This window comes from Xenopus laevis, chromosome 7L (assembly GCF_017654675.1).
Source record: "Xenopus laevis strain J_2021 chromosome 7L, Xenopus_laevis_v10.1, whole genome shotgun sequence".
Lineage (NCBI taxonomy): Eukaryota > Metazoa > Chordata > Amphibia > Anura > Pipidae > Xenopus > Xenopus laevis.
The window spans coordinates 114935797-115079975 of record NC_054383.1 but is presented as its reverse complement, the minus strand read 5'-3'; the positions used below and the strand labels follow the sequence as shown (position 1 = coordinate 115079975).

Sequence of the window (144179 nt, the reverse complement as noted above, 5' to 3'; positions counted from 1 at the left end):
TTTTTGACGCTGGCGCCCGTTTTTCCGGCGCTGGTGCCCGTTTTTGACGGCGAATTTTGACGGCGAATTTTCGCGGGCGTTTCGCAAATTTATTTCGCGCAAATTAGCCGTGAATTCGCGCCTGCCGAATAAATTCGCCCATCACTAATTATATGAGATTTTAAATGTCTGAACAGATTGGGTGAGTTCTTCAAGTTGAGAACACAGACATCAGTATGGATTCATCAGGGCTTTAACAACAAATAAAGATAAAGATGGTGGGCCGTGGCTTGAAATTTTTATAGTACATACATTGGCATTATGAGCCAACAGACATATCTAAATCAAAGATTGGCGCCAGTGCATCATGGAAACACTATTACAGAGATACAACCACTATAGAGGTATCTTATTCGAGAAATTAAGGGCAACTGGTATCTTCACCACTGGAATAAAGTTGGTTTTGATTAATGTGTACTTTCAGAGTGTGTATTCATGTGTTCATGTGGTCCAAGACTTGAAAAAAGGGGCTACAAAATTGTAACAGAAAAGTGTAGTCACAGAAAGACATATAATATAGACCGATGAAAAGATTAGTTCATTCTCTTTCACCCAAATGCAACCCAAATTATCCAAGGTGTGCTGTACCATGTGATTCTGACTTTGTGGGCACAGTTGCACAGAGTTACAATTAAATAATAATAATAATAATATATGATACAGTATTGTTATCAGAAATTACATCTACAAGAGAAAAGTGTGATTTAAACCATTTTCCATTAAAACGGTGACTGTTCAGTACATTATATTCATACACGGTGTTTCAACATGATGCCACTAAAAAAGATTATATCAGCTGTGGTTTCTGGGCAGATGTCACAACCCAAGATTAACTACACATCTTATGCTGATAAAATTGAGAACACTTTCATTGCAAAAGACCCACAAGGAAAGGTTTGTGGTTGAGGAGATATCCTTATTACTTGTATGCAAAGCAGATGGCATTCTGGGAATCAAAACCTTAAGATCGCTCCTGAAATTGCAATTCATATGGAAAACCCTATAGGCCGAAGCTCACCCACTGGGTTTAAAGCACAACCAGGGCAGTATTTTGATCAGATTTCCAACTATGAACCAGTGTTATTCCTTATTTGGTTTTATAAGTGCAGGGTTTTTTAATTAGCAAATGTAGAGCAAGGGAAGATGGATCCACAAGAAAATACAACCTAGTGGGTATGGTTCATGCTCTAGGGTATTCCATGTAAATGGAAATTTTAGGAGCAATCCTTGGCTTTCTTCTAAGAATTCTGTCTATATGAATAAGAAGCATATCTCCTCAACCAAAGGGCTTTTCTTATGGATCCACTTACCTTGCTCTACTTATAATGAAAACCTTACACTGATGAAACTGGTCTATAGTTGGAAGTCTGATCAGCAGAATGCGCTTATTTCCCAGAGGGTGCACCACATCCTCTAGGGCAGGGATCCCCAACCTTTTCAAAGCAATATTCAGAAGTAAGAGAGCAACATGGCACCTGCCTGCCTAAATAAGTGCTGCACCCGACGAGATGGATAACAGACCATTACAGTGGCCTATGTGACTTGCTAACTTAAAGGAAAACTATACCCCCCAAACAATGTAGGTCTCTATTAAAAGATACTGAGTAAAACAGCTCATGTGTAAAATCCTGCTTCATGTAAATAAACCATTATCATAATAATATACTTTTTTAGTAGTATGTGCCATTGGGTAATCATAAATAGAAAATTGCCATTTTAAAAAATAAGGGCCGCCCCCTGAGATCGTAAGATTCACTGTGCACACATACAAACCACATGTAAGGTCACATGAGCCAATTAACAGACAGAGTTCTGCCTTTTGCTTCCTCACTTCTTCCTGTTAGAGTTGTAGTATTTCTGGTCAGGTGATCTCTGAGGCAGCACAGATAGAGTCACGAAATGGTGGTTCAAGGCAAGAGATGTAAAAGGCCAATATTTACTTAAATATATATTCCGGTTTGGTAAGATTCTTTAATATGTCATTCAATTTGATATAAACTGTCTGTTGCCTAAGTATTCATTTTGGGGGTATAGTTTTCCTTTAACGATTGTAGAGGCCTTGGGGTGTACATTAATGGGAGATAAGTATTTAATTTTGCTTTTCCTTCTCCTTTAAGTGTCGTTTTCCAGGACGTTTTAATAAAGTTGTCTTAATTCTGTTTGTTTTACTGTTTAAATATTTGTGTTGTTACTAAAACATCCCAAACAGTGACTGCCAGCTCAACTCCATGCATAACCAAATTACCCAGCAGCTGCGAAGGTCTAGGCAGGTCACACTTTTATAGAGCGTTAAGCAAGGGAGAGGGATTTGTTACCAGTTTAGTCAGAAACGAGAGCTTCCTAGCACTTTAGCTTCAGGGAAGACAATAGAATTTAATAAATGTTGTAATAATGCAATTAAAGTTCCACATACAATAAACTGTCTAATGAACATTTTACACTGTTGCATCCCTATTTATTATTCAACCATTCAGAGTTGGAGAGCAACACAAGCATGAAAAATGTTCTTGGGGTGCCAAATAAGTGCTGTGATTGCCAATTTGGTAGCCTCTATGTGGATTGACAGTCTACATGAAGTTCCTTTTGGCAGTACACCTGGTTTTTATACAACCAAAACTTGCCTCCAAGCCATGAATTAAAAAATAAGCACCTTCTATGAGACCACTGGGAGCAACATCCAAGGGGTTGGAGAGCAACATGTTACTCACGAGCTACTGGTTGGGGATCACTGCTCTAGGGTATTCCATGTAAATGGGAATTTATTTAACACTTCCTTCCCAGAATTCTGTCTGTATCCCAAAGACCTAAGCTTGAAGGTAATTGATTAGGCGTTGCATTAAATTTCTGCAGCACTTTTCAAGCCCAGCTAAGGTCAACATTATGAGGACAATACAATATACATGTACTCCAAGCAATATTTTAAGTTACCACTGCAAAAAGAAAGGGCGTGGGTTATTGTATTATATATTTTGTTCCATCACTTGAAAATAAGTCTAATCATGCTTTTCATTATCTTAATTTATTAATACATGGAGCTACTATGATAAGGTACCATCGTAAAAGGTGCCCTGCTCATCTGTTTTTAAGATTCACAATTGTTTGAAAAATACAGATTTCAGCGATGGCAAAAAGAAATGTAAAACTGAAAACAGATAATTTTCTAATAAAAAGTCCTGGCACAGTTGGAGAATACTTTATGTATAATGATGGACAGTAGTTGAGGGAATTTTCCCCAGGTCAAATGCATCTAAGTGCAACATGGCCATAGTATGAGGACTCACCCTGGTGGTATAGCGGGCCGGCGGGGACGCCTCCCGCTTTGATTCTTCCCCATCGATTGCCAGCTGTTCTATGATGTACACGACGCGCACTTCCAATGACGTCATCGTTTTGGCTCGAACTTTGAATATTTAAAGGGGCTTTGTGCTCAAACTCATTGCCCGTTGTTAGGTCTACTTGCTAGTATCCTGGGTGTGATTTATTTGTGTTTGATTCCTGGTTTTGATCCCTACCTACCTGACTATTCCGAACTCTACTAATCCTGACTCCTGCCTGCCTGACGATTCTACCGGTATTGACCCTTGCCTGTCTGACTATAACTGAATGCTGCCTGTACCAACTTGGCCTGTATGACCTTGCTTGAACTCTGCCCGCACCAACCCGGCCTGTCAGACTACGCTTTCTGTCCATTCCTCAGACTGTACCTTCCATCCAAAACCTTGATAACGACCTTGCTCCTTTGCCGGTCCAGAACCCTTGCTCGGCTCCTCTCTAATTAAGACCTTGTAGCATCCGATTAGCGGAGGGCTCCTCCCGAAGTGAAAGGCAGCTGCTACAGGCAGAGACCAGGGAGCCTAGTACCTGTTCTGGATTTATGGAGACGATCTTGACACTGGAGGTACAGAGGTGGGTGTAAGAGAAATATAAATTCCTACTAACACAGACATTCCAGACAATCAATGTGGGGAACACACATACTGTAATATCTATACTATATTGCTATAGAAATTTATAAATAAAGAGCAAGGCAATATAAGAAACAACTCATATTCCAACCTAAGAAATAATAATAAAAATGTATCTGAAACCCAGTGTGCCCCCAGTCCAGCGATCTATAAGGCTCTATTCTAACTCCAACAAAGAATTTACAATGAGGATCCATGTACTCCTCAAAAACAAACAGTTATTGAGGGGAGGAAAACAGAAAATAATATAATATAGTGTAGTATTTCAAAATATACTGACACCCATAGTGTTCAAACGCGCTTAGGTCAGTGCACACCAAATGATATCCCAAACTATGTGCTTAGTGATAATTGTCCAAACACCTCACTGTCATGTAAGTCAGGGTAACATCCCCCAGCAGACTCTGTACACCTTCTCAACCCCCCAATACAGTATGTCCCAATTCAGGGGTGCTGAGTGCAACCCACTAATAATGAGTAAGCATCTTAAAGTGCAATCAAATGATATTATAAATGCACATGTCCAAGGGTGTTGTTGTGGTCCATGGCTGAATAGTCGTAAAATCTAACCATAGTAACCCAATCACGGCAACATGAAATCATCTCGCCCATTCATGTGGACCATCCAGGTGCCCCAGTGTTGTTGTAGTGCACATCTTACCACATTGTAATTAGCGTCTATAGCAGATCCGGATACTTCAGTTATAGGCATTCGTTCTCTCCCCAATAAGAGAAATATTGCACTTAAGCAAAAGATGTCTTTCAGCCACAATATGGTGCACAATCAATAACTGGTACAGTACAGTATAGCTTGGCATCATTAGTCTCCTTCTTATAAGGTCTCATTTGCTAGTTTACAAGTAAGATTGTACACTACAGCCTTGTGCATTTAGTTTGTATTTGGTTTGAAATAACTGACCTTAATTTCTGCCTGTGGTTCCCCTTGCTGGAAGGTGATAGACTTGCTGTAAGTGACTCAGTGGTTCCTAGCAAGCTTTAATATGACACAAGTGAAACAGTACAGCTGGCAGTTATACTGAAAGGCTGGACAGTGTCAGAGGAACCTGAACCTACTGCAACGTTTCTGCGAAAAACAAAATTGCCATAGATTCGTAGGGATGAGCCGAAACCCAAATCCTTTGTAAAAGATTCGGCCAAATACCAAACCAAATCCTAACCCTAATTTGCATATGTAAATTAGGAAACAAGGGGGAAAGAGAACCGCACATGCAGTGCGCAGCAAAAACATTTTTAATTTCTTTGTTCAGCCAGGCACTTGGATTCGGGCGAATCCGAATCCTGCTGAAAAATACATAACCTTGGCCGAAATCCAAAACCGAATCCTGGATTTGGTGCATCCCTACAGATTAATCTACTAACAGAGTAGGGTGACAGTACAGTACTTTCTGCAAAATATGTTGGATGTCCACGATGGGGGAATTACAGAATAAGATTGTGGAAATAAAGCGTATGGAGTACCTTTCGGCATTCAGTAATACTTCAATGCCCACATATACAGAGACATGGAGTTCCTGGGTCTCCTGCTTCCCTGTAAATTGACCCACACTGTATCTGACACATCAGTTAACACCTGCCCCTTCTTTTAGATAGGATATTGGAATATCGTCCTCAGCCTGCATTTATGATTTTCTTTGTCTTTTTTTTTCTTTTTCTTTCTTCTATTTCTCTTTATGTTATATCAGTTTGTATACAGCACTCGATAAGGTTATAACAGTATTATGCGCAGTATTCTCATGATTGTACCTTGTGATTTCTATTACCTGCCATTTTATCACTGAGAAATATTGTCACGGATACTTGCTGATATCTGTTGTTCAAAACATTGAAAATAAAGTGTTTAAAAAAAAAAAAAAAATATGTTGGATGTCTATATTTACACTACTAAATTGCAGGACCAATGTGATGGCAGTCAATATCCAAGTAGGTTTTTAAACCAGGCATGTAAAGCCAATTATTTACTATACACGTGTTCAAGGGCCAGATAATGGTAAAACTGTATAAGTGGAGTTCTTGAGCAGTCTGAGAGCCATAGATATACCTTAGAATGGCACATCCATCCCTAGATCCACCCCACAGCTTCCAATTGGAGAGATACACTTGCACACCTTGTAAGAGGTTGAGCCAAATGTGGACATTCCCCATGCACTTCCCTGACTAGTTCATCATTCTTCACACATAATAAAGACCCTGTGGATGCAAGTGCACCCCAGGCTCCCCCACAACTGTGGGGTCTTTAGTAGTGGTAGTAGTGTAGTAGTATGCCACTGGCTAATATAGACATCATTTTTCTCTACTATACCCACTATCCCACAGTCCATTCCCAGAAACTATTATCCCACTGCTACTATGGACACCATCTCTCCCTACTATCAGGCCCGGACTGGCAATCTGTGGGTTCTGGCAAATGCCAGAGGGGCTGCTATAAGGTGCCATAGAAAGTCACTATTTAGTGGGCTGGTGGGGGCTGTTTGGGCCTCTGTGTTCCTGAAATGCCAGGCCCTATTTTAATTCTCAGTTTGGACCTGCCTGCTATCCCACAGTCACACTCCCTTCGCAGAGACTATTATCCCACTGTTACTATAGGCACCATCTCTCCCTACTATACCTGCTATCCCACAGTCACACTCCCTTCGCAGAGACTATTATCCCACTGTTACTATAGGCACCATCTCTCCCTACTATACCTGCTATCCCACAGTCACACTCCCTTCCCAGAGACTATTATCCGACTGTTACTATAGGCACCATCTCTCCCTACTATACCTGCTATCCCACAGTCACACTCCCTTCCCAGAGACTATTATCCCACTGTTACTATAGACACCATCTCTCCCTACTATACCTGCTATCCCACAGTCACACTCCCTTCCCAGAGACTATTATCCCACTGTTACTATAGACACCATCTCTCCCTACTATACCTGCTATCCCACAGTCACACTCCCTTCCCAGAGACTATTATCCCACTGCTACTATAGGCACCATCTCTCCCTACTATACCTGCTATCCCACAGTCACAGTCCCTTCCCAGAGACTATTATCCCACTGTTACTATAGGCACCATCTCTCCCTACTATACCTGCTATACCACAGTCACACTCCCTTCCCAGAGACTATTATCCCACTGTTACTATAGGCACCATCTCTCCCTACTATACCTGCTATACCACAGGCACACTCCCTTCCCAGAGACTATTATCCCACTGTTACTATAGGCACCATCTCTCCCTACTATACCTGCTATCCCACAGTCACACTCCCTTCCCAGAGACTATTATCCCACTGTTACTATAGGCACCATCTCTCCCTACTATACCTGCTATCCCACAGTCACACTCCCTTCCCAGAGACTATTATCCGACTGTTACTATAGGCACCATCTCTCCCTACTATACCTGCTATCCCACAGTCACACTCCCTTCCCAGAGACTATTATCCCACTGTTACTATAGACACCATCTCTCCCTACTATACCTGCTATCCCACAGTCACACTCCCTTCCCAGAGACTATTATCCCACTGTTACTATAGGCACCATCTCTCCCTACTATACCTGCTATCCCACAGTCACAGTCCCTTCCCGGAGACTATTATCCCACTGTTACTATAGGCACCATCTCTCCCTACTATACCTGCTATACCACAGTCACACTCCCTTCCCAGAGACTATTATCCACTGTTACTATAGGCACCATCTCTCCCTACTATACCTGCTATCCCACAGTCACAATCCCTTCTCAGAGACTATTATCCACTGTTACTATAGACACTACCTCTCCCTACTAAACCCGCTATCCCACAGTCACACTCCCTTCCCAGAGACTAGTAGCCACTGTTACTATAGGCACCATCTCTCCCTACTATACCTGCTATCCCACAGTCACACTCCCTTCCCACAGACTATTACCCCACTGCTTCTATATGCACTATAGTAGCCTATGCTAACCCATGGCTTATGTAGGAATAATAGACTAGTTAATGATCAATGATCCATCCAACCACAAGAAACAAATTGTGTAGTGTGATATGTGTATATGTACCCACATAAAACATCATAATCTCTGTAGCTCAAGAGATAGAAACCTGCAGTATATCTTTAGATGGCAATCACTTACCACATATTCCAGAAGGTCACACAATATTTAATTTTATTTTTAAACGTGTGACTTTAGACTGCCTGTTGTTCATTTAATTATAATACTATGTATACAGTTATCTCTTCTATCTGCAGTGTTAGATCTCGATAAGATAATGTCACTTACAGAAGACCCCACATTGCAAATGTCTGAGAATCTGTTACATGAGCTCATCCGGAATTTGGCTTTCAGCAAAAGTAACTTTGAAGTGCTAAACACTTGCCTGTGTGAGTGCAAGTTAAGTCGTGCAAAGGGTTTTTTTTAACAGTGAGTAAATGTTTGCAAGACACTCCGTACCATTAGCATTGGCAGATACATTAGACAGAGTCAAGAAAGGGACGGGTGTATTTTAAGTAAGTGAGATACAAGATTTATACTTATTCTAGATGGATCATTTAATAGCCAAGAATGTTTTTTTTTTTCACCCCCACAAGTAGCCTGAGGAATCCATAGGCAAAAAACAAGCATGTACTACATCCTAGAGGTACTGTAATTTACAAATGCATTCAAATGGACACAAATGTTGCACCAATTGATGCTACTCATTAAAGGTTTGTCACGGTACAAACACGGTCTGAATAGCTGCATTAATCACCATTGCATTCAACCCAGGGTCAGACTGGGGGGCCCGGGGCCCACCGGGACTGCTGTCCAGGGCCCTCTTCCGGCTCCCCGCCCCCTACTGTAATATGCTGAGCTCGGTGCGCATGCATGATGGCGCTGTGCGGCGCCAGAAAAAATTTAATTTCTACATCTGTCGATTATCAAGAGGGAGGGTCTGGCCCGGTGGGGGCCCATGAGGGTCAGGGCCCACCGGGTTTTTTCCCGGTGTCCCACTGGGCCAGTCCGGCCCTTATTCAACCTGCCTATTTTGCCAACTCATGCACGAGTTCACGAACGACGCCGTTGAACCCTGAACATTCCGTCACCATCCTGAATATGGTGGTAATTCCAGGGTTGCCAAAGCGGGTTGCAACACTAGGGGGCCAATTCATTAACTTTGAGTGAAGGATTCGAAGTAAAAAAACTTTGAATTTCGAAGTGTTTCTTTGGCTACTTCGACCATCGAATAGGCTACTTCGACTTTGACTTCCAATCGAAGGATTCGAACTAAAAATCGTTCGACTATTCGACCATTCGATAGTCAAAGTACTGTCTCTTTAAGAAAAAACTTTGACCCCCTAGTTCGCCACCTAAAAGCTACGGAACCCAATGTTAGCCTATGGGGAAGGTCCCCATAGGCTTGGCTAAGTTTTTGTGGTCGAAGGATAATCCTTCGATCGTTGGATTTAAATCCTTCGAATCGTTCGATTCGAAAGATTTAATCGTAATCATATTCCTTCGAAAGTTCGATCGTAGTTTTTGCGCAAAATCCTTCGACTTCGATATTCGAAGTGGAAGGATTTTCATTCCCAGTCGAATATCGAGGGTTAATTAACCCTTGATATTCGACCCTTGATGCATCTGCCCCTAGGTGCAGTGGATGTGCTTGAAAAGAAGCCAATTCTAATGTAACATTGTCTCCAGGAGTGAAACAATCCCAACTCCAAATACGTTATGTACCTGATTCATGTAAAAACATGGCTGCAATAATGCTGGAATTCTGGGAAAAAATTGTGGGTGAAAATCCTAGTGATTTCAGTTTGATACTGCAGTTTGATCATGGCACTGTGTTCATAAATGACTCTTCCCTTTGTTTAATGGAGGAAAATAAATGAACTGCACAAGCTACATGGCCTAATGATGAAAAAATATGAAACAGGGCCTCTAACTGCTGGACTTATCAAAGGAAACACCTGATTGTTTGGGTTAGTAGATGGTGGCATCAACCTTCCCTAACTGATCCTGCTCATGTTGCATGCACAGCCTGTGATTGCAACGGTACAGCACCTTTTTTTATCCGGAAACTTGTTATCCGACAAGGGCAGAGTCAAGGTGCAGTGGGCCTCCCTGTTAATAGTCTGGCCTGCCATTCCATTCCCAAGAGTCAATTCATTACCTAACAGTAGTGATGGGCAATAAATTTGCCAGACAGGAATTCACAGCAAAATTCCCTGTTTTGCCGCCGGCAAATAAATTAGCGAAACTCCCACGAAAATTCGCCAGGCAAAATTCAATTGGGAAAAGTCGCTTGTGTCAAAACCGTTGCGGGTCAACACCCATTGACTTTTACGCCGACATCAGAATTGACGCGGGCGTCAAAATTCGAGTTTCACAAATTTTTCACCATTTCGCGAATTATGCGGGAAATTCACGAGTGTAAATTCGCCCCTCACTACCTAACAGGTTATAACCTTAACAGTGAAAGGGCCAGGTTAAATTCAGTGAGAAAAAGGTTTATAAAAGTCATGGACGAGATTCAATTTGAGATGTACAGTAATTCGATTCAGAAAAATGTATCTCACCGTTGTGTGAAATCTCGATTGAAATCTTTGGTGTGACAAGCTGATTGCCTGTACACGTCATTTTTGGGGGAAATTAGCTATGGTAGGCAGGTAAGTAGAGGATCAGGAGCATAAAGACAGGGACACAGCATCTTCAGGCAAAAAACAAGTTTATTCAGGACTTTTTCCAACATACTTTTTTTCCAAGTCACAGCATACAATTCATCTGCTTTTCAGCTTCACACATTCAAACTTTTCCCCACACTGGGGTTCTCACCATATATATATATATATATATAAAGTACCCCCTCTTGTAAATTATAAGGATATTATAAGTTACCGAGGAGTTTCATGACCATATAAAAACATGAGGCCGAAGGTAACTTCTTCTATCCTCATAATTTGCAACCGGGGGTACTTTATTTATTATAATACACAAATTTCAGTGAGTCATGTGACAGAAATGACATCAGAACTCACCGATTATAACTGATGACATCAGAACTCACCGTTTATAAGGATAGAATTCACAAGATATTCATGGCTTTTGTGTATTATATATATATATATATATATATATATATATATATATATATATATATATATATATATATATATATAAAATATCAAAACAGGGGGGTTGTGGGAGCACTGTAAAGGCTTTAAAGTATATATATATATATATATATATATAAGTATAATAAATGCTATTGCATATGTTCCCAAATAGGGGTTATTTTGTTCCAAAGTTATGATCATAAAATTGATAAGCCACCATACCACGTCAAGGTAAACCCCGAATGGCGGTCCCTAACTTATTTTATTTTATATGTGCATTCTAGCATTACCTGTAATCAATGTCCATTGAACGCTGTTTATATATATATATATATATATATATATATATATATATATATATATATATATATATATATATATATATATATACAGTATGTGTGTATGCAGAAATGTGTGTATTGAGTTGTAGACTTCCTTCTGTCATCAGCTTTCTGAATTACAAGCAATTCTCTTCTCACTTCTGTTCTCACTTACTATTCCAACCTCAGAGACCTCAGAGCTGTTACTTCTACAAATGCAAAGTGAAACCCAGGACCTGCCAGCAAACATGGACTTCGATGGCCACCGGGTATGTGCAGCCCATGGCATGAAAGGGCTACAATTCTATTAATGCAACATATATCAATATCTACTCTGCGAGAATTCAATATATCAGAATTTAACTGACCTTTACAAATCCAGGTGTAGAATTGATTTGTATCTTTGTATGGGATCTTTGGTGCAATATCAGGATTATATTGCTCTAATAAGTGTTAATCCCCATGCACTTACATTTATAAATTCAGAAATGAAATTGAAAAAGAATTCTGTCAGTGGGTTTAACACTGTGGGCTTTGTGTAGTAGCAGCACAAGGCAATATCAGTAAAACTAGCTGGCACCTCTTGACTGTATGGGCAGTGTGACAGTAGAGACTATCGGAAGAGACTGTAAAATAGTAATATAGTAAGTATAGAGGATTAATATTAGTACTTAATACTAGGGTAGTCTATGAAGGATTTCAGTTGTGAATTAACAGTATAATAGAGTATAAAAAGTTACTAAAGGTATGGGACCTGTTATCCAGAATGCTCGGGACCTGGGGTTTTCCAGACAAGGGATCTTTCTGTAATTTGGATCTCTATACCTACAAGTAAATCATGTAAAGACTAAATAAATCCAACAGGATTGTTTTGCTTCCAATAAGGATTAATTATATCTTAGTTGGGGTCAAGTACAAGCTACTGTTTTATTATTACAGAGAAAAATATTTTTGAGTATATTCACCTGCATTGTGTAACCTGAAGCCTTGCAGCTCCCGTTGAAGTGAAATTGCCTTTGGTCATTGGTGGGATGCAGGTAGGAATAGCTTACTGATAAAAACTATAAAGGGGTTATTTATTTTTTAGGATTTTTTGAGATTTATTATACCCTGATGCTGCAAAAAGCCCGAATCCAAAAATTCCGCCATCTCAAGACCTGTTGAGGTCATATATAAGTCAGTGGAAGTTCCTTTCCCAATTTGAAGATATTGTAGTTTGCACTGTATTTAGTCCGATAATCCGCAAAATTTGGGGGGTTCGGGCATAAAACTTGAAAAAAATCAAGCAATTCAGGAGAAAGATCATATAATTCAGGTGTTCATTCGATTTTATCATGTTTTTTTCCCGATCCAAATGATTTCAGTTATTTTAATGATAAATAAGGCTTTGGGAATTGGGAGTTGTCAAGCTTTTTTTATTGAAACAATGAGATAAAATCAGATTTTACAAAATAACCCCCTAACAGTTTTCTGTTACACCAGGACATATACCATAATTAGAAGGGCATTTGGTGTTTATCTGAGGTAGCGAAGAGGCTTAACTTACCAAAACGTTGCATCGCACTCTGCTTTGAAATAAATTTTGAAGATTTCTTACAGTCCTGTGTGCCGTTGGAATTCCTTTGCTGGTTTCCAAGTGAATCCACTACTCAGTAAGTTCCCCCTTTCAGTAGCACATCTCGAAAAAGCTAAAGTTAACAGTCTCACATCTCTCTTTGTATTACAAATATCTGAACCATGAAGCTTTCAGGAGCCGGGTGGACTTTTATCAGGTTGTTAGACTTGTATATGGGGTTCCATGGCTGCTGGGGAAACTACGAATTGGATTTGCTAAATGTCAGTAACATGAGGATGGTATTTTCTGCTGATGGTGTTTAACGGCAAAATAAATAATACGGCATGGTGCATGGTTACAATGCAGAGGTGAAACCACAGCAGTATTTCTACATTAACCTGAAGAGATATCTTTGGATGTCCCAAAGGCAAATCTATAATCCTTGGTGCCACTTTGTAACATGGTGGATGAGAACCTTAATTCCTACAGGGAAACTGTGGGCTGTATATGTCTATAAATATATCCACTTTACTATTTTACCTGTTGCATTCTACAGTGCTAGTTGCCCATTATACAAATTACTACGCAAATGGCCTAGGCACATTGGCCAGTACCCAGATGCAATATAAAGGGTTACTCTACGTTGTCCACCATAGACGACCACTAGTCTATTTCTGTCATCATGGAGGAAATGCATTCTCTGTTGTGGTTTCTTGACTACACTTGAGTATTTCTTAGAGCGTCTCTTTCTTAGTTGCTCCTACAGAAGCACATAATACTATTATATATTAAGCATTAATAAACTTTCGTATTCTTTTATAACTGAGCTGTGCTATCCCATGTTCAAATATCAATATATTTTGTGCCGTAGATACCCAGCTTTAGACCATGGATGTTCAGATTGCTCTTCTGCAGATGTTTTAGAACCATTCTCAGCGACCATTGACTGATAGAGAGAAAGTATGATATCTGTGACATTGTCAATATGGTGGTTACTCCCATGGCACATTGTTATTGCAAATTAATTGGGAATGAGTGTAACAGGGGTGATGTCAATGATTTCCTCAAGAACCACTCCCATTGTACAATGCATGAGAAGGCAACTTGAGCAAAACAAATGAGGAATCAGTGATTCTTCCACAAATAGTTGAATTCAGGGTTGTCACCATGATTATACATAAACCTAAACCATCATTTCATTGCAAATATCGATAATGAGAACAAAGGGCTGTAAAAATCCAGTTACTATGTCACCATGATGTTTTCACCATTACTTTAAACATGTTTCTTTTATTTGGTTACAGATCTACAATGCTGACGATTTCGAAAGCAGCAGCCCTTTTTATGATTATAAGTCATCCACAGAGACCACTGATGAAGCCCCATGCAACCTACAAACAACAGTTATGTTTGACCGCAGTTTCTTACCAGCATTTTACAGTATAGTGTTCCTTCTGGGAATGTTAGGGAATGTGCTTGTTTTGGTGGTGTTGCTGCAGAACCGTTGGAGGCTACAGAGCACCGACATCTTTCTGCTACACCTGGCGTTGGCTGATATCCTACTGGTAGTCACCCTGCCTTTCTGGGCCACCCAGGCAGTGTCAGGCTGGATTTTTGGAAATGTGTTGTGTAAAATGGTGGCCTCCATTTTCAAGATCAACTTCTACGCTTGCACCTTCCTTCTAGTCTGCATCAGCTGTGATCGTTATCTGTCAATAGTCTATGCCGTACAGTTATACAAGAAACACCGGACACACTTGGTTCATTGGAGTTGCCTTCTTGTGTGGTGCCTGTGCATTGGACTCAGTATTCCAGACATGGTGTATTATCGAGTTACCTACGAACCTCGTGCAAATGTGACAGACTGCCAGCCCGACTTTGGCCACTTAGATTCCAAAACCTGGAAAATCTCCTTGACATTTCTCTACCATATTGTAGGATTCTTGATCCCACTGTGCTTCATGGTGTACTGCTACACTCATATCATTCATTCTCTGTGTCAAACTCATGGATTTAAGAAACAGAAAGCCCTACGAGTTGTTATTGCTGTTGTGGTGATTTTTTTCTTGTGTTGGACTCCATACAACATTGTGGCCCTGTTGGATACAATGAATATATTGAATGTTCTTCCTGATAACTGCACCACAGACAGTAACATTGATATTGCGCTATCAGTCACATCTGGCCTGTGCTATTTCCATTCCTGCCTCAACCCTCTGCTTTATGCCTTTGTTGGGGCTAAATTTAAGATGAAGTTGGTTGAACTGTTGAACAAACTCAGCTGCATTTGTCCTCAGATTGTGAAGAAATATATCAAGTACAACCCTCCAGCCAAACCTTCAACTTGGTCAGAATCAGGAGATACTACAGTATCTGCAATGTGAAATGGTCTCCTGTAAGCACAATATCAGCTTCGATAATGGACTGGCCATTGTAATACTTATGCTGGCTGCAGGGGGCTTTTCTGAAACATATTGAAAAATTCAAATGAAACTCTTTTTCACGCATGGTTACAGCTTTTGCTCATTTTGAAACAGCTTCAGCAATGACTCAATTCCAGGTCATCTGTAAAGAAAAGTCGGCATGTAGCAGGGCTCATCAACTTCATAACAGAACAAGGTTATTTAAATAATGACATCCACTGTGCAATCGGCTGATCCTTAATTTGTAACTTATAAAAAATATATTGGTTGCTGTAGTAAGAAAAGGGCTGTTTGTAGCAGAATCTTTGTGAAGAACATACAAACCAGCAGCTTCAGCTGAAATATTGACTGTGTAGACCAGTAATCCCCAACCAGCAGCTCGCAGGCAACATTTTGCTCACCAAACACTTGGGGGCAGATGTATTAAAGGTAGAATATCGAGGGTTAATTAACCCTCGATATTCGACTGGCGAATTAAAATTCTTTTGACTTCGAATATCGAAGTCGAAGGATTTTGCGCAATTCGTTCAATCGAACTATCAAAGGAATAATCGTTCGATCAAACGATTAAATCCTTCGTATCGAACAATTCGAAGGATTTTAATCCGTCGATCGAAGGATTATAGGAAAGCCTATGGGAACCTTCCCTATAGGCTAACATAGACTTCGGTAGCTTTTAGGTGGCGAACTAGGGGGTCGAAGTTTTTTCTTAAAGAGACAGTACTTCGACTATCGAATGGTCGAATAGTCAAACGATTTTTAGTTCGAATCCTTCAATTCGAAGTCGTAGTCGAAGGACGAAGTAGCCCATTCGATGGTCGAAGTAGCCAAAAAAACACTTCGAAATTCAAAGTTTTTTTTCTTCTATTCCTTCACTCGAACTTAGTGAATGGGCCCCTTGGCTGTTGCTCCCAATGGCCTCAAAGCAGGTGCATATTTTTAAATTCTGGGCTTGAAGGCAAGATTTGGTTGTGTGAAAACCAGGTTTATGGCCACACAGACCTCCCTGTAGGCTGCCAGTCCACATAGGGGCAATCACAGCCTTTATTTGGCATACCCTGTGACCTTTCTCATCTTTGGGATGCTTGAGTTGAGCCACAGTGAGCCCCCTACAACCCCACCAATTCCAAAAATTGACAAGAAATGTGTGCACCCATGTTGTGCACTGTTATAAGTATAGATATGGGACCTGTTGTCCAGAATGCTCGGGACCTGGAGTTTTCCAGATCCGTTTCTGTAATTTGGATCTTCATACCTTAAGTCTATTAGAAAATCATGTAAACATTAAATAAACCCAATAGGCTGGTTTTGCTTCCAATAAGAATTAATTATATCTTAGTTTGGATCAAGTACAAGCTACTGTTTTATTATTACAGAGAAAAGAGTCATCATTTTAAAATATTTGGATTATTTCGATAAAATTGAGTCTATGGGAGATGACCTTGCCTTAATTCAGAAATGTTTGCATAACAGGTTTTCAGATAACAGATCCCATACCTGTATATAATACACAAAAGCCATGAGTATACCGTAGATGCTATCCTAATAAATAATGCTTAGTGTTGTCATTAGTTACAATTGGGGTACATTATTCACTATATAAACTGTGCTTAGTGGTGCCATCAGTTATAATCAGTGATCAGTGATTAGTATCATGTGTCACATGATCACTTCTAATATCCTCATATTGTACAACAGGGGTGTACGTTATAACAAATCACGTACACCCCTGTTGTACAATATGAGGATATTAGAAGTCATGTTGGAGGTTTATGGCTTTTATAAAAGCTCTATGCTTTTTGCTTTGTGCCTTTATATGGTCATGGAACTCCTTGGTGACTTATAATATCCTCATATTTTTACAACAGGGGGTACAATATTCATTATATTATGGTATATTTCTCTGTCAATATGGCATGAAAGCATGAAGCTAATATTTTAGCTGTATATAGATTTTAATTAAACAGATATAAATGCATACAGTATATATATACTGTATATATATATATATATAAATATATATTTGTACTCAGAATGCTAATACGTTTCTGTATTAGTCATAGTTGGCATAAACAAACGCAGCAAATAATAGCAGTAATAAATAAATGTAATGAGATATGTAGAAAAAAAATTAAATACTGACATAGAGTAAAGCAGACTCTGTTCTTCTGAAAATAACTTCTCACTGTGAAACATTACCATCTCAGAGTCTTTTCAATGCAGAACTCTTTTGGCTAAAAAAGATTTCAGATTAAACTCGGTTTCTCATCAACAGTTTTAGAGAATAGGGTCACGGTGACCTGGAAAAAGAGGAGTCCCTAGAAAGCATTCACAGCCCAACAAGTCACCCCAACCTTCACCCATGTGGAGGCGGCAGAGTGCTGTTCAGGGGTAGCACACATTAATCAAAATGAACACAATGAAATCAGTCTGTGGAAAATCAATATTTACCCTCAGTTGTGATCTGTGATAATTTGATGGGCCACTTGGATGGACAGATCAAAGTTGCTGCGTCAGTCGCAGTCAGACTAGTACAAGAAAAATTCTTATTGGCTGCAATAGTTTACTACTCCTGAGTCCCATTTATTCCAGTTTTTGTTGTAAAATAAATAATATATTCCCATTTTGTGATTTTTTTTTTTTGTAGCATTTGGCGGTTTAATCGTCCTGCTGGAACTTGGAGTACCATTTGCGAACCACACCAGAGTTAATAACATCAGATTTTCCAAGATGCAGTTACATTGGTATAAGCATGGTTCCACCAACATTTTAACATGAATATAAAACATTTTTGCATAAGTTAGTATAAATCTATAAAATCTAAAATCTGGAATAAAGTCTTGTAATATATATATATATATATATATATATATATATATATATATATATATATATATATATATATATATATATATATATATATATATATATATATATATATATATATATATATATATATATATGTGGCCATTTTACTCCACTGTAACTCCAGTTTAGGGCCAACACCACATTTGTGAGTTCACCCAAGTGATTCAGTATTCGGGAGTTGTGGTTGCTCTACAAGATGTGGTTATTACTCACTACACAAATCTATCCTAATAAGACTTTGTTGCCATCTGATGAGCAGAGGATGACTCATTTTGAGTCTTTTCTACTTCATGTAATTGATATCATTTAAAGGAAAGCAAAATTAACACGTTGGCTTCCCATGTTGTCATCTTAGATAGTGAAACAAATGGAATTATTCATCAGATTAAATTATTCAACTGCTGCTTTATGCATACAGTAAGTTTAGAAGAGAAAACAGCACCGGGGAGCCTTCAGCCTGACGGAGAGAGAGTGAGACGAGGATTTCATTTTACATGGTGGGTTTAGTGTCAACAGAGAGGGAATGTCTATGAGCCGGGAGACTAAGCGGCTGATATACTATTAATGTTAAATTTGGGAATTCTGAAGGATATCATTTCCACTTACCAAAGCATTTTGACTATGAGTTATTAATGTTTTTAATAATTTTAAAACAACTTTCAGTCTGATACCACCTACTAGGTGTTAGAGCTCATTGATGCTCAGCACCAGCACTAAGCACTATCACCTGTCCTAATTCTCCAGCTGTGTATTGCACGCAAGGAGAAAGGATTTGGAGAAGACTGAGTTGCAAACACAGAAAGTAGTTCTACACAATCAATCTCACCGATTTTTGTAGCGTCGGGGTGCCGACTGTGACTCTGTCTGCTCAGGTCCATTCCGAATTCCAAAACATATTTCAGCAGCACTCCAGTACAGTGAAAATATAGTTTATTTGTGCAACAGCTGAAGCTCCTGTTGCTCAAATAAATTATATTTTCACTGTAGCGGAGTGCTGCTAAAATATGTTTTAGAATTTGGAGAAGACTGAGTATTCAGTGGCTGTCTGTCCATTTTAAATAAGGCAGACGGTTCCAGCTAATTGTAAAATTGTTTGAGGTTGAAAGCTGCTGATGTGCAGTACAGGTATGGGGTCCGTTATCTGGAAACCCATTATCCAGAAAGCTCTAAATTACAGGAAGGCCATCTCCCATAGACTGTATTTTAAATAGTCCAAATAATTCAAATTTTTAGAAATTACTTTCTTTTTGTCTGTAATAATTAAACAGCACCTTTTACTTGATCCCAGCTAAGATATAATTAAGATAAGATATCCTTATTGGAAGCAAAACCAGTCTATTGGATTTATTTAATGTTTACATGATTTTTATAGTTGACTGAAGGTATGAAGACCCAAATTACAGAAATCCAGAAAGCCCAAGGTCCCAACCATTCTGAATCACAGGTCCCATACCTGTATAATTTAAACAATACATTTTCCTTTCAAATAGGTACATTTTACTATAGAGAAATGTACAATACAGAACAAATCTATGTAGAGAGGCAGGCAGCAGAGCCATGCCAAGGGACTTCTTACACACCCACAACCCAACCATAGCATTACCCACCTATCTGTAAGAGTATCTGTAAGAGTTAGCGGGCACACAAATGAGTTGACATGGGGGGAACACAGAGTTCGAAATGCAGATGGTAGTTTGGATCCGTTATTTAGAAACACCGTTATCAAGAAAGCTTCAAATTACCAGAAGGCCATCTCACATTTTATACCTAATTTTTAAAAATGATTTAATTTTTTCACTGTAATGATTAATCCAGAAACCCAAGATCCAGAGCATTCTGGATAACAGGTCTCATACCTGTATATCTAATCTAGGTAAAAATACATTCAAACTCTGGTGAAAGGTGCAAAGAGCAACTCATACAGGTGCTGCCCTTCTTGCCCATTGTAAATGCCTAGGGGATTCTATGTTATTGTGATTCGCTGCTAGTGATGGGCGAATAAATTCAGCTGGTGCGAATTTGCGGCGAATTTCCGAGTTTCACCGCCGGCGAATACATTTGCGAATCTCCCGCAAGAATCGGCGTGCTTCAACACTATTCGGACGCCTATTGACTTTAACGCCAGCTTGGACACGGGCTTCAATTTCCCGTTTTCATGATTTTTCATGAAAATTAGCGATATTCATGATTTTTTTCGTGAAAATGTCAGAATTTCACGATTTTTGGTGAAACTTTCCGATTTCACGTTTTTTTCCTGGATTTTCCACCTTTTCGCAAATTTAAAGAATTTTGCAGGAAATTCGCAAATTTTTCGGCAAATCGCAACAGGAGAAAATCACCCATCACTATTTACTGCCCATCTCCCACCCGCATCCCTATGAAGGTTTCTTTATTAATTTAATTCTTTTCTGCTCACATAGAAAGCTGCTGCTGCAGAATAACATCACAAACTCATTCTTATGTTAAATAACTAATTTGAATGTGAATCTTGCTTCGGCAGATATAAATGTTATTAGGGAACTTCTAAAATGAAAGGAGAACAATAAGGGCTTGATGTGAGCGGAAGGCGAAGTCATAATGAGACTGATTTAACACTGCATTAAACAAGGAGATCATAGAAGGCAAAGTGTCAGTGTTTGGATTAAGCAAATCTGTCAGTTCATACAGAAATGCAGTAATGAATACAGATGATGATGGCAGAACAAGGCTCCTATACCGAACGCAGTTGGATCCATGGGGGAAACAATCACTAGGAAATACAGGATATTCAAATAACCAATAAATTGCTGAGGCATCTATCTGACAAAGCAGAAGTCTACTTGATCTTCAGAAAACTATTTAAAGGGGACCTGTCACCCTATTAAATATTTCCAACCCCTTTTATATCATGTTAATCATGCAAATTAAACTTTACTTGCACTATATAAATTATTAAAGGGATACTGTCATGGGAAAAAAAATTTTTTTTTCAGAATGCATCGCTTAATAGTGCTGCTCCAGCAGAATTCTGCACTGAAATCCATTTCTCAAAAGAGCAAACAGATTTTTTTATATTCAATTTTGAAATCTGACATGAGGCTAGACATATTGTCAATTTCCCAGCTGCCCCAAGTCATGTGACTTGTGCTTTGATAAACTTCAATCACTCTTTACTGCTGTACTGCAAGTTGGAGTGATATCACCCCCCTCCCTTTTTCCCCCCAGCAGCCAAACAAAAGAACAATGGGAAGGTAACCAGATAACAGCTCCCTAACACAAGATAACAGCTGCCTGGTAGATCTAAGAACAGCACTCAATAGTAAAAACCCATGTCCCACTGAGACACATTCAGTTACATTGAGAAGGAAAAACAGCAGTCTGCCAGAAAGCAATTCTCTCCTAAAGAGCAGGCACAAGTCACATGACCAAGGGCAGCTGGAAAATTGACAAAATGTCTAGCCCCATGTCAGATTTCAAAATTGAATCTAAAAAAATCTGTTTGCTCTTTTGAGAATCGGATTTCAGTGCAGAATTCTGCTGGAGCAGCACTATTAACTGATTCATTTTGAAAAAAAATTTTTTCCCATGACAGTAACCCTTTAACATATATGTTTCCGTTAAAATTTTTCGCCAGCCATAGATTCGTGGCAAAATTCCGCATTTCGCCCTCTGAGAATTATTTTCGTGATACTGCGGCAAAAATTCACAGCAATGAAAAAGTTGCAGAAACAAAAAAGTCTCCATAGGAAAAAACGCCCATTGACTATAGTGCATTTGGACAAAAAAGTCGCAGAGATAAAAAAAAAAGTTGCCGCAAGAAAACAGGACAGATTCGCTCATCACTACTCACAATCACAGCTAACTGGCAGTGATTGTGAACACTGTTATGGAGGAAAGTTTTAAATAAAACCAATTTTTTTTTATATGCCAAAATGGGGGACCTAATGCCCATACACTGGCTACACAATTATAGACGACAAGGAGGAAGAGGGAATGTGGTGAGGGCAGTGACATCTAGGAAGTGCAGAATAGGAAGTGCATAGAGATGGGGCAGGCAATAAATGACAGCTGAGTTTTTAAAATTCTTTTATAACAGGTATGAGTGTTTTAATAATAAAAAAGAATTTGGGTTTCACGTTTAATTTGCAAAGGAAATTTATTATACAGCATTTTAGGTGTGGGTGACAGGTCCCCATAACAGGCCAAGTATCCCTACTGTCTATTATGTGTCTTTATAGTCATGGAACACCTTTTTCAGCTTTCCCAGCACTACTGTCCTACAGAATTGCATAAGTCGTTCTTCTTCAGTCAAACTAGAAAGGACTGGACCTCCTAGAGAACCTACTGTGCCACTTTCACAACTATTACAAATAAAAGGCCAGATTCAATTCAGTGAGAAAAAGGTGAAAAAGCATGAGTCTGCAGTTCAATTCTGAAAAACTCATGAAAACTCAATTGAAGTCTTTGGGAAAAAACTGGAACTGAATTTGGAGAAAAGTTTTTTCTCCTCAAATCTGAATCTCGTCCATGAGTTTTTACGTGATAAACCAGGAGTTTACGTTTTTTCCCTGAATTGAATCTGGCCCAAAATCTGCTAATAGCATTTATACCTGGTGTTTATAATAAGGAAAGAGTGAATTCATCCTACAGAGGGGCCCACTGGTGCCTGGGATCACTAAGAAATTCCCTTAGATCTTGGAAGGCCAAGCCCACTGTAGCAGAGTGAGATGCTACTACCTGACCAGGGCCAGACCAACCCCAACAGGCGCCCTAGGCAACTTTTCCAGGCTGGCACTGACTGAGCGCGAGCATGAGCGAACCAGTACTTTTGTGTGCATGTGCAAATTGACACTCCCGTGCATCACCGTGCGCGCATGCGCGGAAGAGCGAATTGCCGTGCGCGCATGCGCGTATGCACGGAAGCGTGAATTGCCGGGCGCCCATGCGCACAAGCGCAAATACAAGGGGAGAGATGTGACCGGACATGGGGTAGGCGACAGAGCAGGTACGTGCCTGGCGACCCCAGCTTTGCGCCCTAGGCACATGCCTACTCTGCCTACCCCTAGTTCCGGCCCTGAAGCTGACCAGCTTTAGGTGGCTAATCAGTAGTCCTTAAAACCCAGGCTGGTCTGTCTTTCAGGAGTTCTAACTGGGAGAGACACTGAGAAAGAGTCTGGGATCCTGACGCTAAGGATCCTATGTGCCTGTGCACACTCGGACACTCACGGGAAGGTCTGTAATTCTGCTGTCTTTTGGTTGTTATTGAACTGATACTGCTGCCTAAGGCTATTTTTTTTGTTTGGAAAGAAAACCTGCCATTATTTTTTACCTGTTGCTGCCGGCTCAAATAAAAGCCACTTTTTCTTTAAGAGACTTTTGCTGTCTTGACGCTTACACTGTGGGAACGTGTAATTCCCACCATAACCTGCCCACACTGGTAGTTCCTGCAATGGACTTCCCTGTCTGGTTGACAGTGCATAACTGCATCTCATCACGGTGGCAAGACTTAAAGGAACAGTAACACTAAAGAATTAAAGCATTTGAAAGTAATTAACATAGAGGGGGTATTTACTAAATCTCTTAATTTTTTTAATTAAAACAAAGGCAACCTAACTATCATCCACAAATTTAACTCATCTATAATTCTTCTCAAAAAAGTCGGTGCGAAAAAAGTTGCAACAAAACCGCGCGTCAATTTGAATCGTACTTTTCCAATTCGACTTTTTCTAATTGATGCTTGGAAAACTTGACTTTATTGAATTGTTGCCGTGACAACTTGAATTTATCTGATTATTGAACGAAAACCAACGCAGGTCACGAAACGTCTTCAGAGACATCTGCCAGTGACTTCTGCATGATCTCGACAGGTTTTAGATGGAGCATTTTTGGAGTAGCTTTGGGGTATAGTAAATCTCTAAGTTGTTTTTTTTCCTCTAAAATTTGAGTTTTCCCCTTTAAAAACCCGACTAGAAAAATTTGAAGTTTAATAAATAGGCCCCATAATATACGGTTAGCATGAACTGATAAAAGCTGAGTGTTTGCTTCTGAAAGACAACTATAGTTTATAAACAAGCTTCAGTGTAGACATGGAGGCAGCAAATCAAGCTGCTGGAGAAAAAAGGAGAAAAGACACAGGATTCACAGCAGATAACAGATAAGTCCTGTCCAATACAATGGTGTTGTATCTGTTATCTAATCTGTGCCTTTTCTCCTTTTTTTCCCAGAAGCTTGATTTGAATGGCTGCCCCCATGGCTACACAGGAGCTTCTTTATAGGAACTATAGTAGTCTTTATGAAGCAAATGCTTTGGTTTTACCAGTGCTGGGCAACAGTACATTATATTTTAATTACTTTGATACAATTTCCATTTTTGGTGTTACTGTTCTTTGAATGTTACACCTACAGGGTCAGATTCACTTCTTGGCTCTACGTGTTGTTTTATTAGTTTTTCAGTAGTACCAAAGAGGTCTCTCCAAATTCCCAGTTCTGTCTCTGTCCATTTATCAAGTTCATCATCAGGGGAGTAGGGGAGGGATTGTAGCTCTATTTTTGATCCACATATCAGAGTTATGTTGATATTTTCTTGTACAGCTTTCAATAAAAACATAAAAAATCTTTATATATATATATATATATATATATATATATTTGTTTATCTTGCATTTACAGTAAGCAAGTGACCAGTAGATAGTGTGGGAAACTGAGGCTGGGCAAACGTAAGGGTCATTTACGAAATGGATAAGGTGCAACAAAAATGTGTAATTCTCCATGTTTTTTGCACACTGCACCCATTTCGGAGCACAGAGACCTGCGACTGCCCCCAGCACTATTTTGGTGAGGAGCTAATCATTCACACATTTAGGGGGTTATTTATCAAGGGTTGAGTTTTCTTTTACCTCGACTGAACTTGAATGACCTCAAAACTCGAATGGTATCTTATCTAAGAAAAAAATTGAATGGCAAAAACCGAATGTGCGAGTTTGTGTCCCACAACACAAAAAATTGGGAATTTGCGCCTGGCGAATAAATTCGCCCATCACTACTCTTGTGTATTATATGCTTCCCTAATAAGAATTCAGTACTTAGTGATGTCATTTGTGTCACATGACTCACTAAGACTTATTAGTATGTATTATAATAAATAATGTGCCTCCTGTTATATCCCAGATTCGGTTTGAGATTTGAATAGTGGATTCAGTGCTTCCCTAATAAGATCACCTTGAAGTTCCATGACCTGTAGAAAAGCATCATAACAGGGAGGTAAGAAGGAACAGTAATGGGCACCTGAGTGATCAGGGCAGAATAGGTGGTCTACCATAGAAACCACACTGAACTTTATTGTCTATGGTTTTGGTTTTTCATAGATTCCCCAATCTCCTATCCCTAAGCACAAGAACCATATGTACTAGACAAGTATACAAGCTGTTTTTACATAGCATTTACATAGAAATGTAAACATTTAAGCAAAGCACTGGTCAAAAATGAAGAAGTAAAAGGTGTGGAATGAGCACCCGCAGTAGTAACATCCATTCAGCTTCCTCTGTCTCATCAAAACTCTCACACATGTATCTCAGGCTATAAATAAGGTGGGGACTGAAAGCTTAGCATTGCTTGTTTTTGTTAGTGGTTAGCAACTGACATATGTAAATAGCTCAAATGTATACAAGTCAATGTACTAGTGCCTGAAATACCAAGAAAAAGAAAGGAGCCGCACAGACCAAAAAAAAAAAGCACAAAGAGAAATGGAATATGAGTAGACTGATGCCCACGGGCTCCCAGGATACTGGTACCAGTCTGGGGTTTGTCTCTCTAACCAAGTGGATTGTGTAACTTTACAGGTGGACATTTTAAAGGGTTTGCTCACCTTAAATTAAACTTTTAAGTATGATGTAAAGAGTGATATTCTGAGACAATATTCCATTGGTTTTCATTTTTTATCATTTGTGTTTTTTGAGTTATTTAGCTTTTTATTCAGCAGCTCTCCAGTTTGCAGCCATTGGGTCCAAATTACCCTAGCAACCATGCATTGCTTTGAATAAGGAATAACTGGAATATGAATAGGAGAGGGCCTAAAAGTAATAAGATGTAGCAAAACCAATACATGTGTAGCCTTACAGGGCATTTGATTTTAGTTGGAGTTAGTGACCCTCATTCGAAAGCTGGAAAGAGTCAGAAGAATTAAAAAAAACTATAAAAAAAAAATTAAAAAGCTGATTGAAAAGTTTCTTAGAATTGGCCATTCTATAACATACATAAGTGAACATAAAGATGAACCACCCCTTTAAATCCATGGGAACTTCAGTACTGAAATGTACAAATGAATGGAGCGGAGCGGGATACAAGAGTTGGAAACTTGTGGCTGTATGTTTGACAGGGGCCATTACACTAGGGTTACAGGTGATGTTCCTTAAAGAAAATCCTAGGGTTCCTGTTTTTTTACCTATTGCCTAAGGTCCATAAGCCTTTGGGTAATCCACCAGGATGACCCCTAGAGTCTGAGGTGGATTTATAAGACATAGGGGCAAATTCACTAAGATTCGTAGCTGCGCCAGGCGTAACTTCGCCGCACTTCGCCAGGCGTAGTTTCGCTAGCGCTTCGCAAATTCACTAAAATCCGAAGTTGCGCTCAGGGGTAGCGTAAGGTTGCGAAGTTGCGCTGGCGTTGATTCGCTAAGCGAAGCGAAGTTACGCTAGCGATGGTTAATTTGCATACGGTGCCAAATTCAAATTTCAATGAAGGAATCCGTATCAGCACTACAAATGCCTGGGAAACCTTCAAAACATCAAATAAAATTTTTATTTTGCCCTACACATGTGCCCACTGTATAGTTAAGGTGCCATGAGTTAGGAAATGTAGGGGGGAAGGAGGGGAGCCCCAAAAACCATTTTCGATCTTTTTCAGCCTATCACCCATAATATAGAAAAAACGCCAGCGTTTTTTGGGACTTAGAAAAAATTTTAACTTTTTTTGAAGAAATCCCTATCTACTCTATTGCGCTTCGCCTGGTCTGAGGTGGCGAAGGAAGTCTAGCGTAAAAGGTAGCGTTCAGAACAATGCGCGCGTTAGTGAATTTGCGTAGTTACGTCCGTTGCGCAAATTCGCTAGGCGTAAGGGTGCGAAGTTATGCTAGCGAAGTTACCCCAGCGTCCGTTTGTGAATTTGCGAAGTAACAAAAATGCCCAACGCCATTAGGCGCTTCGGCGCATAGTGAATTTGCCCCATACTGTCAGAGCTGGACACTTGCTTAAAGGTTCAAGGTAATTAAGGAGCTTCATACAATGGACAGTCCTGCCATCTTGTGTCCGATTGATATGAAGATTTTCTACCTCTTCATCCGCCATGATAAATGGATTGAATGTGTAAGAGAACATTTATCTAGAACAGGATTACCCACTCACTAGGCCAGATTTAATTCAGTGAGAACCATCTCATGGTTTATCACGTGAAAACTCATGGACGAGATTGAATTCGAGGACAAAAAACTTTTCTCCTAAATTCAGTCCATTTTTTCCCATAAACTTTAATTGTGAGAATACCTGGTGGTCTAGTGAGGTGGGGGAGATGGCCATCGTGCTCCCTGCGTGGAAGCCCGCTACACTTTCGGGTTTGATGTGCACATGGTGGGTCATCGCTGGTGCGAAATTCAATTATTTAAAGGGGCCACTGCCAACTACTCATTGCCCAACGTAGATCTATTTCTTGATAGTTCCTGGGTGTGATTCAAGTCTGATTTCTGTGTATTAACCCTGCCTGTTCCTGACTACTGCTTGTCTGCTGTGTGTACCGACCTTTGCCTGAGACAATTCTCTCAGATCCTGACTTTGTACTGCAATACAGTTTTGGTTTGACTCCGACCTGTGTCCTGACTACGCTCCTTGTCAGTGTCGGACTGGCACACCAGGATACCAGGAAAACTCCCGTTGGGCCCAAGTGTCAGTGGGCCCTCCTGCTTCTGGCCTGTTACATGGTCATTACCTACTTCTATATGGGAACGAAGAGGCTAAATAGATAGAATTATAGATCATTGAATAGAAAGAAAAGAGACTTGGAGAACAAAGGTTGAGTGAGGAAAGGAAGAGGAGGAATAGTTTGGAGAGTGGACCCATGGTCTAAGGTTTTCTGGAGGGTCTCTGGCATCCCAGTCCTACACTGCTCCTAGTTCCCGATTGTGTCTGATTGGTGTAAACCTCAGCCTGACCCTCGACTACTCTCCCTGTTCCTCATCCTTCCTGTCTATGTTATGGTTCCCTTGTCTTCCCAGAACTCCCCCCTTGGTCCTCTTACTTAAAGACCTGTCTGGCTCCTCCCTTGTTATAGTCAGAAGCGTGAGCTAAGACCGGGCCCCAGAGGAGAATCTAGGGATGTAGGAACAAGATTGGACTAGGATGGTTCCACTGCCACCTCAAGGGCCCACCTTTCCGTCACAAGCACCCCCCCCATCCGCCCAACCCTTTGCATCAAGGACCTGGTATTTCACCCCGCCCAAAAACTTGCGGCCACTGATAGAACCTTTGGGAGTGAGGACCTTGATTGGCAGGGCCTATGATGGCTGGAGCCCACCTGGTCTTCTCCAAGGGTCCTTCCGGTCAAGTCCAACTCTGAGTATGGATGGAAACCATCAAGAAATAACATTCACAATGGTCCCTGATCTGTCTATTGATGCCTAGTTAACCAATCAAATACCTTTCTATGTAATTTAAGAAAAATCCTCCAGTGTATCTGTTTACTGTAAAGATACACTGGAGAACTCGGCTGACCTTACATCATAGTTATCATCCAGCCTGTCATTCAGACTACTACCTGGTTGCTAGTGTAAACTGGCACTCTGTTATGTTTATTAATATTTCATAACTCCCAACTGTCCCCTGGAAAGTCCTGTTTTTTCTCTGCACTGAACAACCAGTAAAAGAAACAAAGTTTCTAACTTGATTGGATTTTGGCAGAGAGCCCAGAACAGCCACAACAGAATATAAGATACATTTGTAACAATTCAAATGTATCTAGATAAACAATCTAGATAAGCAAATAAGTAATTGTAACAATATAAGATAATAGGTCCCTTGGGAAAAGTAAGACTCACAGCTTAAAGGTCAATTGACCTTCATTAGCAAAACTGGAATAACTGAAATAAACCCACAGAAATATGCTCAAGCTTTTATTACCTACTAAATTTTGTAAAATGAACATGGTAATTAGGGGATGTGGCCACAAAATGGGTGTGGTCAAAAAATGTTGACGCCCTACGCGCATCAACTTTTTTGTCCCTGTTTTTCTTTCCAAAATGTTGGGAGGTATGTCACATATTCCCCAGGGATGTACAAATGGCAATATACCTTGAACATGCAGATTAGATACAAAAATACAACCAAAAATTTACAAGATGTAAAATGGGCCCTGGTTAATAAAGCTTACAATCTAAAAGCTGAAGGTGTATGAAACACAAGGTATACAAGGCATATACATACACTGAAAAAATGGGCTACCACTGTTTTTTTATTTAAAGTTACAAACTGTTTGGGAACCATAAGCTGCATAGCCATCCTCCTGGCGAAATATGTCCCTGACTGAATTACAAATGAACCTGGATAATCTGGCGGATCACAAGCACATGGAGCAATTACAGAGAAACAGAGCACTCCCTGTTCTCCAGATATTACTTTTCAGTACTAGTGATGGGCGAATTTGGGCCGTTTTGCTTTGCCGAAAAATTTGCAAAACAGCGCCGGCGTCTCGTTTTTGACGCCGGCGTCAGTTTTTTTGGATGCAGCATCTATTTTTTTTTTTTAATGCTGGCGAAGTTTCACTGGCGAATTTTCGCGGCAGTTTCGCGAATTTATTCGTCAGCGAAGAATCTCGGGAATTTGCCACTTATTCGCACCTGGCAAATAAATTCATCCATCACTATTCAGTACTGATACTCCCAGACATACTGCAGTGCCTACCAGTTATATACATTAAAAGGGGAATGCTGCTAAAATACTGCTGAGTTTTCTGCTCACTTTTTTAGGTGGCACATGAAACGCCTTTTATAGTCCACTAGGTGGCACACAATGTACAAAAATTAACCACAGCACCTGTAAATGCAGGAAACTATTGTCGTACAGATTAAACAGAAAAATACAGCTGTTAACCCTGCTCTGAAGAACGTACAATGTAAAAAATCTTAGGGTGGTATCAGCCATGATATCATTTTGCCACTCTTGTCTAGCACCCTAATACCTAAGAAAGAGACCGGGAGAGAGTGATGAGGGGTGAATATACCTATATATGAATACACCTGGCTGCCAGTTTGTAGTAGTTACAGAATGCCTTGTAATCAGCTGAGAGGCAGTTAAATTATGAGCACCTCTGGTGCTTGGAGTCTGGGTCAGACGAGAGGACCTCCTACGGGCTAAAAAGTGTAAAGGGAAATTGTGCCTGCTTATAAAATATGGCAAAAAATCACAGGATTAGACCAAGTTTGCTGATGTGCTGTAACACGGCCATGCTAAGGGGAGGGCAGCATATGTTAGGTCCTTAATGCTTCTGACTAATCAGAGTTAACTTGGGGGTGGGCAGGTATACCTGGATCTACGAAAGTATTCATATTCTTAGTATATATATCCCACGTGATCACTAGATAGTTAGACCTCTATAGCTAATGCTAATACAGGTATGGGACCTGTTATCCAGAATGCTCGGGACCTTGGGTTTTCTGGATAATGGATCTTTCTGTAATTTGGACCTTCATACCTTAAAGGGCATGTAAAGGCAAACAATCTCCAATATACTTTAATTAAAAAATGTATACCATTTATGTTATTTTTAAATATATGGGTACTAAGTGGCAATGAACATATATGTATCGTGCTTTATTGCATTCATTATTTCCCACTATTTAAATTTTTACTCTTGGCCATACCTCTATAAGGGGCAGCTCCTTGTTTCTCCACTTTCTTGGAATAAGATTTCCACCTGCTTGTAGGAAAAAGTGGATTATAAAATTTTTTTGAATTGCAGATATATGACCTATTATTCAGAATGCTCGGGACCTGTGATCTTTCCATAATGTGGACCTTCATACCATAAGTCTACTGAAAACTCATTTAAACATTAAATAAACCGATTGGGTTCGTTTTGCCACCAATATAATTAATTTGTTCTAAGGAAGCACATACTCATAGTAGTTTAAGTGCTGACTCGTATTCAGCAGGAAGGGGCATATTTACTAAGGGTCGAAGTTTGTAAAAACTCCCATAAACTCGAAATTTGAAAAAAAATAACATCGAAATTTATTAAAAAAATTTTAAACTCGGTGAATAGGATCGATCCGCAAACTCGATTTGAGTTTTTTCACCAAAAAAAATAAATGTTTTTTCAAAATCCCACCAAACAGGCTAAAACACCAATTCAGCAGGTTTTAGATTGCGAATAGTCGAATTGAATTCTTAAAGGGACAGTACATGATAAATTTTGAAATTCGAATTACACTAAAATAAACTCTAAATTCAAATTTAAAAATTCGAATGTTGAATTCGACACTTGATAAATCTGCCCTGAAATGGTTCCTTTTGAGTTTCGATTCTCCTTCACATTCAATAACAGGGCATAACAGGGCTTTTCCACCCAAAAATGTTCTTTTTTTAACTGCAAAAATTAAGTAAACATTAATTCAATACTGTCAAAACTGTCAACTGGAAGCATTATCTGCCTGTTTCTTATACTTCTCTCCTCTGTTTTCTTTGACATCTCACACCATTTTAACAAGTAGTCATCTCTAATCCCCACAATGCCTTGCATTTTTTTTAAAGATCTTGGAAAAAACAGAAATGTTTCTCAAAACTCTGAGAACAATCCAAGGTCCAACTGCCTCCATCTCAAACCACAGAAAACTATATATTTTTTTTTAGAAAGAACAAGTTCTGACCATTCCAAAATAGGTAACTATGTTTCTCCTAGTATAAACTATGAAATTACAAAGCTTTGCAAGGATTTATGAAAAGTTCCTCAAAAGTCAAAGCATGTATTTTACAGCATCTCGTACAGGTCCTTAGGTACCAAGATATCGGGCGTTATTTATCAAAGGTTGAGTTTTAGAGGCTTGTGAAGTTTGTTATGCCTCAAATTAACTCATAACTCAAATGTTTTCTAATTTATGAAAAAACTCAAATGTAAAAAACTCGAATAAGTGAATTTTGGGTGATGAACTCGATTAGCTCAAATTATTCGAGTTTTCGGCGAACCCCACCGAAAAAAACCTGAGCATCATGAAGACTACAAACATCTTCAAATGGTTGAAGGGACCTCTGTCATTGACTTTTAAGTGACCTTGACAGGTTTTAGCAGGAGTATTTTCGGATTCAAGCTATTTTCTGGTTTGGGGTATAATGAATATCGAAGAATTCGTTTTTTTAACCCGAAAATTTCAGTTTTGACTGAAAAATAGCCTAGAAAACTCAAATTTTTCTGGTAAAAATCAGCTGGGCCTTTGATAAATAACCCCCAAAATATAGTAAATATGAATTCCAGGGGTGTTTTCAACAGTTTTTTTTTCACAATATGCTTAAGATTGTTTCCTGGCATGTAAAAACTCCAAAAATGGCAGTGTGCATATAAATTTAACAGCTGTCTTGCAAAATCAACAAGCTCTCTTTTTTAAAAGCCCCAAAAAGTAAGGTGACCTCAGAAAACAAACAAAGCCATCTAACTCCAAGCTACCAAACTGGATAACGTGGTTATATGAATGCAACTATTTGGAGACACATTGACTAAAGATTATATGGTAATATTTATTCCCAGGCAAAGGTTGTCCCTAGTACCCACCCATACTTGACACCATCTTGGATAATGTGGTTATATGAGCGCAAATATTTTGAGACACGTCAACTGAAGATGATTTCTGGTAACATTTATTCCCGGGAGGAATAAATTATCTAGCTTTTAACTTTGCATAATTGCTGCACTGCACAGTGTACACTAGTTATGTCACTGTATACAACTTTAGAGAGTAAGCTCCACTGGGGCTGATACTGATGTAAAGAGTGTATAATCTCTGTAAAGCACTACGGCAATGTGTCTGTGATATGTAAATACCAGGGGAAAAATAAATAAACCTGACAAATAAAAATGGGTAAATATTTCTTTGTACAGTCAGTATGAATTTACCGTTGTCGGCCACACTCCCTGTGGCATACACTTTTGCATAGTTCTGCATTCCCCCCAAGTATTTGTTCAATAAATGAATGTGAAAAAGTAAAACATGCAATAATAGTAAAAAAATGACTAAAATACTCTGTGCTTGTAAAATTGTTCTCTTTATTTGTTATCTTTAATCAGAGATGCTGATGCTGACCAAATGTGTAAAAACAAACAACAACAACTAGTTGTTTACTGCTGAGGTTCTAGAGATGTGTTAACTGTGCTGTCGCAAGTGAAAACACCGCGGTCATCGGCAGAGGAGAAGTTGAGCTGCACAGAGAGGTTACTAAATACATCCTTAGGTACAAACATCTTAGCAAAGCTTTTGCAAAATAATATTATTTCGGGGTCAGTGCTGTTGTTTTTCCACAGCAAAACAAAGTTGCTTCAGGCAGCAGCGTGCGTCAGTTTATCCGAGGCATAAAATAAGCCGTGGGCATTGATGCTATTTCCATATATATTTGCATTCCATATGTTCCTAGCAACTTGCTCTGATGAAATAGGGACATGGATGATTGTGAACCTTGGAACTAATGGCTGCCTGGACCTGGGAGCAGGGCAGCCATCAGGGGGGACAGGGGGGAGAGTTGTAGGGGCCCGAGGGTAAGGGGGGCCCTGCCACGCCACACTTACTTAGCCAGGCCCCCCATCTTTCTGAGAGCTGCTGACTTCGGGAAGGCATGGACGTTTAAGGGGCCCTGGCCACCAATTTTTTTTTTTATGTGGGGTCCTAGCCACCAATATTTTATAATGGGGGGGCCCTGACCACAAATGTTTTTTTATGGGGGGCCCTGACCACCAATATCTTTTTATTTTTTATTAACATGTGGGAACCCTAGCCACCAATATTTTTTTTTTTGCTTTTTTACTGTGCGGTGGGGGGTGGACCTGTGGGGTGGGGAGGGTGGACCTGTAGGTGGGGCTTGCGGTGGGCGCAGCCCAGGGGGTCCAGGAAATTTTGTCGTATGGGGCCCTGTGATTTCTGATGGCGGCCCTGCCTGGGAGTAGATCCGGAGATGGGGAGCAACACAAGCATTAAAGTACATTCTAGGGGTTGTCCAATAAGGGCTGTGATTGGCTTTTTGGTAACCCATATGTGGACTGCAAGACTACAGAAGGCTCTGTTTGTCAATACACCTGTTTTTTTTTTTGTCTCCAAATCAGAAATCCAAAAATAAGCAACTGCTTTGAGGCCACTGGGAGCAACATCCAAGGGGTCGGTGAGCAATATGTTGCTGGAGAGCTACTTGCTGGGGATCACTTCTCTAGTCAGTAGAGGTAAAGTCTAGTGGGTTGTGCCCATAGTTAGAACTGACTTGCACAAAGCAGATCAAACACTAATGAGATTAGAAGTCTTAAACTGTGCCCTACAACTTCAGCAAGTTACAAAAAGCAGGGGCCAAATTGTGATGGGTGGCTGCAGACTCTACCTCTGAAATTCGGGGGGAAATGGTGTGTTTTGGGTAAACAACATGGTGTTAAGCACCTGAAAACTGCACTTTGCACATTGCACTTGCTTTTATAAATGAGCCCTTCACATTATGGTTATATTTTGCTTTTCATGGACAAGTATTGTATTCTATATTTTTTTCTCCATTTACTTGTGCCCCTGGGGCAAGTAAAGAAGCACTTCAGGGCATAATACCATGCCTTTTAGTGCTCATTTAACAATCTGTTGTGTACAAGTCAGAGGTCTTCTTCTATCAAACTATTTTGCAGTATGCATTTGGGTAGGGGTAGATTAAAAATTTGGCGTAAGGATGGGAGGGTAAAAGGCAGTGCTGTACTAATTGCCAGTTCCCCCAATTTGAGTGTCTGATGAGCAAGTCGTCAGGAGAGACTAAATGCCTGCTCCCACCCACCCCTCATGAATACATCACTTTCGACTGCAGCCGGCATTGTATTCATGGTGCAGATGCAGGTCTCTGCACTCAATTTACACAGGTAGAGACCTGTGTCCATTCAGCAAAGTGCAAGAATGAGCACAATTGTGCAACTGGTGATTTGTGTCTGTTTTTTTTCCTTTGTCTTTCCCTATTCTTGGTAAATGAGCCTTCAGATGTCACCGATAACCCCAGTTGTTTTCCAGTGATATAATAAAGGTGAGAGGAAATTGGGACACTAAAATAATGACATTGCATTGGCTTTAAACTACTTTTTACTTTGAAAACCTTTGCCTTTTTGAGTCCCTGCTCCAAAGAATTTTTGGATACAATCTGCCTGGATCACTTGGCTGTGGGATCTTAAGTGCAATTTGCCTTAGGTTCAGGCTATCCAGAATGTCATGTTAGTATCTATAATCATCTATAATGCACTGATATAAAAATACTGACAGATGCCTCTTTCCATAGCAAATAAATTTACAAATAACTTTAAAACACTTTCAGATTTGCATAGATGAATTCATTGCGGAAAATTAAATTGAGAAATTAAGTTTTGGTGGAGTTTTCTTTTAAAGATTTTACAAATGTTCTCTCTCCCCTTAACTTCATTATTATTATTATTGTGTATTTATAAAACACCAACACATTGATACAGTGTTGTATAATAAATGGGTGTTTACATTAAACATGCAAGAAAACATATAAAAATGGCACAAGAGGTAAAGAGGACTCTGCCACAAAGAGATTGCAATCTAAATTGTAGCAGAACTGCATTTAAAAAGTATTTATACATTTTATTAAATATTATTTAATTCTGTTTAGCAGGTCTGATAATACCAGTTATTGAGCTATTTGTTCTCTTTTCTAACTTCCCCTTTCTGCAGGCACACCCTCCCTCCTTATAAAAGCCTACCAGCCAAGGTCATTACCACAAAATTTAGAAGTGTAAATGACAATTGTACTTTCTTCTTTGTATAGCTGAGTTGTGTGGTTGATGTGAGCAATATGGCAGAAAGCCACGAAGAAGATTATTCTAGCTACTACGTGAGTATCTCTGGGCATTATGTGTTAGATAGATAGATAGATAGATAGATAGATAGATAGATAGATAGATAGATAGATAGTTGCAGAGGCTGGTGAGCCTAAATCAGCTTGCCACAATATATGTTTACTTTATATGATCACTGATAATAGAGCATTGAATGTCAAATAGCTGAAGATCTAGTATTGAGTCTTATTCTGCTTGGGTTGGTGATATCGCTTCTATTGGAAATCAAATTAATCCACCTAAATGCCCAAATGACTTTGCAATGGTAACTGAGAGTGATTAATGTATGTTTGTGTGGCTGATGTGTGAGAGTAGATCACCTGTTCAGATTTAAATAGAACAGCAAGAATGTGGGTAATGTGAACATTACAGCATAAAAGACTAACAAACAGGTGTATTTATCATTCTCCAGGTAGATACAGCACTTCCAGAGATCCCAGAGGAAGCCGCTCCGTGCAGTTACCATGTGACCAGCAGATTCAACCAGTGGTTCATCCCAGTTACCTTCTTGCTTGTGTTTGTACTGGGCCTTATAGGGAATGGACTGGTCCTCTATGTCTTGAAGAGCAGGCGTTGCTCCTGGCATTTATCCGACCACTATTTGTTCCATTTGACTCTGTCCGACCTTCTCCTAGGACTTACTTTACCTTTCTGGGCAACACAGTATGCCTATGGGTGGGTCTTCAGTTCTATACCATGTAAGCTGGTCGGAGCTCTTTTCTCCATTAACATGTACAGTAGCATTTTCTTCTTAGCCTGTATTGGACTGAACCGCTACTTTGCCATTGTCCATGCAGTGGAGCTCCATAGAAAGCAAAGACCCATCCACACATTCCTAATCTGCGCTGTTGTATGGGCCACCTCATGCTTGCTCTCATTACAAGAGTTTTACTTCCGGGATGTGGATTTTGTTGAACAATCAAAAGCACATTCTTGCCATTACAAGTTCAATCCAGAAACTGCTGATACTTGGAGGACTACCCTTCGGTTTATTAACCTCAGCCTAGGATTCCTTCTTCCACTGTTCCTTATGTTCTTCTTCTACAGCAGGATATTTTGTACTCTTCGAAGGTCCAGACATGGTCACTCTTACCGATCACAAGTGGTCATTGTGGTGCTGTTGTTTGTCTTTGTGCTCTGCTGGGGTCCCTACAATACATTCTTGCTTATTGATAGCCTACAAAGGTTGGGTGTCATTGGCCCAAATTGTTCATTATTTAAGAAACTGGACATAGGACTGACAGTCACAGAGACTTTAGGACTTTCCCATGTGTGCCTGAACCCTTTTGTTTATGCTTTCGTTGGAGTTAAATTCAAGAGTGAGCTTTCAAGACTCTCTAAAAGAGTTTCAGGGAAGGTTGTAAGCTCTGGGTTCACGGGAAGCAAAGAGGAATCAGGAGTCATACAAACAAACAATTCATATACTAGAGTCTTTTGAACTACATTTATTATGTTTTTATGCTTTAATGTTTGCTGCTCTGCCTATTAAGGTGGAACATGGTTTAACATGACAGAACAATACATCAAATACGTGTTCACAGCACTTAGTGACTCTTCAATTACATAGAGCTTCAATGGACTATATAATAGGCCAAGATTATTGTATTGGCATTACTAAGCATTCCACGCTACTTGCGATAGTCTCACAATGTGTATTGTAAAAATAATTTTTAGTGCTAAAATTCAGATTGTAGATTAAACAATGGCAACACTGTCTGTAAGTAGCGTTGATATTTTTTTATTTTTATGTATCAGTAAAGAACTCTGATTACTAATTGTTCATTGTGTTATTCTTTTTATCTCTGTTGAGTATCTAGACCAGAGATACTGTGTCCATGGGAAGAAGGTGATTTCCTTGGGGAGACTACTGCAGAAGTCTAATCATTACATAACTTGTAATTATATATATAGTTAATTTCTTTTTGAAGAGGTTAAGTATTCCTCCTCTTTATTCCATTTCCACCTATGACTGTGTCCACAACTATACAAACAATGAGATCATCAGAAAACGGGGAGCTACCAGGGGCATAATAGGAGGCTCAGATCTTCTCAGCTAAAAGGTTATGGGTGCCTTGGGCTGGTACAGAAACTCAGAACATGATGTGCAGCATTTCTACCCTTCTTCTTTGTAAAGCTTTAGTTGTCATTGAAGGACTAATCCATTTCTAAATAGAGTTTTTTACAAGTCATGCTGCATTTGGTGGTGCCCCTAGACTATAGGTGCAATTAAGTTTTAGATTATAACCAATACAATTTGCCTCCTCTGTGCTGTATTTTATATTCTGCAGCCTCCAAAGGTCTTTGCACTGCAATATTATATCTTTCAGGTTTCCCAGCAGTACATCACACACAGAATACATGTGGACTGGATGTGTGTTTTTAAGAATATTTATCACACAACTTCACCTTCCAAGTGTAGCAGCAGAACACTTAGGTCTTCTGCTTACTTTCCCTTAGGGCAGTGGCTCCCATATTGTGGGGTTAGGCCCTCCTGGGGGGGCAAAAACTGTGGCTATGGGGGGGCTCATTCTGATGGCCAGCTAAGGTAAGACCTGGGAAAATGTCTATCTGTTCTGCTGGATACTTCTGGAAACCCAGAATTAGAGTGGCATTTTGAGAAAACCTTGTTTTACATTCTACTCATGGTTGATACTACCATGTTACCAGCTAAGGTGGGACTGACTAAATGTCTGTTCTTAAATTGGGACCTGAATTGAAAATTTTAAAAAATCTCTGGTTCAGGGGAATCCAGTGTGGGACTGGGCCTCATGGGCCCCGCCAGCCCGGTCCTGGTCCTTGCACGGAAGCCAGAAGTGGTTTCCAACTTCCCTCCTTGGCCCCCAGCTCGGCTGAACGAAAAGAAGGGGCCAGAGGGAGATTTTCTTCTGGGGGGGGCCTGGGGTGGTGGGGGGCCCTGAGACAGCAGCTCCGGTGGGCCCCAGGCCCCCCAGTCCGACGCTGGGGGAACCCACTCAGGAAAGAAAGAGTAAAATCCCTTGCATGTGTAGGGACCCCTACTGGGTAATCTGCCCTGCAGCTTTAAGGCCCCCACCTTTTTTCTTAGAGTGATCTGCCAGGAGAGAATGACACTCCCCTGCTACACTGCTATATAGTGTGTGTAGGGAGTGGCCACTTCCTCTTTGGCCTGTGGATGTTGATCCAGCTGGGTGTGCTCAGGGGAGCCTGGGTACAGCTAGGCCCAGAAAGGCCCATGTGCTTTGGAAGAAGTCGGGGACCAGGTAACCCCGTGAATGAGGAATAGTGACACTAGGGCAGACTTGTCATAGTCTCTCTAGGAGAGAAAGGCAGAGAGGTGAGAGAGAAAGAGCAGCTGAAGCTCCAACAAGGATTTGCAGAAAGGGAGGAGCTTCCCAGAGGCTTTATGTGTTGCCTCCAGTCAGGGACCTCAGTGAAGAGGGACTGTAGGGTAGAAGCTGCTTTCCTGACAACTTCCAGGAGGGAATGTGTGTGAATACTGCAAATGCCTAATGGAGACCTTTCCTCTGTGAGAAATGCCTAATGCCTGCAGCTCTGTGTGAGAAATGTGCTATTGCCTCAGCTCCTGTGTGAGTACTAAACCTGTGGTCACTTGCCTCGTGCATAGTAATAAACCGTTTTCTGTTTTACTGCAAGAACCTCCTGGCGCCCATCTTTTGTTGTATGCACAGTAGCCTGGGGGATGTAGTTGCACTACACCATAGAGGGAACACTTCCACATGGCGAAGGCCCTGACCCTGTTGTGTGAAGTCGCGTGTAACCCATGCTTCTACTGCTAGCTGGACAGTTTAACTATTTGTGTGCTATGCAGCCCAAATAGGTGTTACACATGTATAAATGGAAATGTTTTGTTTAGAGAAGAATAGCAGGGAATTGGTCTCTGTGTTTAAAAGGGAATTTTTCTAGCTATAAAACCACTGTCCTACATCCTGACTGTCCAGCTTTACACCCACAGTTTCAGCTCACAGCCGACTATCCAAGATCATCTTGTAAATGCTGCGCATTGCCTCTTTTGTTCTTCTCTGTTCCCTTCTCCTCAGAAAGAAAATCCAAGATGGATGTGTGTTCCACTGTGGAATGCAAGAGCACAAGAGTATAACGGAAAAAAAGTAGAAAAGGCACAGGCTACTTAGCAGATAAAAGATATGCCGTGAAGAATAAAATTGTGTTTTGCCTGTTATATGCTATGTAACCTGAGCCTTATAAGTCAAAGTGTTTTTTCTTGAAGACATTTCACTACTCATCTGACTGAATTGAGTAAGCCAGTTGGATGGTGAATCTTCGATAAAAAACACAGCAAGTCCAGTTGATTTGACTTATTTCTACAGATATACAATGACCTGGATGAATGAGAATCTTCACAAACATGTGTCTTTTCTCCTCTGTTCCAGCTGGCTGCCCCTGTGGCTACACAACAGCTTATTTATATAAACTATATTAGTGTTTCTGAAGCAAACACAACTTTTATAAATGCAGGTTAAAACGACATTATATTTTAATTACTTTGGTACACTTTCAGTTTTTGCTGGAAGCGCAGCCGTTGTTAGGTGCATTTTCTGGCTAAAATATTATTTTTCCCCAGCAGGAATGTCGGCCTAATTAGCACCTCTGCTTGGGGGAAACAATTTTACTATGATAAGTGCCCTATAAAAATTAGCATACATTCTGAAAAAGAATCCAAAATCTTTAGCTACTAAAGAAACACAAAACAGGCGTAGGCTAGAAACGCTGCACATTTTGTTTTGGACTGCTTTACTAACCCCAGTCAACAACTGCCCTTTAGCAGTAAAGATTTGTGCCCCCAAATATGTCCCAGTAGCAGGGCCAGGACTAGAGGTAGGTAGAATAGGGCACAATGGTGGGGGGACACTATCTTGGCACATACCTCTTCTGTCTCCTACCCCTAGTCCAGGCCCTTTTCTGTCCACTGGCCATTCACCATTTACATGCCGCCCCCACATCAGTGCACTTTTGTGTGCATGCACGAGGTATGGAAGACTTTCTCAGTTAAACTTTATTGCAGTGACTCCCTTTTAACAGGTAACCTGCAGCAATTTTTTTCCCCTGACACAGACTACTGTCCTTTTCTGTCTATCACTGCCAAACTGGCCACCACAATTCCCGTTTGCTTTATACACTTTTCACTACCAACAATCTCCCACCCTCACTGCCACCTAGTGGCCAAACGGATTGTACATGAACAATTAACTTAAAGGAACAGTAACATCAAAAAAAGTGTTTTAATGTAATAAAAATATAATGTAGTGTTGCCCTGCACCGGTAAAACTGATGTGTTTGCTTCAGAAACTCTACTATTGTTTATATAAATAAGCTGCTGTGTAGCAATGGGGGCAGCCATTCAAAGGAGAAAAGGCTCAGGTTACACAGCAGAAAGCAGATAAGTTCTGTAGAACATAATGTTATCTGTTATCCACTGTTTAACCTGTGCCCAATAGATTTTTTTCAGTTTCCTCCATTGCTACACAGCAGCTTGTTTATATGAACTATAGTAGTGTTTCTGAAGCAAACACATCAGTTTTACCAGTGCAGGGCAACACTACATGATATTTTCATTACTTTAAAACACTTTTATTTTTTGGTGTTACTGTTGCTTTAACTCGCAATTTGCCTCCTTACATGCTTGTTCACTCATTTATTATAGTTTTCAATGTGATGTTAACTGTTTGTCTCTGAGAGGCATGTGAAATTTGACCACTGCCGAAAGATCACGCTCCGACATAAAAAGGTTAGATATTCGAGAAAAAAAGAGGAAGCTCAACAGTGGAAATATGGGGCACGCAAAAAATGTTCATTTCCTCAAAGCAAATCTTCACACACAAAGAATATAACTATTGTAACAAACAGCTTGGGAAAAGAATCCTGTAAGAAATGACATACAGTAAACCCCAAAACCACAAAGAAATATTAATGAATTAATTAAAGCAGTCTTATAAAGAATAAAGTTTATGGAGCATTATCTCAATATAGTCCCTGTTACCTGTGAAAGGGAATCATCATATTGCAGTCACATGGCAGCTGATCACACAATGCATGTTTTTTTTATGGTGTCCCAATAAAAATAAGTACAATTGTTTGTGCCATATTTCAGCAGTGGTTAGCAAATGACATACAGCTGCAGCAAAATGTTTAGATATGTGATGAACCTTCATTGCGTCTGATTTCCAGATGAAAAAGGATTAGCGCACAAGGGCACAATGTGATCCCCTGTACTTTGTGTCTTGTCAATGAAAGATGTGAAAAGTGAGCCAGCGAACCTAGTAAAGGTATGAGATCTGTTATCCGGAAACTCTTTATCCAGAAAGCTACGAATTACAGAATGGGCATCTCCCATAGACTCCATTTTATCCAAATAATCCACATTTTTGAAAAAAAAAATTATTTTTCTCTGTAATAATAAAACCATACCTTGTACTTGATCTTGTACCTTGATCCATACTAAGATATAATTAGTCCTTATAGGAAGCAAAATCAGTCTATTGGGTTTTTTAATGTTTACATCATTTTCTAGTTGAAGATCTAAATTATGGAAAGATCTGTTAACCTGGAAAACCCCCAGAAATTCTCGACCCGCACATCACTATTCTGGACAGTTAGACCTTTTGGCTTCTTTTCATTTCATTTTAACACAATGGGAGGCCTATGAGAGGCGAACAAGAAGTGTGTGACCAGCTGGCCTGTGAGGCAAGGCAAGAACTGAAGGCTGAACTGTTAGTTCTTTCATAGAAGTGTGGGAAAATAAGGCATAACACAAACATTTTATTGTGGCCACGCAAAATTATTCAGATTCCAGATTCAGTTATGTTAAGGCTACATCACAGTAGGCATTTTCTCCGTGGGAGTACTTTACCCGTTGTAAGCGCTTGCCAATAGTGATGGGCAAATTTATTCGACAGGCACGAATTCAACAGCGAAAAACTTGCCGGCGTCAAAAAAAATGGACAGCCAGCGTCCGTTTTTTTAATGCCAGCTTCCGTTTTTGGCTAAATTGCGCCGGTGTCCAAAAAAACAGATGCCGGCGCAATTTAGCCAAAAACGGAAGCTGGCATTAAAAAAACGGATGCTGCCATCAAAAACGGACACTGGCATCAAAAACCGACGCCGGCATCAAAAACGTGACGCCGGTGCCGTTTCGAGAATTTTTTGCCATTTTGTGAATTTCGCAGGAAATTTGCAAATTTTCAGCGAATTGCCCCAAATTCGCCCCTCACTACTGGCCAACATATCACCGGGAGGCAACAGCAGTAATATCAAAGCAGCTTTATTGTAGCATACTTGGTGGTAAATTCTGTAGTGAGTGTGCAAAAACTATCACATTTCGTGTCCCTGCAACTGGACACTTCCTCAGAGTCCGGATGCAGGGACACGAAACGCGTTAGTTTTGCACACGCACTACAGAATTTACCACCAAGTATGCTACAATAAAGCACTTTGATATTACTACTGTTGCCTCCCAGTGATATGTTGGACAGCGCTTACAACTGGTAAAGTGCTGCCTGTGAATTGAAGTCTTCGGTGGAAGTTGACGAAATTCCGCGATAGCTGCGGCGGACGAGGTGAGGCTGACAGATTGGGCTGAGCTCCGCCATTATCACGTCTTTTTACTTGCTGATTTTCTCCGTGGGAGTATGTACAGTATGCTGAAGGAGAAAAAAACAGAACGACATTGGCCTATCAGTGCACAGATGGGGCACATTTCGGAATAGAAGTGCAAAAGTACGCGTTTTTATTCTGAAATCCACTCCGTCTGTGTACTGACAGGCTGACGTTTTGGGCAGCAGTTAGCAGACTGGCATTTTCTCCACCAGTGTAGATATGGAACAAATGCTTAGCGTGACATAGACCTAAAGGTATTACATAAACCCATTGTGAAATAAATGCAAGAAAGGAAACAGTAGAATTAATAAGATCCTCCCAGTCCTGTTGCCACTAGCACACCATGATGGATAACGTGTTATATGTATTTGTGGGGGAGATGTAACAGATCTTGGCACCTGTTTTTATTTCTCGCCACTAAACGTTTTTTATACAAACCAACAGATTGCGAAAGATAAACTTAGTAGCTATTATCATCTTAGGCTGCAAAATATCCCCTGTAGATCTTCCTTTAAATGATTCAGAGAAAAGCTGTTATTTTGGTCTGGTTTGATCAGGCAAAGAAAGATATTATTTATTTAATTGATATAATTTTCACTCCCATGCAAACCCTCTTGTGATAACACCACGAATCATGTTACATTGTGAAAGAGAATGTGCACATTTCATTTCCTGGACATTTGCTCCATCTGTGGAGCTGTGACAGTGTGTTTGGAAAACCCATTTCTCTGGTATAAAAATATACCGGGAAGAATTCATTTACAATGCATGGTATGGGCTGCAGGGGGATAGGGTTAATTAGGTGGCGGCTGAAAGTAGAGTTGTCTGAAGAGTAGTTATGGGCGAATTTATTTGCCAGGTGCGAATTCGCTCCAAATTCCCCGCGATTCGCCGCCGGCGAAAAAATTCCGGCAGCATAAAAAGAATGGACGCCAAATTTTTAGCTGTTTCGCGAATTTTGTGGGAAATTGGCAAATTTTTTGCCGAAACGCCCCAAATTCGCCCATCACTACTGAAGAGGTACAAGGGGTGGGCTCTAATACTTGGGGTTCTGCCTGTTCCCAGTGTGTTAGAGGATCCTATAAAAGGACCAAGGGACATGGGGAGCCTAAAATAATAATTCACAGTAGTCTCAAAGCATGTCACAATTTTCACTTTAATAAGCTCCCTCCACTTCATTCTCCTCCCTGTTATGGCTCATGAAGAGACAAGAGCACCTCATACATACCGTAATACCGTTTAAACTGATTTTAATGTACTGTGCAAGATAAAAACACTCAAAAATTAAATCAGATCCAAATCGCATTGCTGTTTAGTGTGGTTGTTTGGTGAACTCCAGATGGATTCTGGTCTTTCCCTTCAACATATTCCAGAGTATTTGCAACATAGGTAGTCTCGGGCCCTGCGCCTTAAAGGGCAATAAAATCCCATTTTTACTTTCTTTAATGAAAAAGAAACCTATCTCCAATAAACTTTAATTAAAAAATGTGTACCATAAGAAACCTGACTGTATGCAGTGAAATTCTCCCTTCATTTACTGCTGTGGATAGGAATTATCAGATGGTCCCTAACTGCTGAGCAGGGAAACAATCATACTTATGAACAGCAGGGGGAGCCCCCACCTTACTTCCCAGCCATGCAGAACTCAAGCAGTTTTGTTTGTTTACTGACAGCAACAAACTCACTCACATTCGGAGTGCAGACCGATTCACACTAGTCACTTGTAATAATATCAATCCGGCTTTTTTTTAGCATACAATGTGATTCAAACAGTGGGTGTGCAGAAAAATCCCTGGATTTTTCACGGCGCTTCGATTTCTGAAGTTGACTCATGAGGAAACTTCGGGCGACTTCGGAAATCGAAGCACCGCGAGTACATTGCTGCAGACGATTTTTCATTTTAGCAGGCGGAAGGCAGTTCGGGGAGATTGTCGCCCCAAAGAAGAGGTGATTAGTCACCAGGCGACTAAATCTCCCTGAATCTGCCCGTGTGCTAAAGCCCTAACTGCTGAAATCTAATTACTGACTGTTGCTCTAGGCCACATCACCAGTAATGCTTCACTCCACTTTTTACAAAACATGAGAAATAGACCCCATGGGGGTAGATTTATCAAAGAGTGAAGTTAGAGATCTCCACAGTCCGCAGAGTGAAATACCACTAATCTCCATTCATTTCTATGGGATTTTTAAAGGCATATTTATCAAATGGTGAACTTCACTATCACCCTTTAATAAATGCCTTTAAAAATCCCATAGAAATGAATGGAGATAGGAGGTATTTCACTCTGCGGACTGTGGAGATCTCTAACTTCACTCTTTGATAAATCTACCCCCTGGTCTCTATTCATTCTCTCTTCATGCAGGTGCCGGGCAGCTATATTAGAGCTAATTTAAATAACTGACTCCAGCACAAATAAAAACTAACAAAACAACTAACTGGCACAAATCCAGCATGTAGATAGTAAGAATGCACTGAATCCAGGATTCGGTTCAAGATTCGGTTCAGGATTCGGCCAAGATGCAGTATTTCACAGCAGGATTTCGGATGTGGTCAAATTCAAGTGCCTGGTCGAACTGAATCCGGATCCTAAAAAATCGTGTGACTTTTTATCACACAAAAGTCAAAACATTTTAACCGTGCCTCTTTTCCATAATTTCCATAAATTAGGATCTGGATACAGTTCGGTATTAGATAAAATCTTTTACAAAGGATTTGGGATTCATCCCAATCCTAAAATAGTATATTCGGTGCATGCCTAGTAGAGAGACAATTTTGGTTATTTTGACAGAGCTCTAATACATTTTCTAGGTACAGGGAGTTCCCCCTAAAAGGAAGTATAGATTCTAACTGTTAATCCAACTTTGACTCCAACTCCTGCATGAACGTAGAATAAAGAGAGACAGGTTGCGGAGAAGGATATAGTAAATATTAATTTAAATTTTTCAGAAACAGTACAGAATTTTTAACTGATTACATTTAGAAAGTTTATTATTTCAGTGAGATGATGCTTATTTTAAATTTTCAGTTTTGGGATAGTTCGTCTAACCCTATAACTCTAATAGCCATTTCACTCTCAATCACAACTTGTGTCACAGTCTGCCACTCTAGCGTGGTATCAACCTCCGGACCAAATGTAGGATTTATACCTTCCCATAAATTGCCAGGCTTCCTAGCTACCCATTAATCTCAAAACTACTCTCCTAACCCAGCCCCCCTGGGATCTGACCTGACCTAATTACCCCACAACTACATATAAAAAATTAAATTGTCTTAAAAAGTGAAATGGAGAAGGGGTGCAACACCTGGTCCTGTATTCCCTTGTCTACAACTGGACATTTTCAAAAAAAAGTGGGAAAAGGAATGGACATAGCAACCTCCGTCCCCATCATGTCACTAATTCCCTATCACGTCCTATAAACTGAAAATATAAAATGGCCCAACTTCTACCATATCTTCAAATAATCTAAAGCTTTGCCGTCTTTAGGCCAAAAAATACAAATGCGTGCACGCATGGATGTTTATTTACACTCAGGGTACAATTATTTACCCAGTTTACAAATCAAATTATCTTAGAATCCAACTGGGTATTTAGCAATTCATAGAGAAATAGAAAATGTTGATGTATTGCATTAAGCAACCATCTCTAAAAATCTCTGAGAAAAAGCCATTTAAGGTGTAATTTAAATGTATGGACTTTTTTTGTTATTTAGAAGGAGAAATGGTGATATATTTCTTGTGTTAATGGAATATGCATATATCAGGAGAGGCACAGGGTTGCATTCCCTGCGTGGTTGTGCCTCTATGCCACATGGTCCTAGCACCCGAGACCATCCGCAGACCCACCTCCCTCCCCAGTGCTCCTCAAAAAGTGCCTGGGCAACATGCTGCCCCTAATATTTTGCCACCTTAGGCCCAGGTCTTTGTGGCCTCACCACAAATCCTGGAGAGGCAATAACACTGATGACAACAAAGTCAGCATGAGCATGCAAAGGAGCAACTATTTGTGTTTCATTCTAAAAGCACAAAGAGTTGCAACTCAAGGAGAAAGAAGCGAATTCAACTGGAGTGCTGAAGCTGACAATGCAAAAAATGGAACTTGCCACCATTTGTTCACATTGCACCTTACAGCAGTTTTATAAATGAGCCCCTATAGTAAGGAATATAATATATAATATTTATGATAATGAAGTAAACTGGGATATCCATCTCTAGATAAGTATCTAAGCCTGTGGTTAGTACCTAACCCTGTGTGATAAGTACAACTTCAGTTGAATGAGAAGAATGAAGAAACCATGATTGAATACTGATGTCATATATCCTTAAAAGATTCACAGAAAGTCAAACTGAATAGCAGGGGTGGGTACTGAAGGCTGTTCTAAAGATGTAGGTGAAAAAGTTTGTGGTTCAGAGTTGTGAGAATTAATGGCAGTGGTAAGGTGTAACGGTTTCTCGTGAGGTAATGCAAAGTTAAGAACAGACCCAGAGATTCCATGCAAAGGAAATGAGCAACAATGTGTGTAGATATATTGGTACAGAATTCGAGTCAGTGGCATAACTACAGAGGAAACTAACCCTGTGGTTTCAGGGGGAGTATAGAGGACCAGTAAGGCCCTGATTCAGTTTGATTGAGTGTTGAATTGTGGCTTGTGTTTACGAGTGTCTTGGCTTTAGAACATAGAACTGGGTTAGGAAGTCAGAGCAGGTATTGTCATGATTCATGGTCATGATTCAAATGATATAAAAGAAAAAAATAATAAGGTTCTGAGATATTTGAAATTCTTTCCCTTCAAGCCTCCAGTATAAAAGAAGGCGATAAAAGTGGTGGGGTGTTTTTTTGAGGGGAAAAAGGACAAATGGTGTTGGTCTGAGATAAAAAAAAAAAAAAAGCTTCTGTGACCAAAATCGTGGTAACCATAGTCCTCTGGTACATCCATATATAGCAGTTGGTAGATAGATTGCTAGTCCTCTGTTGTAGTACCAGTACTGAAAAAATAGTATGTACTGTACACTTGTAGTATGTCCCAACTATTTGTTGGTGTTTATAAACTTTAAAAACATCTCCAAAATGTATGGAACTCCACTGCAGCATATAGAAGTTGAAAGTCAAATGGCACATTATTCATAAATGTTACATTATAGATGAGAAGTGAGATAGTAAGGCTGACTATTATGGACATTAAGGACTATATTGCAATCCCTATCATAGAAAGGACTCCTTTCCACTATTTTTCGTATGGATGGATATGGACCAGGATATACACTAGTAAGAAGTTATGGGGGCACTTTAATTAAATATATTGAATATCTGGTTATTTTATTTGCAGTGGGAACTGGGCTACAGATCATGCTGGATTTGTTCCTTTCTTCAAGGTATATTTCTAATATACTATTACATGGCTAGAATTTCTTGTATGAGAAATCACCAACTGACTTATTTTTGACTTCAGCAGAAAACTGCACCAGTCCGGGGTTATACCAGTGAGCACCACGGAGCGATCCTCTTCCATCTTCTTCTTGCTTCAAATTTTCCTGGGGAAAACGCATGAACAAAAAAGGCTTTTCATTCTACTGCGCATGCACAGCCGCAAAGAAAGCTGAAGACGGAAGAGAAGTGCTCTGTGGTGCTCACTGGTATATCCCCGGGCCGGTGCAGTTTTCTGCTGATAGGAGCACCGGCCCAGGGTTTCAGGTAAGTCAATACAATCACTTGGGGGGTGCCTAACATTTGCCAACCCGAAGTGCAGGTTGACTTTCCTTTTCCTTTAAGGAGTTTTGATATGCCATTTGGCAAACAACTCATCTGCTTCTCTTTATCTATATTGTGCCCATGACTAAGACCTCACAGGCATCTTTATACAGTTAAAGTAAGGGAACAAGTTCTTCACTTTTTGATAATAAACAACCTGCACTTGGACTCCCCTTTCCAAATAACAACTGATTAAGCACTGAATAGTTTGTTATTTTAGTTGGTATGAGATTATTCTGGATTTGCTCTCCTCGCCTTAGACTATTGAGTATTTTACATGGCTGGAAATATTTTTCCAAGAATAGATCACCAATTGGTTTATTTTATCTTTATCACTTTTATTAACTATTACAAAAAAAATGGCACCAGTAGTGATATATCACTTGGCAACCAAGACTTGTTTAGTCTGACTAATCTTTATCAGGCTAACACATACTGTAAGACCTAAGAAATCACAGGTGTCTGGATAAGGTCCATGGGAAGGAACCAGCTGCTCTTTTTTGCTGATAACCAAGCTAGAATATATAGTCTCTCTCCTCTTGAACATCAGTCCCTTCGATTCAGTTTAGCTTGAGACTGACAACCCAAAAAACTCATTGTGATGCCTCTCTGGTTATTGATGTTCCTGGCAGTTGCAGGTAAGGTCTGTTAGATATCTACAAATGGATAGAGCATTGGTCTTTGAAGATCATCTTGGGCAATTCTTGGTTTATCCACATAAAATTAACTTTATGAAATATTAATTCCTCTTGTTGTGTAAAATCTGCATTTAGCAATATGCTGTATTTTTTAGAGACCTAATCAGTATCAGAATCTATTTTGTATCGCAATAAATGATGCATTTACCAAACATGCAAATGACATGTCTATTCCAATAGTACTCAAATGGAAAAGATGTAGAGCTGTGGTTACCATACTCTGGTGACAGTCTCCTAAGTGGATGGACCGGGAGGTAGGTCTGATGGGCAGTTAGGGTAAAAACTATTTTTTAGCATCTGCTTGGATATATTCTTCTTGGATAAATTTGTGGACAGGCTCATGAGGGTCAAAAACAAAAAGGAGTGGCCAACTTGATAATTAGGATAAACCTTAATTTCTGGAGCAATATATCAAAGTAATGATTATAACAACATATATATATATATATATATATATATATATATATATATATATATATATATATATATATATATATATATATATATATATATATATATATATATTTGATCAAAACTTGCAAACCAATAAAACTGCTGAGCTATGGGTATCTGGGGTTTATTGTTGCATAGCTACTACCACTGCTCTGAACCCCCCCAGATCCTTTACCTTTTAAGGCTTCCTTCCTCCACCATGTGGAAACTCCCATCTACAGCTACAAATTCCATAATGCCCCAAACCCACTAACATTCTGAACAGGCCCCTTTCCCAGGCTTGCTCCTCTGGGGCCCCATTCTGGGGCTCGGTTCTTACTGCAACTAGGCTATACACCATGGAGGCCTGCAGCTGGGCTTGTACCATTTCGACCATACAGAATATGGTGAAAGCACCAGGTAAACTTAAAATTAGTATAGCTATGTATTGGAAATAAATAGCAGTCACTGGAAATTTAGCAATCCAATAACTTCAGATAGACAATTGATGCCTACTTCTGTAAACAAGACATTTGGAAAAAGCATATACACCCAACAATACTGCTGTTACTATTATTTCTAGCTGCTGCTCCTCTGGACGATGATAAGATTGTGGGAGGATACGAGTGCACCCCTCACTCTCAGCCCTGGCAAGTTTTTTTCACCTACAATGGAAGAAACTGGTGTGGAGGTTCCTTAATTTCACCAAGGTGGATTATTTCTGCTGCTCATTGCTACCAACCGTAAGTAAATCACAATGATCTTTATCAGTGCATGTAAATTGAAAGCTATGCCCTCATACCATTCATTGGAAAAGACTGCATACTCATTTTCAACATTGGTTCAATGGATAAGGCTAGTGCTAAACACATATTTTGCCTATTCTGCCATATTTACTTTCTGTTCTCTCTCTTTTATTTAGAGCCAACACCTTGGTTGCTCACCTTGGAGAACATGATCTTAAAAGAGCAGAAGGAACAGAGCAGCACATCCAAGTGGAGAGCATCTATAAACACTTCAGCTACAAAGACAGTGCTCATGACCATGATATAATGTTGGTTAAACTAGTGGAACCTGCTCAATATAATCAGTATGTCCAGCCCATACAAGTGGCAAGAAGCTGCCCAAGAGATGGGGCTGAGTGCCTTGTGTCTGGCTATGGAAATCTGCTTGCGTACAATGGTAAGTATCCCATAGGAATAATCAAGAAAATTGGCAAATTTTCTCTTTCACCCTGGTTCTATACCCTTTGGCAACTCCTTGTCACCCTGGACAAGCAACTTAATATCCTGGTGTCCCAGCTACATAGTGCACCTATAATGGCTAAGAAAAAGAGAAGTATACAATAACTCAAAATCTTCCATAAAACAACAGTTTTATTCAAAGCTCTATGTTAAAAAATGGAGACCCCATGGTATTCAGCCGTAGGCAACTTTTTTATTCAAGTTTTCACTCTACTGTGCATGTGCACTGGTACGAAGAAAAAAGACGCAGGAAGAGGAACGCTCCGTTATGCCACTTAAAGAAGCTGGTACAGTTTTCTGCTAACAGGAGTACCAGCCCAGGGTATCAGATATGTGATTAAAATCAATGGGGGTGCCTAACTTTTGACACCCCCAGTGATTTAGACTTTCATTCTTCTTAAAGGACTAGATCCCAAAATGATACTGTATACTCAAGGTGAGGCCTTACCAGGGACCAGATGGAGGTCCTGCCTGGTCCACAGTTTAAATATGTCTCCAAAATAATATATAATACATAGTAGACCCAGTAGCCTCTAGAAGTACCACTAATCCATATATTATAAAATATTACCCTATTGTAATATAGGAAAATATTAGTATTTCAGATGAAAAGAAGTATTTAGAAAAGAGACTGGAGCAACCCAGATATAAGTGGTTAGATGTAATTATTCATGTTTAGGCCTGTTTATGTGTAGGGATGAAGCGAACTGCCGATTTGGTGTACGCGAACGCCGTTCGCGAACACCGGCAAAAAATGCGAACGTTCGTGGACAGTTCGCGAACTTCGAACACCCGCTAAAATCGTTCGATTCGAATGATCGAAGGATTTTCATTCGAATCGAACGATCGAAGCCATTCGATCGAATGCTTTTCATTCGATCGAATGCTTACAATCGTTCGAACGAATGGAAATCGTTCGATTTTTAGCGGTCGAAGGAATTTGAATGGTCGAATGGTCGAACGACTTGTATTCGAATCGAACGCGAACTCAAAATGCGAACGTTCCCAAACGTTCGCGAACATTCGGCGGACGCGAACGGTCGAAGTTCGCGCGAACTAGTTCGCAGCAGAACAGTTCGCTACATCCCTATTTATGTGTTCCTTTTGGTGCAAGTGTCAGATTTGTTTTATAATAGAACCCCACAATTGTTTCGCCAACATATATTAATATCATTATGTTGCTATTGAATGTTAATAGTACAAGAACAGATAAGAAAGATCTAATCTTATTATAAGTTATAATAACAAAGTATATCACATCTCTCACTTGCCGTGTGCGTTCCAGTTAAACTGATGTCTCACGATCGTCAGGAAATCTCCCCATCTGTCATATACACTTCCCGTATCATTTCAGACAATTTTTTTGCATCTTGTAAAATTTAACACATGATGTCAATATAACTGCTTCATTTGTAAAATGATGAAACGGGTTCTTGCTACATCACATATTGCTACAATTCAGTCTGAGTTTTTTATTTTAATTATTTATTTGCTGAAGTTTAATACATTTAAATCAGTACAGAATGCTAAAATGAAGAATATTCATATTTTTTGTCAATTGCTAACAGTGAGGTATCCAGATCAATTGCAGTGTCTGGATCTCCCCGTTTTGACTGACTCCAGCTGTAAGGCTTCATATCCCAGGCAGATTACTGAGAACATGTTCTGCGCCGGCTTCCTGGAAGGTGGAAAGGATTCATGCCAGGTAAGGAAATGATGGAAAGAGAGTGAGGTGGATACATACCCTCCATCACATGCAGATATAGATCACACTGCTTATCACACTGCTTATCACCCTAAAACATTATTCCCGATCCTATTTTATCACATTAGTCAAGCAGAATGAACTTTAATTACACTGTATAAATTATTTGAATCTTGTTTCCTTTAGTCTGGGAACTCATAATTATAGTAATGAGGTAGGAGCCATTTTGTGGACACTGTTGTTAAGGAATCCTTGCATCATGTCAGAATCTTGTTTGTCCACCAGAATGGGGGACCTGATGTCCACCCCCATCCCCTGGCTAAACAATTAAATGGTGACGGGGGAACGGGGGAATGTGGGGAGAGCAGTGACATCTAGGAAGTGCTGAATGGAAAGTGAAAGTAATTGTCTGTCCTGCCTCTATGCCTAAGGCCTAAGGCATAGAGGAGGGGCAGGCAATATTTGATTGACAGCTGAGATTCTTAAATGAGTTTACAACAGCTATGAATACTTTAAAGAATTTGCATTTCATGTTTGATTTGAAAAGGACTTTTATTATACAGCTTTTAATGTCTGTGTGACAGGTCCACTTTAAATGACAATTTTTGTAGCACTCTCACCCTGTAACTGTATTAGTTTACTTCCAACCATGAACTGGCAATCCTCTTCTTCTTCTTGAAAATGCTCTGACTCAGGTCCAGTCTGTACTTCAGCCAGGGTGGCAACCTGGTGCCTAGAAACTGATGGTAGAAGAACACTCTACACATGGTTGGCTCATGGTAGATCTGACAGGACACAAAGGAAATAAAGACAAATGGCTGTTCGGGGGGGGGGGGGGTTCCTTGTGAAGCAGACACATGCCCAGTTAATAAAACCAGTGTGTAATAAACAGTAGCCCATAATCAATTTTCTACTTCACTGTGCATAAATTACAGAGTTTATCCAATCCTTTAGAACAGGGATGGGCAGCCCGGAGCTCCATATTTTGATGATTTACAGCTTCCAGGACATAAATGGAAGGGATGGATTAGGGTCATACACAATGGAATTTACACCTATCTCTGCATGTCAAACTGCTTGCACCTGCCAATGTACAGTATATCATGGGGAGAAAGGACAAAAGTCTAACTTTGATGTCGCTACCATATACCATTGCATGACTTACATATACTGTACCATGTTTTGAGGTCTGAGTGGCTGATTTATGAATTCTTGGGTTCATAATGTTCACAATGTCTTGGGTTAACAATGGATTTTAGATCTAACTGTTTATTTTTTGCACTGAGATGATTCATCAAAATAATGTCTGAATTGAACATCACTGATGCTCAACAATGACTTAATAAGATCCATATTGGAGAGAGCTCCTGTGGACAACAATGAATGCATGGGTCATTACTGTTATAGCGATCTTGAACCAATGGGCTAGTAAAGCACGTCCATGTATAGTTCTAAATTATTTTTATTTCCTCTCTTTCGCTAGGGTGACTCTGGTGGGCCACTGGTTTGCAATGGAGAACTTTATGGAGTAGTCTCATGGGGAAGGTACTGTGCCAGGAAGGATTCTCCAGGAGTGTATGCTAAAGTCTGTAACTATCTAGACTGGATACAGGATATTACAAAGAACAACTAAACACAAACCCTTCAGACTCATTCAGTATTTTGAAGTGACTGTTTACCATGGCAGGCAATGACTCTTCTGCTGCAGTTGAACAACAGCTCCCAACAATCTCAACCAAGATTAATTATTAAAATGTTAAAAAAAAATATGTGTATTACTGTGAATGCAGGGGTTTAAATATGTTGTTCTATGTGTCCTATGTCACCAACCATTAAAGGAACTTGAGGCATCAATTCTATTTGCAAATTGTCTTTATAATGTATTTGGTTTTTACTGTGGTGCTGCTTAATATATTTAATATGATGCTGAGATGTTTTCTTTCATAAAAAGGGTCTAACAAAGCAGGAACTTACAGTGAAGGTAATACAATATTATGTATGCTAGCATTTCCAAGGATATGCACGTTAAATCAAGTTAAGACATACTGTATACTTTAAAGGACAAGGAAAGTCTAAAATAGAATAAGGCTAGAAATGCTGTATTTTGTATACTAAACATGAACTTACTGCACCACAAGCCTAATCAAACAAATAATTTATGCGTTCAAAGTTGGCTACAAGGGGTCACCATCTTGTAACTTTGTTAAAGATCTTTACAAGACTAAGACTGTGCACATGCTCAGTGTGGTCTGGGCTGCTTAGGGATCATCATAAATGATCAAAACAGCACAAGTCAAATTATATCTAACAGAAGCTGATACAGCAAGACCAATTAATAATCAGAATATGCAGACTGAACTGGGTCCTGTGTTGTCATGTAATCTAATGTGGATTTTATAGTTTTTGTATTGTTTAATACAAACTTTCTCCAACTCTGCAGAACCAGTGGCTGCAGCAAAATAATCCTCCAAATAGAATCCCAGTTTACATCTGGATCCAGTAACTTTGTCCCTGCAGCTGGAGTTGGAAACATTACAGGGGATGTAAATGGAAAAATAAAATCCAATACAAATTTCTACACAGTCGCCGACTGCTCTACAGGGAAACAAACAAAGCTGCTTGAGTTCTGAAAGGCTGGGAAATAAGGCGGGGTCTCCCCCTGCTGTTCAAACGTATGACTGTTTCCCTGCAGAGCAGTTAGGGACCGTCTGACAATTCATATCCACAGCAGTAAATAAAGGGAGAATTTCACTGCATACAGTCAGGTTTTTTTATAAAAACGGTACACATTTTTTAATTTAAGTATATTGGAGATAAATTTATATGCTCAGTACCACACACCCCCAACTGTAGGAGAAATTCAGCATGCACGCTCTTCCAAGAATATGCGCTTGTTTGCCCATGTGTGCTTCCTTGAATCACACACTCATTCACGCGTGCACATGAGGAGGGGCTGCATGGTTGGCCAGGTTGCCTACGGCGCCAGGCCGACTTGGCCCATCACTGCTGCTGAATTGTTCGGGGGAGCCAAATTGGAAACCTATTAGTCAATCTATATCCAACTTTAATTAAGCAAGTTCTTTGTGTTCTTTTGTTATGTTTGATGCTGATAAAATGTCTTGTACTGTAGTGTGGTAAGCTATATCAACCCAACCCCCCCCCCCCATTGGAGGTGTCCCCTCTAATGAATAACAGCCATTCTGCCACGATTTCAATTCACTCTCTCTTTCTTTAGTTCTGAGTGGCTCCCTTCTTTATATCTGAGGTGCTCTTATTTTTTTTTTATCTTTTCAAGTGATACCGACTATTAAAAAAATACTCTAAATTTGCTACTCTAAAGTTGATAAAAACTTCTTAACATGCCTATAGGTCATTTTAATAATGTTTCACTGATTGGTCTGCTTTTGTAAGTAATTGTTACTTGAAGTTCCTAAACCTGACTGTTTTGCCAACCTTACTGTCCCTTCTCAACCTGTCAACCTTCTCAAGATTCTAATGCTAATGGACTAATGCAGCACAAATATGACAGCCCCCTCAAAGAATCAGGCAAATATGTTTATGCCAGACTAATTTAATCTCCTTTTATGAGAAGATGAGCAGGGACCTTGATTCTGGGATGGCAGTGGATGTGATTTACTTAGACTTTGCTAAAGAATTTGATACAGTGCCACACAGAAGTTTACTGGTTAAATTAAGGAATGTTGGCCTGGAACATAGTATTTGTACCTGGATAGAGAACTGGCTAAAAGATAGACTACAAAGAGTGGTGGTAAATGAAACATTTTCTAATTGGACCAGTGTTGTTAGTGGAGTACCGCAGGGCTCTGTACTTCAACTTGTTTATTAATGACCTGGAGGAGGGCAGTGAAAGTACTGTTTAAATTGTGCAGAACTATAGTTTCCACACTGGATGCTGTGACTTTGCAGAGTGATTTGACTAAATTGTAAAACTGGGCAGCAATCTGGAAAATGAGGTTCAATGTTGATAAATGCAAGGTTATGCACTTTGGCAAAAATAATATAAATGCAAGTTAAACACTAAAGAAGGATCTTGGGGTTTTTGTAGATAACAAGTTGTCTAATTCTGGGCAGTGTCTTTCTGTGGCTACTAAAGCAAATAAAGTTCTGTCTTGCATAAAAAAGGGCATTAACTCAAGGGATGAAAACATAATTATGTCTCTTTATAGGTTCCTGGTGAGGCCTCATCTGGAGTATGCAGTGCAGTTTTGGACTCCAGTCCTTAAGAGGGATATAAATGAGCTGGAGAGAGTGCAGAGACTAAGTGCAACTAAACTGGTTAGAGGGATGGAAGATTTAAATTATGAGGGGAGACTGTCAAGGTTGGGGTTGTTTTCTCTGATTCATGTCAGTTTAAAAAAACTCCCATCACCTCGAAATTCGACCATTGATAAATCTCCCCCTTAGTATAGCCTATGAGTAAGAGCTAATTATCTTTGATATATAATAAGTGGCAAATGAGATTTGCTGTTGATAAATGTAAGGTTATACTGTACACTTGGGATTTAAAAAAAAATCAGGCGAGGTATACCTTTAATGTGAAAAGGACCTCAGACTAATTGAAAATACCTTAAATGCAGCAAGAAATACCAGCCAGCACCAGTGATGACCACTGATATTATATCCTCTATTAACCGCTTATGTGCTATATAGTGAAATCTATGACACTGAGGGGCATATTTATCAAGGGTCGAATTTCGAATTGAAAAACATCGAAATTCGAATTCAAAAAGACCAACCGAAATTAAGTCAAAGGTTTTTCTTTGGTCGAATAGGTCCGTTTTCGTATACGGCCGAATTTGAATCGTACAAATCAAAGGAATAGAACATTTGATCGAATTAGATTCAAAGTTTTTCCCAAAAAAAAGTTGATTTTTCAAAGTCCACCAATTGACTCCAGATAGGTTCTAGGTCTCTAGGAGGTCCCCCAATAGGCTAAAACAGCAATTCGGCAGGTTTTAGATGGCGAATGGTAGAAGTTGAATTTTTAAAGGGAAGTACCTAATAAATTTCGATATTCAAATTTTTTTCAAATTCAAATTGAATTTAAACTATTCCCTAGTTGAAGTACACAAAAATTAGCTTGAAATGCGAGTTTTTTTCATTCGAAAATTCATCTCGACCTTTAATAAATCTGACTGTCAAGATCCAGAGTGCCAAATGCCATAGATTCTATTTTCTAGTAATACATGGATGTGTCTGGTTGTAACTACCACAGCACATACGACAGTAAAAAAAAATCTCTTTGGGCACCCCTATACAAGTCACAGCATCAAGACCCTAAAAGGATGAACAGAATTTGGACAAATAGTTCACACATACAGTAAATGTATCAGAATGGTCTGATGTAATCACGTAATGACTGGAGATGGGCTAATTTATTCGCCAGGCGCAAATTCGCGGCGAATCCCCGCGATTTGCCTCCAGCGAATAAATTCGCAAAACCGGCTCAAAAGTTATTTTGGATGCCGGTGCAATTTTTCCGCCAAATGTCAAAAGCGGTTGACGGCACTAATTTCACGGGAAATTCACAAATTATTCGGCGCAACGCCACAGATTCACCCATCACTAGTGATGACAGCAATCAAATACCTATATGCCATTAGCCTAGGAATCAGTTTTCACAGATACACTTTCAAGATCTGTGTCCTTTCCAAAGTTTCTAGCCAAAATGATCAAATTAACTAAAAAAAATGAGAAAAAAAGAGTAAACAAACCAAGAAAATTTAAATTATTACAGAACATCAGTCGCCACACTGATTACTGATGCCTGTACTGTATATATGTGTCATGGTCAGGGTAGTAAGTCATTCTCCTATTATGGTGGACTGGTCACAATTTAGACCCAACTCAGGAGAAGACACAGTCAGTATAGCAGTGAGTAAGTGATTAAGTGAGTGAGTGTATGAGTTAGTGCTATTGAGTCCTGGTGGGACCCAATGATCAGAAATGTAACTATGGGTTAGGTAGCTTAGTGTAGGTTTGCCTGTTACTGTATAACCCTTCGAAGCTCTGTCTAACATTGGAATGAAAACAGCAGATGAGTGAGCTGAGCCGAGGTGTAAAGAGAGTCTTTGCAATGAGGTCCTGCCTCAGACTTATGTGTTGGCAGCAGCAGGTCTCGACATGCAATGTATCATCCACTGGGGCCAACTTTCAGCATCAGCCTTTCCAAAAAAATTATGACTATTTTGTTTCCAGAGTGGAAAGTTAATACAGCATTATCCATTACTAATTAAGTACATTTCCATCCTATAATTACACCTTGTAGATAAAGAGTTGTAGCTGACTTTTCTTTTATGTAAAACCAGATGGACAAATACATCAGTTTACAGTTTACCTCTCAATGGAACGATTCTATGAGATCAGACAGATCTATTTTTACAAACAAGTAATTTTGTCCCTCAGATAATTGTATCTGGTTAATTCCAGATTGTGGATTTAATCATTTGGAACCCCTAATGGTACATTCTAATCAACTTACATGATAGATCAATCAAACAGAAAGGCAAACACATTTCCTTATTGAATAAACAAGTTTCGGCCTTCTGCCACCAAGTTGCACCTTGTATTATTCATCCGTTTTATGAATTGTCTTTGGGGATATGGCTGCCACCGACCAGTCCCATGGGTACTATTTCCAAAATAAATCCTTCAAAAAGGATTATAATTTCATTTCAGAAAATAGCATGGTTATGAACATAGGTTTCAAAATCAAAAATGTGTAATTTTTTTGGGTTATGCCTGTCACTATGTTCCATACTCACAGACAGTAGTAGGATATCTGAGATGTTCAAATCAGCCTGTACAAATCTTGACCCTGATTTGCAAACCAATAACTGCTATTTACTGTGACAATTTAAAGCCGATTTGTAACCACTTTTTACTGAATACTTGGTTGTTTCAGTTGGAATGGACTAGACCAGTGATCCCCAACCAGTAACTCATGAGCAACATGTTGCTCACCAAACCCTTGGATGTTGCTCCCAGTTGCCTCAAAGCAGGAGCTTATTTTTGAATTCCAGGCAAGTTTTGGTTGTATAAAAACCTCTCTGCCAAACAGAGCCTCAATGTAGGTTGACAATCCACATAGGGGCTACCAAATGGCCAATCACAGGACTTATCTGGCACCCCAAGAACATTTTTCATGATTGTGTTGCTCCCCAACTACTTTTACTTCTGAATGTTGCTCCCAGGTGAAAAAGGTTGGGGATCCCTGGACTAGACTACACATGAGATAATGTTGAATATGAACATCTCTCCCAACTATATTGCTAAATCAATTAAATAGGATATAATCACTTGACCTAGTGTCACGACCCGCACCCAATACCAGAACAAGTGCCAAGCACCCTGGTCTCTGCTCAGCTTCACCAGTAGTGTGACTACCATTGGGCTTCGGGAGGAGCCCTCAGCCTACTTGGGTGCCACCTGGACTTAACGAGGGGTACAAGGTGAGATGTTCTAGCTGGCAAAGGGGCACGGCTGTTAGCAAAGTCTTTTGGGCCGAAGGTCACGGTACAAAAGGATTAGGCAGAAGGATGGTCAGACAGGCTGGGTCGAGGCAGGCGGATATCAGAATCGTCAGGCAGGCAAGGGTCAAACCGGGTTGTCAATCAAGGGGTTAAGCAGGAAGAGTTGTCGTAGGCAGGCGAGGGTCAGGATACAGAATGCAGAGTGGTCAAGAACAGGCTGGGTCAAACACGGGTAACCAAACAGACAGGATACAGATCAGATGCACAAGGCTCAGGAAACCACTAGAAAACAAGTTCTATCACGGGCATCTGTCTGCAGTCAGAATGGGCCTTTTATAGGGGAAATAATTTGCGCCAAAAAACGTGCACATTTGCGCCTATAAACAACACGCAGTCGCGCCGCGCGCGCCCTAAGAAAGACAAGATGGCGCAGGAAGAGGACCACGCGGCGGGCGTCCCTGCTGCCCCACTAGACCACCAGGGCAGGTAGGTTTTATTACACCTAGAATAGACTAAACTAAACTATTGATTTATTTTTTCCTTCTCAATGATTCTATTAGCTATCCGAATAACTAATGGCAGAAATTGTGGAAAACAATACTCATCTACTGTGACTAATCAAGTCTACGTTCATGACCTGAGAACTTACAGGTGTCTGGAGAAGGTCCATGAGAAGGGACAAGCTGCTCACTTTAAGCTGTCAGCCTATAAAAGATCTCCTCTTTCTGAACAAAAGTCTCTTCAATTCAGTCCAGCTTGAGACTTTCAACCCAACAAACTCACCATGGTGCCTCTCTGGGTATTGATGTTTCTGGCAGTTGCAGGTATGAAGCTGTTAGACATTCACACTTTTATGGGACATTCATTTAAATATTGTAAAGTGTCTTAGGGGCAAATTCATCAAGGGTTAATTAACCCTCGATATTTGACTGGGAATGAAAATCCTTTGAATATCGAAGTCGAAGGATTTTGCGCAAATACTTCGATCGAACGATCGAAGGAATAATCGTAACAATTCGAAGGATTTTAATCCAACGATCGAAGGATTATCCTTCGACCAAAAAAATTTAGCCAAGCATATGGGGACCTTCCCTATAGGCTAACATTGGGTTCAGTAGCTTTTAGGTGGCGAACTAGGGGGTCAAAGTTTTTTCTTAAAGAGACAGTACTTCGACTATGGAATGGTCGAATAGTCGAACGAATTTTAGGTCAAATCCTTCGATTCGAAATTCGAAGTATTTTTTCTTCTATTCCCTCACTCGAAGGAATAGAAGATTGGTTAATGAATTGGCCCCTTAATCTTAGAATTTAAGTAACCTAATTCCAGTCGTAATATTCAATTAATTTATTTATAATAAGGTCTATAATTAATTATCACCTCGTGATATTCTGAGACAATTTGCAACTGGTTTTCATTTTTTTATTATTTACGTTTTTTTAAGTTATTTCGATTTTTATTAAGCAGCTCTCCAGTTTGCAATTTCAGCCATCTGCTAGTTAGGGTTCATACTACCATAAACATGCATTGATTTGAATAAGAGACTGGAATATGAATAAAGAGGGCCTGAATAGAAAAATGAGTAATAAAAAGTAGCAATAATAATAAACGTGCAGCTTTTACAGAGCATTTGTTTTTAGATGGGGTCAGTGACCTCCGTTTTTGGCGATAATGCCATTTTCGCGCCGAATCACGCAAATTCGCGCCTGCCGAATAAATTCACCCATCACTACTGAGCAATAACCAATGGACTTTGTTGTCACTGGAAATTCTTTCTGATAAGGTTTCAGTTTTGGCCTAAATATGGCATTAATCAAGTCGTTATCATAAAAACATAACATCTTGCAAAATTGACAAGAGTCGTCAGATCTGGAGTACAGGAATGGTGCTATAACTAACTCAACAATGTATGTAAAAATCACACCTCTCACAATGCTATGTCTGTTATTATTCTTATTTCCAGCTGCAGTTCCTCTGAATGATGATAAGATTATAGGGGGATATGAATGCACCCCTCACTCTCAACCCTGGCAGGTTTATTTCACCGTTGATGGAGACCGCTGGTGTGGGGGTTCCCTAATCTCACCAAGGTGGATTATTTCTGCTGCACATTGCTACGTGCCGTAAGTATATAACGATGATCTTTCCAATATAACCATTGTACAGTAAATACTACATGCCAATTGGTTACTACGACTTTTCTTAAATGACCCCTTTTTTCTTATGTACCTCCTTACCTCTTTCTTCACCATAATCAATTTTTACTATGCTGTAGATGATGATATTCTGAGACAAATTGCAGCTATCTGGTGGCTAGTATCTAATTTTACCTAAGCAACCAGGCAGTGATTTAAATCAGAGACTGAAAGGCAAATAGTAGAGGGTCTAAACAGATAGATAAATAAACGTATCAATAAAATTGTATCCTCACAGAGCAACAGTTTTTTTTAGAAGCAGGAAGGCGGTAGAAGAAGAAGGTGAATAGCTCCAAAACCATAACAAATAGAAAATGATGACCAATTCAAAAGTTGCTACGAATAGGGCATTTATTAACACATTAAGGGGCAGATTTATCAAGGGTCGAAGTGAAAATTTGAGTTAAAAAAATTAGAATTTCAAACTAATTTTTCTGTACTTCGACTAAGGAATAGTCCAAAATCGAAAATTCGAATTTTGAAATTTATTATGTACTGTCTCTTTAAAAATTCGACTTCAATCCATTCGCCATCTAAAACCTGCCGAATTGCTGTTTAAGCCTATGGGGGACCTCCTAGAACCTATTTGGAGTCAATTGGTGGACTTTGAAAAATCTAAGTTTTTTGGTGGAAAATGCGAATGCGCGATTACGTCGATTCATATGATTCAAATTCGACCTATTCGACTAAAAAAAACCATCCGATTTGATTTCAGTTGGTCTTTTTGAATTCGAATTTCGAAGTTTTTCAAATTCGAAATTCGACCCTTGATAAATCTGCCCCTAAAAGTTAACTTAAAGGTGAACATCCCCTTTAAATTCTTCCCACCAATGAAAGCATGGTCATGGGGCAAGTTCCCCCACATCCTATAGTAAAGGCATAAGAAATGGCTCTCACATGGGATTAGCTTCTATTAATCCTGCTTCTGCACTGACTGTTTCTTTCTTTTATCCAGACCTGAGACCATGGTTGCTCACCTTGGAGAACATGACCTTAATAAAAAGGAGAGAAGCGAGCAGCACATCCAAGTAGAGAGCATCTACATGCACCACGGCTACAATGAGCATACTGATGACAATGATATCATGTTGGTTCAACTAGTGGAACCTGCTCAATATAATCAGAATGTTCAGCCCATCCCAGTGGCAAAAAGCTGCCCAAAAGCAGGGACTGAGTGCCTTGTGTCTGGCTATGGAAATCTGCTTGCATATGGTGGTAGGTATTAAATTCCTTCTCCACCACAGACAGTCTCATGGAAAATAAAAAATAATTTTACTAAATTTTAATCTAGCATAAGATTTGTCCAATCTAGTGATGGGCGAATTTATTCGCCAGGCGCGAATTCGCGGCGAATTTGCGCGTGTCGCCACCAGCGAATAAATTTGCGAAACGCCCGCGAAAATTTGCGGCAACAATTCGCCGGCGTCAAAAAATTTTCTTACGAAAAACGGACGCCGGCGCCAAAAACGGGTGCCGGCGTCGAAAAAACGGGCGCCGGCGTCAAAAACGAGACTCCGGCACCGTTTCGCGAATTTTTCGCCATTTCGCGAAATTCGCACGAAATTCGCGAATTTTTCGGCGAAACGGCGCAAATTCGCCCATCAATAGTCCAATCTCCTGCAGGAAGAATAATGTGAGAGAACCAGTTTGTGTTACAAAGCCCTACAAAATGAAAGTAAGTTTCAGTGTTCAAGAGCAAAAAAACAGCAAGTCCGGTTGAACTGACTTATTACTATAGATATACCATGACCTGGATGAATGAGAGCCTTCCTTGATATTCTTTTTAAAAATAAATTATTGCAGAATTTTCAAAGTACATGTAAATACCGCACATACAGCACTTTCATATTCCATGGTCACTCCTTGAGGGATATAAAATGTATATATATATATATATATATATATATATATATATATATATATATATATACACAATGCAATAAACTGTATATCATTGCTTACAGTGACGTACGCTGATCAGTTGCAGTGTCTGGATCTACCCATCCTGTCTGAATCCAGCTGTAAGGCTTCATATCCCAGGCAGATTACTGAGAACATGTTCTGTGCCGGCTTCCTAAAAGGTTTAAAGGATTCATGCCAGGTATGGAATAAGAAGAGAAAGAGATAAATATGACCTCATTTATGAAGTGCAAGTGCAGGAATGCTAAGAATTGCTGAGTCCTCTCTTCCCTTCCTTTGGTGCCGGTTTAAATATTGGGTGCAAGGGAGCCCTGTACTTACCGCTTACAAGAAGCAGATGCTCTTGCTCTGACTGATGCACAAAATAAGTGTATGCCAGGAAATGTCCATGTGCTGCTGGCCTGGCCTAGAAGTCAGAGAAACAGTTGTATGCACAAAGTGGCATAAGTAGTGATGGGCGAATTTGGACCGTTTGAAATGCGTGAAATTCGCGAAACGTGCAAAAATTAAAGAAACATCAGTTTTTCTGGATGACGGTGTTCGTTTTTGGCAAAATTGCGCTGGCGTCCATTTTTTTACGCCGGCAAATTTTTGCTGGCGAATTCACGCCTGCAAATTTTGCTGCAAATTCACGCCTGGTGAATAAATTCGCCCATCAGTAGGCTTAAGTATAGAGCAAGCAGAAGGTACCAAGGGTTGCGGAGAAGAGGGGAGTTCAGACCACGGGTGCTTCTTCTATAGATGCCGGGAGCTGTCTGGCATTGGACAAGCAGTAGGCGGGTGGTAAGGTAACTGTGCAAGGCCCCTCTGAAGGTTATCCAAATGCATGGACCCACATGATGACTGCTTTTATAAAGGTGATAGAGCTCCAAGTTGACTTTTAATCTCCTCATATTTTGTGTCATGCAAAACAAAATTAGAATGGATCACATTGCTAAGTGCCATTATTCTGCATTGTATAACTGTAACATTTACTTACTATAATTCTCTTTACAATGGGTAATGTTTCTATGTTTTTTTTTAAACATCAATTTTTTTGTATGTATTTCTCTTTTTTTATTAGGGTGACTCTGGTGGGCCACTGGTTTGCAATGGAGAACTCTATGGAGTGGTCTCATGGGGAAGGTACTGTGCCAGGGAGGATTCTCCAGGAGTGTATGCTAAAGTCTCTAACTATCTGGGCTGGATACAGGATATCATAGAGAACAACTAAAAAAAAGCATCAGACTTATATAAAGTAGATTGAAGTGATTATTTCATACAATATATACAGTACCATGTAAATGTGTCATTCTATGTGTTAAATGTCAAAAGCCACAAATAAAAATAAAAACAACTTGAGGCATCAGTCCAGTTTTCATTTTTTACCTTTATAATGTATTTATCAGACAATGGTATGCACTGAAATGAGAGAAAGTGGTAAACAGGGGGCCCACTTGAATTAGTGTCAATCCAGTATTTTACTTTTTCAAAACAGTCTAGAAGATACTGTGATATAGAGGATGGTATGATAATTGATAACCAAGCACTCCTATGGGATTTTTTGAATCGTATTTAGCAAATGTTGAATTCTAACTTTTACCCATATAATTCAATTCTAATGATCCCATGGTAATGAATAGAATTGAACTTGATGGAATTATGGGGTCCGTTTACTAAAGTGCGGTAAATCTGACTTTAAGTTTCCGCATGTTATCGCTGAGAATATTTTTACGCCAGAATATTCGCAGCGACTAAGTTTACTAAACAGCGATGCGCTCAGAAGTCCTTGCGATCACTTGCGGTAACTACGTTAATGAACCTGCTTACGTTAGTGGTAATTTTAGCGAGTTGCAAATTTTCTGGCGAAAAATTATGTTTTTGCGAATGTTTATGCTATAAAATAGTCTTGTTTTATGGCGGTTATTATGGCAATTTTTACTGTAACATTTATTGCCAGAAATGCATCTTCAAAACTCATAAACTTTATTGACTAATGATTATACCATCCAACAACATCACCAGAGAAACACCAATCAAACATGTCTGCATCATATAAACCCTTCTGCCAATAGAATCATATGAACAAGAAATCATACCAGTCAATCTCTTTGCTTCATAGAAATGCACAGTTTAATGTCGCCAATCACAATGAAAACAAAAAAGTGTAGAGGCTGACGAATCCTTGGACTGTGATGCCGCTGCCAATAATACGACTCTGAGCTGAAACTGCTGCTGTTGCACCAGATAGAAGCAGAAGCCAAAACATCCTGTCAGCAATAGCTACAGATCTCTCTCTCCTGTCAGCAAAGAATGATGGGTAAAAAAAACAGTATTATGGGATGTTTCCTGCCCCTTGAGAATTTTCTGGCGAAAAAAATACTTTAACGCCACTACATAGGTGGTGGTAAATGTTTGAGAATATCCAGGCGTTAATTTTGTCTTTAGCACATTTCACTGTTTAGTAAACCGGACGTTAATGTGTACGTAGCGTTATTTTCAACGAATGCGATAACTGGCGAACAATTATTCTTGCGCAAGAAAATTCGCAAATTTATATTTACCGCAGGTTAGTAAACTGGCAATAACATATTAGGTGAAAATTCTGTCTATATATGGTGCGAATATTTTTAACGCACTTTAGTAAACCGTCCCCTATGTCTTTTTTCAACCAAAATAAACGATGTAACTAGGTAACACACGTGTAGTATTTCCAAGCCGTGTGCTCACCTCTGTGTCCGCTGCGCCTGGGCCCCAATTAAATAGTACTCAATGAAGGGATTAGTACTCAAATAGTACTCAATAAAGTTCACGCAGGGCATATTTATTTGCATATAGAGTACGAGTTTTAAAGGGATACTGTCATGGGAAAAAAACATTTTTTCAAAATGAATCAGTTAATAGTGCTGCTCCAGCAGAATTCTGCACTGAAATCCATTTCTCAAAAGAAAACGAAAAACATGTTTTTTTCAAAACGCATCAGTTAAGAGTGCTACTCCAGCAGAATTCTGCACTGAAATCCATTTCTCAAAAGAGCAAACAGATTTTTTTATATTCAATTTTGAAATCTGACATGGGGCTAGACATATTGTCAATTTCCCAGCTACCCCAAGTAATGTGACTTGTGCTCTGATAAACTTCAATCACTCTTTACTGCTGTACTGCAAGTTGGAGTGATATCACCCCCCCCCTTTTCCCCCCAGCAGCCAAACAAAAGAACAACGGGAAGGTAACCAGATAGCATCTCCCTAACACAAGATAACAGCTGCCTGGTAGATCTAAGCACAGCACTCAATAGTAAAAACCCATGTCTCACTGAGACACATTCAGTTACATTGAGAAGGAAAAACAGCAGCCTGCCAGAAAGCATTTCTCTCCTAAAGTGCAGGCACAAGTCACATGACCGGGGGCAGCTGGGAAATTGACAAAATGTCTAGCCCCATGTCAGATTTCAAAATTGAATATAAAAAAATCTGTTTGCTCTTTTGAGAAATGGATTTCAGTGCAGAATTCTGCTGGAGTAGCACGCTTAACTGATGTGTTTTGAAAAAAACATGTTTTCCGATTACAGGATCCCTTTAAGTACGATTCCCCCTAAACACATAGAAGCACATTTATTAAATGTCAAATTGTATTTAACCCAAAATATTCAAGTTTTCAAGGATATTTTCCATTCAAAACTCAAATTTTCAGGTTAAAAATTAAAAACTCAAGTTTTTCTGGCTTAAAAAAAATTAATTATTATACCCCGAAGCTAGAAATAGCTTGAATCCAAAAATATTCCCACTAAAATCTGTTGAGTTCACGTAGGAGTCAATGGCAGAGGTCCCTTGAACCATTTGAATATGTTAATAGCAGCCATGAAGTTTAAAGGTTTTTATTTAGTGGTTTTCGCTCAAAAACTCAATCAAATTCACTGATTCGAGTTCTTTCCATTTGAGGTATAAAAAAACCTTACAAAGCTCTAAAACTTGACCTATGATAAATAAACCCCCTAAAAATATTCATAAATTACATAGGAGTTTGTGTGAGCGTGGCCACTGTGGGTGCTCGTTTTGCAGGAATATATCGTTGGTGGTAATTTAAAATACAGGTATGGGATCTGTTATCCGGAAACCAATTACAGGCCATCTCCCATAGATCCCATTGTATCCAAATAATCCAAAATTTTCAAAAATGATTTCCTTTTTCTCTTTAACAATAAAACAGTAGCTTGTACTTGATCCCAACTAAGATATAATTAATCCTTTGGAGGCAAAACAATCCTATTGGGCTGATTTAATGTTTAAAGGGATACTGTCATGGGAAAAAAAAAAATTCAAAATGAATCAGTTAATAGTGCTGCTCCAGCAGAATTATGCACTGAAATCCATTTCTCAAAAGAGCAAACAGATTTTTTTATATTCAATTTTGAAATCTGACATGGGGCTAGACATTTTGTCAATTTCCCAGCTGCCCCAAGTAATGTGACTTGTGTTCTGATAAACTTCAATCACTCTTTACTGCTGTACTGCAAGTCGGAGTGATATCACCCCCTCCCTTCCCCCCCCCTCCCAGCAGCCAAACAAAAGAACAATGGGAAGGTAACCAGATAACAGCTCCCTAACACAAGATAACAACTGGTAGATATAAGAACAACACTCAATAGTAAAAACCATGTCCCACTGAGAAACATTCAGTTACATTAAGAAGGAAAAACAGCAGCCTGCCAGAAAGCATTTCTCTCCTAAAGTGCAGGCACAAGTCACATGACATGGGGCAGCTGGGAAATTGACAAAATGTCACTACCCACTCCCCTGCAAGTTCCATCCCCTTCATAACCCATCAACTACAATTTTACATTTCTTGAGCCCCCCCCTCTACCATGCAGGACCCCCTGTACCCCATGATGACAGCTCTTGGCATTACAACTTGACTCCATTTGAAGAGTTTTATGATATAGGTATAATGCAAAGGGGGTAATTTAAAGGAGAACTAAAGCTTAACTAAAGAAGTAGGCTATAAATGCTGTACATTATGTGTTGGACTTCTGTACCAGCCCAAGGCAACCACAGCACTTTAGCAGTAAAGATCTGTGTCTATAAAGATGCCCCAGTAGCTCCTTATCTTCTTTTCTGCTGATTCACTGCACATGCTCTGTGCTGCTTTCACTTACTGAGCTTAGGGACCCACTCATAATATACAGTAACATAGAATTGAAATGTCACAACATATGGCTGATTATTAATAATATAGATAATTACTACATGGCAGCACAGAAACCAATGCAATTAGCATCAGAATTTAATAATCAGCCCTGTAGCATCAGCTTATATTACAGACCAACCTCATTTTCTGCTTGATAATTAGTGACGACCCCTAAGCTTAGCTTCTCAACAGCTGCTCAGAGCCCACTGAGCATGTGAGTGTCACAGACACTTTCCAAGATGGTGACCCCCTGTGACAAGTTTGAAGTCCTGGATCATTGCTGCTATTGACAAGCTGAAACTTTAGGCTGATTAAATAAGTTCAGTTTATAAAATCATTTTTAGGGTTTAGTTCTCCTTTAAGGCAAGCGGTCCACTTGTTTACTATAAAAACAGCAACAATCAAGGCAGCAATAATAAAGCAGGCTTCAGGTAACCCAGTTTTGCAGTAAGCAGTCGCTGACCCATTCCTATAACACAAGCTGGTAAAACCCCTGTAGATCCCAAGAGGAAGTAAAAACCCCTCATAACCTTTATGCCTTTATGACAAAGCAATTTTGGATACTAATCTTTGCCTAGAAACTGGAGGAGAGTTTTAAACAACATGACACCAGTGACATCTACTGTCAAGATGTCAAATAGCTGACAAATGTAAGCAGAAATGTATACAGGCAATGTAATGATATAGGGTCTGTAACTTTGTTGTAACTTTGCGAATGTATTCACCGGGGGTGAAAGGCGGAAATTTGCTGCGAATTCACGCCTGGCTAATAAATTCGCCCACTACTAGATGCAAGTGCTTAAAGGGGTCCTCCACCAAAAATCTGTTTTTTTTCTTAATTCTGAGCAACTTTCATTTATATTCATTACATATTTCCAATGGTTTTAACATTATTTGTAAATATAATTGCTAATGAAAGCAGCGTTTATCCCTTTCTGTTCTCTAGGCCGGACCCTTAAAACAATGTAGTTACGGTAGTCTTTAAATCAGCATTTATTAACTGGCTTGCGGCATTGTCTCAGGAGTCAGAAACAGGAGGGCAGAGAATGTAGGCAGATGCTGCAATCCAGTTTGTAAACATCCATTCTATAAAACCATGGAACATTTGCTAAAATTTGTAATTAATGTATATATTTGGAAAGTAAATTAGAATGACGTTTTCTATCACTGTGCAAAAAAAATATTTTGGGTAGAGTTACCATAATATAATTAGTAAGTAAATATACAGGTATGGGACCTGTTATCCAGATTGCTCGGGACCTGGGGTTTTCCGGATAATGGATTTTTCCGTAATTTGGATCTTGATACCTTCAGTCTACTAGAAAATAATTTGAACGCTAAATAAACCCAATAGGCTGGTTTTGCCTTTAATAAGGATTAATTATATCTTAGTTGGGATTAAGTACAATCTACTTTTTTATCATTACAGAGAAAAAGAAAACAATTTTTAAAAATCTGGATTACTTGGATAAAATGGAGTCTATGGTAGGCGGACTTTCCAAAATTCAGAGCTTCCTGGATAACGGGTTTCCGGATAACGGATCCCATACCTTTATTACTTCTTTGATGTCAGAAAACTGACAAATATATTTCAGTGATGAAACAGCCTGCCTACATGGAGACACCTTTGAGATGTTGCTGTTATGCAAAATTAACCTCTACTTTAAGTTGGTATACTGTGTTTAAAATCTGTACATCTTTTCTTAGTTCTTAGTTCTTGGGTGATGATCGCAGTTGCCTCAAAGCAGGTGCTTATTTCTGAATTCTAGGCTTAGGTGCAAGTTTTAATTGTACAAAAACAAAGTGTAATGCCAAGAAGAGCCTCCTGTAAGATGCCAGCATAGGGGATACCAAATACCCAATCATAGACCTTATTTGGCGCCACCCTGGGACTTTTTTCATGTTTGTGTTGCTCTTCCACTCTCTTCATATTTGAATGTGGCTCACGGGTAAAAAAGGTTGGCGACCCTTGTTCTATGCCATTAACTAAAAAAAATTATTTGCACATAAAAATTATGCCTCCGGTTGTTTTTTATTCATTATTGTTTAAAATGGTACAACAACAGTGTATTGTGCATAATATATCCAAATATATTTAGACGATTGTAGACTGGATGCTGGGGGCTCGTCTACAGCAGCTGAAGAGACAGGCCCTTACATAGAAAGCAAAACAACATACTGAGAAATACTTATGGCATCCTCATACCCCACCAATGGTCTTGATTCAGATGGGACAGTCATGAATCACAGACCCCAATTGGAAAAATGGGGCTTAGGTAACAGTGATTAGTAGGGATATAACATCATTTGTTTGGCAATTGATTTTCAGAAGGTTGGGAGGTATGTGTTCTGAACTGAGAATGTGATGAGCTGAGCTTCTTAATTTTCCTCCGTAATGTCATTTACCCAGTCTATATAATTACAGACTTTAGTGTACACTCCTGGAAATCCTTTGTCGGCACAGCCTTTTCCCCATGAAACCACTCCGGAGAGTTCTCCATCACAAACCAGTGGCCCACCAGAGTCACCCTAATAAAAAGGACAACAAATAGACAGATGAGTAGAACCATTATTTAAAAATATATATATATATATACATAGATATAAATTGCTGGATACCTTCTCTGCACACCGATAAGGTGGTAAATGACATGGTACAGGTGCAAACTATTTACACCGCAGGCTGCGTCAATGTTCAACAAAACACTGGAGCTAATTTACTAAAATAGGTGATAAATTGGACTATGACAGATACAAGTGTCCTCTCAAAGCAACTGTTAAATTGGTCAGTTTATTTACTTGCCTGGCAGGAATCTTTGCCACCTTCCTGGAAACCAGCACAGAACATGCTGTTTGTAATGCCATCACCATAGGAAGCTTTGCAGCTTTGTTCAGGCAGGACAGGTACATTCAGACATTGCAATCTATCAGGGAACTCTCCTGCAAGAAGCATGACATCTAATTACTAGTCTACTTCACATCTCACTGCCATAAATATTTCTACAATATAGATTCCCAAACTATTGTGGTGACCCCTTTATAAAGTAGATTGTCTGAATTAAATCCAGCAGTAGTGATTCACATCTATACATACATTATTATTATTATATTATATATTCAGGATGGAATGGCATTTTGAAAACATTGCCAGAAAGGAATGACTCAAATAATATTAAAGTAGGTATATTCAGCAATGGAAAGAGAAGCCTGACAGAGGGGAGAACACTGTTAAGACAGACTATTGGTCCTCAGGAAACGGGGACAGATGGTAAGCTAACGCCAGTATGGCTTCCCAAACAGCTGATATAGGGGTACAGCTTGAAAATAAATTCATGTATCTTGAACTTGTTCTGAGCTACATATTGGATCACATTCTTAAAAAAACTCAATTTTAGTCATCATTTTTAATATTTTCTTGACATTTCTTTTCCTGACAAATTATTATTGATGCTTACTGCTATATTATATTTTCTGCTTGAAAGCATTGCCCCAATCCCTTTAATTTTACACTATCATGTTTTGGTAACAGCAAGAATGGTTACTTACCAAACAAACCTGGACGCATATTTCCATAACCAGACACAACGCACTGAGTCCCGTTTCTTGGGCAGCTATGTGCCAGTGGGATGGGTTGAACATATTGATTGAACTGAGCTGGTTCCACTAATTTAATCAACATAAAGTCATTGTCAATATTATTGCTATTGTATTTATAGTGCTGAAATGCTTTCTCCACCTGGATTCTTTGTACGGTTCCTTCTGTCATGGAAACGTTGTGCATGCCAATATTAGCCACCACGTACCTTGGTCTATAGGAAAGGAAGGAAGGAAGGAAGGAAAGAAAGAAAGAAAGAAAGAAAGAAAGAAAGAAAGAAAGAAAGAAAGAAAGAAAGAAAGAAAGAAAGAAAGAAAGAAAGAAAGAAAGAAAGAAAGAAAGTGTAAGTTGTTTTTAGTGGATATAAAGACAATAAAAATAGGAATAAAGGCAAGAGGACCTGGTGCTGATTCATTAACAATAAAACTAACCAAAACTAATAGACCAACCATCAACAGTTCCTATTCTATGGAAGTGCAGGGACATATTACACAATGACTATGAGAATTTTTCCTATGATTAAAATAAATAAAAAGATAGGGTAGAGGTTTTAGTGCAATTATTTTGGCAAGAAATGTATGAGATAAGGGTATCAGATAAACATTTCTTTAGTAAACGTATTCAGTATATTGCAATGCCTTTTCAACTCAGGTTATTTCAGAAAAACCAGTATCGTCCTTTACTTACAGCATGTAGCAGTGAGCAGCGGAAACAATCCACCTTGGTGCAATCAATGACCCCCCACAAAAGAAGTTCCCTTTGTAGGTTAAGTGCACTTGCCAAGGCTGGGAATGAGGGGCGCACTCGTATCCACCGACAATCCGGGATTCATCGAGGGGAGCAGCAGCTGGTAAGAAATAATACCTAATAAAGCCATAGGATTTGCACAGAGCTGGGAATTCTTAAAAAAGGGGTCAATTTTACATCACAGTTTAAAATTGTATCCATCAGATCTCGAAAAGAAATTGTTAGACTGTGAGGTAACATTATTCCTTTATGTTCCAAATCTGCAAACTTTATAGTATTAGTATTTAAACGGCATGAACATTTTTTCTTTTAATCCAGATATATCTATATATATATATATATATATATCTTTGTTACAACAATAAAGCTTGTAGAATACCCAGAATTTTCCTTAGAGACACTTAAAAGACCAGTGGAGTAAATCTCCATAAAATTTTTACTACTAGGAACAACAAAGTCCAGATTGAAATCATGGTGTTCATTTTTTGGGTCGTCAGTCACGAGCTGGACTGGATCGAAAAGGACCGTTCATTAGAACGAGTGGCCCATTTATAGGCTGAATATCAACACAAACTGAACAGCTGGTTCCTTTCCATGGACCATTTCCCGACACCTGTAGGTTCACAATGACAAAGTCCTGTTTGTAATTATTTACAGTAGTAGTCACTGATGGTATTTTTAGTAGTACCATTTTGACCTCGTGTAAGACAAAACTCAGTAAAGGAAAACCTTTAGAAATAGTCAGGCAATTTATTCTTACATAATACAACATAACAGTTTTGTCTGGGTAAGCTGTTGGAGTAACACACAGAATGTCAGCCAAGGATTTACCAAAGACACACCTCTTGGTCCAGGCATTATATAGCTTTCAGAAGGCTTTTACAATAAGTGTGACAAGGGTTTCACAGAAATACCATACATAGTCTGACTCCTCCTTGTACAATTAATGTCTAAATGATTTACTTAGTCTTACATGTTATCAAAGGAATGTTGTAACATACTGTGCCTAGCTCCAACGGTCCACAGCCTCGCAATCAGCTATCGGCTAACCAAGGCCATTGTGGTATTTCCAGTAATTTGAGCAGCACTTCAGCAGTAAGGGGCCCCCATCAGACAGACTGGCGTTATACTGACACTCTGGAATTTAGAGTGATGATCTTTTGTTTGTATGGCCTAGTATAAGCTATATGAGTGACCATTGTCCACAGTAGACCATTAGTCCTTAAAGTCCATCCTGCCTTGGGCCTTATAGCGTTATGGCGTCATAGAGGGCGGGGGTGACAAATATCAACCCTCTGACACTATCCATTCGTCATAAAGGGTCTATTTTTGAAACCTTAAGTTTTTTTTATTCTTGTCATAATAGCTTAATTATAAATATTGTATTATTTTTATGTTTTGATCATGTCTCCTCTATATGCACATTACATATGTCAATCAATTACATGCACATTACCTCTGTAGCAGCACTGGGTGCAGGAAGCTTGATGATTAGCTCATATATTGCAATGTAGTCTATGACTGGCACTATTTAGCCTGGTGGAGACACATCAACAATATTGTTGTGAAATTTGCATGAATAAAGGGGAGGGGACAGGGGCAACAAATGGCAGTGGGCCTAGGGGCGTCCCCTATGTAAATCCGGCCCTGGGCTTATCCCCCTTTGTGTCTTCACCTCTGTGAAACTATCACAGTGGAAAAACCATAGATAATACAGTTACAGATTTTTGGGTTTGAGAGCTCCTATATATATGATTCCTTGTATAGGTTGCAGACAGTGTCCTAGTGTCATCTAGGGCAGGTAATTTGTGCATTTCATGCAGTTTTTGTCTAAGGGGAATTTCAGATCTAAAAAATTAGATATCAGTGATGCAGGAAGTTATTTTAGCCCCATAGACCAGTCCATGAGCTGCTAACTTAGGGTGGACAAGCCCAGTGTTTCCTCCTAATATTGGCCCTTTACTGTTTTAAATGCATTCCTATATGAACCTCTTTTAATCACTCACTTTTTATTAATTTTTTCCATTTTAAACCATAATTTTTCCCAAAGAAACGGTACAGATCAAAGAATTAATTGAATGCTCGCAACCTGGGGTTTTCTGGATAAGGAATCTTTCTGCAATTTGCATCTCCATACCTTAAGTCTGCCACAAATCATTTAAACAGCAAAGAAACCCTACAGGATTGCTTTGCCACCAATATGCATTCATACAGCTTAGGTAGGATCAAGAACAAGGTACTGTTTTATTATTACCGATTTTTAATCATTTGCTTAAGATAGACTTTATGGGAGATGGCCTTCCCATAATTGTAGCATTTTCTGGAAAACCGGTTTCTTGATAAGGGATGTCATACCTAAATTGGCAGATTGAGATAACAAAGTTGCTGCACGATGGATGGTCAGCAGAAAGCAAACAATTGGTCTTCATCATAATGAATAATTTTAGAGAACAGTGCCAGTGTTCCATTTAACATTTCCAAAGATTCTTGGAAATGGGTATTGGCAACTGGTGCAATTTCCATTACTAAACACAGAGTGCAGTGTGTTTCTGAAGTTATTTCCATTAAATACTGTATTTAGCTGGCTGGCTGTCTCCTTAGGTGATGGATTCTAGGACTTGAAATTCCTCTGCTTTCCATAGTGTGTGGCTCTTTTTAAAAAGCAGAAGCACCTCAAGCGCCAAATTCCATCATTTCACAATAAAACATGGTGAGGAAGGGTTTGCATTACATTGTAAGCAGAAGAAAGGTTGGAAAAAAGTTTGTACAAGTCAGAGAGACGATCTTGGTTTCCTTGCAAGCTGTGGAAACAGTTTATCTCACAGAATTCAGATAGCGGTTATTTTTTCTACATAACCCCAATTGAATAAGCTTTTATCAGAAGGGGAAAATAAATCATGAGCAGAGAATTGGGGGAAAGACATTGGGAACTAAAAAAAAAAGAAACATGTTTAGGTCAGGACAGTTGCCATCTTTGATGGTGCTGCCCAAAGTCTACTGGAGAAGACCACGAGAAGTTACACAGAGCAGCAGTGTATCAATGGACATGGGGCTAGACGCGATGTCCATTTCCCAGATCCCCCCCCAACCACGGGACTTGATAAACTTCAGTCACTCTTTACTGCTACACTGCAAGTTGGAGTGATATCACCCCTCCCCCCAGCAGCCCATTAACAGAACAATGGGCAGCTAACCAGATAGCATTATATACACACAGTATTAATTTCTAAATAATCTTACACTGGCTTCTACAAATAACTCCAGATCTTAAATACATCACACAATGAAGGGGAGAAATATTAGGACCCAAAACTCAGCTTTTTCCTGCTTGGTTGCTATTCTCATGTCTACCACTGGGGGGGGGGGTGTGGCTAGGGACAACTTGGTTTGTGTTGAAGTACAGGTTTGTGACCTGTTATCCAGAATGCTCGGCACCTGGATAACAGATCTTCATACCTTAAGGGTACACATGCAGATTTTGCAAGAGGTTTTGGCGCAGTGGTGCTGACCACCGTGTATACACTGGTATTATTGTGCCATTGCCTATGCTTAAACCACTAGCGTATCTATGCGGAGGTCAGATTTTTTTTAATAAACCGCGGCGTGAATCCTCCCGAAACATGTGTGTCCGTAGCTTAATGCTTAATATCTATATTTTCCTTAAGCTTCCAGTTTCTCTGTATCTTTGAAACATTGCATCCTAGGAGAGGAATGTTTGGTTACTGGGATTTTCTACTTGATATTCTACAGCTAGGTATGTTAGGCTAACCAGCCATCAGCACAATTAATATGTGCAGTAATATAATAAACGAGGTCCAGACAAAGGATTATGGCTCAAAAGAGCTTATCATTTATTTGAGGAACAACAAAAAAGTTTAAAACAAAACTTGTCATTTCATTAATTTCACTTTTCAGTTTTCATGAGTTATTTTTATATTTTATTACAAATTCATTTATTATTTGAAATACATTAAACATATTTAAAAGAAGGTTAGAACATAGTAGATCTGATGGTTAAACCCAGTTGCTCTGTTGATATGGGTAAAGATGGCCATAATAATTTGGCATGGGGAATTGTAAAGGGAAGCTGTTGCTGTTTTTTTATTTCCCGAGCCATTTGGTAGGTGGCACCATAATCTTGTGGAAAGGAACCCTGTGGAAAAGGAATTCTGTTACATATTTGTTATCTGTTCCAAAAACAAGTTTACATAAATGGTGTCAGGAACAGGGTCAGTGCCTACTCTTTTTGCAAGCACCCTACCCATGTATTCCATGGTCTTTACCCTTTAGTCTGCCTAATGCATCCAAAAGTGCCACTGCTAAATCTAAATGTCACCATTAATCCTAGGGTTTACTAAATGACACACACTATGAGTTTCTGTAATATTGTAACGAAAAATTTAAAAGGAGAAATAGGGGCCCATTTACTTAGCTCGAGTGAAGGAATATAGGAAAAAAAACTTCTAATTTCGAATTTTTTTTGGCTACTTCGACCATCGAATGGGCTACTTTGACCTTCGACTACGAATCGAAAGATTCAAACTAAAAATCGTTCGACTATTCGACCATTCAATAGTCGAAGTACTGTCTCTTTAAAAAAAAACTTTGACCCCCTAGTTCGCCACCTAAAAGCTACCGAAGTCAATGTTAGCCTATGGGGAAGGTCCCCATAGGCTTAGCTATCTTTTTTTGGTCAAACAAAAATCATTCGATTGATGAATTAAAATCCTTCGATCGAACGAATAGCGCTAAATCCTAACTGCGACAGTCGAATATCAAGGGTTAATTAACCCTCGATATTCGACCTTAAGTAAATTTGCCCCATATTGTGTGAAACTGAAAAACAAGAAAGTGGCAGGTCCTTATACTCTGAGATATAGAAGGAAAGTGCCTAAAAAACAATAGTTTCAAGTTTATTTATTGAAAATCTGTGCTACTTCCTGCCACCTCCTTTCCCAGGCTGTGCAGGGGAGCCGGCAGCACAATGCACTGTAGGATAGCTACACTGACCTGATTGGCTCCTACTGTGCTTCTTGCAGGGATCATTAGGACACACCCTTCACTTGAAACACAGAGACCATAGCAAATCTATAGGGAGCTCCGATAAAGGGTCAATTTTTTGAAGACAATATTTTTTTTAGCCTATAGCAAAAACAAGCACCATGTATTATTCATTATTGCCTGCAAAATTATTTTTTAATTATAGATATGTCTCCTTTAAGGCAAGACATAATGTTTCGATTTAGTTGAATACAAACAAAGATGGAACTCCTTTTACATATTCAAAAGAGGGTAGCAAGACATGCAGGTTTCAGGTTCAGCATTTAGCCAAACTTTTTATGTAGCATATGGTATTCAACCCCCACCCACAAAAAAAGTCACATTTAGTTGTCCAGAGCTTTAAAAATAAATAAAATAAATAAAAAATCACATGAATTTCAGAATTCAATCGAACCAAATCCGAACTGATTCTGCCCCATGCAAACCCTGCAAAAATTGCTGTTATTCAGCCAAATCACAAAGCAAATCTTGGATTTTGTGCATCCCTGCTTGCCATTATTTTAAACTCTATTTTAAGCAACACATTTCCCAGTAAGTGACTGCTGGCAGGAAATCAAGTTTTGAACATCACAATTCTCTTTAAATACCATGGTTGTCCAAACACACCATTGGCCAAGGAAACAAATATCTGTTTTTCTCTCCTACAATGAAGTTGTGCATTATTAAAGCCCTACATGGAGCTCTTCATACTGTCAGCCTACCTAGCTGGTGTCTCTAATGCTATATTCCAATTATGGTCATGCAAGAGGTGATACTCACTGGAATTTTGTAGCATTCACATACTCCAGATCGCATAGAACACTTGGCCCAGGTTAGAACCCAAGGAAACAGGTCTCATCAAACTGTGTAGAATGGCAGCAGGGCATTATACATGGACAGACTGACCCAAACAAGCCTAGGAAAGAGGAAAGAGTTGGATACACAGCACTGATTCTCATTTAGACAAATTTTAATTGTAGGGTTGCTCCCCTAAAGGTTTCTCCAACGTGCCTCAAAGATCCCTCAGTTTTTCTGGACACTCAATAGACTTGTAAGCCAAGGTGATAATGAATAGATCATGATAATGGCACAGTAAAATAACTTGCATGTACTAAAAAAGTTCATGGGGTCATTGACATAAAGGTTGGGTGTTTTTAAAGTGAGGATACAACCAAAATCGCCTGTTAGAAGTCCCCCTTGAGGTCTAAGAACATTTAAACATCTAGAAAAAAATACTGTTTTATTATTACAGATAAAAAAATAGATTTGACTAAAATGGACTCTATGAAAGAGTTTTCAGGGTTTCCAGATAAGAGATCCCATACTAGTATCAAAGTGCCCAAAATAATAAGCCAATGATTAAAGGGGTGTTGCCGAAATGCATTAGGCAATAGGCATCCATTACATAGCAGCTACTTGTGATTTTTTAATGAATAGTGTTTTTTACTTTATGAGGGAGTGTGCCCTACATAAGTTTTCTGGTTCTGAATGGTCACAGTTCTGCTTGAATGCAGACACACTGAATCCTCTGCTGTCCCTCTGAGATTGGAATAATTGGAGCAGGGGTGAGTCGAAATTGTTTTTTGAGTTGTTACTAACCCCACTAGTGCCTAAGGGAATAGTATGAAAATGGCAGCATGGGCTATTTTAACAAATTCACATAAAAAAAAAGTACAAAAATCCTTTTTTTTGCTTGTGATCGTACTATGAAATGCACCACTTTATAATTTGAAGGACATATACAGTTTGTTCTTACATGTCTTAATATCAGCAAAACAGTTAATGATATTGGAAGTCCATGAAACAGGACCATATGGTATCTGCCTCCAGCTAGTCAAAGTGCTTGGTATGTTAGCCATATTGCTAGTTAAGTCTTGAGGAAATGGCTGGGTAACCACTGTCAAGAGAAAAGAAACATGAGGAACAATAAGGAACCTGCAGGTAGGCCATGCCACTCAGAAAGTATTAACAGAATTGCCAGGAACATCAAGCTTTACAGAATTTTATTTGGAAGCTTCTACCCTGCAATCGAAACTGTAGATCAAGGGTCCCCAACCTTTTTTTATCCATGGGCCACATTCAATTGTTAAAAGATTCAGGGAGCAACACAATCATGAGGGTGCTATAGAAGGGATCTGTGGACTTGCAGCTTACAGGAGACTGTTTTGTAGTACACATAGTTTTTATGAAATTAAAGCTTGCTTCCAAGTCAGAAATTCAAAAAAATAAGCACATGCTTTGAGGCAACTTGGAGCAATATTCAAGGGGTTGGTGAACAACCTGTTGCTTACAAGCCACTGATTGTGGATGACTGCTGTAGATCATCTCTGTGCAATATCTTCCCTCTGGCATGTCTGAAGACCTTATCTGCCAGGGTTTGGTACTGCAGTGGATGACGATTTTTAGCTCCTCTTCACTCCATGCTGCTTCAATATTTTGGGATACCAGCCTTAAAGGAGAACTAACCCCACTAAGAGAGAGAGTCCCCATTTTATAGCCCCCAGTGGCCCCCTCCCTCCCCACATAGCCCACTACTTGATAAAAGCATTGCAGAAAGTTGCACAGACCTCTCCATGAAGCTCACAGGTGCCATCTTCAGTTTTTTTCGGATCCTCTTTTTCCCTTCGGCTATCTATGGTACTTTCCTGTGCAAAAGCTTAAGTGTTGGTGTTCCTTTAGCAAACGTATCTGAAGATACTGGAGATGGCACCTGTGAGCTTTTCTGTGCTACTCTGCATCGAGATGTTTGTGCGACTTTCTGCAACACTTTTTAAAGTAGTGGGCTATGCAGGGAGGAAGCGCGGGGGGGGGCATAGGGGGCTAGTAGATGGGGACTCCCTTTAGGATAGCAGAGTGGCCATGGCTTGTATGATCTGTCTGTCTGTTTGGCATACAGGGAGTTCACATACCTTACTTCATTGTACCACATAATGATTTTTTCCTTTCTTCTCACTAGTAAAGAAGCTGCTATGTTATTTGTAACTCTGTGGCCTCTGTTATCAAGGTGATAGCATAAAGCATTAACTAAAACAACAGCCAGGGTCGGACTTTGCTGGCGGGACACTGGAAAAAACCCAGTGGGCCCTATCAGCCCAGGCACAAACCCAGCTGGCACATCCCCAGGCCAATGATTTCCAGCCCAGATGCGCTGAAAGTAGGTTTAATTTACGCAAGCTCGGGGGATGGCCACATTGGGGGCGTAGGGGTCCTGCGGGGGCCCCTGGGGCAGCAGCCCTGGAGGGCCCTCCACCCACCAGTCTGACCCTGGTACTGGCAGCCTTAGTATAATGTCCAAGTCTCTAACTAGATTGAAGAATATAAATTGTGCAGACGTACAGGTCCCAGTACTGGCCTAGCCACACGCCAACAAATACTTTTAAACAAAATGGAACACCAGTAATTTGTTGTGCTTCAAATGGGGCAATCCCAACTTTTATTGCAAGGTGCTTTAGACACTGAACACCCGATCAGACGTTTGTGATAGTGATAGTGTACCAGTAAGAGTATGTGCAATTTATAGCAAATATCACAGTGCCCATAGTTGGGTAAACATAATTTTGTTAAAATCAGCAAGTTGTTCACAGTGTATAACTACAACTCTTAGTGTATGGATAAGTCCAATAAAAGTCCAGTGAATCAACAATTTACATGGTTCAGTGTTTGCTTAAATATCATTCAATGCATAAGAAGTGAGTTTAGTATACAATTATAATCTCCTCTCAATAACAGTGAAAATCTTCAAAATATCAAAACTATTGCTAATTATGGGTTAAGTGAAAAATGTTTATAATAACAAAAAAGGTTAGATAATACATGTTTATCAAACTATTAAAAGCCTTAAAGGAGAACTAACCCCCCCCCCACTGGCCCCCTTCCTGCCTCCCCCTGCACAGTCTTACCCCTGATTTCTGTCCCCTCTAGAAATAGTGACAGCACATGCAGAGTGAGCGCAGTGGAGCTCACGGCCGCCATCGTCTTCTCTTCGGTAATCTTTGTGAAGTGAGCGGCGTAATGGAGCATGCACAGTTGGATCAATCTTCCGGTTTGCGACAACTGCGCATGCGCCGAAAAAGACAGAAGTTGCCGAAGGGGAGGAAGAAGACATGAAGATTACCAAAGAGAAGAAGATGGCGCCCGTGAGCTCCGCTGTGCTCATTCTGCATGTGCAGTCACTTTTTCTAGAGGGGACAGAATTTAGGGGTTAAGGTGGCCATACACGGGCCGATAAAAGCTGCCGACAGACCGAGTCGGCAGCTTATTGGCCCGTGTATGGGGCCCCCTGATCGAGATCTGGCCGAAAGTCGGCCAGATCTCGATCAGATGGGACTAAAAATCCCGTCGGATCGCTTCCGCATCTGTTCGTTGATGCAGTCCCGCAATTGATGCAGACCACCTGTTACTATTCGTTAGGATCCGATCGTTGGGCCCTAGGGCCCACGATCGCATCAGCCCGATATTGCCCACCTCAAGGTGGGCATATCGAGGAGAGATCCGCTCGTTTGGCGACATCGCCAAACGAGCGGATCTCTCGGGGTATGGCAGACTTAAGACAGTACAGGGAGGGGGGGCAGTGGGGACTGATCACCATGTGGGATTTAGTTCTCCATTAAGACATTATAACTACAGCTAAATCAAACCCTCAATTAGCACTTATACATTTACTCACTGACTAGATGGTAGAAGGGCATCTCCATCTCACTTGTATGATACAAAACAATGTTCTCCTTCTCCAATGCTGTAACAAAAAAAGAGGAATACAATTATAAAAAAACTGCTTAATCCCCAACTCTCATTTAAACCCTTAGGGGACAATGTTTCCAATCTCCATATCCAGTATGCTTCTCTGTGTAATAATTTCTTCTTAATGTCTCTTTGGTTTGTCTTAACCTCTTCTTGGACCTTCCAGCATAATTGGGATACATCTAACTAAACACTGTACTTAGTGTATGCCATGTTAACCTGTAGAACCACCCATCATTAAGAGGTTACAATAAACATGTAGATATAATTACAAGATTATTTGTCTAACTGACGATCACTGAATAAAGATGACAATAGGACTTTCACTGAGGCTTGCAGGGTTTATGGGCTTAAAGAGATCAAATATGAATTGGATAATGGTTTAGCAGGGAAGCCATATACAATCATGATTTGGTTAAAAAAAAAAAAAAAAAAAAAAAAAAGGTATTTAACCAAGGGTGCATTTCTATTGCTTTCTGAGGAGTAGAAGAATTTTCTTTATCTCGTGAACCTGGATTGACATTGTTTTCTGGGGTCTTGTGCACCTATTTTAGGGCAGAGACACACGTTGCTATTTCAGGAGATTAGTCGCCCGGCGACAAATCACCTCTTCTTCGGGCAACTAATCTCTACAAACTGCCTTCCCGCTGGCTAGAATGTAAATTGCCGGCAGGATGGCACTCGGAGCGCTTCCTTTTCTGAAGTCGCCTCAACAGGAAACTTCGGGTGTCATTTGGAAAGCCAAAATGATCAGAGTGCCATCCCGTCTGCGATTTACATTCTAGCCAGGAGAAAGGCAGTTTGGGGGAGATTAGTTGCCCTATGAAGAATCGATTTGTCACTGGGAAACTAATCTCCCAAAATAGCAACATGTGTCTCTGCCCTTAGAGGTCTACACTACAGGGACTAAAACACATTTTATTGACCTTTTTCTATGCCTATGTAAGACTTGGCACACAATGTGGAAAATATTCAAAATTAGTAATGCACAGCTGCCCACCTGGATGTGCTGATTGAAGGACTGGCATCTGCATAACTGGCACAGGAGGTGCTCTCCATTTAGTCACTAATGGTTCTATCATAGGCACAGATCTGAGAGACTTGGATGTCTCTACATGCACAGATGTAGGCTCCTTTGTCGCGACAGGTATAGGTTCTGTTACCTGCACAGATGTGGACCCAGATGCAGATCTTTGCAACTGCACAGATGTAGGTTCTTGTGCTATGACAATGTTATGGGTCTGCGAGGGTACAGGCACCTGTGAGGGCACACACATGCTACTAGATGTAGGCTCCTCAGCAGGTACTTGCAACTGTACAGAAGGTAGCGGCTCCACAATCATAGATGTAGTTTCCTGACAAGGCAAAGATGGTGAGGGAGAGGTAGAGACCTGATGAGGTTCAGAGGAAGGTATGTTAGTGGGTACAGGGACCTGCATTATAGTATTCACATTCTTAGATGTAGGCATTTCAGCAAGTATCTTCGAGGATGTTGGTGTAGACATATAGGTAGTTACCTGACAAGGCAACTGTATAGACAGAGATGGGGGTGTCTGAATAAGATCTGTAGATAACTGACCAGATACCGGCTCTGGCACAGATTTAAGCATCTGTTCGTCCCCATTTGTTTGTGTCTGCAAGGGCATAAATGTTGGCATAGGAGTCAACTTAGATACAGGAACCTGCATGGGAACAGATGCAGGCAGTTCTGATGACAATGAATCTGGCCCCTCCATGGGCAATGTGATGGGCCCCTGAGTGGGCATACAGACAATCTCTGGCATGGACATAGTGGCAGGCTCTGAGGAGGGCAAAGAGGCTGGTCCATATGTAGGTATCTGCATAGATATACAAGACTGTGTAGATATATTCTCCTGGTCAGGTACCTGCATAGGCATGTATGGTGGCTCCTGTATAAGCTTTGTGGCCATCTTCAAGTTGATTATTCACAACAGGTACCACGTATCTATAATAAAATCAGAAATACAATGTGAAAATCTGCACAGAGCCTGTAATAACATTGCTCCACTAAACCTCTTAGACTCACCAACACATTTGTATGAAAGGGGCCCTATGTCCTGGCAGGCATTTGTTTGGAGAAAAGATTTTATCAATCTATTCAGCTTGACTCCCAAAATATGTTTTACTCCAGTTTCAGTTACTTCACTTTTGTGAATCCCCTCCCAGGTCCAAGGTGGTCAAAAAAATGGAGTTAGAGAAAATACACCATTTAGTGCTGTATGAGGAATTGCCTCTAATTTTGGGGTCCAGTGACTGCAGTACTGCCCTGCACAGTGCATTTCCCATAGCAGCCTATATAAATGTAAGTACATAAAAAGAATACAACACATGTGGAGCTGCAGAGATATAAAAAAACAGTCCAAAACAGAGAATATACTGCATGATGTATATATGTCTATACAAAAAGCATTGCAAGGACTATAGCAGGGGCTGCACAGTCTCACCATTGAGTGTGTTTGTGAGTTACTCACTCGTATGGGATCTGTTATCCAGAATGCTTGGGCATGAAGACCATGCCTAAAATGACTATTTTATGTTTAAATTAGCATGATGCAGACCTTGATATTCTAAGACAATTTGTAATTGGTCTGCTTTTTAATTATTTGTGGTTTTTGAATGATTTAGATTTTTGTTTAGCACTTCTGTGGTTCAGGACTTCTGGATCTCTCTGAATGCTATGATCCAACTTACCCTAGCAACCAGGCAGAGTTTTAAATGCGAAAGTCAACAACACATAGGGAAAGGTCTGGAAATATTTAAATCATAGAACAAATTCACATTGTCTCCCTACAAGCAAATGGAATACAACTTACCTTGCTGCATACAGCCTTGCAACTCCACACTGGTCCTTTCCAATTGTAATTGGATTTAATAAGCATCAGGTGATAGGCAGCCACGATTGTGTGATCTACATAAGGGCTCTTACTGACGAGCAGTTGTAGCAGGGATTGTTTGTCCATATATTGCAATATAGTTAAGCTTCCTGGCCAACTAACTAGTTGACGTAGTTGGCCAGCTTAAATATATTGCAATATATGGAAAAACAATCCCTGTTTTGTTTAAAGGGTAAGGCATTTTTCAGTAGCAGTATGCACAAAATGTCTCTGTCTTAAATATATTGATAATGGGTTGAGTGCAGAGGACTCTTGTATTTGTCTATATGTACTTTGTGGTCACAGCCTCATTGCACCCCCGCCTAATGGTTTTAAAAATTAGTGGTGAGCACAACTTTCCCTTGATATATATATATATATATATATATATATATATATATATATATATATATATATATAATGTATAATTGGGGTTTCACTATATGTTACTGTAGTGCTAGTCAAATAGTTTCCCAAAAGGCCCTTTGCATCACAACCTCTGTAGACTCTACAGAACTGTCATGGATGAACTGACTGCCATATTCAATTTTTTCAATTGCTTTCCTTTTTTTTTATTTTTTACCATTTTTCCAAAACTGAAATTTAAAGTTGATCTTGTATCTGGTGATTCAGTCTGGCAGCTCAGTAATTCAGGTGCAGATTCTGAACTGTTACACCTTGCTCCATTGGTTGATACATTTCTCTGCAGCATCTCTGGAGTATCCATTTAGGACAGTTTATAGAGCTGGTGACCCCCTCCCCAAGCTGCTTTGGAAATTAAACATTACACTTCAAAAATGAAAAAAATTCTTTATTTCTGATGAACAATCTGAATCCAACTGAACTATAACAAGTTTTGGAAGGTGAACAACCCCTTTAAAGGGATTCTGTCGTGATTTTTTTTCATAGTTTTTATTTCTAAATTACATTATTTACACTGCAAATAATTATCATATAAAATGTTATTCCTGAACCAATAAGTAAATTGTTTTTTTAGCTGTAACATTGGTGTGGTGTGTAGCAGGTCTGGACTGGGGTTCACAATAGACTATGGTACACAGAGGCCCAAGCAGCCCCCCACAACCCAATAAATAGTGACTTTACAATAGCCCCTCTGACATTTTCCAGAACCCACAGATTGCCAGTCTGGGCCAGGTGTGTCAGCAGTTTGGTGTGCCCCATCTTGTGCTTTCAGAAAGAGCCGGCACTTTAGGATGAAACTGCTTGCAGTTAAGCTATTGTTTCTCCTACTCAATGTAACTGAAGGAGTTGCAGTGTAACTTGGATTTTTTTGAGTGCTGTTCTCATATGTACCATTGTGTCAGGGAGCTGGTATGTTGTTACATTACCATTGTTCTGCTGATGGGCTGCTGGGAGGAAGGGAGTGGTGGTGACATCCCTCCAACTTGCAGTGCAGCAGTAAAGCGTGATGGAAGTTTATCAGTCACATTACTAAGGGTACCTGGGAAACATGTCTAGCCCCATGTCAGATATCAAAAAGAAATCTGTTCTTTTGAAAAATGGATTTTAATGCAGAAGTCTGCTGGCACAGCACTATTAACTGATGTGTTTTGAAAAATGATTGAGTAATTGAAAAATAAAACATGAGCACATGATCAGATAGAGCATTATTTTAAATGTATAATTGCAGCCCTTCGGTTGGTCTAATCACTGCAATACATAGACTTCTTTATTACCATTAATAAGAAATGAAACACAGCAACTAACATAGAGACAGGACACTTTTTCATGCAAAGATTTATTTTGGTTGAGACTAAATAATGGAATGATATCAGGGGCACTGTGAGCATAGCAAACAAAGCTTTGAACGGCATATGCTTTAGGCGTACTTCTAGCAAGAATGTATACGTGTAACAAGCACAATGATCCTCTTTCAGTGAGTTCAACGTTCATTCATTGTGGACTTGAGCCGACGGTCACTGTGCGTGCCACCAGTGATACAACTGATCAGAAAAGATGTTGTAATATGGCTTCACGGCACTGGTTCCCTTGTCAAAAATCTCCCTGCAAAAGACATATCAAATTGTGAGGAAACTTATACCTACAGACAGGCAGTTTTATTCTCAAGAACCACTGACAAATAAAATTGTTTTTTGAAGAGCAATTTCTCCCTTTGTCTGTATAGTTTGTATTCAGTTTGTAGTAGCTGCTGCATTAAATGGCACCTGTTGGGTAAAAATATTATCCTAGCTAGTGATGGGCGATAGTTTCGATTCACCACAAAATTTGCCGGCGTTGGAATTGGTGAATTTTTCAGGCGATTTCGCAAATTTAGTTGCCGGTGAAATTTGCTGTGAATTCGCACCTGGCGAATAAATTCACCCAGCAGCCAAAGGTGTGTCAATGGAGCTCACACTCTGGTTGGGGATAATAGAAGTTTTTTTTTTTTAATGCCCTCCCACCAGCACTAAGCCGCCCATGCCGGAGGAAGCTTCTGGTACGAACGGTCATGTTGGGACACACGCATGTGCATAATGAGAGAATGTCGTGACTTTCTCACACTATGCATGTGACGTCAGAAGCTCATTATCCGCATGTACAACATGGCTGCTTGCCCCAGGAGCTCCATCCCGGTGCGAGTGTCCTAGCATTGGCGGGGGCAAAAAATAAAATACTGTTAACCCCCAACTGGAGTGAAGGCTCTTTAAGCCCACACCTTTGGTTGGGGATAATATTTTTGCCCAACAGGTGGGCGAATCTGTCCAGTTTTGCTTTGCCAAAAAATTGCAAAACAGCAAAAAATTAGCGAAATGCATTGAAGTCAATGGGCACCAAAATAATTTTGATGCGCGACAATTTTGACTTGTAATTATTATGTACAAATACATTAGTAATTTGGCATCCGAATAATTTTGAAGCGCAACTATTTTTTTGTCACAGCAAATTTTTTCCACAGATTCGCGAAAAAAAAAATGTGGTCTACAAATCTATGCCTGGCCATCATTATTTAAGACCTTAATACAGGTATGGAACCATATAAGGGGTCTTTCTGAAATTTGGATCTCCATACCTTAAGTCTACTAAAAAAAACTTTTAAACATGATGGCGTTTTTGGCTAAAGGATCCAATACCTGAACTTGGCACAGCCAAGACAATTCAAGTCAACCTTGTAAGTTCATAACCAATGAATGAACATAGAAAAAGATAATTCCTTAATTCCCCAGTTTGTTCAATATACGTCACTAGATCTACTGCATGTGTCACTGAAATCCCATTACATGAAAACTCTTTACATCTTTAAGGAAATAGCATTGAGATCAATTTGCTCAGCAGTATGAAACAGAACTATTTGTGCTGCCTGCATAAGACGGTCAATTATATTCTAGTAGAAAGGGATAGTTTCGTCCTAGTTGCTAGGATCCAAATTACCCTATCGACCAAGCATTGATTTGAATAAGAGACTGGAATATGAACAGGAGAGGCCTGAATAGAAAGATGGTTAATAAAGAGTAATAATAACAATACATTTGTAGCCTTACAGAGCATTTGTTTTTACATGACTTCAGTGACCCCCATTTAAAAGCTGGAAAGAGTCAGAAGAAAAAGGCAAATAATTCCAAAACTATAAAAAAAAAAAAAATAATAATAATAAGGCCAATTGCAAATTTGCTTAGAATTAGCCATTCTCTATAACATATTAAAAGTTAACTTTCTGGTGCACTACCCCTTTAAAGCAAGCCCAGCCATGAGTATGTAGCGCCTGTCGTCCTAATATTTCTCCATTATATCAGATGTATTTCCCACTCTTCTAATTGTGTATCATAAGCACTTACTTTGCTTTTTCCTCCACTTGGTGATTTCTTACTGCCTCAAACCAGTCCTGTGCTTTGTTAGACACCTGCAGCCAGGAATAAGAAACGGCATCTTGTACCTGAGAAAGGTATGTGGGTGCTTCCCTCTTGTGTATCCGGTAACTTTCAATCCCTAATAACAAAGAGGTTCCAGTGAGAAAAGAGCATGTCAGCCCATTTTCAGAAAATAAATGATTGGTTAAGGATGCTAAGCTTAAGGGCTCTTACACACGGCCGTTCCGACCTGCGCTCCCCTGCGTTCCGTTTGTTGGCGTTCAGCCGTAGGGGAGCGCAGGAATAGACGCAAGTAATGATTTGAAATGGGGCTGTACTCACTCAGGCGCGTGTAGGCGCCGAACGCAGGTTGAGACGCAATATGCTGCATTTTTCCTGCGTTCGGCGCCTACACGCGCCTGAGTGAGTACAGCCCCATTTCAAATCATTACTTGCGTCTATTCCTGCGCTCCCCTGCGGCTGAACGCCAACAAACGGAACGCAGGGGAGCGCAGGTCGGAACGGCCGTGTGTAAGAGCCCTAAAGCAATATTTTTCCGATGATTAAAAATAAATAAAAACTCCTTGGAAATTCAAATTAAGTTCTAGATAGCAAAAAGTAGAATAAAGTAAATTTTATCAATTACCAAAATAGTGCACTGGCATTGTATCTACGTGTTAATAATAATAATAATAATAATAATAATATCTAGCCCTTATTTGGTATGAACAGGTTTACCAGTGTGTCAGATGACTGGGTCCAAAAAAGTCAGTATTTGGTCTTCACACATCTATAGTGCTCTGACTTATATTTGACTATGCATGCTTTAATATCATGATTAGTGATGAGGGAAATTTTTCACCAAGTTTCACCGCAAAAATGACTCCGTAGAAAAAAATTATTGTGTGTCAAAAAAAAACACCCAAGCCTGACCAAGACTCCTACAGTTACATTGAGCAGGAGAAACAATAGCTTATCTGAAAGCAGTTGGATTGTGCAATGCTGGCTCGTTCTGAAAGCTCAGGATCAGGCACAATGAGCTGAGATGGCTGCCTATACGCCAATATTACAACTAAAAAATACACTTATTGGTTCAACACAGTGTGATTTACTAATAAAACTACACCATAAAAATGAGGACAGAATCCCTTTATTGTACATGTACACTGATTATCAGATTCATACAAGGGATAGTGAACAGCAGCTAGTAGGGCTGTCTAGAAAAGTGAGGAAAGCTTAAAAAAAGTAAAAATAATGAAAAATTAAGGGATTCAAAGTCATCCATCTGATTCCGTTAGCACTAACCTGTGCTCAGTAGCAGCAAAAGCAGAGACACTGCAATAATTTGTGACTTCATGGCGATCTATATCTTCTTATACCGGAGCTTGAAAACAGAGGATATGAATTGGAGATGTAAGCCTTTCATATATATATATATATATATATACAGGTAAGGGACCTGTTATCCAGAATGCTCAGGACCTGGGGTTTCACCCAATAAGCTGGTTTTGCTTCCAATAAGGATTAATTATATCTTAGTTGGGATCAAGTACAAGCTACTGTTTTATTATTACAGAGAAAAAGGAAATCATTTTTAAAAAATCTCCATTATTTCTATAAAATGGAGTCTATGGGAGATGGTTTTCTGTAATTTGGAGCTTTCTGGATAACGGATCCCATAACAATGGTACAGAGCAGCACTAAGCATTGTTGTTAGTGAGATCTCATTCAACATTCATAATAAAAAGATGAGTTATACAGCTCACAGGGGGATCATTTATAGCACAATATACAGTAGACATGATGATTCTATATTCCCAGTTAATTGTAGGATGGAACTATGCACATTGAACAGTGGGAATAAGAATCTTTAGGGGCTTCTAGGGGAGTATTATTTTGATATGCTCCACAGACGGAAAATCTTTAGAGTGAGTTTTGTGCATTCCTAATCTTAATATGATCAGTTGTTTTACAGTTTGTAAAAAATGTCACTATAGGGGGAAATATACACCAATACATTTAACAATTGCAGTATGTTTTAATATAGCACTCTATACAAAGAATGATCCCAGAGCACAATGGGAGATGTAGTTACACAAAAGCCACTGTGCAAGATGTTGTTTATGCCTATTGTTTTTTATGAAATAAGGGAAACAAGAAATGTAAAATATCCAGAGAAAGCATGAGCTACCTGTGCAGCAAATCTTGCCCTTTGTCCAGGATACAATCTTGGGAAGCCGCAGTTTGTTGAGCTTGGTGCGAGAGAGAAGCAGTAACCCTGGTCAAACAGATGTATAGAAAAAACAAACCGTATTGCTGTAATATTATTATACTGAGGGGCAGGGAAACTTTCTATATGAGACTGACTAATATTGCTGCCTGACCCTCTAAATGTTATTTTTCAGGCCCACCATCTATCATTTTGTAGCATTTCACTGGCCTTCCCCTCTTTGTCTTGGCATTCCTAAAAATAAAACACCCCCTTTGTGTTTGGTCTACATAGTTACATAGTTAGTTACATAGTTAAATTGGGTTGAAAAAAAACAAAGTCCATCAAGTACAACCCCTCCAAATGAAAACCCAGCATCCATACACACACCCCTCCCTACTTTCACATAAATTCTATATACCCATACCTATACTAACTATAGAGTTTAGTATCAGAATAGCCTTTGATATTATGTCTGTCCAAAAAATCCTCCAAGCCATTCTTATAGTCATTAACTGAATCAGCATCACAACATCACCCGGCAGTGCATTCCACAACCTCACTGTCCTGACTGTGAAGAACCCCCTACATTGCTTCAAATGAAAGTTCTTTTCTTCTAGTCTAAAGGGGTGGACTCTGGTACGGTGATCCACTTTATGGGTAAAAAGGTCCCCTGCCATTTGTCTATAATGTCCTCTAATGTACTTGTAAAGTGTAATCATGTCCCCTCGCAAGCGCCTTTTTTCCAGAGAAAACAACCCCAACCTTGACAGTCTACCCTCATAATTTAAGTCTTCCCTCCCTCTAACCAATTTAGTTGCACGTCGTTGCACTCTCTCCAGCTCATTTATATCCCTCTTAAGGACTGGAGTCCAAAACTGTCTGCCCATTTTATTACAATTACTATTAACTACTATTTTCCTCAATCATCTCTTCATGTGCCATTTCACAACTCTTATGCTCTCCTCACCCGTACCCCTATCCCTCCCTTTCCTCTATCTCTTCCACCTTTCTTTCTCAATATGTCTCTCTCCCCATCTCGCTCCCAACTTTTCTCTCCTCTCACATCCATTCATCCTCACCTCTTCCGCTGTATGGTCAGATAGATGTTCTGGGTGAGATTTTATTTTTTATCTTTTATTTCTGGTGTGCTGTCAGAGCCGGGGTCCTAAGTACAAGCAAACAGTGAGATTGGAGTACATGGGTTCATAGTTCAGGAACTAGTGACCTTTCTATATTAAGACTACGTGTTAAACACTGCGTGTTCTCTCTGTGCCACACTCACAGCAGAGAAAAATCCTCAGGTGTATTGTGCTTTATAATACATAATTTATTGCAGGATATAATTGTTTATCAATTGGAATTAAACAAAGTGTGTGGCCTGCAGACCGACAAGGACAGAAGCATTGTACTTAATACATATATTTAAATATATATAGTGAGTAAAGTACAACTATTGTAAAATATTATTATGTCACTGAGGATTTCCATGTAGTGATGAGTGATTTTTTTCACCATGCATGGATTTGAAGCAATGCTGTTGGCTGACTTTTTAGCAAAACTGTGACAAAAAATTCACTGTGAAAAAAAAAAATTCAAAAATGCCCACAGACTTTAAGGCTACGGCCTAATGATGTCGATAATTGTGGATTCTCCGCTACCCTGCTGGTCCCCTTGTTTTCTGATCTGCAGGCAGACTTTTGCACGAAATGCAGAATGTCCACTTCTGCCTCCACACGAGCAGAGTAGAGCATACCTCCCAACTGTCCCTTTTTCAGAGGGACAGTCCCTCTTTTGACAGCTCAACCCGCAGTCCCTCATTTGTACTGGAAAGTCCCTCTTTTCTCAGCACTTAACAGCCAGAAAAAGAAACAAAGTTTCTCACTTAATTGGCTTTTAGCAGAGAGCCCAGAACAGCAAACAGGTGCAAATAAGATACTTTGTAACAATTTTGAGACACAAAAACACAGTTTAGATAAGGAGAAATATTTTCAAACTTTCATAACCTGCCAAATATTTTTAAAAATACATGGTAATTAGGGGGTGTGGCCACAGAAAGGGGTGTGGTCAAAAAAATTGCTGGGCTACTTGTGGAAAAAAAATTTTTGTCCCTCTTTTTACTTCCAAAATGTTGGGAGGTATGGAGTAGAGAGTAGAGCGGAAAAGCAGAGGGGGAGGAAATTCTCGGCCTAAGTTCCGCGCAGGGCCAGCCCGACCGGCACCCTAGGCAGCCTGGCCGTTTGTAGCGCCCCATTTGCGAAACTGCTGAAAAATTGTGATCGCCCTGGGTTCATGCAGCCGTGACTGCACTGGGCTTTGCAACAGGGGAGTACTTTATTTATTATAATACACAAGTATCAGTGAGTCATGTGACAGAAATGACATCACTAAGCTCCGATTATAACCAATGACATCACTAAGCACCATTATAAAGCATATAATTTACAGGATATTAATAGTTCTTGTGTGTGTGTGTGTGTGTATATATATATATGTTTTTTTTTTTTTATGTGTTACCTTGACCTCGTAACAGCATAATTTGAAATTGCATCAGAAGGCATGTTTTACATTAAACAGTCCAGACATTGAAAGGCATGAAATACATTAGAAGAAGAACTAAAGCTGTACCAGTCCAAGGTGACCACAGCCCTTTTGCAGTAAAGATCTGTGTCTCCAAAGATGCCCCAGTAGCTCCCCATTTTCTTTTCTGCTGATTCACTGCACATGCTCTGTGCTGCTGTCACTTACTGAGCTTAGGGACCTACTCACAATATACAGTACACATAGAATAGAAATGTCACAATATAAGGCTGATTAGTAATTAATACAGATAATTACTACATGGCAGCACAGAAACCAGTGCAATTAGCAACAGAATTTAATAATCAGACCTGTAGCATCAGCTTATATTACAGACCATCCTCATTTTCTGCTGGATAATTAGTGACGACCCCTAAGCTTAGCTTCTCAACAGCTGCTCAGAGCCCACTGAGCATGTGAGTGTCACAGACACTTTCCAAGATGGTGACCCCCTGTGACAAGTTTGAAGTCCTAGATCACTGCTGCTATTGACAAGCTGAAACGTTAGGCTGGTGAAATAAGTTTAGTATATCATTTAGTAGGGATGCACCGAATCCAATATTTTGGATTCGGCCGAACCCCCGAATCCTTCACGAAAGATTCGGCCGAATACCGAACCGAATCCGAATCCTAATTTGCATTTGCAAATTAGGGGTGGGAAGGGAAAACATTTTTTACTTCCTTGTTTTGTGACAAAAAGTCATGCAATTTCCCTCCCCGCCCCTAATTTGCATATGCATATTCGGCCTTTTTCAGTAGGATTCGTCCGAATCCGAATCCTACTGAAAAAGGCCGAATCCTGGATTCGGTGCATCCCTGTAATTTAGTATATAAAATATGGCATTTTTTAGCCATATTAACTTAGGGTTTAGTTCTCCTTTAAGGCATAATATTTATTAAGCAGTCTAGAAATTGGAAGGCATTAAACAGTAAAAACAGTGGAAGGCATGGTTTGCATAAAACAGTCCAGAATGCTATGAAATAAACAGTCCAGATGTTAGAAGGCAGAAGGAAATACTGTGCATGGTCATCTAATGTTTAGAGGGATGTGTAGTTCTAAATAGATGGCACAATTTGGTATTTTAACATGCAGTGTTTCTTATATGGTCATTTCCATTCCAAAACTATTTTAGTAATAAACACTTCTAGATTAGTAATGAGACAACAATTTCAATAAGAAAGATTCCTAGCAGATGTTTAACATTCTGACAATAATCTAGGGCAGGGGTAGGCAACCTGAGGCTCCGGAGCCTCATGCGGCTCTTCATCCTGCTTGCTGGTCAGCTATACAGCCTGCACACCTGCTGGCGGCTGCTTGAGAGTATGACCGGGGTAGTTTACCGCAGTCGCATACTCAGGAAGCCGCCAGCAGGTGCGAGGGCTGTATAGACGTCCCAGGAGTGACAGGCAAGACCGAGCAGCAGCAAGATGATTCATCATGGTCTTTACTGCGGTCACAAACTCAAGACAATAGAGGAAAGATCAGAATTGAAACAGAATTTACATTAAACAGATGAGAACACTAGCATTTAAAGGGGAAGGAAACCTAGTCAGAGCAAACCTCCCACCCCCCCTCCCTTTTGTTGCCCACCCTCCCTCCTCCCCCCTGGCCTACCCGTCCCGCTGGGCAAATGCCCCTAACTTGTTACTTACCCTTCTGCGCAGGTCCAGTCCAGGGAGTTCACCGACGACATCTTCTTCCACGCGATCTTCTTCCTGCTTTGAACGGCGTTTTTGCGCATGCGCAGTAGGATCATTTCGCCGGTACGGATCTACTGCGCATGCGCCAAAAGTCACGCGCATGCGCAGTAGATCGTACCGGCGAAATGATCCTACTGCGCATGCGCCGTTCAAAGCAGGAAGAAGATCGCGTGGAAGAAGATGTCGTCTGTGAACTCCCTGGACTGGACCTGCGCAGAAGGGTAAGTAACAAGTTAGGGGCATTTGCCTAGCGGGACGGGTAGGCCAGGGGGGAGGAGGGAGGGTGGGCAACAAACGGGTGGTTTCCTTCCCCTTTAATAGGACTATTTAGGGATGGGCGAATTTTTTTTTTGCCTTGTTTTGCAGAAAAAATGACGCCCATAGACTTGTATGGCGTTGTGCATTAAAATAAAAAGACGCGCGTCAAAAAAAAATTTGTCGAAACGAAATGGGTCCTACACATACACACTGCGCTTCTGTTTGTTGTATTCTGTTGTAGTAACAGATAAAACTGAAAAAAAGGTTAAAACTTTTAAAAGTTTATAATCTGTTTTTATGTTTTGCGGCTCCAGACTTTTTCTTTAGTGGAAGAGGGGGCAAAACGGCTCTTTTGATAGTAAAGGTTGCTGACCCCTGATCTAGGGGATTATTCACTAAATTATGGATTTATCTGGTGGAGCTTTTTGGGGCAAAAACTTGTGGAAAGAAGTTATTTGGTAAATGCTACAGGGTGCTTGAAAATAAGCAGTTAATTTGTGAAAGGTGTGTTGTGCAATTCATATGTAGGTTAACAGATCTGGAGCTGACTGTGCTGATTTGCAGTCGATAAGAGGAAATAAACTAATCTCCACTGACTGTTTTTCCCTCTGCTGTTTGACAATGCTGCTAAGTGTGACCTTTATAATAGTCTCTTTCTAAGTACATTAGATCCCATTAACACCAAATTAGAACATTTTATACCAGTAATGCCCAACCAGTGGCTTGCGAGTAGGGATGTAGCGAACCGCCGTTTTGGTGTTCGCGAACGCCGTTCGCGAACACCGGCAAAAAATGCGAACGGTTCGCGAACCGTTCGCGAGCTTCGAACACCCGCAAAATCGTTCGATTCGAACGTTCGAAGGATTTTTCGTTCGATTCGAACGTTTGAAGGATTTTCATCGTTCGATCGAAGGATTTTCATTCGAATCGAACGGTCGAGGGATTTTAATCGTTCGAACGAATGGAAATCGTTCGAACGAATGGAAATCGTTCGAACGAATGGAAATCGTTCGATTTTAGCGGTCGAATGGTCGCGAACTCAAATTGCGAACGTTCCCAAACGTTCGCGAACATTAGGCGGTTGCGAACGGTCGAAGTTCGCGCGAACAAGTTCGCAGGCGAACTGTTCGCTACATCCCTACTTGCGAGTAATCAAACCCTTGGATGTTGCTCACAGGGGCTAGAAAGCAGGTCCTTATTTATGAATTCCTGGTTTGCCAAGCAGAGCCTCCTGTAGGATAACGGTCCACATAGGGGCTACCAAATAACACATCACAGCCCTTATTTGGCACCCCAGGAAAAATGTTTGTGATTGTGTAGCTCCCAAACTCTTTTTACATTTAAATGTGGCTCATGGGTAAAAAAAAAAGGCTGGGATTCCTGTTCTATACAATACACAATCACAGCTTTAGTTTTGTGGAATCATTGCAGCAATGGCTGCCTTGGGCACTTAGTGGGGACACGCACAATGTTTTCCTCTAATTTTCTTTCAGCCATGTGCACAAAAAATGAACTTGTAGGTGGGTTCCATTGTGTCTGAAGCACAGGTAACAGGTATACAGACCCCTTCTATGAAGCACCAGGCTTCCCAAGTGTTACTAAAGGACTACAGGGAGCAATGACAGACAAAGAAGGGTATTTTAACTGGTGTTTCTGCTCCCCTTATGTTTTGGGGCAGTCTCTAGATCTCTGCTCAGTTAAGCATGTTAGGAGGTGGAATATAAATATTTTCCAAATGTAAATAGTTTAGGAAATCGTTTGAGAAGCAGGTAGTTGACCTATATGTGGTTTCCCCTCGAGAAGCTTTTAGAGGGGGGAGTTCCAACTTAGGTATCCTGTATAGAGCTGCGCAGGAACCTCTTGTGGCCTGTCTATAAGCCGGACAGATTTCTGAAGCCAGACCAGGTGGGAAACTGCACTTACTGGGAGATAGAAGGTTTAGCTTGCCCCAGAGGTAAGAGGCAGCTGCACCAGTCACAGTTGGGATTTTTGCCTTCACCTGGATCAAATAGCAGTTAGACAGGTTTATATAGACATAAAAGGTTGAACTTAATGGCCATGTGTCTTTTTTCAACCTAAGTTACTACTATGAGTAGGGGGGAAAGTTCAGCAGTGGGAGGCCTGCACAATGGCTAATGGCACTCTGCTTGTGCATTTATACAGATGGCATTGGAAAGTTTGTGAGTATGATACATGTGAGAGTGATGAGGTCAGCTTCCTCTATAGTCCTAATAATTCCCCTCTCACTAGCCGCCCTCTTACAAAGTCTGGTGTGAGAGGGTGGTGGGAGGGCTGGGTAGGGGCTGCTGTGCATCCAGGCCCCTCCACAGCAGGGTAAAGGGGATCCGGTTGCAGTTGTTACACTGCTGGTGAGAGGGAAGCAGAAGTATTGATTATTGATGAGTATATGGTAAAGTTGTGTTACTGTTGCCAGTCCTGTGAGAGCTGATATGTAAAGTCTTTACCTTGGTCTATTGCTTTTCCCAGTAAAGGCCTATCAATATTTCTCTAGTGACGAGAGTTTGTGAGTCACAGTTAGCCCCATTAGAAACATATTCACCTGCTTAATGCTGTTGTGGAACATATTATCATTATTTATTAATAGAGCATAGGCATACAGCACTTTACAGAGATTATACACACAACACAGGCAGACTCTTCAAGCATTTCTGGGCTTTCAAATTGTAAGTCTGTGTTTGGTTTGGATAGACTGGAGAGTACACTTTGCACTTGCCTCCAGCCTATTCAACCAACTTGTGCCTATACTGGGGCAGACACTTTGAAGGCAGAACAATCAGAAGCTGCTAGAGGAATCTGCCTGCTTTGTGAGTCCTGTCCTAAAGTAAAAGAAAGAGAAAAAGCCTATGCCTTCTTATCATAGCGTAAGCAGCTTCATATCAATTTGCTGTCAGATTGTGAGTCCCAGTTCAGCTGTGCAGGGATTGGTTGGCATCGCAACGAAAAGAGAAAACAGAAGATAATTGTGCCGAGGAGGTAGAGAAGAGATGAAAGGGGCAGAGAAAAGCTTGAAATGGAAGAGGAAGAAACATTGATTTCAGAAGGTTACAAAAAATAGGAGAGCAGAGAGCAAAATAATTATGTAATAAGGGAAAGTTTATGATAAAAAATAAACGCCTGGCAAGATAAACGCCTGGCAAGATAACTGTGGAATGGCACATACAATGGTCATTGTATGTGCCATTCCACAGTTATCTTGAATATGCTGTATGTGACGCTTTTGTGGATGTGATAATAAAGCATTTTTGTTAAAAAATAAATAAATAAACGTCTAGGATGTGAAGAAAAAGTAAGAGACGAACAGAAAGAACAAAAGCAAGACAAAGGTATAATGGAGGAAAACACACAAGGCATATGAAAATAGCAGGGAAATAAAAAACAGAGAACATGGAAGAAAAGGAGAATATGGGGTTATGCCTTGTTCATTTCTGTAGTAATCTTACCAGCATGCCTGAGGTTAAAGTGCTTCAAAGCCATTTCTGCAGTGATCTTGCTGACATGTCTGTGGTAAATTTGCCCCTTTTGCATTTTGGCAGTGATCTTACTGGCATGTCTAGTACTATATCTAGTATTATACTGTAGTACTACTGTGTAGGCATTTTAGTCTAAACTAGGCAAGCTGTGGACAAACACATATGGAGACCCTGGTCCCAATCCTCCCATACCCCTCCAGCTTGCCGGTTCTCCTACTGACAACAACTCTCTTCTCTTCCTTCATTTATTTTTGAATAAATACACAAAATTGTGTATTTTGTATTGATGATAAGAAATCCGTTAGTGGGGTAGGCCTTTTTCCAACTGGAAGAAAATGACCGCACAGCACATATTTAAGTAGATGAGAGCACATGGAGCTGCATGAACAATGGACGATTGCAAATTTGTGGTTTATTTTAAAAATGACCAATGTCCTGCTGGTGCTCAAAAGCAGGCCTGACCTGTCTATAGTAGAACATCTGGCCACTCCAGTTCTCTGTATAATGAGCTAGTTCCTTATCCCAAAGCCTAGTAAAAGCTGTTTGAACATGAAGAAGAGACTGAAATGAAGTAGATTGGAACAACAGAAGAGATTAATGAAGGGTGGACTGTTCACACGGTGGAACTATTTTATATATGACTACAAATGCCCTGATCTGTTCAGTAGATAGCAACACCTCACATTCTTGCTCACTCGATCATTTTATAACGGTAACATCATACAGCATTATAATATATCATTATATAACATTGCTTGCTGGCACTTTCAGGCATTTCCATTAAATTAATCAATGGCAGTTGGGGATATTCAGGTGCTTCTCAGACCGAAGATTTCCATATGCATTCAGCCTATGAAAAGCCTATCAGAGGTTACTGTCTTCTAATATTGAAAATATTGTTTTCAATAACACGTGCATGCAGAAAAAATCTCATAATTATGAGCGAATCAGTGTTATCGAGTCCAGTAAATAATAGTATTTGATAACCCAAGCATGCTCTTCCTCTGAATAACCCAATATAGATGATATTATGGGGGTTATTTTATTGCTTGTCCTTTTTTCCAAATATGTTGCTCCTAAATGTTTTTATGGACTTTTTCTTTGCATTCAGCCACTCTATTGGTATCCATACAACCACAATAGAAAGCATACCCAGATTATATTAAATCTGGTTCCCTGTTTCTTTCACATTGTCCGTCATGATCCTAAAAAACAAAGGAAAAATGACACAGAGGGACATATTATTATTATTATTATTATCATTATTATTATTGATAATAATAATAATAATAATAATAATAATAATAAAGAGCCATGCTAAACCACTATACAGCTGCACTGCATTAAAGGGGTTGTTCATTTTTGCTTTAACTTTTAGTATAATGTAGTGTATGATATTCAGAGACAATTGGACTATTAAGAGCTAAACAATCCTGTTCTAAGTGGAGACACCAGCTCTACATTCACACGGAATTCCATTCTCTTTTAATAAGTGGAGGCTCAGGTCTTCTGTTACCCAACAGTATTGCCATTCTACATACTACTGTGTATACATTCACCCTAGCAGGGTTCAATGGTCAGTGAAATTGCCTACTTGTGTTGATGATGATGATGAGTGTGTAGCACATACTGTGGGAGTGCTATAGAATGATAGTAATGGTGTGATACTTATGCTGCTGCCGTGTACTCGGGCACTTTGGTCTATTGGCAACTCCCAGCGAGGTGTAATAGTACATGTTGCTCAGATGATTACTGGTTATTTTCTAGGCAGAGACCACCCAGGTTGGAAATGAACTGCTTCGCCAACAATGAACTTCTTTATTAAACACAAGCAGTTAATCAGAATCACAATATGCAGACAGTGGAATCTTTAAGCACATTCAGTTCAATCAATGAAAAACCTTCCTACTTTAAGATAATTCAGATAGTTCCCTCTTATGGGGTAGTACAACCTGCCTTGGTGATGCTTTCATATAATTACAAGCATCAAACGTCGCAAGTGGATCAACTCACCAAATTGAATAGTTGGCCCAGGGGCTCCTGCCCCAGGCCCTCAGCTCAAGGGAGCAGACAAACCGTATATAAGGAAACAAAATGTTGGAGCAAATAACTTGAATGGGTCACCCATGGATCCGATAAATATTGAGTAAAAAAGAAAATGTTATTTGTATAAACAAATCAAGGCATGAGTTGTTTATACAAATAAAATGCTCTTTTTTTACGCAATATTTATCTGATCCATGGGTGACCTATACAAGTGCCTTGCTCCAACATTTTGGTGATCCTTTCCCCAGCTCTGGAAATCTCATATAGTATCTTCCTCCTTGCCGACGTTCCCTGCTCCTGAGCTCACCCACTTATATGTTGGTGGCCTTATCAGTCACCACAAGGGTACTAACCCCAATAAACTCCTTGTTGGAGCTTATGGCTGCTCAGCTAACTGATCCTAAAACTGCGTTTAACTCCTAGAGTGATTGTTCACGGGCAAACTGACTAACTTTGCCTAAATGGGCCTGGCACCTGCCCAGATCCAATCCTGGACTCCCCTCCCGGCCAGGTGGAATCCATGAAAGATCCCTGAGCTCACAAAAAATACTGCCACCAACTGTGTATTTCCTAAACCAGCCTCAAATTACTCTGACCCTGGAAAGGAAAATAACCACCAGGGTCATTCACACAGTGAAACTGTTTGATATATTGCTACAAGTCTGTGCCCCTGATCTTTTTATTACCTATCAAATTCATGCAAACTCATTTTGTAAAGGTTGAACCTACCCAAATGGAAATATTGAAATAGGAGCTTTACAATGTTGCCAGATTGTTACCAACCAAACAATGGAGTCAGTTCAGGATCAAGGAGTTATAGTTTTGTCACATGATGAATAACACTTTAAGTACAATTATGTAGCACACAAAGATTAGACCAATTGTTATCATGTTGATGAATTGATATTCTATCAAATTATACAATTGCTTTGAATCATTGTAATCCAGGGCAATAAACTTTAGTAATTGATAACCCAAGCATGCTCTTCCTCTGAGTTGCCCAGTGTAAGTGATATTTAGGGGTTTCGTTTATTGCTCATTTTTTTCCCAAAACATGTTGTATGCAAAGTCCCGTATTGGCTGGATCTTCCGATTCACTTCATGTAATGGTCCCCAAATAAAGACAACAGAAAGCATACCTATATTATATAAAGCCTTGTCCTTTGCTTCTGTCACATTGTCCATCATGTTCCTAAAGAAATGGGAGTGAAATGAGACAGAGGGACATATAAGTAAAGGACATGCTAAACCACTATACAGTTGCATTGCATTAAACTTATATGATGTTACTAAATATTGAGTGTGAGTCACAGAAGATTGAATCGTTTATCTAGTTTCTTTCTGTACTTTATCACACCCTACAGCTGCTATAGGCTGGGCTTAATATAGAAGAATGTTTCACGCATAACTTCATACTAGTGATGGGCATATTTCTCCCATTTTGCTTCGCACAAAAATTCCCTAATTTCCTGCTAAATTCGCGAAACAGTGAAAAATTTGCGAAAAATCATGAAATTGGAAAATTCACGGAAAAATAGTGAAATTCTAACGTTTTAATGAAAAAATCTAGCAATTCGAACGTTTTCACGCAAAAATCAGGCAATTCAAATGTTTTCACTAATATCAAGCAATTCGAACGTTTTCATTAAAAAAAGAGCAATTTGAATGTTTTCACTACAAAGTCGAGCAATTCTACCGTTTTCACGAAAACATCTTACAAGTTTTCACAAATAAATTGAGCAATTTGAATGTTTTCACAAAAAATCGGAAACTGGCGAATTTTCACAGGAGATTCGCGAGTTTATTCGCCGGTGGCGAAACGAGTAAATTTGCCGTGAAATCATGCCAGGCGAATTTATTCGCCCATCACTACCATTTACACAGTCAGTATCAGGGATGTAACTACAGAGGAAGCAGACTCTGGTATAGGGGCCCAGGTGGTATAAGGGCCCCATTTACAATTTCAATAAATATTGGTAAAACAGGTCAATCTCTAGACATTTTGGGGGCCTGAAAAATAATTTGTTGTGTGACCCAGTAATATCTAGTAACACCACTGGTCAGTATGGCAAGGTACTACCTTTGTTGGGATTAGTGCATATTAAGTACCCTACAACAGATAATTTAGCGCCAGAGCACTGAATATTGAATTTATGTGGTTTGTTTTGTGCACTTTGTTAATGCCCCTGGAAATAGAAAATGCACCAAAGAGTTTTCTGTACACTTTTTATAAACTATACAGTGTTATTTTGAAGATTCATTTAATGGGGAAAGGGCAGGGTTTTAAAAACAGGTGTAATCCGCCATGTTGGTTGCACTTTGTGCTGTCTGCTCAGGTTTTGACAGTTCACTGTCCTCCAAAACAGATGCCCCCTATTGAGCCTGAATGGGCTCTGGAATTCTGAGCAGTCATTTATTTTGAACCCAGATGCAAGTGCAAAAGTACTAAAGGGCATAAACGTGATCTTGAGTCTGAGGTCTGGCTGCTCTCTGTACATGGTATTGGATTGGTAATCTGGTGACAAACACAGTTTTGTCTTTAGCACCTTCTATAAAGAATCCTCAGTGGCGTACCAAGGGGGTGGCAGGCCCACATACACACACACACACAAAACCCCACTCTCCCCCCTCTCTGCTCATGTTGTAGTGCACAAATACAGTGTTTCAAAAAATATAAGTGACTGGGGAAGTGGGATTTCTAGGCTATAGAGAAAGCACCCCTCCCATTTCCCGGGGCCTGCTTCTAAAACATAACAAAGGCCTATCTGCTAAACACAAAGATTTGTTTTCAAAAATTATTTTTAAACCATTTGTTAGTTTTGAACCATTTCTATTCATAGCTATGATTAAGTTCACCATGGGTATTATCTGAAATGATAAATTGGCAAATGAGTTACTTACGTAAAGGAGGTATAGAGGGGTGAGTCTTTGACTCTATCCATTACTGGTTCCACATAAGGCTTTATATATTGGTTTAATACATCCTGCAAGATGTTTTCGTCGTCGGACTGCATCTCACTGGGGAACGCCATAACCTGGGAGACTGTATGAACAGTTATTATATTGGTCAGAAAATAGAAATCTGAAGACTGACTGGTGGAGAAAACAGCTATATGGGGCATTGAATCAAAGTTTTCATCTTGCTTCAGACATCACTCTACCAGGAACATTGTTGGACTGAGCCTCTGAAACACCAGGGAACACCCATGCCCTGAACGTAGTTCAATTTACATTTTTTTACCAGAAATTCAGTTCTAGTGCAGCAGCAAAATTGCTTCCTCTCTGCTAAAGTTATGACCCCCTCTGAAATCTCCCCAAGAGTGAATGAAGTAAAATGAAGAAAAGCTTTTTCCAAGAAGCAAAGGATTCAATAAGGCATGTTGTCACTAAGCAGATGAATGCACATTAGAATTTTATGTTGAAGGCGAATTTCAGAGATTTAGATCATTGAGAGGCAAATTCCTTGTGGCAGTCACATTAGTCCCCTAGTTTATAGATTCAAGCTGAACCTAAATCATTGGTATGCTAGTCAGCACATATCCAGATCTATACCTAGCATGTAGAAATTAGGGATGCACCGAATCCTTTGTGAAAGATTCAGCCGAATACCGAACCGAATCCGAACCCTAATTTGCAATCAGTGCGGGGTAGGGAAAAATAGTGCCGCGCACCGAATCTGAATCCTGCTGAAAATGGCCGAATCCTGGCCGAATACCAAACCGAATTGTGGATTCGGTGCATCGCTAGTAGAAATGAAAGTAAATCTCACCAACAATGTTCCAGAATTTAGAGGAAAGCCTTCCTAGAAATGTAGGTGTTGTTGCAGTGGTATAGAAGGAATAATTTTGTGAATGTGAAGGCTCATTCCTAATATTAATGCTATGTCCAAAATATAATAAATAAGCCCTCTATATTATAAATGGCACCCAGACCCTAAAATAGATATGCCTGGACAATAGCAAAAAAAAATACAGTTTGACAGCCATCATGCATGGTCCGGGAAATCCCAGACTTCCAGTCCAGATAACCTGGAGTTTTCTTTTCCCAGCGCCCCACAAATGATTACAAGTCTTAGATTCAGAACTCACCCAGAAGGCCCAACAGTGCCAGTATCCAAGTTGGATGTGTAACCTTCATTGTGTTTAGCCTTGATCTAGGAAAAATAAGAATAAAAAACCAAATCATAAATAACTGTGTTTACATGGGATACAGGTAAACCGAATGGGTTTTTTTTCTTGATACATATATTACAAAATCCTAAAATGATTTGCCTCCATATTTACTGCATCAACTGATATTCCATGCAGTGGAATAACAACTTTATCTATATTATGTATGACAGAAATCCAGTAGCACACTTAAGTTTTTGCAGAAAATATGATTTATTTTAGCCCATAAACAAACAGGATAAGGGCAACTGCCCCCTGCAAACCACATGATTCAAATAGTAGGTAGGTAAAGGTCCTCCATTTTCAGCACCTGGTACCTTATTGGTGATTAAGACAAGTGGATTGAGCTTTTCAATTTTATACATTGTTCAATCTAAATGATTGGCTGATACCATCCTAAATATTTCTTTATATCAAATAAACTCCCTATAGTTTCATTACACTGTTTATTTTACAATAACATTAGAAGGAACTTGGCCGTACCTCAGTTACTTAAACCAAGGGTAACGTTCCTGTCCCATTTAAGTTTTGTCTATCAGACCCAAAACTTGTTTAAAAGTTGCCACTAAAAAGTCCTCGCCAGGCTTTTTCAGGCGACTGTTGAAAAGCGCATCGCCTCGTGTGGTTAGCACAGGCGTTTTTACATAGGCGCCCATACAAAACTGTCGCCTGCGCCGGTCGCGGCGACTGTCGCGGCGCTTTGTCGCCGCGACCGCAAACGCGTCCCTATCTCCCCGTGTGGACTAGCCCTAAATGGAGTACAGTGATGTGAGAGAACTTAACATATTGTTCATATCTATCGTGAGAATAAAAACGTAGGAAGCCATTCAAAATAAGTTCAAAGTGACAGCAGTTCAGAACCTTCAGAAGGCTTCTGTGTTTGGTCGCTGGTGACTCAAAGATACATTTCTACTAAAAATTTAGGGGCCGATTCACCAAGGGTCGAATATCGAGGGTTAATTAACCCTCGGTTTTCGACTGGGAATTAAAATCCTTCGACTTCGAATATAGAAGTCGAAGGATTTTAGCGCAAATAGTTCGATTGAAGGAATAATCCTTCGATCGAACGATTAAATCCTTCTAATCGAACGATTCGAAGGATTTTAATCCAACGATCGAAGGATTATCCTTCGACTAAAAAAACTTAGGCAAGCCTATGGGGACCTTCCCCATAGGCTAACATTGAGTTCGGTAGCTTTTAGATGGCGAACTAGGGGGTCGAAGTTTTTTCTTAAAGAGACAGTACTTCGACTATCGAATAGTCGAATAGTCGAACGATTTTTAGTTCGAATCCTTCGATTCGAAGTTGTAGTCGAAGTCGAAGGTCGAAGTAGCCCATTCGATGGTCGAAGTAGCCCAAAAAACACTTCGAAATTCGAAGTTTTTTACTTCGAATCCTTCACTCGAAGTTAGTGAATCGGCCCCTAAATAAACCCAATAGGTTAGTTTTGCTTCCAATAAGGATTAATTATATCTTAGCTTAGAGCAAGTTCAATGTACTGTTTTATTATTATAGAGAAAAGGAAATCATTTTTTTTAAAAAAAGTACTTATTTGGATAAAATTGAGTCTATGGTAAATGGCTTTCCCAGCTGCCTGGATAATGGGTTTCCGGATAGCGGATCCCTTACCTGTACTATGAGACTAGCATCTGTTGGTTTCCATTGAAGCTACTGTAGATTAAAGTTGTAATTGTGCAATGTAACATTAAGTTACACTCTCAGGACTCTGAGGACTTGATTCCCTCCAAATAGAAATGTTCATGAGAATAGGTTGAACTATACATAACACAATAATGGGTGATATCATTTGGGAAGAAAGGCATCATCCATATGCGACATCCATATTATTCATAGGATTCAATACCCAGCAGTGTCCCTCTCTACACATAACATTACCGATGGGAGAAAAGCTGTAGAACTTGCTATTGGCATTTTCAGGCAGCTTACAAACAATTTAAATTTAATTCCCCTTCAGTGCAGGAAAAAACAAAATAGTTTCATTACAGTAAAAAAAATCAGTGGATCTAGGGTCTTAAAAGCAGCCATGGCCCTTTATGGAAAAACTATTCCTATATACATAGATATATCGCAGCAAGTCTCTGCTTGAATACAAATATCACATATATTAATAACTGTATCTAATTAAACTTTGGTGGCTACATAATGAGTATCCAGAGGCTGTTGGTGACAGCAAAGCACTTGTGGCACCAAAGATAATGTACATAATTTGCCTTTAATTAGGAATATATAAGTTGTACTTAAAATTCACAGATCCACATAGAATTATTCACATTACATTGTCTGTGGATCCCCTGGATTTACAAAAAATATATACTATACCTCTCCTCTAGCCCTTGCTGAGCTACAACACCTAGAAGCAGAAATTTCCTACCTGTATCCCAAAGGGTGCTGTTCAACTATAACACTCAACAGAACTGTTCATTTAGTAGGAAGTTGCTGGTGTCTCTCTCCTATGCTGTAGTACTTTCTCTCTGTAGTAGTCTCGTGTTCCGGGTTCAAAATATGTATCTCATATGGCAATATTGTCAGCTACACACATTTCTAAATCTAACTTTATTATATCCATGTTGACCAACTTACTTACCTCTTCACCCTCGTATCTGCCTCACATATTAAAATGATTTCTCCTTTTATACTCTGAATGGACATCACTTGATTTCAGTCAATGTCCAGTCACTGACCTTATAGACAAATACAATTGTTTTGAATGGGGTGGTATTTTGAAATTGGCACATTGGCATCAGACAGGTGCTAGTTCAGGTGCTCATGAGTATCTATACTTTCTGGATTTACTTCTATGGTTTAGCATCTGGCCACACTGTACCCACAAGGTATTTTAGTTCCCAGATTGGTCTCTAAATACTATTATAGTTTAACTAGAAATGTTGTTTTTTTATTGTCCTGACAGCCTTAGTAAAACTGTTAGATATTTTTTGATCAGGACTCTCTAGGAGCAATACAGTTTGAGAAGCAGCAATTGGAGGTTGGATCAGAAAAAAAGGCCGACAAATAAGCCACAGTGACAGTTAGCTCTCCTAGTCAGATGAATCCATAGTCAGGTTGGGTGGAGCAGGCGTATCAATAGATAACAGGCCAAGGCAAGCAGCATGGGAGAAGGTCAAGTACAGACAAGGTCAAACCAAAAGGACATCAAGTCAACCAACAAGGGAGAACACTTGATAAGGGATAGAGAAATAAAGAAATGTAGGCGTAAAAGAATACACAATTAAGGTGAGAGACAAATTAAATGAGAGAGAGAGTAAGAGGGAGAGTAAAGATGGGTAAGATAGAGGAATGAAGGGAAAAGGAGTTATTTAGAGGATAAACAGAAAGAATAGAGAAGGGTAGACAGAGAAGCATGACAGGAAGAAAGAAGAAAAAGGGGGAGCGAGTAAAGGGGAAGAGTAAACCAGGAGAGATTGTAGGTCCATACCTATGACTCCCTTGAGTACCGTGAAAGTATCCTGTTGGTTGATATGGGTTATTAAACCAGGATAGCGTTCTGACAATGTCAATTACACATGATCCTAAAGTTTTAGAAACAACAGATTTGGACTAGGAAGATCAGGAAGGTTATCGGGAGGGTTAGATTGGAACATGTCACTTCTTAGACTGAAGTCTCAGTAACAGGAGACCCAATCTATTACTCCAGACATACACATCATAATATTATTGGATCAGATGGTTTGACAGGGATGTCATCTTGTGAATGAAATTAATATTGGACATTATTCTCAGGGTTCTGCTCCAGACTTTCATATTCACACTTTCATACCAAAATATATGGCATGTGTTTGGGGAGGCTACTAATGATTGGATTTCCATGGAAGAGCTTATAATTTATACTTATATATTTATATATTATACATTGGAGTTGGTTTCTTTTTGGGAAGCCAACGGAAGCTCCAAAGCCTGCATTAATCTCCACCTATAATAGCTAGAAACGTATTCAAACACATTCTCAGAATTCGACTTTTGCTATGCTAGCAGTTTTCTTATCAACTCAGAGTCACCAAACTGTAGCAACTAGGGAGACGTTTATTTAAATCATTTCAACTACACTAAAATGATCAAATTGAAATGCTGATCGTCTGCATTGTGTAACTGCATAAGTCCTAAATAATATAAGCAAGGATAATGATAGAGCAATATTGAAGAGACCTAAGAAGCTTTTCACTACCCTAGCATCAACCAAATAATAATAGAAATTAGAAACCAATAAAAGAAATTAGAAACCCACATAAAAGTCACTGCATTACCAGGTGCCAAAAAGTACCTCTGATCTTCGTTGGATTGAGGTGTGATTTGGAAAAAACAATGAATGATTTGCAAATCTGGACTTTCTGCAGGGAAATCCATTTACAACACAGTGTCTTCCAGTGCTCATTCATGTTTTTGTTGTCTTGGGTTTAAAGGTGGCCATACATGGAGAGATCCGCTTGTTTGGCCCAACGCCCAACGATCGAATCCTAGCGAACGGGCGGTCGGATTGCGGGACCGCATCAACGAACAGATGCGGCCGCCATCCGACGGGATTTTTAGTCCCATCCGATCGAGATCTGGCCGATTTACGGCCAGATCTCGATCGGGGAAACCAGTCGGGGGCCTCCATACACGGGCCAATAAGCTGCCGACTCGGTCTGTCTGCAGCTTTTATAATAACTGGGCACGCTAAGACACTACATAGTTACAGGTCGATTAATATATACACTAATTCTGACTCGATATAGCTTAGTAATACAGGCATGTTGCTGCAGGAACCCTTTGTCTGAATGGTGGTCAGACTTTTCAGTTCAACCCCCTTTGGATGTTCAACATTTGGTAAGGGCCATCCATAGCTCATAAGGTTACAGGAAACACTGGTCATGCAATAGTTCCCGAGACTTGTCTAGGACAGCAAATACTTGTTTAACCCAAATCTCATCCTAACTGACCTTCAAGCTGAATTATCAGGTAGGTCTAGGATAGCAAATGTCATTAACCCCAAATCCCTCTGGCACTACCCCAAGTCCCCTCCATGGGGGTTAGCCCCAAAATTTGTGAACCACTGTTTTAACAGATGCCTGTCAGAAATTCATGGAATGGGAAGGGTCCCCAGATTTCCCACTACAAATTTCAGGCTGGCCTCACATTTAATGCATAAGGTTAAAGAAACAGGTATTCTACATAACCTAAATATTCTACATGGGATATGCCTATGGTAGTGCCTTTCCTCCTAGTGATCCTATCATCAACCAGTATGGCATGCCATGTATTCTACTGCCTTGATAATAATTTTAAGACATTTTGAGCCTGGATGGGTGGACCCTGGTGCTCTCATCTTATGAGGGGTGTAGCTTAAATGCTTGACCGAATGGTTCTAGTTAACTTATTCCTTGATTAGATCAATGTTGTCCAATTCTTTCCATATAGTGGTCTAATTAGCTGCCATACTGAATGTTCATGGGGCAGATTGTATCAAAAGTATGAGGTTATACACATCTGTCTATGGAGCAAGCGAGAGTGTAAAAATGCTTTGAAGGACCAAATCCAGTACAGCCCTCCTGTTGGATAGACCTGCCTAAAGGTAGCCATACACAGGTTGATAAAAGCTGCCGACAGACAGAGTCGGCAGCTTATTGGCCCGTGTATGGGACCCTCCAAAGGACTTCCCCGATCGTTATCTGGCTGAAAGTCAGTCAGATGTCGATCAGACAGGACTAAAAATCACGATGGATCGCGACCACATCTGTTCGTTGATGTTGTTCCGCGATTGACCACCTGTTTACCCTTCTTTATGAACCAATCGTTGGGCCCTAGGGCCCATGATCGCATCACCCCAATATTGCCCACCTCAAGGTGGGCATATCGGGGGGAGAGACCCTCTCGTTTGGCGACATCGCCAAATGAGCGGATCTCTCAGTGTATGGCCACCATTAGACTGTTAGGGGCCGATTCACTACGGGTCGAATATCGAGGGTTAATTCACCCTCGATATTCGACTAGGAATTAAAATCCTTCGACTTCGAATATCGAAGTTGAAGGATTTAGCGCAGATAGTTCGATCGAACGATCGAAGGATAATTCCTTCGATCGAACGATTAAATCCTTCAAATCGAACGATTCGAAGGATTTAAATCCAACGATCGAAGGAATATCCTTCGATCAAAAAAAGTTAGCCAAGCCTATGGGGACCTTCCCCATAGGCTAACATTGACTTCGGTAGCTTTTAGATGGCGAACTAGGGGGTCGAAGTTTTTTTTAAAGAGACAGTACTTCGAGTATCGAATGGTCGAATAGTCGAACGATTTTTAGTTCGAATCCTTCGATTCGAAGTCGAAATCGTAGTCGAAGGTCGTAGTAGCCTATTCGATGGTCGAAGTAGCCCCAAAAAACGTTTTTTAACTTCGAATCCTTCACTCGAAGTTAGTGAATCGGCCCCTTAGTGTTTCCCATGGTTATTTTTTAACTTCCCTATTCCACAGTAACTATGAGAGACCTAATTAGAATGAAGGTGTGTGCAAGATGTAACCCCATACCCCAAAATATTTCCAAGAACACCACAGAGGCCCTCGCTTTTTCCAAAGTGTGGCAGTGTATTTGAGTATAATGGAGGAATACAAGGTTACACAAACAAGCCATAATGGAGAATTGTGCAACTGCAATCAGTGATTTGTGCTGGCCAGTAAAGGCAGCCGATGCCTCAGATAATATTGGATTTAATGTGAAGCCGTGTTTGTGTCGATCTGATAAAAGGATTTTGTACACAAACAGAAGAATCATAGAAACACATACTGACTGCAAAGTCCAAAGTGCTTTTAAATAAAGGTTTTAAAGGAGCAGTATACTTTTTATGTTTAACAGAAAACTTGTTTAACTCTTGTTACATGTTTCATTTTTTATACAAATAAAGCAGGTCATTTTTGACGGGCATATTTACAAATTACTATAAGACGATTGCCTTGCTATAAAATACGTTATCCAGAAAGCTCGGAATTACGGGAATGCCATCTCCCACAGACTCCATTTTAAACAAATGATTCTCTTTTTTTTTTTTAAATAATTTCCTTTTTCTCTGTAATAATAAAACAGTATCTTGTACTTGATCCCAACTAAGATATAATGAACCCATATTAAAACAATACTACTGGGTTTATTTAATGCTGAAGGTATGGAGATCCAAATTACAGAAAATCCCTTATCCTGAAAACCCCAGCGCATTAAGAATAACAGGTCCCATACCTGTATCATTTAAAAGAATGAAGACGGTGGTATTCTATGGAAATTAATAATTGTTCTTCCCACTTCTTTAATTATTATATCACTAATTGTTCTAAAGGTTTTTCATTTGGTATTTAAACATTTAAATTTTAAACACTGAACATTATTTTTCTATTCCCAGCCTGTAATTGTAAAAGCTAGCTGGTTGTTGGGGGTCACTGACCCTAGCAACCAAAAATAAAAAATCAGTGGTTAGTGCAAATTAAGTCACAAGCAGATCATCCATTCCTATGTATGTAAAGGTATATACAAAAGGGGGACACATTGAAACTGGCAGATTAGGCATTTACCCAAAAACATCAAAGAGGAAGGAATCAATGGTTTTAATCACTGCCGATTCGCTGTATGGCTTGACATATTGCTCTAATACACCCTGCAGGATAGTAAAGGCCCTCCAGTCATCAGAATGCATCTCAAAATAATCCTACAAATAGAATCCAAATAGAATCTGACTCCATGATCTTTGTCCCTGCAGCTGGAGTTGGAAACATTAAAGGAAATATAAAGGCAAAAATAAAATCCAATGCGAATCTCTGCACTGCTCTATAGGGAAACAAACAAAGCTGCTTGTTCGTAAGTATGATCGATTCCCTGCAGAGCAGTTAGGGATGTCTGAAGTTTCCGATCCAAGCAAGTAAATGAAGGGAGAATTTCACTGCATACAGTCTGGTTTCTTATAAAAACGTTACACATTTTTTAATTAAAGTATATTGGAGATAGGTTTCTTTTTCATTAAAGAAAGTAAAAATGGGATTGATTTTTTTTTGCCTTTACATCTCATTTAAATAAAAAAAATCTCAGGCTTGAATACATAAGACTTTACATAAGATTGTCTATGAAGATTCTCATTTATCCAGGTCATGATATATACATTATTTAGTAAAATTAAGTCAAAGGCAACTAGGGTTTGGGGGTTTATTTATTTAAATCCGAATGTTAAAATCTTGAAAAATTCACTAGAAAACTCAAATTTTTTGTGGATAAAAAAAAAAACTAGAGTTTTTCGAGATTTTTTATCCGCCATGTCAGACCTGTTGAGGTCCTGCATAAGTCAATGAGAGAGGCAGCTATCTCAATTTGAAGTTTTCATGGTCTGCGCTGTGTTTAGCCCGAAAATCCAGTTCTCGGCCAAAAACTCTAAAAATGCAAGCAATTCAGGAAAAAAATGTAACAATTCAGTTTTTCGATTGGTTTTATCGAGATTTTCCGTAATCCGCTTAAATTAATAAATTGGCTAAAAATTGGCATGGGACTTGTTGGTGTTTTGTTTTTTTTTTAAATATGAGATAAATTCGGATTTTAGTAAATGACTAACTTCGAGTTTTTTTTTTTTCCTTGAAAACATTTCACCACTCGTCCGAGTGCTTTTTCGGTTCAACCAAAGTGAGACAAAGAAGCCACTTGGATGAGTAGTGAAATGTTTAAAAGAAAAAAAACCTCTAAATGTCCAGTTGCCTTTGACTTAATTCTACTAGACGCTGTGTACATAAGATTAATCTTTAAAAATTAGAGTCTCCCAGCCAATTGGATTTTTGGCTTTGGGTCAGTAACCTCTACAACCAGACAGCATTTTCATTCACAGGCTGGAAACAAGCAGAAAAGGAAGGCTAGTATATGAAAAACCATACAATTAAAAAGTTGCTTAGAATTATAACATACCGAAATTTAATTTAAAGTTGTGTTTTCCCTTTAATTAATGTAAGCGTTTTTTTTAAAGAGATAGATATATAAATGTATTAATATACAATATAATATACAAAAGAGGCATTGCCAAGTAACTGGATCCCACAAATTCCAATCCTACACAACCACCTACCTAATATTAACATTTGTTGAACCTGTTGTTTCTGCATAAAGGAACATGAACCCCACTAAAATTTACATTTGAGCCCAATGTGCTTTCAATCAGCATAAGAACTTTATTTTAAAGCTTTGAGGGATAAAACAAGTTCATCAGCTGTGTTCTCAATGTGAATTGCTCACACAATAGAACATAAACTGCCCATGCTGGATGTGAGATTATTGGTATCATTATGCTCTGCAAGTTCTATGAAGATGTTGATTTATCGCACCTTGTTGCATTATACTTTAAGACCACCAGGTGGCAATCAAAGATGTGGAACACTATACAGGTATGGGATCTATTATCCGGAAACCCATTATCCAGAAAGCTCCGAATTACGGAATGCCAGTCTCCTATAGACTCCATTATAATGACATAATCCAAATTTTTAAAAATGATTTCCTTTTTCACTGTAATAATAAAACAATGCCCAAACTGAGATATAATTAATCCTTATTGGAAGCAAAAACAACCTTTAAGGTTTATTTTTTGTTTACATTATTTTATAGTAGACTTATAGTATGGAGACCCAAAGTACAGAAAGATCTGTTATCCGGAAAACCCCAGGTCCCAAGCATTCTGGATAACAGGTTCCATACCTGCACTACTATATGCAATAGAAGCTACCCAGAGCTATACTGAGTTCTAAATATTTAAACCTATCTGCACTGTTATTTACCTAACAGCACTGTTATTTACCCTTCAATTAGCCATTATGTGCTTCTCAAATACTCAACACCCACAGAGGTCTTTGCTCCACATTCATTGCAAATAATATTTAAGAAAACATTGTAGTCAGATTATTTGGAATAGTGAAGTGAATTTGGCACAGTTTCACATCAGTTCTGGACAAAACGGAAACTTATTTAATTTGCCACTTATCTTAGGGGTTCATATTTTGTCTGTTTATGAATATATAAAAAAGGAAGGTCCCTGGGATTATATTCTGACAAAAAGTGCCATAAATTTGCCTGGTAGGAACAAGGTAGTTATACAAAGATTGAACCATGAAGCCACAGATGTGTCAGCAATGCCAATTTATTTGGGAGTCAGCCTATTTTATACCCAGTTACCTGCAGCTACAGCCCAGTCTCCTGCTCCCCATAATCTGCACTAGGGATGTAGCGAACGTCGGAAAAAAAGTTCGCGAACATATTCGCGAACTTGCGTCAAAAATGCGAACGGTTCGCGAACGTCGCGAACCCCATAGACTTCAATGGGAAGGTGAATTTTAAAAGCTAGAAAAGACATTTCTGGCCAGAAAAATGATTTTAAAGTTGTTTAAAGGGTGCAACGACCTGGACAGTGGCATGCCAGAGGGGGATCAAGGGCAAAAATGTTTCTAAAAAATCCATTGTTGACACAGCGCTGCGTTTTGTGCTGTAAAGGGCAGAAATCACACTACATTTCTAAACCTGTGTAATAAAATGCTTTAAAACGTCCGGCGTCTACATGCCAATCAAGTCGTGTAAAGGTTACAGCCTGTTCACACGCAAAGACGAAACGCGGTGCTTACTGCAACGCAAAAAGACGCAAAGAGCTTTAATGAATGATACCGTCAAGTGAGCAAATAATAGTTTTTAATTACTAGTTGCTTCTCACCTCCAGGATGGTCGTCCTGTTGGTGGCAATATTTCTGTAGTGGTGTGTTTAGCAGTCACCGTGCTTCTGCGCACGTGCACGCTCAGGCAGAGGTAATTCAATGTACAGTGAAGTGAACCAAAAAACACTGATTCTGCAGTGTGGGCCCAGTTTTGGTCTACTTTATTGATCACCTGCGGTGACCATAAAAGATGCGATTTTGCCACTGTTGCAGAACCCTGAAAAATTAGGCATGTGTACTTTCCTGAAAAATTATGTTTTTTTTGTCGCAGCCACTGAACCAGAAGTCCAGAAACAATATGCCATATAAATGCTGAAAATATAAAAAATTTTTTGTGGCAGCCACTGCAGCACAGAGGCCACAAAAAATATGCCATATAAATGCAAACAATATTAATTTTTTTTTGTCGCAGCCACTGCAGCACAGAGGCCAGAAAAAATATGCCATATAAATGCAAACAATATTAATTTTTTTTTGTCGCAGCCACTGCAGCACAGAGGCCAGGAAAAATATGCCATATAAATGCTAACAATATAAAAAATTTTTGTCGCAGACACTGAAGCACAGAGGCCAGAAAAAATATGCCATATAAATGCTGAAAATATTCCATTTTTTTGGTCGCAGCCACTGAAGCACAGAGGCCAGAAAAAATATGCCATATAAATGCTTAAAATATTCTGTTTTTTTTGGTCGCAGCCACTGCAGCACAGAGGCCAGAAAAAATATGCCATATAAATGCAAACAATATTCATTTTTTTTTGTCGCAGCCACTGCAGCACAGAGGCCAGGAAAAATATGCCATATAAATGCTAACAATATAAATTTTTTTTGTCGCAGACACTGAAGCACAGAGGCCAGAAAAAATATGCCATATAAATGCTGAAAATATGCAATTTTTTTGGTCGCAGCCACTGAAGCACAGAGGCCAGAAAAAATATGCCATATAAATGCTGAAAATATTCAGTTTTTTTTGGTCGCAGCCACTGAAGCACAGAGGCCGAAACAATATGCCATATAAATGCTGAAAATATTCATTTTTTTGTCACAGCCACTGAAGCACAGAGGCCAGAAAAAATATGCCATATAAATGCTGAAAATATTCTGTTTTTTTTGGTCGCAGCCACTGAAGCACAGAGGCCAGAAAAATATGCCATATAAATGCTGAAAATATTCATTTATTTTTGTCGCAGCCACTGAAGCACAGAGGCCGAAACAATATGCCATATAAATGCTGAAAATATTCATTTTTTTGTCACAGCCACTGAAGCACAGAGGCCAAAAAAATATGCCATATAAATGCTGAAATATTCTGTTTTTTTTGGTCGCAGCCACTGAAGCACAGAGGCCAGAAAAAATATGCCATATAAATGCTGAAAATATTCATTTATTTTTGTCGCAGCCACTGAAGCACAGAGGCCGAAACAATATGCCATATAAATGCTGAAAATATTCATTTTTTTGTCACAGCCACTGAAGCACAGAGGCCAGAAACAATATGCCATATAAATGCTGAAAATATTCTGTTTTTTTTTGGTCGCAGCCACTGAAGCACAGAGGCCAGAAAAAATATGCCATATAAATGCTGAAAATATTCATTTATTTTTGTCGCAGCCACTGAAGCACAGAGGCCGAAACAATATGCCATATAAATGCTGAAATATTCATTTTTTGTCACAGCCACTGAAGCACAGAGGCCAGAAAAAAATATGCCATATAAATTCTGAAAATATTCTGGTTTTTTTTGGTCGCAGCCACTGAAGCACAGAGGCCAGAAAAAATATGCCATATAAATGCTGAAAATATTCATTTATTTTTGTCGCAGCCACTGAAGCACAGAGGCCGAAACAATATGCCATATAAATGCTGAAAATATTCATTTTTTTGTCACAGCCACTGAAGCACAGAGGCCAGAAAAAATATGCCATATAAATGCTGAAAATATTCTGTTTTTTTTGGTCGCAGCCACTGAAGCACAGAGGCCAGAAAAACTCAGGATTTACCTGGATTCAGGTAGTTTGTAACGGTGGTGGAGGGAGGAGGACGCTAAAGGACAGCTGTATGTGGAGTCATGAGGCGTGCAGAGAAGGACAGCTGCATGGGGAGTCAGAATCAGAAACTCAGAACAAGTCTTCCGGCGTGCAGTAGTTTGTAACGGTGGTGGAGGGAGGAGGACGCTAAAGGACAGCTGTATGTGGAGTCATGAGGCGTGCAGAGAAGGACAGCTGCATGGGGAGTCAGAATCAGAAACTCAGAACAAGTCTTCCGGCGTGCAGTAACCCTCCGAGATCCACCCCTCATTCATTTTAATAAAGGTCAGGTAATCCACACTTTTCTGACCTAGGCGAGTTCTCTTCTCAGTTACAATCCCTCCTGCTGCACTGAAGGTCCTTTCTGAGAGGACACTTGAGGCGGGGCAAGACAAGAGGTTCATGGCAAATTGTGACAGCTCTGGCCACAGATCAAGCCTGCGCACCCAGTAGTCCAGGGGTTCATCGCTCCTCGGAGTGTCGATATCTGCAGTTAATGCCAGGTAGTCCGCTACCTGCCGGTCGAGGCGTTCTTTGAGGGTGGATCCCGAAGGGTTCTGCCGCTGCCTTGGACTGAAAAACATTTGCATGTCTGACGTTACAGAGTGGCCAAAGTGCTTTGTCCTTGCAGGTGCGCTCGTGGCAGGATTACTGGCACCTCTGCCCCTGGAATGTTGATGAGTTCCTGAAGTGACATCACCCTTAAAAGCATTGTACAACATGTTTTGCAGGCTGGTTTGTAAATGCAGCATCCTTTCAGACTTGTGGTATGTTGGTAACATTTCTGCCACTTTATGCTTGTACCGAGGGTCTAGTAGAGTCGCGACCCAGTACAGGTCCTTCTCCTTTAGCCTCTTGATACGGGGTCCTTCAACAGGCATGACAGCATGAAAGACCCCATTCTCACAAGGTTGGATGCAGAGGTATCCATCTCCGCTTCCTCGTTATCAAGGACTGCATCATCCACGGTCTCCTCCCCCAGCCACGTACAAGACCAGGGGTCCCCAAAAGGTCACCACTAGCCCCTGGGAAGCCTGCTCCTGTTGGTCCTCCTCTCCACAAAGCCACCTTCCTCCTCTGACTCCACTTCTGACACCTCTCCCTGCGTTGCAGCAGGTTCCTGGGTTCGTTCTGGTGATTCCGACCAGAAATCGTGCGCTTCCTGCTCCTCGTCACGCTGGTCTACAGCCTCATCTGTCACTCGTCGCACGGCACGCTCCAGGAAGAAAGCAAAGGGTATTAGGTCGCTGATGGTGCCTTCGGTGCGACTGACCATATTTGTAACCTCTTCAAAAGGGCGCATGAGCCTGCAGGCATCGCGCATAAGCACCCAGTAACGGGGGAAAAAAATCCCCAGCTCTGCAGATCCAGTCCTACCACCCAGTTCAAACAGGTATTCGTTGACAGCTCTTTGTTGTTGCAGCAGACGTTCCAACATGAGGAGCGTTGAATTCCAGCGAGTCTGGCTGTCGCAAATCAAACGCCTGACTGGCATGTTGTACCGCTGCTGAATGTCAGCAAGGCGTGCCATGGCTGTATAGGAACGTCTGAAATGGGCTGACACCTTCCTGGACTGCCTGAGAACGTCCTGGAATCCTGGGTACTTTGAGACAAAACGTTGTACTATTAAATTCAGAAACATGTGCCATGCAGGGCACATGTGTTAAATTGCCCAGTCTCAGTGCTGCCAACAGATTGCTTCCATTGTCACACACCACTTTTCCGATCTTCAGTTGGTGTGGGGTCAGCCACCGATCGGCCTGTGACTGCAGAGATGACAGGAGTACAGATCCGGTATGGTTTTTGCTTTCCAGGCACGTCATCCCCAAGACAGCATGACAACGGCGTACCTGGCACGTCGAATAGCCTAGGGGGAGCTGGGGTGCACAGGTGTGGAGGAGGAGGACCCAGCAGCAGAGGACGAAGAAGAGGAAGAAGACGAGGTAGAGAGCGAAGGAGGAGTAGAGGTGGTGGCAGAACCGCGTGCAATCCGTGGCGGTGACTCCAACTCCACTGTCGTTGTTGAGGCCACACATTTCCTGCTTCCCAGCCATGACCAAGTTCACCCAGTGGGCAGTGTAGGTGACATACCTGCCCTGACCATGCTTGGAGGACCATGCGTCAGTAGTCATATGGACCTTTGGCCCAACACTAAGTGACAGAGATGCGGTGACTTGGCTCTGCACATGGTGGTACAGGTGTGGTATTCCCTTTTTTGAAAAAAAATTGCGGCTGGGTACCTTCCACTGCGGTGTCCCAATTGCTACAAATTTGCGGAAGGCCTCAGAGTCCACCAGCTGGTATGGTAAAAGCTGGCGGGCTAAGAGTGCGGACAAGCCAGCTGTCAGACGCCGGGCAAGGGGGTGACTCGCAGACATTGGCTTCTTACGCTCAAACATGGCCCTCACAGAAACTTGGCTGGGGGCAGATGACTGGGAATGGGAACTGGTGGTCAAGGTGGAAGGCGGAGTGGAGGGTGGTTCAGACGGGTCAAGGAGAGCAGAGGTAGAGCAGTAAGATGCTGGACCAGAAGGAGGGTGGCTTTTAGTTTGCCTGTTGCCTTTGAGGTGTTGCTCCCAAAGTGCTTTGTGCTTGCCGTTCATGTGCCTTCGCATAGAAGTTGTACCTATGTGGCTGTTGGGCTTCCCAAGACTCAGTTTTTGACTGCACTCATTGCAAATTACAACGCTTTTGTCAGAGGCACACACATTAAAAAAATCCCACACTGCTGACCTTTTTGAGGCTGGCAATCTGGCGGTAAAAGTAGAAGTCGGCGGCGTTGGCGGCAATGGCGGGTGCGTTGGCCGGCTGACCACAGGTGCCGATACATGTTGTTGCCCTACTGTTCCCTGCGAGCTGTCCTCCCTGCTCCTTCTAAGTCTTATTCTCCTCCTGCCTCTCTGACTCTCCGTCTCTCCATCTGAACTATCCTCCTCTTGCTCTCTTCTACTGGGCACCCACAAAACATCAATCTCCTCATCATCATTCTCCTCAGATGCATCAATTTCTTCTAACAGCTCACAGAAGGAAGCAGCAGCGGGGACCTCCTCGTCATCACTCATTATGTCCATCTCTGTTGTGTTCTCTGCCAGAATTAAATCTGGTGTAACGTCCTCATCTCCTTCATCTTCTTCTGCCAATAATGGTTGCGCATCACTCAGTTCAAGAAACTCATGTGAAAATAACTCCTCTGACTCCAGTGAAGAAGGGGCGCCGGTGGTGGAGGAAGTGTTACGTGGGGTGCCCATAGCAGTGGAGGATGAGGATGTTGTGGTAAAAGTTAGAAACGGTAGAGGATGGGGTGTGCTGTGTAAGCCAGTCAACTACCTCTTCAGCATTTTGGGAGTTCAGGGTCATTGCCTTTTTAAAACTGGGCAATTTCCTAGGGCCACAGGATAGCATAGCAGCACGGCCCTAGTGCCTCTGCGTGGCGGCCTGCCTTTGCCTGGCATTATTTTTAAAACAAAAACAACAACAACTCAGGTGGTGTTTCTGGAGACGGTATTTATTATTGATATTTAGACAGAATGTGAACAAGCTCACACAGCTAGATGGCAGTGGTTTGAAAATGAAGAACCCCACTGGGCAAATAATGCCTGCAAGGTCAACGTATACACTACAGCAGTGGTGGATACGGAATATATTATTGCTGCTTGAAAAACGTCACTCAGGTGGTGTTTCTGGAGACGGTATTATTGTTGATATTTAGACAGAATGTGAACAAGCTCACACAGCTAGATGGCAGTGGTTTGAAAATGAAGAACACACTGGGCAAATAATGCCTACAAGGTCAACGTATACACTACAGCAGTGGTGGATACGGAATATATTATTGCTGCTTGAAAAACGTCACTCAGGTGGTGTTTCTGGAGACGGTAATTATTATTTGATATTTAGACAGAATGTGAAAAAGCTCACACAGCTAAGTGGCAGTGGTTTGAAAATGAAGAACACACTGGGCAAATAATGCCTGCAAGGTCAACGTATACACTACAGCAGTGGTGGATACGGAATATATTATTGCTGCTTGAAAAACGTCACTCAGGTGGTGTTTCTGGAGACGGTATATTATTGATATTTAGACAGAATGTGAAAAGCTCACACAGCTAAGTGGCAGTGGTTTGAAAATGAAGAACACACTGGGCAAATAATGCCTGCAGGTCAACGTATACACTACAGCAGTGGTGGATACGGAATATATTATTGCTGCTTGAAAAACGTCACTCAGGTGGTGTTTCTGGAGACGGTATTATTATTGATATTTAGACAGAATGTGAACAAAGCTCACACAGCTAGATGGGCAGTGGTTTGAAAATGAAGAACACACTGGGCAAATAATGCCTACAAGGTCAACGTATACCTACAGCAGTGGTGGATACGGAATATATTATTGCTGCTTGAAAAACGTCACTCAGGTGGTGTTTCTGGAGACGGTATTATTATTGATATTTAGACCAGAATGTGAAAAGCTCACACAGCTAAGTGGCAGTGGTTTGAAAATGAAGAACACACTGGGCAAATAATGCCTGCAAGGTCAACGTATACACTACAGGCAGTGGTGGATACGGAATATATTATTGCTGCTTGAAAAACGTCACTCAGGTGGTGTTTCTGGAGACGGTATTATTATTGATATTTAGACAGAATGTGAAAAGCTCACACAGCTAGTGGCAGTGGTTTGAAATGAAAACACACTGGGCAAATAATGCCTGCAAGGTCAACGTATACACTACAGCAGTGTGGATACGATATATATTGCTTCTGGAGACGGTATTATTATTGATATTTAGACAGAATGTGAAAAGCTCACACAGCTAAGTGGCAGTGGTTTGAAAATGAAGAACACACTGGGCAAATAATGCCTGCAAGGTCAACGTATACACTACAGCAGTGGTGGATACGGAATATATTATTGCTGCTTGAAAAACGTCACTCAGGTGGTGTTTTCTGGAGACGGTATTATTATTGATATTTAGACAGAATGTGAAAAAGCTCACACAGCTAAGTGGCAGTGGTTTGAAAATGAAGAACACACTGGGCAAATAATGCCTGCAAGGTCAACGTATACACTACAGCAGTGGTGGATACGGAATATATTATTGCTGCTTGAAAAACGTCACTCAGGTGGTGTTTCTGGAGACGGTATTATTATTGATATTTAGACAGAATGTGAACAAGCTCACACAGCTAGATGGCAGTGGTTTGAAAATGAAGAACACACTGGGCAAATAATGCCTACAAGGTCAACGTATACACTACAGCAGTGGTGGATACGGAATATATTATTGCTGCTTGAAAAACGTCACTCAGGTGGTGTTTCTGGAGACGGTATTATTATTGATATTTAGACAGAATGTGAAAAAGCTCACACAGCTAAGTGGCAGTGGTTTGAAAATGAAGAACACACTGGGCAAATAATGCCTGCAAGGTCAACGTATACACTACAGCAGTGGTGGATACGGAATATATTATTGCTGCTTGAAAAACGTCACTCAGGTGGTGTTTCTGGAGACGGTATTATTATTGATATTTAGACAGAATGTGAACAAGCTCACACAGCTAGATGGCAGGGGTTTGAAAATGAAGAACACACTGGGCAAATAATGCCTACAAGGTCAACGTATACACTACAGCAGTGGTGGATACGGAATATATTATTGCTGCTTGAAAAACGTCACTCAGGTGGTGTTTCTGGAGACGGTATTATTATTGATATTTAGACAGAATGTGAACAAGCTCACACAGCTAGATGGCAGTGGTTTGAAAATGAAGAACACACTGGGCAAATAATGCCTACAAGGTCAACGTATACACTACAGCAGTGGTGGATACGGAATATATTATTGCTGCTTGAAAAACGTCACTCAGGTGGTGTTTCTGGAGACGGTATTATTATTGATATTTAGACAGAATGTGAAAAAGCTCACACAGCTAAGTGGCAGTGGTTTGAAAATGAAGAACACACTGGGCAAATAATGCCTGCAAGGTCAACGTATACACTACAGCAGTGGTGGATACGGAATATATTATTGCTGCTTGAAAAACGTCACTCAGGTGGTGTTTCTGGAGACGGTATTATTATTGATATTTAGACAGAATGTGAAAAAGCTCACACAGCTAAGTGGCAGTGGTTTGAAAATGAAGAACACACTGGGCAAATAATGCCTGCAAGGTCAACGTATACACTACAGCAGTGGTGGATACGGAATATATTATTGCTGCTTGAAAAACGTCACTCAGGTGGTGTTTCTGGAGACGGTATTATTATTGATATTTAGACAGAATGTGAAAAAGCTCACACAGCTAAGTGGCAGTGGTTTGAAAATGAAGAACACACTGGGCAAATAATGCCTGCAAGGTCAACGTATACACTACAGCAGTGGTGGATACGGAATATATTATTGCTGCTTGAAAAACGTCACTCAGGTGGTGTTTCTGGAGACGGTATTATTATTGATATTTAGACAGAATGTGAAAAAGCTCACACAGCTAAGTGGCAGTGGTTTGAAAATGAAGAACACACTGGGCAAATAATGCCTACAAGGTCAACGTATACACTACAGCAGTGGTGGATACGGAATATATTATTGCTGCTTGAAAAACGTCACTCAGGTGGTGTTTCTGGAGACGGTATTATTATTGATATTTAGACAGAATGTGAAAAAGCTCACACAGCTAGATGGCCACTGGGCAAATAATGCCTGCAAGTGCACTACTATTGGTGCACTACTATGAAGAACAGCAAACAGCACTGGACACCTTAAAGAACAGTAAGATAAGTAAAATAAAAATTAAAAAAATTATATGTATATTAAAAAAAAACAATATTCTCGGGTTGGTGCTGCTGAACTACTAGGAGCAGCACAGTAGCACACCAGTCCCACTCCCCAACACTGCTAGACTAATAGCACTTGGCTGTTAAAGTAGCAAAGTAAAACAACAAAAAAGAAAATAAAAGCAGTCCTTACAAGGACTATTGGGTTATTACAGCAGTCAGCAGATGAGATCAGAAGAGATCAGTGCCCACAGCAGGCAGCTACATACAGAGCACTGCAGTAGAAGGTAGATTACTAGCCAGCAAAGCTACCTAAACTAAAATGTCCCTCAAATCCCTGCAGACTTCTGTCCCTACAATACAGAGCAGTATCAAGTAGATTACTAGCCAGCAAACTTACTATCAACTGTCCCTCAAAGAAATCAGTGAAATCAGTAACAGCTCTCTCCCTACACTAGCTCTTGCAAGCACACACAGGCAGAATGAAAAAACGCTGCAGGGCTTCAGTTTATATATGGAAGGGGAGTGGTCCAGGGGGTGTGGGGGTGGTCCAGGAGGGAGAGCTTCCTGATTGGCTGCCATGTATCTGCTGGTCTGGGGTGAGAGGTCAAAAAAAAGCGCCAGGTAAGGCGAACCCAAAATGGCGAACGTCGCGCGACGTTCGCGAACATTCGGCGAGCGCGAACAGCCGATGTTCGCACGAACAAGTTCGCCGGCGAACAGTCCGCGACATCCCTAATCTGCACCCAAATTAATTTTAACAAGGGCCTCAATAAATTGCTTTAGTACAGGCAGTATTGGACAGGCCTGGGGATGTGATCAGGGGCGTAACATGGCATGGTCAGGAGCATAATGAGATGTATCTCAAATAAACAAAAAGTTGCTCTTATTTCTGCCGCCATCAATGTTCCCTGGTGGTGTCCTTATGAAGAAGCAGCTGAGAAAAACAAAATGCCTCAGGCTTACCTTCCGCCATGTGCCATTAAAGGGGCTCCCATCGGATCCCATCGTGATCCCATCGGATCACGGCCGCATCCGTCTGTTGATTTTCCATACTTTTTAATTTCTCTATCATTAAAATGATAGAACTAACTTGCAACTATTAAGCCCATGGGTGTGTTATCTTGTTTTTTTTTCCCCCGGAGAGCTGGTGAACAGTTTTGGGTGAAAAAAAAACCCAGAGAGAAACTTGTAAAATATTCTAGTAAATGAAGCCACATGGGGTGCCTCAACCTTTCTAAGGATGACATTTAGGTGTAGATTTATTAAGGTTCGTTTTGTCTTTTCCACAAAAATTCGAGTTGTATCTTTGGTAAAAACTGGTCATATTTTTTTTTTAATAAAAGAGACTACAATTGTTTAGATTTATTATACCCCGACCCTGGAAATAGCTCGAATCTGAAAATACACCATCTAAAACCTGTCAAGGTCGTGTAGGAGTCTATGACAGAGGTCCCTTAAACCATTGGAGGATGTTAACAGCCTGTTTGATGTTCAAGGTTTTTTTGGAGGGTTATGTCTTAAAACTCAAAAGATTCTAGAGATTTGAGGGGGGTTTTTTTTGCTGAAATCTCGATCGATTCAAGTTTTCGGGTTTCAGGACTCAAACTCTCAAAATCGAGTTTGCCATTCGAGTTTTTCTGAAATTAGATACCATTCGAGTTCCAAGTTCATTCGAGATTATCCGAGGTATAAAAACTCCAACACTCAACCTTTGATAAATAACCCCCTTAGTTATTTAGATATTGTCAGTCCCAAGTGTGTGTGTGATTGATCCGCACATGTGATTGGGTGATCTGGTAGATCAATTCATTGGTTTGAGAACACATCACTGCAGTGTTTTGTAAGAGACCATTACACTCATTTCAGTTAATATATTATTCTAGGGTATCTACTCATTCTTCATACAACGTACATAAATAGAGTAAGCTGTTACAGAACCATAACTCCCAGCATCCCCTTCCAAACCGACTACCAGAGGGATTCTGGTGGATTTTATTACTACAACAGCTGGTCTATATCTATAGCCTAAGCTCCATGCAAGGATTTAAGAACCATGCAAACCCAGGTAATAAATGTTAACTTTATTTGTTAATGGAGATCAGTGGGGATACGCCATTAGGCTGACATGACTGGAACAACATTACAAGGCACATTGGTGGTCAGAACATGAAGGTCTCTTGGGGTGGAATCTTGCTGGTCACGTCTAGGTGTATTAGTCAGAGCTGGACACCTTCTCCTTTATTTTCTTGAAAGTTTCAGAGAACCAGTTCCTGGCAGAAATAAAGAAAGATATTAAGCTTGTAAATGTTCTAGGACAGCTTGGTCTAATACACCAGGTAATTGAGTATGTTATGTATAAACAGATCTGAAATTCGCCTGCAGGTGCATAAATCTATTACTGGCATCCTTCCGACTCCACCTACTTTATGTAGTGCCTGCAGCCCATCTTCCATTAGCTATGATTCTACTACTTACATTTTGACTTCCACCACCCATCCCCTCTACTGTTTGCCATCCAACTACCAACACCCTCCCCTCTACTTCCTGCAGTCTGACTCCCACCACATTTACCTCTCTGCCTGCCATCCAGCTACCAACACCCTCACCTCTACTGCCTGACAATCAACTTCCAGCACCCTCACCTCTACTGCTTGCCGTCCAACTATCTACGCTTTCACCTTTACTGCCTGCCATCGAGCTACCTACGCGCTCACCTCAACTGCCTGCCAATCGACTTCCACCACCCTCACTCCTACTTCCTGCCATACAGCTACCAACAACCTCGCCACTACTACCTGACAATTGACTTCCCACCCTCACCTCTACTGCCTGCCATCCAGCTACCTACTTGCTCACCTCCACTACCTGACAATCGACTTCCACCACCCTCACCTCTGCTGCCTGCCATTCAGCTACCTACAGACTCACTTCTACTAACCTGACAATCGACTTCCCACCCTTACCTCTACTGCCTGCCATCCAGCTACCTACTCGCTCACCTCCACTACCTGCCAATCGACTTCCACCCCCCTCACCTCTACCCATTTAACTACCAACGCCCTTGCCACTACTGCCTGACAATCGACTTCCACCCCCTCACCTCTACTGTCTGCCTTTCAACTACCAATGCCTTTGCCACTACTACCTCACAATAGACTTCCCACAATCACGTCTACTGCCTTCAATTAAACTACCTACGCCCTCACATCTACTGCCTGCCTTCTAGCTACCTATGCCAGTACCTCTACTGCCTGCCAATCAGCTTCCACCACCCTCACCTCTACTGCCTGCCATCCAGGCCCAGACTGGCAATCTGTGGGTTCTGCAAATGCCACAGGGGCTGTTGTAAGATGCCATAGACACTCACTATTTAGTCGGCCGGTGGGGGGCTGTTTGGGCCACTGTGTGGCCTGTTGGGGCCTCTGGGTACCTGAAATGCCAGGGCCTATTTTGAGTCTCAGTCCAGACCTGCTGCCATCCAGCTACCAACACCCTCACCTCTACTGCCTGCCAATCAACTTACACCACCCTCACCTCTACTGCCTGCCATCCAGCTACCAACACCCTCACCTCTACTGCCTGCCAATCAACTTACACCACCCTCACCTCTACTGCCTGCCATACAGCTACCAACAACCTCACCTCTACTGCCTGGCATCCAACTACCAACGCCCGTACCGCTACTGCCTGCAATCTAATTCTAGCTTGAATTTTATGTTTGTGCAAGAAACCACCCAAAACACTCTTAAAGGTATTAACAGAATGCTAGCACCTTTACCAAAGGTACTTGTATTTCAAATTCAGTTGTATAACTGCTTGTAAGTCAAAATTCAGAATTTGTTTTTCAAAATCAAATTATTGTTTATCAGCATGAAGAAAAATGTGCTCCATTTGTGCATTATTTCCCCCAGTAGAATATAGAATATATCAGTAGTCACCACTGTCTGTTTAGAGAATGCCACTGAGCTAGAGGAGGTCAGGAAAAGATACTGTACCTTGTCTTAGTCATAGGCTCACTGTTGTGCAAATCCTTGAAAAAATCCTTGGTTTTTTCTCCCACTTTGGTTCCAAAATCTTTTATTGCAGTACCTGCAGTTTCAAGGTGATCCTTGATGGTCTTCGATTCTGCATCTGCTTCTGAAGGTTTGCATTCTAAAAAAGTAAAAAAAAAAAAAAAAAGCACTTATAAGGCAAACCTGAGCCAATGATTAGACAGATTCTAGTACAACACCCACTTTAGTAAGATGAATCAACCAATAGGCAGTCTGCTTTTTATTGGTTTAATGAATCATGAAAACAAACCTGATTGGTTGCTATGGATTACTGGACAGGGCTAAGCTGCCACTGTAACCCACATATATATAGTATCCCCTTTTTACTACAGACATCAAATTCCTGGTCATTGACAAAATGCAGCTGTCGGGGGCTTAGCTAAAGCAGATCCTGTGACTGCTGAGGGACCCAGGAGGTATAGGGTCCAGGGAGATACTGATAAGTAATGCAATATATTTTAATGAAAAATATCTTATTCCTGAAGTTTGGGAGAGGGCACCTAAACTAATTTTACTGTTGGACTTTTTAGTTGGGGTCAGTGACCACCACTTGAAAGTGGTTTATCTGTGTGTGGGGCCTTAGCTGTACATGACCAGTAATAACCTTTTAGACGTACCTGTTAATACGCAGAATGTAACCAGAATCACAGACAGTGCGAGAAGAAGCTTCATCTTTTCAGTGCAAAAAAGGGCACCTTCTGGAAGTAGATTGTGGGTAGAAACAAGAAAATAACTAGATAATAAACATATATAGAAATGAACAAACATTCCACTTATTACCCTTTAGGCAGTGCATAATAAGGCTATAGAATACCATGTGCCCATAATATTTCTCCTATAAAGGGGTCATTTTCCATGACCCTCAAACACAAGAGTACATTGGGGTGCAAAAGCCCTTGAGTGCTCACTTAAAAAGCAATTGCATCCAGGGTTTGGCTGTGCTCTGCACCTAGTGCTGGATTGGAAGTCAAGTGCTAGGTGCAGAGTGGTAGTAAATACAGTGGCCCGTTGCAGCCTGCACCTGCAATAATGGCAAACTTAGGGGACGGTAGAGGGCAGAGCTTACATACCTCCTCCTGCCCACCCCTCATGCAACATTGGGCTTCTACAGTCAGGTTTTAGGGTAGGAGAGACTGGCCATTTGCTTTATGTCCACAGTACCAAAGGTAGTTGGTGGAATAATGGTAGCTGTAGCCTAACAGCTAGAGGGCTCCTGACAGACATCCCTGATTTATGTAATTGTCTGCACTCATTTAAAGGAGAATTCAACCCTAAACTTGAAAAACCCCTACCTCCCCAGCAGGCCTGGACTGGGAGTCAAAATAGGCCCTGTCATTCCAAGTACACAGAGCCCCAAACAGCCTCCTACCAGCCCACTATATGGTAACTTTCTATGGAGCCGTACAGCAGCCCCTCTGGCATTTGCCAGAACCCACAGATTACCAGTCCGCACCTGCTCCCTACCCTACATAGACCCCCTCCCTCCTTCCCCAACCTAAATGTTACCCCGGGCAAATACCCCTAACGTTTAACTTACCCTCGGTGCAGATTCAGGCATCGGAGTTCATGGGTGCCATCTTCAGCCGATTCGGTAATCTTCGGAATTAGACCGGCATGTTGCCGCATGCGCAGTTGGAGCAATTTACTGTTTAGCGACAACTGCGCATGCGCCGAAGCGCATGTCTCATTCCGAAGATTAGCGAAGCTGCTGAAGATGGCGCCCGTGAACTCCGATGCCTAAATCTGCACCGAGGGGTAAATAAAACGTTAGGGACATTTGCCTGGGGTAACACTTAGGCTGGGGGAGGAGGAAGGGGGTCTATGTAGGGTAGGTGTTTTTTAAGTTTTGGGTTGAATTCTCCTTTAAGATGCTTGGCATTCTGCATTGCCATGGCCTCTTCTTCTTTTCTAGCGCCATTCTGCTGAGCCTTCTTCATCAAGACAAATAACTATAGTGCATCTGTGTGCCCAACAAGTAAGTATATGTAACTTGCAGGGGCGATCCTGGCACCTCCGCCGCCTGAGGCAGCAGCAGTTGCTGCTGTCCCCTCTCCCCCAGAAATTCGCTCTTAAAGTGCCAGAAGCAGCATTTTTGCTGCCCCTGGTACCTAGTGGGGCGCTGACGCCTGAGGTGACAGCCTCAACTCGCCTCATTGGCGATGCACCCCTGGTAACTTGTACATTTATTTTATATATATTTATGTATATTATTTATACATATAAACTAGGGATGCACCAAATGTACTATTTTAGGATTCAGCCAAATCCTTGTGGTTTGCCTGAATCCTAATCTGCATATTTAAATTAGGGAAAATAAGGGGGAAAGAGAATATTTTTAATTTCTTGTTCGTGTGACAAATAGTCCTGTAATTTTTTGGATTCGGATTCGATTTGGCCAGGCATTTGGATTTGTCTGAATCCGAATCCTGCTGAAAAAGGCTAAATTTTGCCCAAATCGAATTCTGGATTTGACGCATCCCTTATATAAGCTAGATACATTTTATTATACATAAATACACATATACACATACAGGATAGATTGTCCTATACAGTACATTATGCACATACACACAAATATATATATACACATTACATTCATTGTACCACACAATATATCATAAACAGGTGCATACACACGTGAATACATTATAGTGTTACCTTTAGAAAGCTCTGATGAGTCACTTTGTATCTCTCCTTACTGCAGACAAAACACTTCTGATCCTCTGACTGTATCCAAACATCCTCTTATGCCTCAAGGCTCCTCCAACCCACATCAGCCACACCCACTATCAGTGGGAAGCCCCGCCTACAGGGTGCATGTGATTGGGGATATCTAGCAGGGGCAAGGTCAGAATGTTGTAGCATGGGAGGGTATTTTAGGATTGAAAGGTCTTTGAGTAAAAAAATAGAGATTGGAACTGGGAATTATGTAAGAGAATTGCCTTTCAAAAACAGTTATCAAAGTGCCCTTTGTGCCATGGCCATTATGGTGTATACACGGTTCATAAATAAAGGCTGCCAACTGAGCGAATTAAATATTGCACATTTATATTGGGTTAAAAGGGGAAGCAAGCACTGGAGCTGAAAATTAAAGTGATTTTTCTAAATATGAGTAAATTGATATCTTGGTCGTTATGTTCAGTTACATATGTGCAAAGTCAGGTAAAAACCAGATGTTACAGGGCAAGTGTCTGTTCTTCTGAGTAATTCTGCCTTCTATATATATATATATATATATATATATATATATATATATATATATATATATATATGTGTGTTCAGATGTGCTTCTTGTTTTATAATAGGTCTGTAGAAAAATTACAAAATGTTTGGAATCAGCATTTGGAAGCCAAACGAGGAAAAATAGTGGAAAAGCCCCAAAATAAGGATACATGATACCATGATACAGTGATAAATGGCATAATTTCCTCCCCCATGATACTCAGTGTCACTGAAATACAGTATATTGATGGGAATTATTGTCAGTATACAAAAACAGGCTGATGCTGTAAGTGTAATAACTGCACAAGTCACACAGATAAATAATCAGGCACAATGTATGGGTTGATGGGTCACTTTTCTGCAATCATATTTTTTAAGTGACAAAAGTTTTGTTCAGATTTGCAGATCAGTTTTGGTAGCTTCTATACTGTGCAATACGGGAGTTTGTTTGTTCCCTGGGAAGCAAATTCAATTACCGCTAATAGGATTAAAAGATTAGTTATTTGATGCAATGAAATTTCTGAAAAAGGGGTGTTTGTTTTGTGGTTTTGCTTAATGGGAAATTTAGGTGTTGGGGGAAGTATAAAGAAGGAGAAAAAATGTCTATAAATGTTATTGGCAGGCTTGGACTATGCTGATGTAAGGGAAACTTATTCAGCTGTATGATTTTGTACATTCATGTAAATAAGAGAGGCCATGCTGGTGCTTTTTTGGTACAGCCAGTTATTTTCTTTTACTCAGGTGCCTGTGATATCTTGGCCGTATGGTTTTGATTGCATGGTCACCTACTTGTAGTTTGGGGATTTGGGGACTGGTTTGTAAAAAGTAAGGGGAAAGGGAAGAACATAAACGCAGAAATATATGTGCAGAACTTTATGAAAATAGCTGGAGGAAACCCAAGCAGACATTGGGGGAACATACAAACTCTTTAAAGATAGTGTGCTGCATAGAATCAATCTGCAGCCCCCCCCGAGGCAGCAATATAGAATGGAGTTATAAACGTACAGTTAAATATATACCTTAAAAGAGGTAGTTGTCTGACTTTTCCAGTTATAGCTTCCCTTGGAGGTCCAGATTTTGGTTGAGGGCCCCATTAGTCCACAACAAGGTCCACAACTTATTCGACTATATTTTAGAGAACATTAGGGACATGAGTTACGCCTGTACCCCAAATGTCAACTTAATTAACCTTCAAGGTGTATCTAGGAAGGCAAATATGCATTCTCAAGAAATCTCTATTTCTCTATTAGGCCTTTCTTCTCAGATGTTTTTTTAGGCCCCCCCAAGGCCAGCCCCATACTTTATGAACCACTGCTTTATTGAGTTAGGAAAAGAGCCTAGAACTTTTCCCAGAAATGTGTTCATCAATAGTCAAGTTACTGTATGCTGTAAATGAATCCCCTTCAATTCCCAAAAAGAACTTTAATTAACAGAACAAAGATATATAGAACCAAAATAGCTGAAAGGAAGAGAACAGAGGGGGTGATTAGCCGGATAATGCATAAGAGGAAGGAAGTGCCTGAGGGATGGTATTGAAGGTCATTACAGAGCAATAGTCTGAATACAGGGCCCTAGAAGGTGTTACTGGTTGAGTGATTAAAGCTTGAAGATTACAGGGGGCAGATCCTTGCCTTTGATATTTTAGTATGTTACAAAATTTGGCTGTGCAGTCACAGGCCTTAATATGTGGGGATTAGCTGGAGTTACCATAAAAGTTTAGCACTCCAAGCAATGTTTAGCATTCCAAAGGTTAGGCAGGTTAATTGGCTCCTGATAAAACTGACCCTAGTGTGTTTGATAATAAATGATAAACAATCTCAGTTCATGCTTTGGCTCTATAGAAATAATAAGGAATGTACTTATTGTTTTTATTATGTAATTACTATTTTTACATTGTCCTACACACTATATGCAGCTCTTTACTATGTTTCTTACTAGGGCTGCCTTCAGCAAGAACATTCAAGGGCTTGTTGGCCATATAAGTGTTACTTATGCTGTATTTGATTGATATCAAGGTTCTCTGTTCATGCCTGGTTAGGGTTAAAATGACCACAAGTTGATTTCAAGTTAATAGTTTATGTTAAAATGGCCAAAGCGTTATCTCCTATTGAATGCAGTGCTTGCTTGGGTTAAATTGTAAACCAATGGAAACTTCCCAACTGTTTTCTGGGAGTTGATCCAGTAAGGAGCCCCTATAGTAAAATATAAATCAAGCAGAAGTCACCAATAAATTCCATTGCCATATTATAGCATTTGTATATATTTGTTTCGTCTACTACTTGTTTATGCAACATTGTACATTACACTACTGCCCGGTAGTAATAAGCAAATCTCTCCTGGTTTGCTTTGCCGAAAAATTTGCAAAACCACGAACATTTGCATAACGCATCAATGGGTGTTTTTTTTCCGCGGTGAAACTGGGCGGAAAAATTCACTCATCACAACTTCTCAGCTTTAAGTGTTTAAAAGATGAAATCTTTTTTCTTCTAATATCATGGGGTGCCCTAATGTGACTATCTGTACCTTATATGATTAGTAGTAACCATTTCTTCCTTTTACTACACCTGTATGTGGGATCTGTGAATGCCTACACACATAGGGATGGGCGAATTTGACCCGTTTTGGTTCTGCAAAAATTCGATGCCGGCGAAATGTCGCAGACGCCCATTAAAATCTATGGCCGTCAAAAAAATTTGTCGCACAACGCCATACAAGTTCATGGGTGTCATTTCTGCAGAGGAAATAAGGCGAAAAAATTCACCCATCACTAATGCTGGTTATTTCACCACCTCCTCGAGTTGAAAGTTTGGAACATGTTCACCCAGACCCCACAATATACTAGTGAGTTTGACATTATTATGGTTACAGTACTATTCCCAAAATTTATTATATGCTCCTCTAATTTTATCTCACCTTAATTGCCTTTTCTTCCATGTAAATTATCCCAGCATGGCCAATCTTAGCTGAGATCTTCCTTACCCTGTATTTGCTTAGTTTCCCTTCTTTAGACTCTCTCTTTCCATTCTGGACATGGCAGTTTAAAAATTGCCAGGATTTCATTGATGTCCCAAACAAAATGCATCCTCATGCCAAAGATGCACCGAATCCAATTCAGTTTAGGTTTTTTCCTTTTTCAGTGAGATTTAGATTCAACTGAATCCAAGTGCCTGGCAAAACCAAACCATTTAAATCACACGATTTTCCGTCACACAAATATTAATTTTTTTTTGAGTGCTGAGTGTGCAGTTCATTTTTACCCTTCCTCGAAGGATGATTCAGATTTGGTTCAGGATTCGACTAGTGGATTCAGTGTGTCCCTAATGACAGTGGCCGATGGGGAGAAATTGACGCCTGCGATTATTTATGCACGACCTTGAGCAAAAAAATTTCCAAAGATGCGTCTCCGTTGGAAATAACTGAATAACCAACATATTGTGAAGTTGCTGAAGTTGCCTCTGGAGGAAACCTCAGGTGACTTCTTGATATGTTGGTTTTACCACAATCGATTTCAGTTATTTCCAATGGAGACGCATTTTTTGGGATATTTGTTGCCCGCAGTCGTGCATAAATAATCGCGGAGACAGTTCTCCCCATTGGCCACTGCCCTTATAGAGACACTCTACCTTTATCTGCCATTCTTGTTGGTCATCCATAATGGAAAAATATAATGAAATATGTAACAATTCTCAGTGTTTTGCAGCATGCACTTGGCAACAATTATTCTATCTGAATCTGTCAAGGGGCACGTTTTTTTTTGGCAGTTTATGATTGTTTTTCCTCATCAGAACACAGATTTGCAGATAAATAAGAACAATGTGCAGAGCCTATACCCATATGATTACTGAACATTTATAGAAACATACAATAAATATAAACATACATTTACATTTAAATCATTTCATTTTCTTGCCTGCTTTGATTGGATATTTTTAATGCTGATATAATGTATCATTTAAAATAGGGTGACCCTTACAATCCAAATAATTACACAGGGCTATGTCAATAGCAGTATCAGCCAGAGGAACCCCATGGCTTCTAACCAATAACAAACATCAGTGGCAGAGTCACAGGATTCACACAGTTATATAGGAAGAAGCCAAGACATTCAATTCATTGCTTTGTAAAACTCTGCCAGCGCCAAAAAAACTTTGTACTTCTTGCCAGTTTTGCCTGAAGATGGGAAAATTCCTTCTTTATGCACATGCTAACTTTAAATTAGTTATTAATAGTAACCCGGAGCACCCTGTTTATCTTTCTTCCCTTGGCAGAGATGTCACTTCTTCCCTCTTACAAGAAGAAGCCTTTCTACTGAAAATACTTTTCTCTTATAGGATCAGTAAAGGTTTCTATATACATTTATATATATTATAATAATAATAATAATTATATAATGCACTAGAGTCCTGCAGGTAATTGGGTTCTCGCAGGTACCTGCAGCTTACTAACAAAAAAGTGGGTAACCTGCAGGTTGTGGGTAGGACTTTTGGATGCGGGTATAGATGTGGGTTGGCAGGTCTGAGAGTTTGTGGGTTGAGGGTCAGGCTGCTCATCTACAGTCTTAGTTTTACTCCTTTACACGTTTTAAAATCATTCTTCTACCCCGGTCACTTCTGGATAGCAGCAACAGCACTTTCTGTGTAATGGTGATTATCGGGTGTTGCGGATAGGGCTGCGGATAAAACTGTTGCAGGTTGGGTTAGGTAGCGAGTCCAAACAGGTAAAAATGAGAGCGGTTTCTAAAATTGTTTTTCAGTAGGACTCCATTGACGTGCACTTGTAAAAACTGTGTTTAGTGCTTCAGAATCGCTACTATAGTTTATATAAATGAGCTACTGTGTAGCGAAAGGGCAGACCTGGCTATTGTAGTCAGTACAGGTCTGAAATAGAAAAATCCATTCTAGACATTAAAAGGACCAACTTGTAGGAGGACTCACAGTATGTTGCTCAAAAGTCAATACAATCATTTTCCAGCATGTAAGACATACAGTTGAAAATGAGCCCCAATAATATCATCCCATGTGAGTCTAGGATTAGTAGTGGAGTTTCTATATCAAGTCATGTATCTGTTACTTTGTGGCCTTGTGTAAATTCCATATTCCCCTTAGCCACAGACTTTAGCCTTAGAATGGGCTTGGGATGGAATAAATAAACTCACACTCTTGGCATTTAAACCTTCCTTGAAGCTACTAAATGTATATGTCCTAAAACTACTTCAGGAACTCCACACCTGTCAACATATCCAAACCTTACATTTTTACTCCTAATCTCAAGGGGTGAAAAGATCTACTGGAGTCTTTGTCAATGGAAAAAAAAGCGTCTTAGTTGGGGAGGCAACATATGAGATACCTAAGAAGGGGACTTTCTCCTATGAGGAGAGGTGAGCACCTCATCTTAGTTTGGATGGCAAAAAAGCCACCTAAAGGTGAGTAGTTGACTTTAATAGTTGAACAGGGTGTCTATTTTAGTTTAACGTAACATCATTCTTTACTCTAGGAATCTCCTAGTGGAGTACAGGAAGGGAAATTGCCTGATGTTGCCATGCATCTAATACAGCCTATAAATTTTACTTTTCTTCTAATTTGTGAATGTATTTTGGCATGTAAAAGGACATCTGTTCTGGAGTACTCTATATTGTTATGCTTCTTTAGGTCACTTTATTTGAGCCATAACCCAGAGTAATCTGACTTTGTTTTGAGTTTAGCAAGGAAAGACCTTGGCTTCAGTACCAGATTTCATGTGGACACAGAGGAGTTGGTAAACAAAGTAAGTCACAGGAGGGGAAGTGATACAGACTTTGGAACTTTATCCTAGATTTTTTCATGAATTTGTGGTTTTCTGACTAATAATCTACTTGGTGTCTGTTGTAATTACCATTCCAGCTGCATATCAGTGTGTAACCCCTTCTGGTCTTTGTTCTCAGTAACTGAAGACAATCTGTACCCTATGGATAGTATAGATTATCATGTTTATATTTTTTAGATGCACTGAAGTATTGGGACATCACTCAATGTAAGGATGTTCAAAAATGTTCAAACTGGGACCTTTCGCCAAAAACTGCAGTAGGGTTCCTCATGGGAAGGGCATGGTGTTCACGTGCAGTAACTACACCACTATCCGAAAATCCAGTAACCCGGAAAGCTGCAAATTCACTGATCATCTTTATTTTATCTTTATTTTATCCAACTAGAACTTTGGCTTGAACGTGATAGGGACCAGCAGAGAGTATTGGAGTGCAGGGGCCTATTTGGAGCCCTAAAGCAGTAGGAGAAGAGGGAGAATCTAATATTTTTTGTGTAGGGTAACGATTATGATGTTTTCATATATCTGATGGGAGTGAAGGAGGCCTAGACAATTGTTGGAGTGCAAAGGTGGGGAGGAAGCAAAAAACCAAAAAGTCTGAATACCTATGAATGAATAGTGCTGGTATTGGAAATGGCTATACAATTATATACAAAACATTTCCACTGAATTTGGATACTAGTTTTAATTTTAAATGCATAATAGGAATTCGGCCAAGTGGTAAAAAAATGTTTTCACTTGAATAATATGTCAACAATTTCAATAAAATTATCAACAGACTTCTCTAATGATTCCCAAAGCAGGAATATAAAACAGGCTTGGACTGACAGTGAGTGTGAGTTCTGGCAAATACCAGAAGGGCTGCTGTAAGATGCCATAGACCAGGGATCCCCAACCTTTTGAACCCATGAGCAACATTCAGAAATAGAAGGAGTTGGGGAGCAACACAAGCATGAAAAATCTTCCCGGGGTGCCAAATAAGGGCTGTGATTGACCATTTAATAGCCCCTATGTGGATTGTCAACCTACATTGAGGCTCTGTTTTGCAGTGCACCTGGTTTTTATACAACCAAAACTTGCCTCCAAGCCTGGAATTCAAAAATAATCACCTGCTTTGAGGCCACTGGGAGCAACATCCAAGGGGTTGGAGAGCAACATGTTGCTCATGAGCTACTGATTGGGGTCACTGCCATAGACAATCACTATTGAGTGGGTTGGTTTTACCGTATATAAGCTGGGGGTTGGAGATTCCGATGATATTTTGGTAAAAGTTGATGCTGAAATAATTAAAAACTGAAACCGAAGTAATTGTAGCATAATAAAGAGCTCTGTTCTGATTTCATAAATATGCAAAGGTGGTCAAACATTTTAACAACACAATTTTAGTGCTTTATTGGTAGGCCCCTGAGTGATGAATCTCTGCATTTTGATTTTTTTTGGGTGATCCTGACCTAACTTGTTGCTTGTGCATAGAATCAGTTGCACAGACACAGGATTGATGTACTTTATATGCTATGTAGTCACAAAGTCTGAAACAAACCATTCATTTCCCATGTATTATATTTGCTGGAGTTCAAAATAGTAAGCACATTTTGGGCAAAATGTTTCCAGCTGAATCTAACTGATAAATAACCTGCAGCTGTAAACAGATCAATTACAGGCCTTTGCAGATGTCGGGACATGAATGCTAGAAGATGTAAGGCAAACAAAAACACTAAATAATACTACAAAGCTCAGAATACATTTAACTTTGTTATGACAAACACTTCTCCAGAAACAATGTTATTGGATCAGCCTTCTGCAGTCACGATACCCAAAAGGGTTAAATGAGGAGTTCAATATGACATTCTTCTTGTAACTATATTGTCGGTTTAATGTCTCAATTCTTCCTTTTTTCTAGATAATCTGCATGTTAAAATTGCTTCAGAGACAGATATTCCACAATTTGCCTGTAGAGGGTAAGATAGCAACTTTGTTGCAAATGTTTTTTACTCTGTTTAATTTAATAAGTTGTTACCTTAAGGAAGTACAATGGACACATATTTTTGATACCTTGTTGGACAATTTTGGACATTTAAGTATTGCGGTTTTTTGTTGAAACTGGAAATTTCAGATACACTTTTATATACAGTATGGACATTTCACTACGGTTGCTTAGGTCCTTAGATGGATAACGACTGATCTTCACAATTGGGATTTTTAATTAACCAATTTCCTGCACCTGTGTGTATTCTCACTTAATATGCTAATTGATAATGTTTTAATTACTTTGTGCACATTTGCTCTGTATGCTTGACAAAGGGGTTCTCCCCAAAACATTGCATCACGCAATAAACAGCAAGGGCTTGCCCTGCCAGCAGTATCTTGTGTGCCGGTGTATTTCTCCAATCTTCACATTGATTTAGAGGTAATTGATCCCTCTTTCACTGAGCACCAGGGAGTTCCCAGTCCGGAAGGCCAGGGTGTGCGAGACAGACTGCACTCTGTTGTATTTCTTTTTTACCCTGGTCCTGTGCAGTTCCTTAAAGAGTCACCAGTCCATGAAACAAATTTAGCTACTAGATTCAACATATTGGCACCCTCTCTTGAATCCACTTGTTTTTCACCTATGAGTTAACTTTTAGTATGATGTAAAGAGTGGTATTCTGAGACAATTTGCAATTGGTTTTCATTTTTTATTATTTGTGGTATTTGAGATATTTAACTTTTTATTCAGCAGCTCTCCAGTTTGCAATGTTTAGCAATCTGGTTGATAGGGTCCATTTCCCTAGCAACCATGGATTTATTTGAAAAGAGACTGGAATAGGAGAGGGCCTGAATACAATAATAATAAATGTGTAGCCTTACAGAGCATTTGTTTTTTTTTTTTGTTTTTTTAGATGGGGGTCAGTGACCCCCATTTGAAAGCTGTAAAGAGTCAAAAGGCAAATAATTCAAAAACTACAAAAAAGAAAAAATGAAGCTCAATTGAAATGTTGCTTACAATTGGCCATTCTATAACACACTAATAGTTAACCTAAAGGTGAACACCTTTAAAGTCAATGTCTGTACCCCTTATAGAGAAGCATAGAGAGCCTCAAATTAGCCTGCGTTTTGGTAAACTGTGCAGAAGGTGAAGCACCCTTTTTAACAGGATTAGTGGGAGACTCACTAAGGAACTTAGGTGCCCACATAGACACAATATGGTAAGAAGTAACACTTGCCATTGGGGTCCAGGGGATGCAGTCTTGTGCCCATTAGTTCACTAACACTTATGCCCAGTCTCGGATTTGTGAAAAGGCCCCAAAGGCCCGGGTCTATATGGCAGTATTTTAGGGATGGCATGCCGACGAGATAAGTCTTGTGCATGTGTGTGCATGCTTATAAAGGGGGAAATTGAGGCAACAAGTGGTCCAACAAGTGGTCCTGGCCTATGGACGCCCTATGCATAAATCCAGCCATGCTTGTGCTCCAAGAAAAAATAAATTACCCCTATTAATTTCAGGGTTACCATTAGTTTGTACTTTGTACTTGCACATCGGCTAAACCAGGGCTTTTGGTACCATCACAAGGAGCCTGGCAGGTACACTTGTTAATATCATTGATGTTCACAAAACATAACAATTTACTATTGGGTTCATAAATGAGCCATTCATAGCACAAATGTAGCAGTGTGCTCTACGCCTCTTACCTCATCGGTTCAGCCTGTCTCAATTAAAAGTAGCCACTTAAATAAAAATACATTACCGTGA

At 40.1% G+C, this 144179-nt stretch overlaps 9 protein-coding genes across 14 annotated transcripts; 4 read left to right on the top strand and 5 right to left on the bottom strand.

Annotated features, from left to right (window-relative positions):
* The first annotated feature begins 11609 nt into the window (after positions 1-11609).
* Positions 11610-18021, top strand: cxcr3.L (chemokine (C-X-C motif) receptor 3 L homeolog). The gene is made up of 2 exons (XM_041569592.1): positions 11610-11692; positions 14283-18021. The coding sequence occupies exons 1-2, from the start codon at positions 11639-11641 to the stop codon at positions 15360-15362; spliced, it is 1134 nt and encodes a 377-aa protein (XP_041425526.1). The 5' UTR covers positions 11610-11638; the 3' UTR covers positions 15363-18021.
* An 18021-nt stretch (positions 18022-36042) lies between these two features.
* Positions 36043-38081, top strand: LOC108697037 (C-X-C chemokine receptor type 3-2). Its single transcript, XM_018226712.2, has 2 exons — positions 36043-36353; positions 36770-38081. Exons 1-2 carry the CDS (start codon positions 36315-36317, stop codon positions 37793-37795), a joined length of 1065 nt encoding a protein of 354 aa, XP_018082201.1. The 5' UTR covers positions 36043-36314; the 3' UTR covers positions 37796-38081.
* Positions 38082-50245: 12164 nt separating this feature from the next.
* Positions 50246-55648, top strand: LOC108697036 (trypsin-3-like). The gene is made up of 5 exons (XM_041569591.1): positions 50246-50353; positions 51429-51588; positions 51768-52027; positions 53658-53794; positions 55278-55648. Exons 1-5 carry the CDS (start codon positions 50317-50319, stop codon positions 55425-55427), a joined length of 744 nt encoding a protein of 247 aa, XP_041425525.1. The 5' UTR covers positions 50246-50316; the 3' UTR covers positions 55428-55648.
* A 6360-nt stretch (positions 55649-62008) lies between these two features.
* On the top strand, positions 62009-66748 carry LOC108697035 (trypsin-like). The gene is made up of 5 exons (XM_041570058.1): positions 62009-62111; positions 63249-63408; positions 64436-64695; positions 65445-65581; positions 66464-66748. The coding sequence occupies exons 1-5, from the start codon at positions 62072-62074 to the stop codon at positions 66611-66613; spliced, it is 747 nt and encodes a 248-aa protein (XP_041425992.1). The 5' UTR covers positions 62009-62071; the 3' UTR covers positions 66614-66748.
* Positions 66749-72579: 5831 nt separating this feature from the next.
* On the bottom strand, positions 72580-75504 carry LOC108695898 (trypsin-3). Its single transcript, XM_041569074.1, has 5 exons — positions 75483-75504; positions 74849-75062; positions 74113-74375; positions 73370-73506; positions 72580-73095 (listed from the first exon to the last, which is right to left on the bottom strand). The coding sequence occupies exons 1-5, from the start codon at positions 75502-75504 to the stop codon at positions 72946-72948; spliced, it is 786 nt and encodes a 261-aa protein (XP_041425008.1). The 3' UTR covers positions 72580-72945.
* A 3231-nt stretch (positions 75505-78735) lies between these two features.
* On the bottom strand, positions 78736-87642 carry MGC115706 (uncharacterized protein). 4 transcript variants are annotated; one of them, XM_018224624.2, is made up of 6 exons: positions 87523-87642; positions 85689-86654; positions 84615-84683; positions 81705-81845; positions 80729-80864; positions 78736-79061 (listed from the first exon to the last, which is right to left on the bottom strand). In XM_018224624.2, the coding sequence occupies exons 2-5, from the start codon at positions 86617-86619 to the stop codon at positions 80782-80784; spliced, it is 1224 nt and encodes a 407-aa protein (XP_018080113.1). In that variant the 5' UTR covers positions 86620-86654; positions 87523-87642; the 3' UTR covers positions 78736-79061; positions 80729-80781.
* Positions 87643-89325: 1683 nt separating this feature from the next.
* On the bottom strand, positions 89326-94706 carry apoc2.L (apolipoprotein C-II L homeolog). Of its 3 annotated transcripts, none has more exons than XM_018226710.2 (5): positions 94680-94706; positions 93580-93640; positions 92694-92772; positions 91377-91527; positions 89326-89607 (listed from the first exon to the last, which is right to left on the bottom strand). In XM_018226710.2, exons 3-5 carry the CDS (start codon positions 92743-92745, stop codon positions 89520-89522), a joined length of 291 nt encoding a protein of 96 aa, XP_018082199.1. In that variant the 5' UTR covers positions 92746-92772; positions 93580-93640; positions 94680-94706; the 3' UTR covers positions 89326-89519. The 3 variants fall into 3 exon arrangements, with proteins under 3 accessions (XP_018082199.1, XP_018082198.1, XP_041425524.1); XM_018226709.2 differs by having other exon boundaries at positions 93580-93666; positions 94680-94696; XM_041569590.1 differs by lacking the exon at positions 94680-94706 and having other exon boundaries at positions 93580-93770.
* An 8725-nt stretch (positions 94707-103431) lies between these two features.
* On the bottom strand, positions 103432-110528 carry LOC121395621. Its single transcript, XM_041569588.1, has 4 exons — positions 110449-110528; positions 107762-107826; positions 106575-106716; positions 103432-104865 (listed from the first exon to the last, which is right to left on the bottom strand). The coding sequence occupies exons 1-4, from the start codon at positions 110511-110513 to the stop codon at positions 104703-104705; spliced, it is 435 nt and encodes a 144-aa protein (XP_041425522.1). The 5' UTR covers positions 110514-110528; the 3' UTR covers positions 103432-104702.
* An 18913-nt stretch (positions 110529-129441) lies between these two features.
* apoc1.L (apolipoprotein C-I L homeolog) lies at positions 129442-134223 on the bottom strand. Its single transcript, XM_018226325.2, has 4 exons — positions 134086-134223; positions 132045-132125; positions 131371-131527; positions 129442-129645 (listed from the first exon to the last, which is right to left on the bottom strand). The coding sequence occupies exons 2-4, from the start codon at positions 132097-132099 to the stop codon at positions 129588-129590; spliced, it is 270 nt and encodes an 89-aa protein (XP_018081814.1). The 5' UTR covers positions 132100-132125; positions 134086-134223; the 3' UTR covers positions 129442-129587.
* Between the last annotated feature and the right edge of the window lie 9956 nt (positions 134224-144179).

Coding starts and splice junctions, on each gene's coding strand:
- cxcr3.L (XM_041569592.1), top strand. CDS start 11,639: ATGCAAAGTGAAACCCAGGACCTGCCAGCAAACATGGACTTCGATGGC. Junction 11,693..14,282: donor TGGACTTCGATGGCCACCGG/GTATGTGCAGCC, acceptor ATTTGGTTACAG/ATCTACAATGCTGACGATTT.
- LOC108697037 (XM_018226712.2), top strand. CDS start 36,315: ATGGCAGAAAGCCACGAAGAAGATTATTCTAGCTACTAC. Junction 36,354..36,769: donor AAGATTATTCTAGCTACTAC/GTGAGTATCTCT, acceptor ATCATTCTCCAG/GTAGATACAGCACTTCCAGA.
- LOC108697036 (XM_041569591.1), top strand. CDS start 50,317: ATGCCTCTCTGGTTATTGATGTTCCTGGCAGTTGCAG. Junction 50,354..51,428: donor GATGTTCCTGGCAGTTGCAG/GTAAGGTCTGTT, acceptor TATTATTTCTAG/CTGCTGCTCCTCTGGACGAT. Junction 52,028..53,657: donor AAATCTGCTTGCGTACAATG/GTAAGTATCCCA, acceptor AATTGCTAACAG/TGAGGTATCCAGATCAATTG.
- LOC108697035 (XM_041570058.1), top strand. CDS start 62,072: ATGGTGCCTCTCTGGGTATTGATGTTTCTGGCAGTTGCAG. Junction 62,112..63,248: donor GATGTTTCTGGCAGTTGCAG/GTATGAAGCTGT, acceptor TCTTATTTCCAG/CTGCAGTTCCTCTGAATGAT. Junction 63,409..64,435: donor GCTGCACATTGCTACGTGCC/GTAAGTATATAA, acceptor TCTTTTATCCAG/ACCTGAGACCATGGTTGCTC.
- LOC108695898 (XM_041569074.1), bottom strand. CDS start 75,504: ATGGAAAGGAACCAGCTGTTCA. Junction 75,063..75,482: donor GGAAAGGAACCAGCTGTTCA/GTTTGTGTTGAT, acceptor CCCTTTTTTAAG/AATTCCCAGCTCTGTGCAAA. Junction 73,096..73,369: donor GTGGCAAAGATTCCTGCCAG/GCAAGTAAATAA, acceptor CCTTTTTATTAG/GGTGACTCTGGTGGGCCACT.
- MGC115706 (XM_018224624.2), bottom strand. CDS start 86,619: ATGGCCACAAAGCTTATACAGGAGCCACCATACATGCCTATGCAGGTA. Junction 84,684..85,688: donor CCTTCAATCAGCACATCCAG/GTGGGCAGCTGT, acceptor TTTTTGTTACAG/CATTGGAGAAGGAGAACATT. Junction 80,865..81,704: donor TTTTGCTGATATTAAGACAT/GTAAGAACAAAC, acceptor CCTCTTTCCTAG/GCTTGTTTGGGTCAGTCTGT.
- apoc2.L (XM_018226710.2), bottom strand. CDS start 92,745: ATGAAGTCACAAATTATTGCAGTGTCTCTGCTTTTGCTGCTACTGAGC. Junction 91,528..92,693: donor TTTGCTGCTACTGAGCACAG/GTTAGTGCTAAC, acceptor CTTTGTTATTAG/GGATTGAAAGTTACCGGATA. Junction 89,608..91,376: donor CAAGTGGAGGAAAAAGCAAA/GTAAGTGCTTAT, acceptor TGTCTTTTGCAG/GGAGATTTTTGACAAGGGAA.
- LOC121395621 (XM_041569588.1), bottom strand. CDS start 110,513: ATGTCCATTCAGAGTATAAAAGGAGAAATCATTTTAATATGTGAGGCA. Junction 106,717..107,761: donor GGCACTGTTGGGCCTTCTGG/GTGAGTTCTGAA, acceptor CTGTTCATACAG/TCTCCCAGGTTATGGCGTTC. Junction 104,866..106,574: donor CCCCTCTATACCTCCTTTAC/GTAAGTAACTCA, acceptor CCATTTCTTTAG/GAACATGATGGACAATGTGA.
- apoc1.L (XM_018226325.2), bottom strand. CDS start 132,099: ATGAAGCTTCTTCTCGCACTGTCTGTGATTCTGGTTACATTCTGCGTA. Junction 131,528..132,044: donor TACATTCTGCGTATTAACAG/GTACGTCTAAAA, acceptor TTACTTTTTTAG/AATGCAAACCTTCAGAAGCA. Junction 129,646..131,370: donor GAGCCTATGACTAAGACAAG/GTACAGTATCTT, acceptor TATTTCTGCCAG/GAACTGGTTCTCTGAAACTT.